This window comes from Glycine soja, chromosome 2, assembly GCF_004193775.1.
Source record: "Glycine soja cultivar W05 chromosome 2, ASM419377v2, whole genome shotgun sequence".
NCBI lineage: Eukaryota > Viridiplantae > Streptophyta > Magnoliopsida > Fabales > Fabaceae > Glycine > Glycine soja.
In genome coordinates this window covers 2,071,891-2,210,685 of record NC_041003.1, presented here as the reverse complement: position 1 = coordinate 2,210,685, position 138,795 = coordinate 2,071,891, and the positions used below count along the sequence as shown (strand labels likewise).

General features: G+C 32.1%; 16 protein-coding genes, 1 non-coding gene and 4 pseudogenes across 18 annotated transcripts; 11 read left to right on the top strand and 10 right to left on the bottom strand.

The window, feature by feature from the left end:
• Positions 1-997: 997 nt before the first annotated feature.
• On the bottom strand, positions 998-7,092 carry LOC114369436 (exocyst complex component EXO84A-like). The gene is made up of 7 exons (XM_028326673.1): positions 6,922-7,092; positions 5,788-5,885; positions 3,608-4,658; positions 2,845-3,324; positions 2,480-2,668; positions 2,097-2,233; positions 998-1,630 (listed from the first exon to the last, which is right to left on the bottom strand). Exons 1-7 carry the CDS (start codon positions 7,090-7,092, stop codon positions 1,504-1,506), a joined length of 2,253 nt encoding a protein of 750 aa, XP_028182474.1. The 3' UTR covers positions 998-1,503.
• A 14,030-nt stretch (positions 7,093-21,122) lies between these two features.
• On the top strand, positions 21,123-26,293 carry LOC114379444 (hydroxyproline O-galactosyltransferase GALT6-like). The gene is made up of 7 exons (XM_028338105.1): positions 21,123-22,179; positions 23,234-23,466; positions 23,549-23,839; positions 23,937-24,065; positions 24,182-24,352; positions 25,378-25,485; positions 25,654-26,293. The coding sequence occupies exons 1-7, from the start codon at positions 21,393-21,395 to the stop codon at positions 25,861-25,863; spliced, it is 1,929 nt and encodes a 642-aa protein (XP_028193906.1). The 5' UTR covers positions 21,123-21,392; the 3' UTR covers positions 25,864-26,293.
• A 2,634-nt stretch (positions 26,294-28,927) lies between these two features.
• Positions 28,928-30,660, bottom strand: LOC114379437 (wall-associated receptor kinase-like 20). The gene is made up of 2 exons (XM_028338091.1): positions 29,644-30,660; positions 28,928-29,286 (listed from the first exon to the last, which is right to left on the bottom strand). The coding sequence occupies exons 1-2, from the start codon at positions 30,479-30,481 to the stop codon at positions 29,231-29,233; spliced, it is 894 nt and encodes a 297-aa protein (XP_028193892.1). The 5' UTR covers positions 30,482-30,660; the 3' UTR covers positions 28,928-29,230.
• Positions 30,661-34,151: 3,491 nt separating this feature from the next.
• TRNAG-GCC lies at positions 34,152-34,222 on the top strand. The gene has a single exon. It is a non-coding gene; the product is annotated as a tRNA-Gly (tRNA).
• A 1,927-nt stretch (positions 34,223-36,149) lies between these two features.
• On the top strand, positions 36,150-37,495 carry LOC114379420 (glutathione S-transferase U17-like). The gene is made up of 2 exons (XM_028338073.1): positions 36,150-36,602; positions 36,870-37,495. The coding sequence occupies exons 1-2, from the start codon at positions 36,282-36,284 to the stop codon at positions 37,245-37,247; spliced, it is 699 nt and encodes a 232-aa protein (XP_028193874.1). The 5' UTR covers positions 36,150-36,281; the 3' UTR covers positions 37,248-37,495.
• A 1,577-nt stretch (positions 37,496-39,072) lies between these two features.
• On the top strand, positions 39,073-41,322 carry LOC114379428 (annotated as a pseudogene).
• A 2,095-nt stretch (positions 41,323-43,417) lies between these two features.
• LOC114379409 (glutathione S-transferase U18-like) lies at positions 43,418-50,368 on the top strand. The gene is made up of 2 exons (XM_028338062.1): positions 43,418-43,824; positions 49,680-50,368. Exons 1-2 carry the CDS (start codon positions 43,504-43,506, stop codon positions 50,055-50,057), a joined length of 699 nt encoding a protein of 232 aa, XP_028193863.1. The 5' UTR covers positions 43,418-43,503; the 3' UTR covers positions 50,058-50,368.
• A 2,810-nt stretch (positions 50,369-53,178) lies between these two features.
• Positions 53,179-59,408, top strand: LOC114379396 (tetratricopeptide repeat protein 38-like). Of its 2 annotated transcripts, none has more exons than XM_028338050.1 (14): positions 53,179-53,389; positions 53,513-53,665; positions 53,800-53,898; positions 55,423-55,524; positions 56,206-56,349; positions 56,734-56,825; positions 56,901-57,030; positions 57,148-57,219; positions 57,723-57,829; positions 57,911-57,962; positions 58,642-58,731; positions 58,820-58,904; positions 58,987-59,051; positions 59,159-59,408. In XM_028338050.1, exons 1-14 carry the CDS (start codon positions 53,294-53,296, stop codon positions 59,243-59,245), a joined length of 1,374 nt encoding a protein of 457 aa, XP_028193851.1. In that variant the 5' UTR covers positions 53,179-53,293; the 3' UTR covers positions 59,246-59,408. The 2 variants fall into 2 exon arrangements, with proteins under 2 accessions (XP_028193851.1, XP_028193843.1); XM_028338042.1 differs by having other exon boundaries at positions 53,180-53,389; positions 57,115-57,219.
• An 827-nt stretch (positions 59,409-60,235) lies between these two features.
• On the bottom strand, positions 60,236-62,784 carry LOC114379385 (LEAF RUST 10 DISEASE-RESISTANCE LOCUS RECEPTOR-LIKE PROTEIN KINASE-like 1.5). The gene has a single exon (XM_028338031.1). It carries the CDS (start codon positions 62,537-62,539, stop codon positions 60,692-60,694), a length of 1,848 nt encoding a protein of 615 aa, XP_028193832.1. The 5' UTR covers positions 62,540-62,784; the 3' UTR covers positions 60,236-60,691.
• Positions 62,785-74,046: 11,262 nt separating this feature from the next.
• LOC114379376 lies at positions 74,047-82,071 on the top strand. Its single transcript, XM_028338023.1, has 5 exons — positions 74,047-74,530; positions 74,638-74,943; positions 79,250-79,858; positions 80,685-80,964; positions 81,609-82,071. The coding sequence occupies exons 1-5, from the start codon at positions 74,213-74,215 to the stop codon at positions 81,641-81,643; spliced, it is 1,548 nt and encodes a 515-aa protein (XP_028193824.1). The 5' UTR covers positions 74,047-74,212; the 3' UTR covers positions 81,644-82,071.
• Positions 82,072-84,795: 2,724 nt separating this feature from the next.
• On the top strand, positions 84,796-86,595 carry LOC114379361 (annotated as a pseudogene).
• Positions 86,596-88,703: 2,108 nt separating this feature from the next.
• Positions 88,704-90,524, bottom strand: LOC114379369 (TMV resistance protein N-like). Its single transcript, XM_028338012.1, has 2 exons — positions 89,763-90,524; positions 88,704-89,160 (listed from the first exon to the last, which is right to left on the bottom strand). Exons 1-2 carry the CDS (start codon positions 90,251-90,253, stop codon positions 88,878-88,880), a joined length of 774 nt encoding a protein of 257 aa, XP_028193813.1. The 5' UTR covers positions 90,254-90,524; the 3' UTR covers positions 88,704-88,877.
• Positions 90,525-91,812: 1,288 nt separating this feature from the next.
• LOC114379350 (toll/interleukin-1 receptor-like protein) lies at positions 91,813-93,019 on the bottom strand. The gene is made up of 2 exons (XM_028337995.1): positions 92,478-93,019; positions 91,813-92,277 (listed from the first exon to the last, which is right to left on the bottom strand). Exons 1-2 carry the CDS (start codon positions 92,969-92,971, stop codon positions 91,980-91,982), a joined length of 792 nt encoding a protein of 263 aa, XP_028193796.1. The 5' UTR covers positions 92,972-93,019; the 3' UTR covers positions 91,813-91,979.
• Positions 93,020-93,740: 721 nt separating this feature from the next.
• On the top strand, positions 93,741-95,516 carry LOC114379341 (TMV resistance protein N-like). Its single transcript, XM_028337985.1, has 2 exons — positions 93,741-94,439; positions 95,041-95,516. Exons 1-2 carry the CDS (start codon positions 93,955-93,957, stop codon positions 95,327-95,329), a joined length of 774 nt encoding a protein of 257 aa, XP_028193786.1. The 5' UTR covers positions 93,741-93,954; the 3' UTR covers positions 95,330-95,516.
• A 2,482-nt stretch (positions 95,517-97,998) lies between these two features.
• Positions 97,999-101,185, bottom strand: LOC114369425 (toll/interleukin-1 receptor-like protein). Its single transcript, XM_028326662.1, has 2 exons — positions 100,695-101,185; positions 97,999-98,299 (listed from the first exon to the last, which is right to left on the bottom strand). The coding sequence occupies exons 1-2, from the start codon at positions 101,183-101,185 to the stop codon at positions 97,999-98,001; spliced, it is 792 nt and encodes a 263-aa protein (XP_028182463.1).
• Positions 101,186-104,788: 3,603 nt separating this feature from the next.
• Positions 104,789-111,326, bottom strand: LOC114369418 (annotated as a pseudogene).
• A 129-nt stretch (positions 111,327-111,455) lies between these two features.
• On the top strand, positions 111,456-113,704 carry LOC114379321 (dnaJ homolog subfamily B member 13-like). The gene is made up of 2 exons (XM_028337966.1): positions 111,456-112,045; positions 112,948-113,704. The coding sequence occupies exons 1-2, from the start codon at positions 111,663-111,665 to the stop codon at positions 113,393-113,395; spliced, it is 831 nt and encodes a 276-aa protein (XP_028193767.1). The 5' UTR covers positions 111,456-111,662; the 3' UTR covers positions 113,396-113,704.
• Positions 113,705-113,941: 237 nt separating this feature from the next.
• LOC114379330 (thioredoxin H2-like) lies at positions 113,942-115,137 on the bottom strand. Its single transcript, XM_028337974.1, has 3 exons — positions 114,891-115,137; positions 114,683-114,805; positions 113,942-114,334 (listed from the first exon to the last, which is right to left on the bottom strand). Exons 1-3 carry the CDS (start codon positions 115,050-115,052, stop codon positions 114,203-114,205), a joined length of 417 nt encoding a protein of 138 aa, XP_028193775.1. The 5' UTR covers positions 115,053-115,137; the 3' UTR covers positions 113,942-114,202.
• Positions 115,138-123,856: 8,719 nt separating this feature from the next.
• LOC114372258 lies at positions 123,857-124,458 on the bottom strand (annotated as a pseudogene).
• Positions 124,459-125,446: 988 nt separating this feature from the next.
• On the top strand, positions 125,447-127,050 carry LOC114369409. Its single transcript, XM_028326642.1, has 4 exons — positions 125,447-125,937; positions 126,068-126,165; positions 126,250-126,476; positions 126,985-127,050. Exons 1-4 carry the CDS (start codon positions 125,447-125,449, stop codon positions 127,048-127,050), a joined length of 882 nt encoding a protein of 293 aa, XP_028182443.1.
• A 2,154-nt stretch (positions 127,051-129,204) lies between these two features.
• LOC114379312 (thioredoxin H2-like) lies at positions 129,205-130,209 on the bottom strand. The gene is made up of 3 exons (XM_028337955.1): positions 130,007-130,209; positions 129,772-129,894; positions 129,205-129,607 (listed from the first exon to the last, which is right to left on the bottom strand). Exons 1-3 carry the CDS (start codon positions 130,136-130,138, stop codon positions 129,476-129,478), a joined length of 387 nt encoding a protein of 128 aa, XP_028193756.1. The 5' UTR covers positions 130,139-130,209; the 3' UTR covers positions 129,205-129,475.
• Positions 130,210-138,795: the final 8,586 nt, after the last annotated feature.

The window sequence follows — 138,795 nt, the reverse complement described above, 5'->3', positions numbered from 1 at the left end:
TTTAAATAAATTGCTTTTGGATAAGCTTATCGTTCAAGTCTATTAACCTAATTTTTTTTGGGTGAATATCTCTTTTTTTATATATATATATATATATACATAGCCTATTAACCTATTTAAATGTAAGCTTTTTAGCTTACTCGAAACATTTTACCACAAAAAGGTTTTTAAATAAATTTTCAAATCAGGTTGAGTTTTTTTTTAAAGGTTAGGTCTTTTTTTTTAAGAAAGAAGGGTGAGTTTTTTCAATTTTTTAATATTTTAAAATAATTTTCTGTTAAAAAAATATCCCTTAATTCGTGTGCCACGTAAATTAATTTAGATTTGATTGGCAAGCCCAAAAATTTCTCAATACAATTTCGCATTATCTATTGGGAAAATACCCAAGTCCCACATCGACGGCCTCAATCCTTGGAGTGCAGCTTGTATACTTGTTGGACAACTTTACTTAATGCCAATTGATTTTAAGATGAAATCTAACATGGTATCAGAGCAGGCTCTGACCTGGGACCTCGCCTTCACTTCCGCTTGGGCAACTTTACTTAGACCTTGGGACCTCGTCTTCACTTTCGCTTGGACAACTTTACTTAATGTCAATTGGTTTCAAGATGAAATCTAAGAAGTATCTTTACCTACTTAAAATATCTTTACTTAACTAATAATATTTTCCATTTCATACAAACAAGTAAAGGATATTACAGAAATAGTTGTCGCTTGTGATTTTCTCCTATACTTATGAAAAGAGTTCAAAAAATTGATTTATTGTTTATTGACTAAAATATGTTAAGTAATTGAGAGTATTTTTTGTTTTTTAAAATGAATTTAACGTAGAAGGAGTCTTCTTATAAAAAGAACAGGCAAACTTCTCAAAAGATTCACTGCTGAAGTTTGATCGGGTCAAAATACACTCTCACATAGGCACGAGGAATCTTAGTTTATAGCTATTTCACAAACTTCAACGAACCATTCATCCTCTAAAACTAATCAATAGGTCAAATTTTTTATTAAGAGAAAAGTAATGCCTGGAATCTCTAAAACTAATCAATTGGCTATGGTTATACTGAAAAGAGTAATATACAAGTAGCTACAAGCCTACAATGAATCCAAAACCTGAAGGCCCTGGTAGCAGTTTTTGGGTTCTAGAAATTCTCGTGATTTATCAACCAAAGTTCACAAGATGGTATGGCCAGACTTAACATTAGATCTTGATCTTCTGCATCCTTTAGCATGACTGCAATGTAGACACTTGTAGCATGGGAATGCACACAGATTTAATGCAATTCATCCACAAAAGTTTGAAGTGAAACACATTCCTTGAACACTGAAAAGCACCGCAATAACATGCTCCATTTATCATAGTAACGTGATCATGTAGTGGCCTAGATGATAAACATGAAGTTGTTTCACTTCAATGTCTTATTTCGCTTCTGCTCTCTATAATGTGCCAAGATTTACAAGTGGATGAACTGTAATTTTTCCATGAGAATGGACTAATAACATTGATTATGTTTGGACAGATGAAGTGGGGCTAGCAACATCACCCTCTACATTGTCAAAGACTGCTCTCCCAGTTAACATCTTAATAGCTATTTCGCAAACTTCAACAAACCATTCATCCTCGGGCAAGACACTGCCATTCACAGGTTCTTAATTAGTATGAAGCAGCAGTATACAACAAAGATGGTTAATTACATCATAAATGTACTTATATGGTGTTGGTCAAGACATATTTTTACTTTTTTCTCTCTAGTTTCTTTCCATTGATATTCAATATGAGTATATATATGCACCCATGTTTGGAATGGAAGGTGATGGAATGAAGCAACACAGAATGTATTGATACCAGATTCCTTTATTTGGATTGTTTGAATAGGATTGGGATAGGATATGATGAATTCCCATCTTATTCCATCCAATATCTCTCTTTTTCTTCTCTTTCCCACAAATTTGGGAGATATGGAATGGAACAACTTTCTTTTTCCCATTGCACTTCAAACAAGAGAACGATAACTTCATTGCATTCTACTCCACTTTATTCTATTTCATTCTACTTAGCATTAGATATTCAAACATAGTATTAAGCTAAATAGATGTACCTGTTGGGATCTAGACCTGTAGCGGCAACAGCATTAATAGCCCTTTCAATAATGTTTTTAATAGCTTGATGCAAATGACGAGATAAGTAACGGCCTTGGGATGAAAATATCATCACAAATTGCATATCTAAATAAAGCTGCACAAATGACCTAACGGTGAGTCGGATATTATTTTTGGTAAGTGATCTTAAGTCCTAAGCATTAAAAAAATGTCTTCAGTATATCCTTCATAAACTACCTTCTAAAAACAGGTATCAAAAGCAACTTTTTAAATGTTTATAGCAGACATTATTGTAGCAGCTTTTTATAGAGCACAGATTAATTTACAATAAGTTTGAGCCGCTCTCAACAAATAACTCTATAAACTCATTTCAAGTGACTACCTGTTGAAGGCCAATGGGACCTAAAGGCGTTGATCCTGTCTCAACCTCTTCCCAGAAGGTTTGGTCATCAGAAAGCCACAGAATCACTGTTTCTGCGAGTCTCATCAATAAAACAGTGGCAAATCTTTCCCTTCCCACAAACAGATCTGCTGCAATGCTTGCCACTTGGGTAAGCTTTGCAAAAATCTCCTGAACAATATATGAAGGAAATGATAAACCTTATAATTAAACAAAGATACTACTACTATGTTTCTATTGATGCTTGTATCTGAGTACTAAAGAGAAAGCGTGTTATAATGATTCAAAGGCATAACAATAAACAACTTAGCATCAAAGGAAGCATCCTTTTCTGTTACACATTTTACCTGAAAAATAGGAGAAGGAAACCATTCAGGTTGTTCTACATTACCATCCATTCCCAAATATATTAATGCATTTAGACGAGCTTCTCCTTCTTCTGTGAAGATAAGTTCAAGAGCATGTTGCCGGCAAAAGCTGTCCCGCAAGCGATCGACTTCCCGTTGGAGCCTTTTCTTCAGTTCACGCTGTTTGTCTGATCCTCTCCTCTGAGAGTCATCACCTATGGTGCTATTTGAAAGCTTGATGACAGCACGCGGGAGCAGCTCATCTGCCAGCAACATTGCATTAGCCAGCAATGCTATCTGCTGTTCTTCGGCCTCTGCAATCTTAACAATTTTGTGCCCTTCCAGATTCTCATTTACCACTGAACCTGGCAATGCGTTTATTAGCAAATTGACATAAAAGTTGAACACTTGTATAAGGCCTTCAACTGCAAGAATGTCCAATTGTAGTATTTCAAGAGGTCCTACATCTTCAAATAGCTCCTATTCAGATAACAGAAAACTTTATTAAGCATCTTGAGCAAAGATATATAAAGGCAAGGAGTGAAAGAAAGAAGCTTCTTGATGAATTTTTCCAATATTATACTCTCTCATTTTGCTATCTCAATTTCTAGTAACATCAATGCTATCAAACTACTATAGGATACTGAGCGATGGATTTTTGAGAAATTTTTTTCAAACGGAAACAATTGAAAAATTATGTTAAAAGACCTTACAATTGCGACAACAAAAAATAAATTTGAGAACCAAAAAAGTAAGTAATTACTTGAACCATGGAGTTGAACTTGTGAGCACTGCTTGAAAGCTTTGGTTGGAAACTTAGGTTACTGTGAGAAGAAGATGGAGGTAGCCCAGAATGCCTGCTGCTGGTTGGTGTATAAGCAAGAAACCAATCATCTGCGGCAGCTAGTGCTGAACTACTTTGTTCAATTCTTTTCAAATTTGTGCTCAGTGCTTGCTTGACAAAGGGCCTAAAATATTTTGTTAAGATTGGGGAAAGAGCCAGCCCACTAGCCTCTAGCTGATAACAGTGACTCATGCAAACATGAACACATTCAGATGCAACTCTCAAACCTCCTGCAGCAGCTGTAGAGGCAAGAATGCATTTCTTAAGGAGAACAGCAAATTTCTCAACCTGTTTAACGGCCCAAGTTACTAGCTCAGATGTATACGCAGGTTCTTCTTCGGCAAACACTGACAAAGAATCTGATGCTGCTTGTGAAATGGTTGAAAAGACGAGTTGTGAAAGGGTAGCAGTAAATGCCCCAACTCCACCAGAATTGCTGGATTGAAGGTTTTTCATGTTACGCTGCAATGTTTCTTGGTGAGAATTTAGTAGTAATGTATGAGCACGAGGACCATCCCCTAGATTTTTCAATGCCAATGCTGTTGATCGAATCTCTGCACTGCGAGTTGATGGCTGGCAGATAGTGTCTGCTAGCTGATCAGCCAGTTTTTGTCTGTGTTCAGTAATGGCATCTTGCAATGCCTGGAATAAACTTGAACTTAAAGTTTTCCCTTCACTAATTTCTTTTGCCATTTTTTCTCCTTCGTCCAAAGCAATCATAGCTTCATCCACTCTTTTCTCTGCTAATAGAACTTCAAGGGTTTCTAAATATCCTATTAGCCATTTTTCTGTATTGGATATATCTGTTTTTTCATCTAGTAAATCATCCATGTCTGAATCTTCATTTCCACTAATCATGGAACTAAGCATGCATCCTTCTGCTAAACCATGAACTACAGCAGCCTGAGTGTTTAGAAGATTTCTCATGGAAACCAGCTCTCCCTCAAGATCTGAAATCTCTTTGGATGTACTGCATAAAAGTATTGCAGAGATAGTCATGAAGACAATAATACTCATGATTAGAGATAGTGGATATCCTAATTATCAGGCGACAATAGATTTGTCAGTTTTTGGTAGAATCACAAAACCTTCTTGGCCCCTTGTTCAAAATTTTAAATTTCTTAAGTGGATCCTTGAATTGATGTTAATATATTGCTGACTGAGTGGTCCAAAGTTTAATCATTGAATTCCACAGACCACAGTATAAGGAAGTTATAAAAATCACGAATCATCATGAGTCATACATGGTCAATGTTTATAAGGAAGCAAAAGTTATAAGAAACATTATTGGATTTGGACCCTTACCTAAAAGCTTAAGTTGCAAACCTTGTACCAAATAAAACACAGCAGAAAATCATGGAATTGTTAGTGGCAAACACTATGAGCAGATATAGGACAATGTTTATGTTCAAATATTAGAAATATCACCTTTTGAAAACTAACAAAGGAATGAAAACCAAATTTCACATTGATAATTTTGTTCAGTGCCCTAACAGTATCTTACAATTTTGTACTCAACTAATGCAACAGAATCTGTTTTTCCCCCTTTTTTTCCACTTCAATTAACTTCCGCATGTAATTTACTACTAACGGAACAAAAAAGCTTGGGTAACAGAATTGAAAGTCAGCTCAGCTTCTTAGTTTCTCTCGTCTACTTACTCTTCTCACTGTACTAGAAATCAGGGAAAAACATTTTCAGAATGTGTCCCTCCCTCATTAAAGAAGCCTGAAAACTTCTTGGAGTTTATTCTGGTAGATGCCTGCTGGCATCAGACATTGTGTTTTCATGTACTACAAAAGTGGTAAAGAGTTACAAACTCCTAAGAAACCTATCCCCGTACCAAAACTTAAATAGGGACAGAACTTTGGAACAAACACCTGTTTCTAAATTTCTACAACCACTTGACATGTTGACAATGATGCAATCTGTAGTAACTTTTGGAAGGGAAGACAGTGGATCAATTCTCATCATAATAAAAAAATCATGAAATAGAAATGCTTAAATCCCTTCAGAAGTTCAGATATGATGCATATGAATATGAAATCGTAGCAACAAAGCTAAGATATGTAGTTAGCAATTTTGGGGTGTGTGTACTCACCGTATGAAGGCTGAATAATTAGCAAGAACACTTTTACGCATTTCTTCTGCTGAAGCCTTCTTCAGATCAACAAGATAAGCGCACAAGTGTCTTATCTCCTGTAAACGGTGTACAGAAATTGATGAAATAGGAAGGAAGCAAAATTTCTTCAATCAAATGGACAAAAAACAGTACAATTTTATTTTTCCATAATCCCCTGACTTCATTTACAAAGAATCATTTTGGCACTTGGCATACATTGCATGAGAACGACATGGCATAAAAATTACAATTATTATTACATTTTTAAAGCATAAAAAACTTGTTTAATTCTAGAGATTTTGGGATTACTTAACCAGCCTGCATTTTCCTTGTTACAAGGAATAGGATGAATGTCTAACACTTTTGCATCACAAATTTGTAATCTGCAGGAGTCTAAATTAGCTAGAACTTGCAAGTTGCAACTCATGGATTTCTCAATTGAAGAAAAAATAGATTGCCACTCGGATTGTTTCTAACATCTAACATAGTAGACATATGAAACCTTCAACCTTTTTTTTGGCATAAACAAGTACTTTTAAGCACAACACTTTTCAAACAACTAAAAACTCAGCTTTTAATTTTTCATATTGGCGTATAATATACACAGTCACACTTCTCACATGCACATTAGGGACTCGTGGGTATCATGTCTATCCTACACTCACCAAGATATCATTTTGAGAGTTGCAATGGTACCCAAGAGTGATGATATATATATATATATACACACACTCATACATATCATATATTCCATCAATAACTATTATTTCTCTATCACTCTTTTCTATCATATTATATCACCTATCATACCTATACTTCTCTCTCTCTGAGTGTCATCTAGTGTTAAGTGTCCATGGATAATTTTCCAAAAATCTAAGGGTTTTGATACAGTGAGCAAATAGTTGAATGTGTTCAGACATGCCACACGAGAAAGAAGAGGAGAAACTTTCTCCATAAACCAAAACCCTTTAATTTTTCTAAGGATAGCATAGAATTTCTCATCATTTTTCTTTCATTGCATGCAGATCAGTCATCAACAAATAGACCCATTTATCCAATATTGCAATGGAACTCATTAAAAACTTGAAATTAATGTAAGGGAAAGATAGAGACCTTCTCGTTCATGCTGCGTGATTTGGAGGCGACATAGTTATTGGGATCAAAGGTGGAGCTTTTGAAAACCTTGAGCTTATCGCTGAGTGTGAGATTGGCATCAAGTTCTGCAGAGTTTCCAATGCTGGATGACACAGATCCTCTCTGACTCGTGAATGGTGACTGATCCATTTTACGTTGTTGTTGTTGTCGTCGTACGTGGTTGTCTATGTTATGTTGTATGCATGCAATTGCGAAAAGCCGCAGAAGGTTCAATATTCCAATTGGCTATGGAGGATTAACGATCGACGAAATGAAAGTACAGAAAATCTAATGGAAGTCATAATAATCAGATTGATATATGTGATGTGACGAACTAGGACCGGAATGTTGTGTGTATGCAGAAGAGAAGAGAGGCGAGACAAACATGCAGTGCAACAATCTCATAGGACTCGTAAATGTAATGCTTGCTTTGTTTTTGTTTTGTTATTTTTCAAGTGATGTTGTCTGTTTAATTATCTAAACTAAACATATAATAATCATTGTCTACGATATATTTAAATTTTATTTGAAATATTTAATATAAATGTGTATTGGATTCCTATCAAAATATATATGTTATCATTTATCTGAAGACTTTTTTTAACAGCCAAGAGATCAAATTTATTAAAGAATAAAACTCAAGCACGCACAAGTTGTGCTCAAGAAACATTATTGTTTATTATTTATCTTATTTAAATAAATGATAAATTTATAAATATATATATATATATATATATATATATATATAAATTAGTTATAATTTCATTAATTTATTTTATTTTCACGTGTAATTGTATAAAATCATATCACTTTTGTACTTACACAAGGTATTCCTAATAATTTTATTTCTTTGTTACTCCTAATAGTTTAGAGGTAATATTCGACTCATTGAATTACTAAAGAATCAATAGGTGTGACACTGACGTAAGATATCTCCACATTCACGTCATTCAAAGAGAAGTACTACCTTTAAAGTCTGGAATATCCCCGTACAACAAATAAGCAAAGTTACTAGGAGTATTCTTGTATATAGGTATAACTTCTAGTAATTTTATAAATGAAAATTTCTTTTTTTTTTTTGAAAGGGAATGAAATTTTTCTTAATTATTAATATTTAAATTATGAGATTAAATTTTTTATTTGAAAAATCAATCGAAATTAATTAGCTTATGTATTTTTTGAAATCAAAATTTTTGTTTGCTTGAGCATCTTGTTTATTGTTCTCAATTGGGAATCTTTATCTTGATTTTCTTGTCTACCAAAGTGGAATGAACTTGAACATGTGTTAAAAGTGACCTCGTACCTGGTTTCAAAGTTTATTCTATAATTGTTATGTGATCGTTATTATGAGACGATTTATTTATTATTGTATTAGAATTAATGTCTCATGTGAGAAATATGTGACTTAAATAAAGACTAATAAATAAATAATTAAGGGTTAAGAATTTTAACTGGATTAAATAGGAGAAGTTCTGCTACTTATGAGAATACTGGTTATAAAACTGGATTGATACCCATATGAAACAAGTTTCTCTCCTCTTTCAAGAAAATCAAAGTATACCGAAGAGAAGTTTATGAAAAAAGGGACGCATTATCTGTTTATTTATTATTTTTTGGAATAATAGGTTTCAAGATATGTTAGATTTCCTATAATTGATAATCTAGAAAACTCATTAATAATTTTGCATGTGGTATCAAAATAAGATTATAAAATTACATGATTTTCCATTAATGATGATTTTCTCCAAATTTTTTTTCTCCTAATTATAAAATTTAGGATTTTTTTTCTCCTAATTATAAAATTTAGGATTTTTTTTCTGCGACACAAATGAAATTTTATGAATATTAAAACTGTCTTTCGGAATCCTTTTGCGAGTATGCACAAAGAAAGAAAGTGGGTAGAAAGTCTATAGGCTGTTTTCTTTTATTTTCTTGTCCTTGAACAAAAAGCAGGGCTTCTCTTTGTCGCGGTATGTACGTTTATATTCCTTTTCAAATTGCTATTTGCATACCCCATTTTGCTATTCTCAATCTCATATGTTCATTTTTTTTCCAAATACCATTGTTAAACGTGATTAAAGGATTAAAAGTTTTAAGTTTATACCCTGCAATTAAATTATCGTGAATGCTTTAAAATTATTGGTAACCGTAAATATATATATATATATGTTGCATATTTCTTTGAACGTGTTTGAATGCAAAACATAAATAAATGTGAATATTATTTTATGACCTGGAATGAAATTAATAAAATGGCTATGAATTATTAATAGAAATAAGTATGTCTAAGCCATATATATTTGGTTGGAATTAAATATATGTTGAATTTGTTAGTCACCAAATTGATCAAATTTATAAGGTTATTTAATTCCAAATTAATGATTATTGCAATTACTCATAGAATAATGGATGCTAAATTATATGATTATTAGTTTATGGATAATTGAAATCCATTGTTATAAGGCATTTATGGATCGTCCAAAGGTTGATTAGTTATTCTTATAATTAATGAATATAATTGTAGGCGATTTATGTGTATCATTAATTTTATTTATATACCTGAAGGAAATAGATACTAGTAATTGGTGCATATTTAATTTCCAAATATTGTTAAGAATTTTTATTAGCATCATCATGTTTGTATGTTGTGTGTTGGTGTATCACCCAAAGGAGAACATCAATATACATTGATTGTTATCTGAATGAATCATATGTATGACATGTATTTTATGTCTCAAAACATTTATGTAAATTTTATTATGTAATACATGTTACCAATTCACTGAATTTTCATGTATCATCTGTGTCAATTTTAATGGGCTTAACTTCTCTTACTGGAATAAGCAAGTCCAATTTCACCTCGGTGTTTTGGATCTTGATCTTGCTATGTTTGAATAGAAGTTTATTACTATTATTGATGCTAGTAACAAAGAAGAGAAAGTTCATTATAAAGTTTGAGTAAAATATAACAGACTCAACCTAATGTTGATGAGAATGACTGTTGTAGACAATATTTAGATAACTCTTCCTAAGATCGATAATGCTAAAAAAGTTTATGGAATTAGTGGGAGAGCGCTCTCAAACAGCTGATAAGTCTGTTGCTAGGACATTAATGAGTACATTGACCACCATGAAGTTTGATGGTTCACGTATTATGTATGAACATGTCATTGAGATGAAAAGCATTGCAATAAGACTAAAGACCTTGGGAATGACTGTGAATGAGAACTTTCTTATTCAGTGTATTTTGAACTCATTACCGTCTGAGTATGGCCCGTTTCAAATGAGCTATAATACCATGAAAGATAAATGGAATGTGCATGAATTGCACATTATGTTAGTTCAGGAAGAAACAAGGCTTAAGAATCAAGGAAGTCACTCAGTCTATTATGTAAGCCACCAAGGGAATCAAGGAGCTAGAAAGAAATTTATGAAGAAGCATGATAAAGGTAAAGGATAATTAAAGATCAATGATGACTCTTTACAAATCCAGAAGAAGGTATCAAAGGGCAATAATTGTCAATTTTGTAGGAAACCAGGACATCTCCAGAAGGATTGCCTAAAGTGTAAGTCTTGGTTCGAAAAGAAAGGTGAGCTTAATGCTCATGTATGTTTTAAATCAAACTTAACTAAAGTTCCCCATAATACATAGTGGATTAATTCTGGATGTATGACTCATGTTTCTAACATTATATAGAGATTCTTTACAATCCAAACCAAAAGCCCAAATAAGAAGTTCATCTTCATGGGGAATAGAGTGAAAGCTCCAATGGAAGCAGTCGAAACTTATTGTTTAAAACTCGACACTGGACATCGTTTAGATTTACTAGAAACTCTTTATGTACCTAGTGTATCTAGGAATTTAGTTTCATTATCTAAACTTAATGTTATTGGATACTCTTTTAATTTTGGTAATGGATGTTTCAGTTTATTTAAGCATAATCATCTCATTGGTACTGGTGTTATTTGTGATGGTTTATATGAATTGAAATTAGGTGGTTTATATGTTGAAACTGTTTTAACTCTGCATCATAATGTTGACACTAAACGTAGTTTAGTGAATGAACGATTTGCTTTCTTGTGGCACAAACGTTTAGGTCACATTTCTAGAGAAAGGATGAAAAGATTAATAAAGAATGAAATTCTTCCTGATCTAGATTTTACGGATCTAAATATTTGTGTGGATTGTATCAAGGGAAAACAAACAAAACATACAAAAAAAATGAGCTACAAGAAGCACTCAGCTTCTTGAAATTGTGCATACTAATATTTGTGGACCTTTTGATGTTAGTTCTTTCGGAAAGGAAAGATATTTTATCACCTTTATTGGTGACTATTCACATTACGGTTATGTCTACTTATTGCATGAGAAATCTTAGGCAATGAATTCCTTAAAAATTTACTTGAATGAAGTAAAAATGTAATTAAACAGAAAGGTGAAAATTATTAGATCTAATAAAAGTGGTGAGTATTATAGAAGACACGATGAAACTAGGCAACACCCAGGTCCATTTGCTAAACTTCTTCGGAAACGTGGCATTTGTGCACAATACTCAATGCCTGGTACACCACAACAAAATGATGTATCATAAAGGCGTAACAGAACTTTAATGGATATGGTTAGGAGTATGTTAATCAATTCAAGTTTACTCATATCTTTGTGAATGTATACTTTGAAAACTGCCATATATTTGTTGAATAGGGTTCCTAATAAGGCAATTCCAAAGACACCTTTTGAACTGTGGATAAATAGGACACCTAGTATAAGGCACCTGCATGTTTGGGATTGCCAAGCAGAAATAAGAATTTATAATCTACAAGAAAGAAAATTGGATGCAAGAACAATCAGTGGATATTTCATTAGTTATCCAGAAAAGTACAAGGGATATATGTTTTATTGTCCTAATCATAGTATGAGAATTTTCGAAACTGGAAATGCAAGGTTCATTGAAAATGGTGAAATCAGTGGGAGTACAGTTTCACGAGAAGTGGAAATTAAAGAAGTTAGAATACAAGTCCTTTTAGCTTATGCCTCTAGCAGTAAGATGATTGCTCCTTTAGTTATTGTTACAAACAATAACGAAGAAGCACAACACAATAATGGGCGCATGATACATAATGAAGAACTGCATGAAGTAACATTAAGGAGGTCTCAAAGAGAAAGGAGACCATCTATTTCGAATGACTATGTGGTATACTTACATGAAATAGAAACAAACTTAAGCATTAATAATAATGATCCAGTTTCGTTTTCACAAGCTGTAAGCTATGATAATTCTAAAAAGTGGTTAAATGTCATGAAAGAAGAGATAAATTCCATGGAACATAATGATGTTTGGGACATTGTACAATTACCAAAGGGTTGTAAAAGAGTTGGTTGTAAATGGGTCTTCAAGACTAAATGTGACGTTCTCACCGGTCTCACGAAAGGATTCTTTCAGGATTATCATGGCATTAGTGGCCCATTATGACTTAGGGCTACATCAGATGGATGTGAAAATTGTCTTTCTTAATGGAGATTTAGAGGAGAAATGTTTATATAGGCCAACCAATTGGGTTTTTAGTTGAGGGAAAGGAACACATGGTGTGCAAACTAAAGAAATCAATATACAGTCTTAAAGTAAGCTTCCCGCCAATGGTATTTGAAGTTTAATGATACCATTGTTTCCTTTAGATTTAAGGAAAATACTGTTGATCGGTGTATGTATCTAAAGGTCAGTGGGAGTAAGGTTATTTTTCTAATTTTGTATATTGATGATATCTTGCTTACAACTAACGATCTTGGTCTTCTTCATGAGACTAAGAAATTTCTCTTTAGAAACTTTGAAGTGAAAGATATGGGTGAGGTAAGGTATGTGATAAGGATAGAAATATTTTGTAATTGATCACAAGGATTGTTAGGCTTACCTCATAAAGCATATATCAATAAAGTATTAGAGAGATTCAAGATGGAAAGGTGTTTAACATCACCTGTTCTAATTTAGAAAGGAGACAAATTTAGTCTCACACAATGTCCTAGAAATGATATGGAATGAAAACAAATGAAAGTAATATTGTATGCATCAGTTGTTGTTGAATCTGAAAGCTGAATTTGTAGCATGTTTTGAGGCTACAATTCAGGTTAAATGGCTGCAGAACTTTATTACAGGGCTTGAAATTGTCGACAGTATTGCTAGACCGCTAAAAATGTATTGTGATAACTCTGCAGCAGTATTTTGTAAGAACGACAAGTACTTTAAGGGTGCTAAGTATGTGGAATTGAAGTACTTTGTCATGAAGGAAAAAGTTAAAAAACAAAGAGTGTCAATAGAACATATTAGCACAAACCTTATGATAATTGACCCTTTGAATAAGGGATTACCGCCCAAGACATTATAGAACATGTTGAAAGTATGAACATTATTGTTATTGATAATCATTAAGTGTAATTTATCTTATGCATTTTAGTGACACTCTGAGCTCAATTATGATATGTTTCTGATTATATGTTCTCTATGTTTGCATGCATGTTTGTGTTAGAGTAATGTTAACAAGTTTTGTCTTGAATGAAGACATTATGTTGGACCAATTATGTACTCCTAGTTAATGGTCATATTAAGGAAAAGACTAATTTGTAGTACATGGAAGGAACTATGTTGATTAGATGATGTACATCCACTATGACTCGAATTGGTTCTTATTCTTAATCATGAAATTATGATGTACCCAATGTATAGAACAATTTAGTCATTTTTAATGCGCATTATGTTAGTTAATCTATTTATTTATTTAGTCCGTAATGTTTATTTATGTCACATGAGCCAAGTGGAAGAATATTAGAATTAATGTTTCATGTGAGAGACATGTGACTTATGTAGAGACTAATAAATAAATAATTAATAATTAAAGGCTAAATTATAATTGGGTTAAATAAGAGAAGTTTCTGTAAGTAAATGCTACTTGATGGGAGTAGTAGTTATAAAAGAGGGTTAATACCCATTAATGTGAAACAAGGTCCTCTTTCTAACAGAAAAGTGTTTTCTCTCACCCATAGTCACCACAAACGAAGAGAGGCAGAAAGAATAGTCTAAGGAAGTGAAATCTTCTTTCTCTCTTCTTCCAAGAAAATCAAAGTATACCGGAGAGAAGTCTATGGAGAAAGGTACGCATTATCTATTTATTTATTGTTTATGAGAATCACAGGCTTCAAAATCATGTTAGTTTCCTATAATTGATAATCTGGGAAACCCATTAATAATTTTACATATCGACCTCCTAGTTTCAAGTAAGTGTGCAAAGGTTGTCTATCACTTTCTACTATAATACATCAGCAAGAGCATTGATCCATTAATAGTTTTACATATTGGGCTAGGTCAGGGTAGATGATTCCACATTTATGTAGCCAACTAAGTAAGGATGAAATCTACCTTTAATTTAACATTATCAATTTGTGATTCCAGTCTTTGTAGTTTTAGAATAGTCTAAGGTTGTAGAAAATTGTACATAGGAAGCATAACATGATCTTGATGAAAGCCTACAATATAAATAATTAAAATTAGTTTGTTATTCTCTAGTTGGGGGAAGTCCTTTTAATTAGTGTCAAAGAAATGGAGATGGTAATCATAAACAACACAATAGATATTAACAGTACGAAGATGTTGAACCTTGGTCCTTGCTTATTAGAACATGAAGATCATTTTACATGTGTGTCATCAAGGTATAAGGTTCCAACTAGGAAATTTCATTGAAGATAATTAACATATAATATTTGGAGCATTGTAAATTGAAAACTATTTTTTAATTTCGTTAAATATAAGAGTTTATATATATATATATATATATATATATATATATATAACAACATATGCAAATCCAGGGATTAATTAAATAGGAGAATTTACAACTTTTTCTTTATCCAACCTTAAATTTTTCAAAAAAATTCTTACACACGCAATATATACAGATATGGTTTGTGACATCCATAATCCATTAAACTTATTAGAAAACACTTAATAAAAGGACTAATACAAATAATAAAATATAATACAGATATTACTTTTTTGTGAAATTAAATTTAGAGATTAAAGTTATAACATTTTGTAAAAGTCAAGAATCAATATAATGATGGAGTATGATACTGCCAATGTTGTTGTTCTAAAGAATATGTTGCATTTTGAAAATTGAATCTCCTTATACACACGCTTTCCTCTGTCGTGCATAATATGAGGACAAGATAGAGGATTCCATTGTGTAGCCTACTAAGTGGAAGACACTTCAATTTGACATGTATTGAGGGACTCCATCATGCACTTTGCCACTCCACCTAAAGCCGTCGAGGGTCTTCCTTGTGTGCAGCTGATCAGTTTCTTGTTTTTTCATTTGTCTATGCTCATGCATGTATGTCCGAATGATAAGACATAAAATAAATTTTAAGAGAAATTTTAAATGAAAAAAATTATATATTTGTTTTTTTAACATATGTGATATTTTTCTAATAAATGTAACATTTTTTGTTGTATAATTTTTTTTTTGAAAAAATATATTTTTGATTGGTGGGCCTAAAATTTATGATTTAGCTGTTTTATTTTTGGGCTGGCCTGTGCATAGTTGAGTCGGAAGTTACTATTGCTCCATGCATTTTGTTCTTGGCCCCTATTAAGGAGCTGATTTTTTTTCCAGAATTACCCTTCCCACAAAATCATTGTTCTGTTCAATAAAATGCATAACAAAATCATTTCGTTGTTATATGATTTTTTAAATTCCCTTTATTATAACAAAATCGTGATTCCTTGTATATTTTTTTTTGCCCCAGATATAACAATGATAAGACATTTCGGTTGAGTCAAAAGTTACTATTCGTCCCATGCATTTTGCTCTTGGCCCTTACTAAGGAGCTGAATTTTTTTTTCCAGAATTACCCTTCCCACAAAATCATCATTTGTTGAATAAAATGCATAACAAAATCATGATTTTATTGTTATATGATTTTTTTGCATTCTCTTTGTTACAACAGAATCATGATTCTATTCTATTTTTCGTTGTATAAAAAGGGAATGCGAAAAAATTACACAAAGAAAATGTGTTTATGCATAAAAAATCCAAAATGAAAACATGTTTTTGATGTGTGATTTTTTCCCATTTCTTGTTATACCACAGAAACGTGTTTTTGTTAGGTATTTTTTTAAAAAGAAATATTATAGAATTAAGTTACATTTTTTACTAGAATTAATTTTGATACAAATTATATTTACAACACTTGTTACCATTTTATTTAAATTTAAATTAATGATGATATGAATTACTTTTTTTAATTATAATCAAAATAATATCATGAATTGATTTGATTATGATTAATAAAAATAATTTTTATAATAATTAATTTGATTATCTTTATAAATGGTAACTTGTAATCAATTAATTTGATTTTAATTAAAAAAGATATTGAGTATTATTAAAAATAATAAATTATATCACAATTAATTTAATTATTTTAAAAATGCGACTTGCATTAATAATTAATAAAATATTGTAAAAAATACGCGCACAACAAAATTACAACCAAATTGTCTTTCCATTGTATATTCAACAGTAGTGAAAAAAAGAAGAAGCACGGCCGCACGGGTAAGACTAAGGGGAGAAGAAGACGAGGTGAAATTGATGAACTGAGGGTAAAATAGTTTTTTCTAGGTATTTTAAAATTTTATAGGGACTAGGACTAGGAGCAATTGTGGGAACCAATAGAAACACCTAGCTCAGTCTATACGTTATGTTTTGCTACGCTACTTTTAAAATTTGGTTATTGTTAATTTTTTTACATTTTAATTGAATCTTGTTGTGTTCCATGCGTCTTCCTTTTTTATTTTATTACTTACTACTCGTGTGAGCTCCAGCTTCCTAATCCTAGACCCTGTGTGTATGACAAGTCTTTGATCCTGTCTTTTTCTTTTTTTCTTTAGTTTTCTATCTCTTTGTTTTGGTGAATTATGCATTTTGTTTTAAAGTAAATATGTGAAAGAATAAAAGGAAGTTGCACGCACTGTTTTTGGTGCGTTGATATCTAAGATGAACATGGTAAGATGCTAACATATTTCTTACGCTTAATTAACTTTCAAACTTTGATTTTGAGATAATTTTCTTTTAAAGATTATTTTTCAAATTTTCTTAAATAAATATTGGTAACGATTACTCTAAATTTTAATATTATTTACATTGTCCTTGCAATCCCGAATACAAGAGTGATGTATCAACATATTATACTGGAATAAAATAATGTTTTTATTTTTAATCCTATTTGTCTTCTCTAATTCATCCTAAACCAAACAACATCAATATTATTTCTTTTCAATTTTACTTATATTTTTCTCAATTCAAACAATCCAAAAATTTATCATATTTTCTCCCTTCTATTCCTCCTAGGAGTGGGTATGCGGACCTTTCCAACCCATTTAAGGTCTGACCGTGTTTTAGACAAGTTAGATAATTTCGGTCCATGAAATAAATGATCTTTTTCTCAAAGTCTGTATTCAATCTACAAAAGCCCGCAAATAAATAGACTGGTCTGCAAACTCAAATATTAATTTGAATAAATATTTTTTTATAACAAATATTTTTAAAAAGTGAAACATTTATAAAATTAAAAAAAATATATTTGACTTCATTTTTTTAAGCTAAAATTTATCTCACTAAAATATACCAACATTTTAAACATAACAAAAATAACAATAACTGTCTAAATTAAACATCAAAATCTTAATATAACATATTAATAATACTTGTACATTGAACTTGGGCAAGTTAAATGGGTAGTCCACAAGTTTGCGGATAAAGCCTGCTAATGTGGACTTAATGAGCCGGAATGGTATGTAAATCTAGATCTATATATCCACTCCTAATTTCTTAGTTGTCCATTTCTCTTTTACATATTCTCATTTATCATTTTTTAATAGAATTTCATTATCCTTCTTAAGTTCTCCCATTCCTTTTGAGAAAAGAAAACAAAACTCAAAGAACATGGTTATGATGAAAAATTTCATTTATGTAGTCTACTAAGTGGACATGCATCCATAGGGATCAGTTAATGATTAAATTAGAAATCCCCTTAAGGTAACTAATTAACCATCCTAAATGAGTGATATCACTAAGAAAAATGAACTATCCTTTTGGACATGAATAAATATCCCCTCGGTCATAACTAGACACCACTATATTTGATGAATTCCCTTTGACTAGAATTGAGCACCCCTAAATCATAGGAATCTAGGGAGCATGTTAGGGATTAAGAGAAGGAGATTATTTAATGGTAATATAAACACCATTAAGATCTCATTAGCAGGTAATCATAAATTAACATTCATACTAGCCTTAAAGGTAAGGCCCATCAACCCATGGATCTAAGACCCATATGTATATATAAAGGATGAAATTTTAGAGAAATTGCATTCTATTTATTCTCATTTATTATATTTGGAGGAATTTCTAACTCTAGTGTTGAAGTGTATTTACAAATATTCACCCTCATCACATCAAAGAAGGAACTCAAGGAATAATAAGAGGAAACAACACCACGTCCGGGAGGAGAAAATTATCCTAGTATCCCATATAAGTACAAGATAATTACCTTTAATTTTATATGTATTGAGGGATCCATCATGTAATTTCGATATTTTTATATATATTTTTTTTCAAATTCAAGAGTAAATATGATAATTTGTGCCAAAACTAAATGGAATAACTTATAACTTTTTAAAATACTTCATACACATGCAAACTATACAAATATATTACGTGGACACATCTATTAAACTTAAAAAAAAAGAAACTAATGTATATAAAGAATTACAATTTTTTTTACAGGAAAAAATTACAATCTTAAGAAACTATTTTTATGTTATTAAATTCAAATATTAAAATTATAGTTTTTGTCAAATTCAAAAATCATAACTAATGATATTTTGATAAAAATAAATATTTTTTTAAAATTTTATTTTAAACCTTACTATTGGGTTGATATTGACTTTTCCTAGCTTGTAATTGAGATAATAACAATAATTTTTTTTACTCGTAAAAATTGAACAATTTATAATATTTACAAACCCCATTCAGCTTAGATCTCCTAGATATGGAAATAATAATTTACATGCTTTGATGCACCAATGCGTATACACGGTACAAAGATAATGGGATTTTTCCCTATAAGATTCGGAACCTTCTAAAACCAGAACGTGAGCTATAATAAATCCATACCTGATGAGTCAATAAGAATAAGTGAATTATTTAAGAAACTTACTATTAATTGCTAAGCATCTCAGTCATATATTAACTCTAGAATATAAACACTTCCTCTTTGACACAAAGCCACCAACCAAGGCAGGCAACGATCCAATGTATATCAAACAAACGCACTGAATATAAAAGGAAAAGCATTACAATGACATGACCAACAGATTGAATACATACATCACTAACACATCGTGCGACCACGATCCACGCGACGCCCCTTCTAATTCAAATCATTCTTCAAATGGTCTTCCACTCAAACTAAAACCATTTGCATCCTTTTTCTTTCATTAATAAATTGCAATTTCTTTCTTTAGTGTGTTTCAATTAGATTCATAATAAAAAATAATTAATTAAATTTTTATGATGAAGACAAAATAATAAGGCGTAGGCTAAGGTGGACAAATATTTTTGTACAAACAAAATATAATCTGTTACTACAAGTATTTCCTGTATTTATAATTATTTAATATAGAATGAGTATTGTGTCATTACCATACTATACCATTACCCGCACCAGTGAGTTAAAACAAAATAAAAGGGAGAAAATGGTGAAGCCATGAATAGATATGCTTAGATCTCTTCACGTTGATTTCCAGCGATGGTGTGAAGGTTTCAGAGGTGCAAGCTGGGAAAAGAAAGAACAAAATAAAATATTCTAGAAATACATATCATATTCAGTTATGTTTATTTCACCACCAATTACAAAGAAATTTATTTTAGTCTGCGCCAAATAGCAAATAATTATTTATACTTTTTCATGATATCGTCTTGATTTTGTGAAATGAAATTGATTCTAGTGTTTTTTTTCCTAATCAACATTGGATGTTATCTAAACACACTATAAGTCAGTTATACTATTGTTTTAAGTAGTTTTTGTACACAATAAAAATAACTAAATATTTTAAGTGTCCTTAAAATATTTATTAAGATTTTAAGAATACAAATAAAAAATACTTATGTTGTTAATATATTAAATAATACACTTTTTAGAGTATTTTTATTCTGTAAAAAATGTTATTCTAACTAAGGTGTAAAGGGACCCATATTTTATTAGTAGCATAACTATAATAGGAAGATGCAATATTCCTTAGAGAAAGAATGAAAAGTTGAACACCGACCCAATGACAATTGGAGAACGCGGTGTGTGTGTGTGGTTCATCGTTCATGACCACGTGTCTCCTTTCCTTTACGGCTATTCGATGAAAGGAAAATTTCATGTCACGATTAAAGGAATCTTGTAGTCGAAAAAAGGTAAGTTCCAGACCACAATTAATTAAGGATTTTTATATTTCTTCAATACATTCAAAGTATCAAGTATTTCAAAAGTATAAGTATTGAATAGTTTTATATTTACAAAATATTAAATATTTCCCAATAAAAAAATCTATTTTTACTTTTGTCATATTCTTGTTACAAACAAATAAGATATATATTTTTAGCCAAATAATTGTATATTCATATAATATTTTATTTATACAATATTTTTATCTTTCTTTCATATCATTTATTATATTTCATTTTTCATTTTAATAATTTAATTAATTGTGTATAAATTATCTGGGATCAAATTTAGATCTTTTTTCTTTCATATCATTTGTTATATTTCATTTTTTTTCTTTTAATAATTTAATTAACCGTGTATAAATTAGTTGGGATATTAACAAATTTAACATGTGTTGTGATATATGTATATTAGATTTTTATACAATTACTTCCATACAATATTAGTATTAAATTAATAAAATTAAAATCGGAATAAAAGAGTCTGATTATGAAATTCACAGTGTCACGTGGTCCCCACTTTACCTTGACGATGTCGTTTTCAGCTTTCAGACTGAACTAATGAACAACGCCAACCTCCTTCACCTCCATGCCATAGCTACTGCGATCTTCTCCCCCTTTACTTTCTATGGGCACAATAATAATAATAATAAAATATAAACAATAATATACATAACAATTAAAAACTTTATACACAAAGACACACAACATAACAAAAGCTTCCATTTCATTTATTCATTCCTTCCCCTCTGTTTTCTGCATGTGATTGCAACAAGAAGAAGGCTTTTCCACTTTTCTTCAGTGTTCCGTTCTCTCTTTCTTAGGGTTTACGAGCTTCGATAAAAGTTGAACAAACCCAGAGAAACGGAACAGAACACCATTGATTCTGTTTCTTCTGGGTTTGAAAAAAAATGAAGAGGGGTAGTAGTACTAGTAGTAAAGTAGAGCCATTTGTGCTACCCAACAGGCTCACACTGCTTCAGATTTTCATGGTGGTGATGCTCCTTTACCTTCTCTTCATGAGCTTCGAAATCCCTCTAGCTTTCAGAGCCGAAAACGGGGTCGTTTTCCTCACCGACGCATTGCCCATGCCCATGCCACTCATGCTCGAAGAATCACGCAACAGTGTCAAAATCAGAGCACCGACAGGGTTAAAGTTGGAGAAAGTTTCCACCTTGAGGTTCAACGAGAGCTTCACGGAGGGTTCGGAGCTGCACAAGGTGGCGCGGCACGCGTGGGTTGCCGGGGAGAAGCTCTGGGGGGAAGTGGAGAGCGGCAAAGTGAAGAGCTTTGCGAAAATTAAGGTAAAAAACGGGTCGGATTCGTGTCCGAATTCGGTGTCGGTCGCCGGGACGGAGTTCCGGGACAAAGGGGTGTTGGTGCTGCCGTGTGGGCTGACGCTCTGGTCGCACGTGACGGTGGTGGGGACGCCGCGGTGGGCCCACGCCGAGAGTGACCCGAAGATAGCGGTGGTGAGGGACGGGGGAGAGGCGGTGATGGTGTCGCAGTTCATGATGGAGTTGCAAGGGTTGAAGGCAGTGGACAAGGAGGAGCCGCCGAGGATTCTGCATTTCAATCCGAGGCTGAGAGGGGATTGGAGTGGGAAGCCAGTGATTGAGCAGAACACTTGCTATAGGATGCAATGGGGTTCTGCTATCAGGTGTGATGGGTGGAAATCTCGTGCGGATGAAGAAACTGGTTAGTTCCACTAGATAGATCGTTTCCACCCATGTGAACATTGTGGGACCTTACATCACTGCCCTAACCAGTTGGGGTTGTTGCTCTAAGGCTTTTAAAATGTGTTGTTAGTTTATTATGATCATGTGTTTGTTGATTGGATTTAGGATAGGCCAAAAGTTAGGTGTGGTGTTGCTGTTTGTGTTTTTGGTGTTGATCTCTGATTAGAATTCGAGTTTCACTTTGATAATGTGCGGTGAGGTCTAATGCCAAATATGTTATGAAGATTCGGTTACTTTGGGGTTAGGAAGTTGATTTTAGAGTTTTTTGTTGTAAATAACAATGGGGGCACTCTTTGGTTCATTGGGGTTGGTTTTTGAAGTAGGGACTGTCTGAGCTGTGAGTTAGAAGAAAGAAAAAGGCTTTAGTTTTGATCCTATCTTTTTACATTATCGAATCATTGTGTTTTGCTAAATTATTAAAGGTTGACTATCATGACTTGGTTTTTAACTGAGTTGAGTGGCATTGTGTGATCGATATAGTTGCCCTAGCCTCTTCACATAGTGGGATAAGAATTTTGTTGTTGTCGTTGACAATGGCAGTACTCTTTAGTTCATTGGAGTTGATTTTGGAGTGGGGACTGTATGTGCTGTGAGTTGGAAAAAAGAAAAAGACTCTAGTTTTGATCCTATCTTTTTACATTACTAAACTATGGTGTTTTGCCAAATTATTTAAGTTTGATCATCATGACTTCGTCTTTAACTGAATTGAATAGCATTGTTTGATGCATGTAGTCGACCACACTTGGTGAGATATGGTGTTTGTTGTTGTTGTTGTTGTTGACTATGATGACTACTATATGGAAAGCCTGACTTGACGAATTTGATTGGGGATCAAATGTAAAATTCAAAGGAAAAAAAAGAGAAGATTTTCATTCTGTATGGTCATTTTCATTCGCTTTTGTGAATGTGGACATCTTGCAAGCTTGCTTCTTGTTTATTTTATTTTCTTACTTTTGCATGTCTTATTTCAAGGGACGTTATCTCTCTTTGCTGAATTTCTTATTTTTGTGAAGTTGATGGACATGTGAAATGTGAAAAGTGGATTCGTGATGACAATAATCATTCTGAAGAGTGGAAGGCGACATGGTGGTTAAACAGATTGATAGGGCGAAAAAAGAAGATGATGGTAGACTGGCCATATCCTTTTGCGGAGGGCAAGTTATTTGTTCTCACCATAAGTGCTGGCTTGGAAGGTTACCATGTTAGTGTGGACGGGAGGCATGTGACATCCTTTCCCTATCGCACGGTGGGTACACAAATCATATCTCCTTCTTCTGTATGCTTGCAGAAATATCTTATATTGTTTGTGTTATATTCATATTTTGCAGGGGTTTGCCCTTGAGGATGCTACTGGACTATCTATAAATGGGGATGTTGATGTACACTCTATATTTGCTGCTTCCTTACCTACATCACATCCTAGCTTTGCTCCACAGATGCATCTTGAATTGCTTCCTCAGTGGAAAGCTCCTCCTCTTCAGAATGTGAATGTGGAGCTTTTCATTGGTATCCTTTCTGCTGGAAACCATTTTGCTGAACGGATGGCAGTGAGGAAGTCCTGGATGCAGCATAAGCTAATCCAATCTTCACGTGTTGTGGCTCGATTTTTTGTAGCCTTGGTAAAGGGTCACTGCATCATCCACTCCTAAATAAGGATAAAAGGTTCAAGATTACACAATGTTTTATACTTACTATTTTCCATTTCTTATATGATAGCATGCAAGGAAGGATATAAATGTGGACATAAAGAAAGAAGCAGAGTATTTTGGTGATATTATTATAGTCCCATACATGGATCATTATGACCTTGTTGTGTTGAAGACCATAGCTATCTGTGAATATGGGGTGAGTGATGGCAGAAGAGTTAAATGTTGCTTCTTTATGCACACATTTTAATATTTTATCCTCTCTTTTAGCTTGCATTATCACTGACTGTTAGTTATTGAATATGCATGTTGCAGATTCGGACCATGACTTCTAAGTATATAATGAAATGTGATGATGACACGTTTGTCAGAGTGGATTCTATCCTAAACGAAGCAAGACAAGTTCGAAGTAGAAGTCTGTACATGGGAAATATGAATTATCACCATAGGCCTCTTCGCCATGGGAAATGGGCTGTAACTTATGAGGTATAAATTTCATCTTGATTTCTCTTTCTTTTTGAAGTGCTTTTCTATATTTTTAAATCTGTTTCAATTTATCATATGCAGTTAGCTTTTTTGATACCATCCGTGTGTAATTATCATGAAATGTTGTATTGTTGGTCCAATTAGTTTTGTTGATTCGTCTACTTTTCTACAGTATAGCAGAATTTGAACTTTTCATTACTTATTTTAGGTTTACTGTTTGCATTTGAGTATTTGTTTTTAACTACCACTTTTATTTGAGTTTATGAATGCTGTTGCTCATTTCTTTTCCCTTTTGTATTAAATCAATTTACTGGTGCCATAGTTATCAATAGGGCACTATTATAGTGGCGTGGAGTGGCCATGTGCCACTACAAAGTTTGAATAATGGTCCATTTTCAAATAGTAGCCATTGCAGCACTAGAGGGAGACTTTTCAACAATCAATTTTTGCCCTCAAAACAGCATCATTTTTGGGGGATTTTTAACATAGTGGTAATCTTACTATGACCATAACACTGTTGTTTTTGGAGTCTTGTAATGCGCTCTACCACCAGTGTTTTTGGAGTCGGTTGTTATGTGCCACTATATCATGAGATTAATAACTATGAATAGTGATCAGCTTTATTAAATAGTTTAAGACTTTCAGTCATTTGACATTTCTGACAAATTCTCTGATAGTTGAAACATTTGAGTTTGTAGGTCATCAACTAAAATGCTGCAACTTATATTTTGAGCTTGCAGTGATATTCTGATTGGATGATTACCAGACGTTTACTTAACAGATTAACCTTTCTATTTAGGTTTATGATTGGCAGAGTTTCAACTTTCACACAATATGATTTCAATTCAATGACTTCAACTTTCACACAATATGATTTCAGTTCAATGACTTCAACTTTCACACATTGAAATTTATGACATTTGTTGTTATGGACTTGCAGTTTCTTTTGTGACTCTGGATTGTCATCTCATGTTCACTTTGTGGAGGCATTTCTGACTTTTTTTTTCTTTGCCCTTAACTTTCAGGAATGGGTAGAGGAAGAATATCCCATCTATGCTAACGGTCCAGGTTACATAGTCTCAGCTGACATTGCTCAGTTCATTGTATCTGAATTTGAGAAGCGCAAATTAAAAGTATGTTTGCGAATAATTTTTTTATCTCCGTTTATTCCTGGTTTGGTGTAAGTGTGCACGCACATGCATGCATATGGATTTGTTATATCTCAGTTTGTTTTCTGATATGCACTGAAGGAAGTTGTTGGCTGTTGATGACATACTTAACCAATTTTCAACATGGTGCAGTTATTCAAAATGGAGGACGTGAGCATGGGAATGTGGGTGGAGCACTTCAACAGCACAAGACCGGTAGAGTACATGCACAACTTGAAGTTCTGCCAATTTGGGTGCATTGAAGAGTACTACACTGCACACTACCAATCACCAAGGCAAATGACATGCATGTGGGAAAAATTGCAACATCAAGGAAAATCACTCTGTTGCAACATGAGATGACAAAATGATGGTAGGTATAGGTGATGTGTACGACAAGGGAAAAAGAAACATGCACAGCTAACTAGGCAAGTTCTATGATCATAATATATATCTCTGTATATAAGCACTTTTTCTCCCTTTTAAGGGGGGGTTTCGGGGGGTTTTACTTTAAAATGGTGAGGATGATTTATGTCAAGTTTCTATGCTTGTGGTTTGCCCCTATTTTGATCCATAACCCCCCCTACCTAAAAGAATAGATGGTGTAGGTATATCATCTTAGATAGAGTTAAAGTTGGATACTACAGGAACAGGTAAAGGAACAAACCTATGGTTTGTAACGTAGAGCAAAATGGTGCAGAAGCAGAATAAAATTACTTTTTTCTGCTTTGACTTCATTTTCCTATGTTCTTTCATGCATTAAAGAAGTTGCTATCTTCTCCGTGAAGAGGTATTTTGTGTCTGGTCTCGAATTACTTGATTTTCTTAATTCTTATATTTTGCTAATGGATTTTGTACTTATATTCTTAATATCAATAAGCCTATGGCAATACCAAATTAAAAGTATCACGTATCAGAAAACAACCAAATTATAGAACTAAATATCAAATCATAAAATATATAATGTATTATTGCTTTGTGCCAAACAACCTATCATTTATTATCTCCAAACAATTATAAAAATCTGGGTTACGTAAGATGGAAACAAGGACCAAGTAGGAGCGAGATCCTGAAATATACTCTCAAGTATAAATTCTGTGCCAGTGAATAAAATAAATATTTACATGTGAACCTAAAAAAGGTTTTCATAATGACCCAAAATGTCTCAGAAGGCAAGAACTCAAGTAGGAAATCTTGGATCTCCATTAAGTAAAATGTATCTAATATTAATTGATATTATTAGTTAATTTAATTTTTAATATTATAAAAAGCTAAATTTAATTTTAACTTTGACCATAATTATTCAATTTAATTCTTAAAATTGCCACCACTAATCATTTTCATCTCTAAATTTATACAATAGCATATTTAGTTCTTGAATTTTTTATAATTGTTAGTGAATTTGATTTTTAATTCTTAGTATTTTATATGTCAATTAAGGGTGTTTTTCAATTGGTGGACAAAAAATTATTCCTTTTTTAAATCATATTCTCCTTTTCAATCTTTAATACAATTATATACTTATGACTTAAATTCAAAATCTCAATAGTTAAGTTAAAACATTCACGCATCCACACACTCGATGTTTTTGAACATTTATTCAGGTTGAATATTTTTAATTGTGAATTAATACATGGAAAAATAAATTGATGAATTATAAATTTTATTGTATTTTATAATAATTCATGTTTACATTTTAGACATTAATCTGCTCTTTAAATTTAAAAATTAATTTAATAGCTACGTTTGAATAAACTTGTTCATAAGAATTTACAGGAAAAAATAAGAAAAAAAATAAAATAGACCTTGTTTATAAGTTAAGATTAGCTCATGTATAAGTTGAAATTTATTTATAGAAAAGTTAATATGAGAAAAATTTTACAAATTAATTTATAAAAAAAGCTTACTGTAATTTTTTTCTTATAAGTATTTGAGAAATTTATCTAAACAAGAAAATTTATATGTTATGTTATAATTGTGTCAAAATTTGTGGCATTTTTGTGTATGTGCTATATATATCATATCCGTACTTTCTAGTTGTATATCTTAATCGGTTCGGTGCTTTATGGATGAAACTTGAAGGCGTGATGCCAGTGACCTATTGCTGTGAGAATAAACATGTAGGCTTAAAGCTTGCTGCACCTTCTCAGATAATAGAGATAAAGCAGAAAAGGGCCCTTGACAAAGTTAGAGATTCTTTGTTAGTGGATAGAGACTAAAGGCTGGGAATCACATTCCATATCCCATATTGTTTTAATGTTTTACCAATCCATCTAGGTCTGTTCGGATATAAGCTATAAATACTTTTAATATCTTTTCTATTAAAAATATAAATCATTTTTCAGTAAATAAACTCTTAAAAACACTTCTAGTCTTAGATCAAGACAGACTCGTAGTGTTCTACTTCTACAGGTTCACACTTTAGAGATTCACTAATGTACTGCCTGTATCACTAACTCAATTGCTCATGACGGCCCCCACGAAGCTTCCACCTTTATAACATAATAATCGGTTGCCTATTTTTTCCTTTTTTCATAGTTCAATAAAGGTCAATATCGAGTTGAATTATAGTATGTTTGGATTCTCAGTCACACAATTCAATTAAAATGTGAATCACAAAAGTAACTTTTAGTTATTTTTGATATATCTTGACGCGAAAATTTAATTAAGCGTGAATTACATATATTAATCCAAACACGCATTTCATGTCATATAGTGTATTTGTTTTTACATTTCACATTTTGGAACGTGATTTTTCACATCTCAGTTGTGGTTTTAAGAAGTTAATAATTATAATTTCTTATATTCTAATAGTGATTTCTTACTTCTCAAGGAATTTCCAAATATGCTAATATTTTTCAGATTGAGTGTGGCTCAATTGAGATTGAACTTATTGCAGGAAATGACATGGATTTCATTCCGGCAAAACAATTTTAGAGAATGATAATAAAATTTAATTATGATTAAGTCTTGGGTGGAGAATAAATTCTATAATCGATTCAAAAAAAGAAAAGTTTAAGACTTATGACAATACCTTAAAATCCTGTCAAAGAGTAAAAAAAATGTTTTCTTCTTTTTATGTCAATTGTATAACATGTGCAAATTAAGGCTTTTGAGATACTTACGGCGTTAGATTTTACTTCTTTTAGCTAAGTATTTTTAATATTTTTCACATACATTTCTAGGAACAGAATTTGTGCTAATGAACATAATTTATTGGTTGTTGAATTCATTTATTTAGGTGTACGTCAGACATTCTATTTTTGTTTTTTAAGACTCTCAACATCTAGGAGTCAAATTAGACTACGACTAATAGAGATCGTATAGACCCAGTGAGAGAGGAAAGCTATCTAATGTCTATTTTTTACATTGACATTACTTAAACTCCAAATTAAATCCTTATAAGAGGAATCAAACCCTTTACCACTTGAACTATGGTAATTGACATGCAGGCAATCAATTAAAAATTCTAAAAAAAATGTCATTCACTGAATTCTGAACATAAATGAACTGAGAGGAGATTCAAATTACAGGTTGCATGTGCACACATCTGCCACAGAAGGACACCATGAATTAATGGCCACATTCTTTAACCCAAGAAAGTCATACATAATTTCCCCCCTAACCATGAAATTTTCCAACACTCGAACTTGTCACACCCTTCAGAATTTTTTTGATTTGTTACTCTCTGGGTCATGAGTTTGATTGTTGAAGTTCCATGCAAGATAACTTACAAGAAGAACCAAACAAGAGAACATGCCACAGGATAGATCAACCAAGCAACCCCTGAAAACAAAAGGGCCAAAACAATTTTAGTGTTGGCCATTTACAGATGAATGAAGTCTTGTTTGATAAATTTCTCAATAAGTACTTACAAAAAAATACAACAAAAAAATAAAATGAATTGAGTATCTCTTCAAAGCCAACATTTAATTATACATTTCTCATCTTGGAAAAGTTAGATCAGAGAGCTTCTATAAAAACTAAGTACATTAAGTTGATTTTAACTTATTAGAGAAACTGGATTCATTATACCTTTATATTTTATTGTCTTTCAAGTACTGAAAAGTTTACCAAAAAAGGACCTAAATAATAGATAGGCTTCAATTGACCAGAGATTAGGGACAATATAATTACGCTTACCATTTCGAAAACCATTGTTATAAGAAGATATGAAGAAACAATCCGCTGTAGTGTTAATCCCATTAGGACAATTGCAGATAAAAGAGTTATAGGTCCCACCATACCCACACACCCCATGGCTCCTTTCACAAGCATCACACGAGCCAGGATAGTCATTTGTGACACTGAACTTGTACTTGAGTGCTATACCATAGTTCCACTTCTCAGGATCCATTTCTTGATCATTGAAGTTGTAGAACCCCGTGTAAGAAGGGCATTGCAGCTTCTGCAGATCCATCTCAAACGCTGGACCGAGATTAACCGGCGTGTAAACGCAGCACGTCGAGATTGGAAGGTTAATGGTGGTGCTAATAGGCCTGCATGAGTATAGAAGACTACAAATTGGTGTCTCTTGATCACATAAAAGCTTGGAATTGGAATTGCTCCCATCATCATAGCCATTTGATTGACATATAGATGATGAGTTCATTGAGCAATCCACCAGAGCAAAGATGGTGCTATCAGCAAAAGTAAATGGTGCATCCCAGTTTAGGCCAAAGCCTTTGCTAGGGACAGTGCAGGAGCATGTTGACATGGTGGGATCTGAGATGTGTATGATTTGGTTTGTGTAGTCAATTGAGGTAATAGGGTAGGAGCCTGTGTGAGTGGTGAATGTGAGCTTTTGGTTGCTACATGTTACATGTGGTTGGAAACGAGGGTCACCACAACCAGGGCCACTTCCAAAAGGGTACTTGAGAGTTTCTTTGCCACAGTTTCTCTGGCAGATTTGTGATGAGATCAGAGAAGGAAGTAGTAGAAGGAAAATGGAGAGAAGAAGTGAAGGGTTGGTGAAATCCATTGTTGTTGTTGTTATGAGGATGGGGAATAAAGGAAAGTGGTGAAGCAAGAAGAGGAGGGACTAATAGGTATGATTCTGGTGTTAGTGTTACTATTTATTGAATTGTTGAAAGCATCTTCTACCCTCTAGCTAGCTAGCAGATGAATAATAACTTTCTGAGATGAAGGTATGAGGATTGAGGAACTTGCATTTTTGTTATGTAAGGATTTGTTTATTGCTTTTCATTGTATGTTATTTAACATTTTGTTATATATTTTTATTTGAGGATAAAACTTACATGGAGGTTTATAAATGTTTAGTTTTGTTTTTCATCAAAATTAAAGTTTCATCAAGCATGCAAACATTTACTGCATAAGTGTCGTTGATTCAAATGAAATGAAATGATTTTTTTTAAAATAAAGTCTTAAATTTAAATTTTGCTGCATGAGTGTCATTGATTCAAATAAAATGAAATGAATTTTTTTAAAATAAAGTCTTAAATTTAAATTTTGTTGATGAAAAAAAACTTAATTGAGGAATCAATTTATTAAAAATATTCATTTAAATTTTTCGACTGAAACACCAATAAAATAATTTAAAAAAACATCTGATTACAAAAATGAGACTTAAATTTTGATTAGAAAACAACATCAAAAACACTTAAGTAATATATAAGTTTTGTCCTTTCTTTTATTAGTATTAGATTAATTAGATGGTTCGGTGATGTACTTACCATCATCACTGTTTTTTGTCAGTACATACTAAAATTCGGATTTAATATGATGGAACGGGCTTTATTTTTCTTCTGGCCGGGATCTCCACCTTCATGAATTGTGTGTTTACTTTAAAGTGGAAAAATTGATAAGATGTTAGAGCACGTTAATTATTTCAAATCTCTTACTAAGAGAAATCACATGATCATGTGCTCGAGCAGCCACGTTACGACCTTAATTACACAAGTCACAGGCAAATGTGTTTGGAGTCTAAAACCTTTGACTTTCATTATACTATATCTAAAGATAATAACAAACATACACTCCATTTTTCGGATGTATATGAGAGGAAATAAAAAGAAGATAAAGAGGAAAAAAAAATAAAGAAATAAAATGATAGATGTTATAAATAAATGATATGGAGAGTGAGATCGAGAAAGAGAAATGAGGTGAAAGTGGGATGAAAGAAGGAACAAATGTATGTTAAGTATTTCTAATTTCTAAATTAAAACTGGGCATATGTAAGTATGTAACCCTTCATTCGTATAGATTAGGATCAAGAAAAACTTAATACTGTTTAAACGTAAGTTTCTTTGGTTTAATACATTTAAATCTTGGAATAAATCAGTTAACCCGCGAGTTAAAAGGATATATCAATCTGCGAATCATTTTTTTAAAAGTATATGTATAAAGTGTGTAATGTATAATTTGACAGAACAATACTCTCCCACATTTTTTACAAATATTTTAGGATTGATGTTTATGTCTTAATATGTTTTATATAAATAATAAGGAAAGATTTCATAAAAGAAGCAGTAGATACCTCTACTTCGCTCTTCAGTCCCCAAAACAAGCTTGGCCAAACGTTTATGCTTTTGAAGGCATATGATGATTGCCGACGCACTTGCTACTTAATTATAACAAGAACTATGAATTAGAATAATGTGGTGATGATTACATTTATACTTTTCATCTTCTTTTCTCTAATCCCTATAATTTATTTTCTTGTTATTATTATCCAATTATATATCATCCACTCATCAATTACGTTGTGCCTTCAGTCATTTGTACTAAAGTTGGTGGAAGGAAGAATATTTAAAATGCAAATAACTTTAGAAGAGAATATATTCATCTATATTTACATCTTTTTTTTCATCTCATCTATAATAAAACCTTTTTCACTTTATTTGTTTACTGCACATTCTTTTTTCCATCTCCTACTACTGAACCCAAGCAAGTTAAATGGTCGTGATACAATATTTCTACTAGTTCTCCATGTGAATCTTCTCGACATCACATGCACGTTTATTCTTTGTTGGCACTAATTCTTGCTGAATATTTTCTCTATATATGATAAGTTTTGCTTAACAATTTACATATTATATCTTTCAATTGCTCAGATCTAGAAGCTCAACAACAAAAAATTGTGCCTACAATGGAAACAAAATAAACTACACTCCTCTCTTTTAAGATGCTTGAATTATTCTTTTATTCTCTCTTTATGTTTTTTCTTTTCTTTTTATAATAGCAAAAAATGAGATTAAAACTTAAGACACCAAGTTATATATCCAAATCCTCCACCGCCAAGTCAATCTTAAGTGGATTCTTATTCTCTTGTGTTAAATATGTATTCTTCTAATAAATGAATACAAATTATATTATAATTTTCTTTAATGTAGATTATATCGACAAAAATAGTTAAAAGCTGAAAAGTTAACATATTTGGTAAAATCAATAGTTGAAATAGCTGAAAAGTATAAAATGATTAAAAAAATAATGAAATCATAATTTATTTAAAAAGGGTAAGCAAAAAATTTGATAAATATATTAAAGATAAAAATATAAAAAACTAGAAGATAAAAGCATGTGTTTTAAAAAACGTTACTTTAAATAATGTTTCAAAAAATGCTAGAAGTTATTAAAAAAAAGTTTATTTACCAAATAAACAGATGAGTTTTTCAGTTAATAAAAAAAGTTAAAAACTAATTGAAATATCTTCTCAAACATAATCATAAGTGATAATAGTATAAAATTATAAAAGTGTCTCCCAATAATATTTTATAAATTATAAAAGTGTCTCCCAAAAATATTTTATATTTTTCTATAACTCTCAATATCCTCGATAGGTAATTTTGAATATTTTTTTATTAATTTAATATTTTAGAAGGTAAAATAAATTTTAAATGCATTGAATATACTTTAAAATTTCATTTAAAATTTAGAAAAGTATCATCTACTCCACCATTGACTAATTTCAATTGAAAAACTGGTTAGCTGCCTTTAATTTTTCCTTAATAACATTTTTTTATTTCACGAAATTTGAATTTAAAACTTTACTCAAAGGATCCATACTAGCACAAATCATATCAATGTAATATTGGTAAACTAGCTATTAATCTTGTTGAAAATTAAACAATAGAGATTTTTTTTTTCTTTCTAAATGCACTATTTACATTAAAATTGAGTCAAATGTAAATTGTGCATTTATAAAGAAAATAAATGTATATTTAAAAATAAGAAAGGAGAGAAGATAAAAACATCTCAAGGAAAAGTAATGTGATTTACATAAATAAAAAAGAATTTGTGGCTACAATTAGCAATTTTATGTGAATATGATGACTCTTTGGAAAACCCAAGCATATTTGGGAAAGGGAACCTCTTAAATTTAGACTGTGGGTGAAGGAGCCGAACCTGTTTGCTTTATAGTAGTAAGGAATCTAGTTTGTTGGATAACAAAATGATGAATAACATTATATCAAACTCTATGGGACAAAGGGGGGAGCAAGACATCTGTTGTCAAAGAAATCACATCCAAAATGGTGAAGGGAAAAATGAAAGTGGGTCAGAAAAGTCTCTAGGTCAGAACGGAAGAGTCTGCATTAGTTGAATGTAGAAATTAAATTTTGTTTTAAGACATAAGTTTTTGGTTTTATTACAATGGTTTTATAATATTAATTAAATAATATGTAATCAAAAAAGCACCAGTGGTCTAGTGGTAGAATAGTACCCTGCCACGGTACAGACCCGGGTTCGATTCCCGGCTGGTGCAAATTTGTATTACTTTTTTTCTTTATTTTAGGAGATTCGGTTTCTTGAGGACAGTTACAATAAAATCCCTCAAGTGGGCTCAATCCATTTGTTTTGTGGCCAGGTAGCTCTTGACAGCAGACTAACTTAAAGAGGATACTGTTGAACAAAAACACCATCTTCTCTGCAAGACTACCCTTCTTCTTCTCCATGGGCTGCTAGCATGGTTAGTTTTACATATAAAGAGTTTTATTCCATTTTCAGTTAAATTGTGATTTAGAATTCAAAATCATGTTCAAACGCAATATAGTAATGGTTCTGCTAAAAAATATTATTTGGAAAGATACACAACTTATATATATATATATATATATATATATATATATTTTTTTTTTTTTATCTAGAAGCAAAAATATTTCCACTACCGAAAGTCATGAAACTTACTAAAAGAAAAAAGTAGAGTACCAATTAAACAAAAATTCTTTTCCCAACAAATGTTGCCCTGTGGCACACAACTTCTATCAAGTATATGTGAAAAGTATATGTTAAAATATGATTTTTATCCTTATAAATATGAAAATATTTAAAATTTGTTTCTATAAAATTTTTAGCATATTTTTTATCTTCGTAATATTAAAATGTCTTTTTTTTTTTTACATGAAGTAGGTTTGGGTAAATAAAAAAAGTGTGAGAACGAAAAACAACCATACAGCTTTGTGACGAAAAACAATACCCTTTATAAAAAAAATTCTCACTGTGCATCAAACAATCATATCGTCTCTAATAGCTAGGTACGTAAAAAAATTGAAAAATAGAAATATCAAAATTACACATTGCAATACCAAAGGTGAAAGTCTAAATTTAAAAATCAAAATAATTTTCTTGAGTTAAAAAAATGTGGAATATCAAATTCTAAACGATTAGGAGTTTAATTTTTATTAAGAGTCAAATTAAAAATCAAATAAAAGTATATATCAAAAGATATTTATCCTCTTGAATAAATTTACATAACTCAATTCAAATTAGAGGTAATTTATTATAGATTAAACAATTATATCTCATATATTACAAATACTTATTTTTTATCCCTTATTTCTTTGTCTTTCAATTTTCTTATTAAGTCATATCACTTATTATATTTATAATTTTTTTTCATCTCAAATGGTAAAACAGCATTCGTAAGGCTTTTAAATATTGAATCGTTCAAGAAAAGCAAGATAACGTCAATTCTGGCTTGTTCTTTGAACTGCAGTACTATTAGTTTGTCCCACTTGAATTATTGTGTCCCACTGTTGTGTGAATTTCAACTTTTTGGGTTCATGTATTGACTATTGGGGAGGCCTTGGGTAAAACACTACCCTATATATGAAACTGAATATTGAAAAAATTGGCATCTATTATCATTGCTTCCTTCATCTTTAGTTTTTATTAACTAATTTTTTTTAAGAACTTTATTGGCATCTAACTTCATCACTTGCTTCACTTTTTTTTTTCCTTTCATTACGATAAAATTCTGTTGAGGACTGGTTTTCTTTTTCATTATAATTACAATAGTACGAAAGAACATATAAAACTCATTTAAAGTCAGTATCGTCCGTCGGCGGTTCCTACATTCACGATGTCCTGGGTAGTTTTGACTTTTGCAGAAGAACTTTGATTCCAGCATCGTGTAATTTTCTTTGTCTTTTTTAATTTCTATTATTATATTACTAATCATTATATAATATCTTTAATCAGTTGTCATCGACATATTTGATGCGTTCAATGCATAATATATTTGCTGTAGCCTATATCCAAGAAAACATTATTAGGTGGTCGTGGTTTAATTTATCACTGATTTAATCTGGATATATTTATTTTTTTTAAATTAACTAATCTAAATATATGTTTCTTGTAAATTGGTCAATATTCCATACATACATGGATGATTTAGGATTACCTAATAGTTTATTCTAGCATGCTTATCACACAATGTTATCTCACCCTCCTTTCCCATACATAAAACTCCACATTTCCTGCTGAGTAACCTAACAAAACAAACACAGCATTGCTCCGTGTTTGACCTGTTATAGTAAACAGTGATGGCTCAAAGGGACTTGAGGCTTTTGGGTGCTTGGTTCAGTCCATTTGTCCTGAGGGTGCAGATTGCCCTTAACCTCAAGGGTTTGGATTATGAGGTTGTTGAAGAGACTTTGAATCCCAAAAGTGAATTGCTTCTTAAGTCCAACCCTGTGCACAAGAAAATCCCAGTTTTCTTCCATGGAGATAAAGTCATATGTGAATCTGCAATCATAGTTGAGTACATAGATGAGGTTTGGTCCAACAATGCTCTCTCCATCCTTCCACAAAATGCATATGATCGAGCTAATGCCCGATTTTGGGTTTCTTACATCGATGACAAGGTATTTATATTTCTGTGCCTTCACTCCTTTTTTAATTTTGCTTATTCTTATTCCTACTATCTAATGTTAGAAATAATTTACTCCATCCAACCCTTATTATAAAATCCAAATTAAAAGTGTACCTTGATCCTTTCTTTTCCTAAGTTTTTTTTAGTAAGTTGCATATGAAAACTTAATTATCACCATAAGCTTAGTTTTCATGTGATTTTAATTTTTATTGCATGAGTACTTAATATTTTTTGGTGTATTTTTTTCTACTGGGAGTAGTGGGTTACGTCCTTGAAAAGTGTTCTACTGGCTGGAGATGACGACGAGGCAAAGAAATCACACTTTGTGGAAATGGAAGAAGCACTTGAGAGGATGGAAGAAGTGTTCAACAAGTGCAGTGAAGGAAAGACATACTTTGGAGGGGATACAATTGGAATTGTTGACATTGTTTTTGGGAGCCTTTGGAGTTGGATGAGAGTGATAGAAGAGATGAATGGAAGAAAAGTGTTTGATGAAGCAAAGAACCCTTCTTTGGCTAAATGGGCTGAAACGTTTTCTGCTGATGCTGCTGTGAAGGGTGTTCTTCCAGAGACTCACAAGCTTGTTGAGTATGCCGAGAGTCTTAAGAAAAGATGGGCTGCTGCAGCTGCAAAGTAAATGGAACTAATTGCAAGATTACTTGGCTTTGAAATTGTGATTTTTTTTTTCCTTGTAGGCTATCTTTGTTCTAACTTTATGTTGGTTTAAAAATAACTTTAAAATAAAAGGTTTATAAATAAAGTAGAGAAAAAGGGGAGTGTCTTCGGTTTTGACTTTTGAGTTGTGAGGGTAACCTTTCAATTGAAGAGTCCGAATCTCACTTGAAGAGAATTAACAATTGGGATAAAAAAAATTATGCTTTTGTATTTGTTTGTTTAGGTTGCCTCTGCTAGCAACTGAGTCTCTGTCTGTTGATTGTAGGTCATGTCTCATTTATATATATATATATATATATATATATATATATATATATAGCAATAAGGAGTGCTAAGACGCAGCACACCCAAATTTATTTAAAAAGGCAAGATTAAAATAAAAATAAAATAAAACTTGAGGGCATAAACCTAACCCAAGATAAAGCTAAAGAAGGGTAAAACATTAAGCATACCTATTGCGAAAAAAAAGAGGCCAATTTAGAATTTTCTTCTCTAAAGATGCGAGTATCTAAAATTAATCTTTTTAGCTAACTCTGTATGGTTTAATCATCTATTTCTAAGTCTCCTCGGGATCAGATTTGCATATTTAAAAAATTGGATGACAAGGCCAAAGATTAGTTCATCCTTTTTGGAAGGTTTTGGGATAATTCAAGTAGATTTGATTTCCTCCTCAATGTAACTCTATTAAGTGCAACACGGATGGTGCGACCAAAAGAGCTCCTCGCCCGGCTTCTTGTGGGGTAATTTTCAAAAAAAGTGTGGCATTCCTTGCGTGTTCTGTAGATATGTAAGGATATTGCCTTCAGTGTATTTGTTATCTGAAATTTTTAAAATTTCTCTTTTTTAAGTTCTTTATTTAAAAAAATGTTTCTTGGATAATTTTGAATTGTCTATAACTTCAGAGAAAAAAATACGAGAAATAAATGATTAATTTGATTGATGATGTAATATGATAAAGAAAATGAAAAAAAAAAGTTATTAACTGAATTTTCATCAAAATATAATCACTCTTTATTTAACCATCAAACAACCATGTTATCAAAATATCCTCTTGAATAAATTTACATATAACTCAATTCAAATTAGACGTAAATTATATATGGTCAAACAATGATATCTCATGTTACAAATACTTATCTTCTATCCTTTATTATATCCTTTATTTCTGTGTGTTTCTATCTTCATGCTAAGTCACATTACTAATTACATTTTCACTTATTTTCTTTTCTATTTTTTTATCTCAAAGCTAGGGTAAAAAAAACCATGCATCATTATTCTATGATTTTTGGAATATTGAGCCGCCCATAAAAAAATTATTCTACTTTTATTTCTTCAAAATTATCAATTTTATAAGATTGAATCGACTTAAAAAAATAAAATTAATCATTTCATATTAATAATATTATTATGTTTAATGTGCGTGACTATGCTAGTATTTTAAAACGATTCAAATTTAACAAAAAAATAAATCAGTTCATAGAATAAATTAATTCTTTTAATAAAAAATTAATAACCAACGCATTTTTTCCTATTATCTAGATCTAAAGACCTAGTAAAAAAAATCTAAAGAAAGATATATCATATAAAAAACAAAAGACCACATCAATTCTGGCTTGTTCTTTGCATTTTGCAATGCATGCAGTATAATTATTAATTGGTCCGTCCCACTTGAATTACTGTGTCCCAAGCACTGTTGTACGTGTCTCTGCTCAACTTGTAAGTTGATTCTTATCTGATACATCCCACAATGTTATCTCACTTTCTTTCACATACATAAAATGCATCATTTCCTTTTAAGTAACACAGTGCATTTTGATCTTTTATATGGCTAAAAATGACTTGTGGCTTTTGGGTGCTTGGTTCAGTCCATTTGCCCTGAGGGTGCAGATTGCCCTTAACCTTAAGGGTTTAGATTATGAGGTTGTTGAAGAGACCTTAAATCCCAAAAGTGAGTTGCTTCTTAAGTCCAACCCTGTGCACAAGAAAATCCCAGTTTTCTTCCATGGAGATAAAGTTATATGTGAATCTGCAATCATAGTTGAGTACATTGATGAGGTTTGGTTCAACAATGCTCCCTCCCTCCTTCCATAAAATGCTTATGACCGAGCTATTGCCCGATTTTGGGTTGTTTACATCGATGACAAGGTATTTATATATATTCCTTTTGGTTTTGATTTTTTTTTCATCGCTAAAAATCGAAGAAGGTACCAGAGTTTTACCATCTAAACTAAACCCCTTTGATTTTGGATTTTGGATTTTGGTTTTTGGTTTTCTTATTTTTACTTTTACTAACTAACTTAGAAATAACTTAGAGAACGTACCCATAAATTAAGGGGGTTTTGCCGTTTTGGTACAGCTGAATTTTATAACATCTATTATTTCTTCTCGGCCCATTCTTTGCCTCCATATTTCAAAAACATAAACTCAACTTAGATTCTTTCCTTATTTCTTTGTGTCATTAATCCGCGCATCAATCCACCAACTGCAAGCCTCAGATATAATTTGGGCAACTCAAATCTCAATTCACTGAGTTGATGCGCGGGTTAATGTGAAATAATAATAATAATAAAAGCAAGAATCTATGAGTTCCACAGTGCTTTAACTTTTCTAGAATTCTGGACTCCGAAGCTAGGAAGTTCCACACTTAGTCGTTTTGAGCAAGCTGTGTTTAGCTGCTGCGTTCATATACAGTATATTTAGAATTTTAGAAGTTAGAACTTATATGTAAATATAGTTTGAGCTAAACGAATGATAAGGAGGCATAATATTATTACTGAGAAGAGTTTATAGAATTTGTAGACGTACCAATGACAAAATTCATGTTAATTGTTAGCTGCAAGCCTCAAATGTAATTTACACAACTCAAACTCAAACTCAATTCGCTGGTGCTGGATTGATGTGCGGGTTAATGTGAAATAAAGAAAGAAGGCAAGAATATATGAGTTGAGTTTATTACTTTGAAATATGGAGGCAAATGAATGGGTAGAGAAGAAATAATAGATGTTATAAAATTCAACTATACCCGAACTTCTTAATTTACAGTGGTACGGTATCATTTCTCAATAATTTATATATGTAACTTAATTGAACTCATGTAAGTAATGTGTTTCGCTAAGTTACCTGCGGCGGTGTGGCCTTTTCAAGAAGTTTTTTTTATTAAGTTGCATGAACAGCTTAATTATCATCAAAAGTTAGTTATAAGCTATGAAGCACAAATTCTAACACAAACACTTCGACAAACTAATGTCTTAATGTCTATGATACGGACACCACATACAAATAAACAAAGAGATTCTAATAAAATAATAACATATAATAAAATATCTAAATTGATGATATATTTATTTTTTAAAATTAACCAAAAAATGTTTTTTCAAATGTATAAGTTATATACCTAATAAGAAGTATGAAACAAATGCTAGGGTATGTCGGTGTTGGATGCGGCAACACTTCCAACTTATAGAGGCTATAAGCTTTCGTGTGTTTTTTATTGAATAAGTACTAATCTTTAGTCTTGGAGTAGTGGTATACGTCCATGCGGAATGCTCTATTGGCTGAAGCAGCTGATCAAGATGATGAGGCAAAGAAGCCACACTTTGTGGGAATGGAAGAAGCACTTGAGAGGATGGAAGAAGTGTTCAACAAGTGCAGTGAAGGAAAGGCCTACTTTGGGAGGGGATACAATTGGAATTATTGACATTGCTTTTGGGAGCCTTTGGAGTTGGATGAGAGTGATAGAAGAGATGAATGAAAGAAAAGTGTTTGATGAAGCAAAGAACCCTGCTTTTTTCTTTATTTTAGGAGATTCGGTTTCTTGAGGACAGTTACAATAAAATCCCTCAAGTGGGCTCAATCCATTTGTTTTGTGGCCAGGTAGCTCTTGACAGCAGACTAACTTAAAGAGGATACTGTTGAACAAAAACACCATCTTCTCTGCAAGACTACCCTTCTTCTTCTCCATGGGCTGCTAGCATGGTTAGTTTTACATATAAAGAGTTTTATTCCATTTTCAGTTAAATTGTGATTTAGAATTCAAAATCATGTTCAAACGCAATATAGTAATGGTTCTACTAAAAAATATTATTTGGAAAGATACACAACTTATATATATATATATATATATATATATATATATATATATATATATATATATATATATATATATTTATCTAGAAGCAAAAATATTTCCACTACCGAAAGTCATGAAACTTACTAAAAAAAAGTAGAGTACCAATTAAAGAAAAATTCTTTTCCCAACAAATTTTGTCCTATTATATATTTAAAAAAACCTAAGTTACTAGCCACTTATACGAGGGCCCGGTGGCACACAACTTATATCAAGTATATGTGAAAAGTATATGTTAAAATATGATTTTTATTCTTATAAATATGAAATTATTTAAAATTTGTTTCTGTAAATTTTTAGTATATTTTTTATCTTCGTAATATTAAAATGTTTTTTTTTTACATGAAGTAGGTTTGGGTAAATAAAAAAAGTGTGAGAACGAAAAACAACCATACAGCTTTGTGACGAAAAACAATAACCTTTATAAAAAAAAATCTCACTATGCATCAAACAATCATATCATCTCTAATAGGTACGTAAAAAAAATTGAAAAAAATTTAGATAAATTGTAAAATAAAAATATCAAAATTACACATTGCAATACAAAGGTGAAAGTCTAAATTTAAAAATCAAAATAATTTTCTAGAATTAAAAAAATGTGGAATATCAAACTCTAAACGATGAGAAGTTTAATTTTTATTAAGAGTCAAATTAAAAATCAAATAAAAGTATATATCAAAAGATATTTATCCTCTTGAATAAATTTACATAACTCAATTCAAATTAGAGGTAATTTATTATAGATTAAACAATTATATCTCATATATTACAAATACTTATTTTTTATCGTTTATTTCTTTGTATTTCAATTTTCTTATTAAGTCATATCACTTATTATATTTATAAATTATTTTTCATCTCAAATGGTCAAACTGCATTCGTAAGGCTTTTAAATATTGAATCGTTCAAGAAAAACAAGATAACGCAATTCTGGCTTGTTCTTTGAACTGCAGTACTATTAGTTTGTCCCACTTGAATTATTGTGTCCCACTGTTGTGTGAATTTCAACTTTTTGGGTTCATGTATTGACTATTGAGGAGGCCTTGGGTAAAACACTACCCTATATATGAATTATGAAGAGTTGGACACATTAAACAATTTGAGTTGATTTTCCTAAGGGAAAAACTTGGGTAGTAGTCACTACCCTAAATATGAAGGGTTCAACACATTAAAAAAGATAGTGCCACCATATTAAAAATATCTATAAATAAATAAAAATAAAATGATATTAAATTAAATTTAAGAAGAAAAAAAAATACTCCCTATGTCTTTGGCATTCTCACTCTCTTATGTCTCTCTTGCCCTCAAGAGTCAAGACAATACGTCATCACAGAACATAAGACTTTATACAATAAAGATATATGAAACTGAATATTGAAAAACTGGAGGAAGAAGATGTGAAACCGTGGAAAACGTTGGCATCTATTATCATTGCTTCCTTCATCTTTAGTTTTTATTAAGAACTTTATTGGCATCTAACTTCATCACTTGCGTCACATTTTTTTTTTCCTTTCATTACGATAAAATTCTGTTGAGGACTGGTTTTCTTTTTCATTATAATTACAATAGTACGAAAGAACATATAAAACTCATTTAAAGTCAGTATCGTCGGCGGTTCCTACATTCACGACGTCCTGGGTAGTTTTGACTTTTGCAGAAGAACTTTGATTCCAGCATCGTGTAATTTCCTTTGTCTTTTTTAATTTGTATTATTATATTAATAATCATTATATAATATCTTTAATCAGTTGTCATCGACATATTTGATGCGTTCAATGCATAATATATTTGGTGTAGCCTCTATTCAAGAAAACATTATTAGGTGGTCGTGGTTTAATTTATCACTGATTTAATCTGGATATATTTATTTTTTTAAAATTAAATAATCTAAATATATGTTTCTTGTAAATTGGTCAATATTCCATACATACATGGATGATTTAGGATTACCTAATAATTTATTCTAGCATGCTTATCACACAATGTTATCTCACCCTCCTTTCCCATACATAAAACTCCACATTTCCTGCTGAGTAACCTAACAAAACAAACACAATATTGCTCCGTGTTTGACCTGTTATAGTAAACAGTGATGGCTGAAAGGGACTTGAGGCTTTTGGGTGCTTGGTTCAGTCCATTTGCCCTGAGGGTGCAGATTGCCCTTAACCTCAAGGGTTTGGATTATGAGGTTGTTGAAGAGACTTTGAATCCCAAAAGTGAATTGCTTCTTAAGTCCAACCCTGTGCACAAGAAAATCCCAGTTTTCTTCCATGGAGATAAAGTCATATGTGAATCTGCAATCATAGTTGAGTACATAGATGAGGTTTGGTCCAACAATGCTCTCTCCATCCTTCCACAAAATGCATATGATCGAGCTAATGCCCGATTTTGGGTTTCTTACATCGATGACAAGGTACTTCTTGGTTTTATGTTATTGTTATTCCTACCAAGTACCAACTAATGTGACATAATTTATGTCTCTAACAATGGAAAAAAAGGTTTTACAAAGTGAATCTATCAGAAATCACGGATGATACGAGTTTTAATTAAGATATTATTATAAAAGTTAACACACATGGATGGTTAGATTAAAATTTGTAAACTTAAGTTTAACTTATTTTGCAAATTAAGATTGTAAAAGCAACTCTCCTTTTACTTAAATTTCAAGATGAGTTTCAACGCAAAATTGTGACAAAATTCTTTACAATAATTAGGCTCAACTAAAAAACGAAACAAGATGTTTTTTCTGTTTTGCTTTTTGAACATACTTCTGATCCTTCAAGCTAAAAACCAAACATACTGTTAGCAAAGCATCAGATACCGAGGCAAGCACAGGGGTAATTACAGGAAATCATACAGAGGTGTAAATAGCAAAAAAAGGGGAAAAAAGAATTACAAAACCAACATACCTTCAGGATTATGTGTGATGACCTACTGAGCTGGCACACAGGATCTTGCTGGATTAGCCTTGACCTGCAGCAGGGGAAATAAGCATAACAGAATTTGTCATTTTGTAATATTCCCTAGCTGGCACAATTGCAATTTTGTTAGTGATTCTGTTAGTGAGGAATTGCAATATAAATAAGCATGTATTTCACCAGCAATGAGGAATGAAAAAATATCCTGGCCTTTCCTTTTCTCTTTTGTTCTTAGAAGGTTCTGGACCCTCGAAGTCCAGGTTCTGTGTTGTTAACATTTTGGTGCTCTCGTGCCATGTCTGACCCTCTCCACTCCACCACATCCACTAAAAAGCTGGAAGATGCCATCCTTAAGCTCACTTCCTTGAACCTCACCCTAGGGGAATCAATCCATTCTATGAACCTTCGTTTCGACGCCTCTTGCAACGACTATCTTCCCCTTCCTCATTATCACCTTCGATTATCCCCTTTGTGCCCGTTTCTTCCACCACACCTGTCACCAACCACAGAATGAAATTAGATGTTCACTGATTTGATGGAAATGACCCTATTGGTTGGATCTTTAAGATCAACCAATTTTTTGGACTATCACCACACCTCGGAACAGGACAAGCTCACGATAGCCTCGTTTTATATGGAGGGTTGTGCCCTTGCCTGGTTTCAATGGATGACCAGCAATGGTCAATTCACTTCATGGCCGGTTTTTCTCCAGGCACTCCAGACACGATTCTCACCCTCGCAATACGAAGACCCCACAGGGGCCCTCTTCAAACTCATACAGAAAGGGTCAGTGGCTCAATACCTGGCTGAATTTGAATAACTTGCAAATCGCGTTGTCGGGCTCCCTGCGCCGTTCCTTCTGAGTTGTTTCATCTCTGGGCTCACTCCAGAGATTCGGCGGGAAGTGCAGGCTCTGTAACCCCTGACCCTGGTCCAGGCGATCGGCCTTGCGCGCCTACAGGAGGAGAAGCTTTCCAAGGGGAGAGCCTTCACTAGGGGATGACCACCGCCTGTGATGCCTGTTACTCCATTACGTTCGTCGCCCACGAACTCTTTTGCCCTGCCATCACCAACGCTCCCTCAACTGCCACCGCCACCGCCGCGCCTCCCAGCTCCTGGCCTCAAACGCTTGTCACCGGAGGAACTTGCGTCATGTCGTGACCGCGGCCTGTGCTTCAACTGCGACGAAAAATACCATAGAGGCCACTCTAGGGTTTTTTTTCCTTATCGCGGATGCTAAAGACCCGTCCCTTTCTAATATAAACTCTCCTGAATCGCCCCCTGACCCACCAGATGTGAGCGACCCAACCCAGACTCAAATCAGTCTCCATTCTCTCGCGGGTCATCTGGCCCCAAAAACGCTCTGCTTATTTGGCACCATCTCCGGCCACTCTATCATGATCCTTATCGATGGCGGTAGTACACATAATTTAATCCAGGACTCGCTTGTTGCTCATTTGGGATTCTCCTCTCGTGAAACTCGACCATTACGAGTTATGGTAGGGAATGGACAACATTTGGAGTGCAAGCGATGGTGTGAGGCAGTCACCATTGGCATCCAATCAACTCAGTTTACCCTTGATCTCTACATCCTCCCATCTCCGATGCCAATGTCGTGCTTAGTGTTCAGTGGCTCAAGTCTCTTGGACCAGTACTCACTAACTATAACAGCTTGTGCATGAAGTTCTTCTATGCGGGTCAATTGGTGGAGCTGAAAGGAGATCATGAGACCATCTCCCACTTGCTGTTGCCACCCCAATTCAATAAGGTACTCAGGAAACAAAGTCCTGGTGTTTTCTATCACATTGTGGTCCTCAGGGATGACACTTCTGCCATCTCCGATGACGAACACCCCCCCGGAAATTTAGGAATTACTCATTCGTTTCCAGGTCATGTTCCAACCTTCGTCTGCTTTACCGCCGGAGAGACCGACTGATCATCATATTCACATGCTTCTACCTCGGTCAACGTGCGCCCTTACCGCTACCCCCATTACCAAAAGTGTGAGATTGAGCTTTAGGTAGAAATGATGCTCCAGAAAGGGCTCATTCAGCCAAGCACCAGCCCGTTTTCTTCTCCGGTCTTGTTGGTGAGGAAGAATGATGGCTCATGGCAGTTTTGCATGGATTATCGAGCTCTTAATGCGCTCACGGTGCGTGATCATTTTCCCATTCCGACTATTGATGAACTTCTTGATGAATTGGGGCATGCTCGTTGGTTCTTAGAGCTTGATTTATTGCAAGGCTACCATCGAATTCGCATGCACGCCGGTGACATCCCTAAGACCGCCTTTAGAACTCACCATGGGCATTATGAATTCAAGGTAATGTCCTTTGGTCTGTGGAATGCGTCGTCCTCTTTTCAAGCAACGATGAATCAGATTTTCAGACCATTTCTCTGGCGATTTATCATCGTCTTCTTTGACGACATTTTAATCTACAGTGCCTCCTTCCATGAGCACTTGCAGCATTTAGAGACTACGTTTCAGGTAATTCTTTACAACCAATTTGTCCTTAAGTTATCTAAATGTTTCTTCACGCAGTCACAGGTCGAATATTGGGGCCATATTGTCTCTCAAGGGGGAGTGGCATCGGTAGCTGCCAAAATAGGAATCATTGACCAGTGGCGCACACCTCAAACAACCAGAGCACTTCGCAGCTTTTTGGGGCTCGCTGGGTTCTATAGACGCTTTATCCAGGGGTACGCCACCATCGCTGCCCCTCTGGTTAAGGCCACAACAACAGAACCACTTAAGTGGAGTGCAGAAGCCCAATCTGCTTTTGATCAACTCAAGAGAGTCTTGTCTCAGGCTCCTGTTCTGCCCAATTTTCAATTGCCTTTCACTATGGAGACGGATGCGTCGGGGGTGGGCATGGGTGCAGTCTTATCCCAGCAAGGCCACCCGATTGCCTTCTTTAGTAAACCCTTCACTCCAAAGCTTCTGCGGGCTTCAACATATGTCAGAGAACTCTTTGCAATTACGGCAACTGTTAAGAAATGGAAACAATACTTGCTCGGTCAACGCATCACTATTCTCACCGATCACCGGAGTTTAAAGGAGCTCCTTACCCAGGTGATTCAAACCCCGGAGCAACACCTATATCTTGCGCATCTGATGGGCTTTGACTATCAAATTAAATATTGTTCAGGAGCCAACAATCAGGCGGCTGATGCTTTATCTCGCCTACCTGAATAGAAGGTGCCTACATGCATGGTCCTGTCAGTACCTTGCTTAAGTTTCCTCACTGAAATACATCACTAGCTCTCGACCAACCAAGAATACCTTCAATTGCGCAAGGAGATCGAAAACTGCCCTGCCAAATACCCTGACTTCAAGCTCACTGATAAATTAATTTTACACAAAAGTCAAATTTGGTTGCCCCAGGGATTGCCCATCATCCTTACCCTGCTTACTGAGTACCACTCAACTCCCACAGGGGGCCCCACCGGCATCGCAAAAACATTGGCTAGGCTCTCTGAAAACTTTTATTGGTCTAGCATGCGTGTAGATGTTACTCAATTTGTTACCACTTGCATTGATTGCCAACATACTAAGTATGAGACAAAGCGAATCGTAGGCCTATTATGTCCTCTGCTAGTGCCTCATCGTCCTTGGGAAAACCTCTCCTTGGACTTCATTACCAGTCTGCCGCCGTATCATGGTCACACAGTCATCCTCGTGGTTGTTGACAGATTTTCCAAGGGGATTCATTTGGGGATGCTTACTCCTTCACATACAGCCCACACTGTTGCTTGTTTATTCATCGAAATTGTGGCCAAATTGCATGGTATACCTCGAAGTCTGGTCTCGGATTGTGACCCACTCTTCGTTAGTAACTTCTGGCAGGAACTTTTTCGTTTGAGTGGCACCAAATTGCAGATGAGTTCAGCTTACCATCCCCAAAGTGACGGACAAACTGAAGTTCTAAATCGAGTTATTGAACAGTATCTGCGAGCCTTTGTCCACCGGCGGCCGGGAACGTGGGGCAAATTGTTGTCGTGGATAGAATGGTCGCACAACACTTCTTGGAATGTTGGAACTAGCACCACTCCATATGAAATAATGTTTGGCCGAAAACCTTGCACGATTCCAGATTACATCACAGACATTTCTGACATTGCCGTCTTCGAAACTATGTTAACTGACAGGGAGGATACCTTCAAGTACATTAGGAAGAAGCTTCTTAAAGCTCAGGGTTTAATGAAGCATCACGCCGACACGCGACGTCGTGATGTCGAATACCAAGTAGGTGATTGGGTGATGCTCAAACTTCGTCCCCATCGACAAACTTCTATCAGAGAACCACAGGAGCACACTGACAAACTTGTAATGAGATTTTATGGGCCTTTTTCGATCACAGAGCGCATTGGTCAAGTTGCTTACAGACTCCAACTTCTGGCAGGAGCGTGCATACATCCAGTTTTTCAATGTTCGTTGTTAAAACCATTCAAGGGAACTCCACCATCAGACACCACTGGACAGCTACCTGAGAAGTTCTTTGGCACTCAACCCATCATTGCCCTTCTAGCAATCTTGGAACACAAACAAATTTTGAATGATCCTCCACGCTAGGAAGTATTGGTCCAATGGCAAGGACTCCCTCTTGATGATACTTCGTGGGAAGACTGGTCCACATTTTTCCAGGATTATCACCTTGAGGACAAGGTGCTTCTGCAAGGGTCATGGAGTGTTAGCAAAGCATCAGACACAGAGGCAAGCACAAGGGTAATTACAGGAAATCATACAGAGGTGCAAATAGAAAAGGAAGGGAAAAGAAGAATTACAAAACCAACGTACCTTCAGGATTATGTGTGATGACCTACTGAGCTGGCACACAAGATCTTGCTGGATTAGCCTTGACCTGCAGCAGGGGAAACAAGCATAACAAAATTTGTCATTTTGTAATATTCCCAAGCTGGCACAATTGCAATTCTGTTAGTGAGGAATTGCAATATAAATAAGCATGTATTTCACCAGCAATGAGGAATGAAAAAATATCCTTGCCTTTCCTTTTCTCTTTTGTTCTTAGGAGGTTCTGGACCCTCGCAGTCCAGATTCTGTGTTGTTAACACATACACACAGCTAATGATATTTAGGTGCATGAGAAATTATTAGGTGATTTGAGATCATCATTATAATTCTCACTAATATTCACATATGACACTAATTAATTATTAGGTAAACTATAAAACTTAAATGGGTTATGCAGATATTAGTTGGATCAGATCATATAAATGTGATAATCCTGAACTATCTAATAATTTTTTATTGGTGCATACTTCATTTATTCTTTTATTATATATAATTAATTAAGTTATTTTTGGTGTATTTTTTTCTACTTGAGAGTAGTGGCTTACGTCCTTGAAAAGTGTTCTAGCGACTGAAGATGATGAGGCAAAGAAGCTACACTTTGAGCAAGCGGAAGAAGTGCTTGAGAAGGTGGAAGAAGTGTTCAACAAGTGCAGTGAAGGGAAGGCCTATTTCGGAGGAGATACGATTGGATTTGTTGACATTGGTTTTGGAAGCTTTTTGAGTTTCATTAGAGTCTCAGAGAATATGAATGAAAGAAAATTGCTTGATGAAACGAAGCACCCTGGTTTGACCCTATGGGCTGAAACTTTTGCTGCTGATCCTGCTGTGAAGGGCCTTCTGCCAGAGACTGAAAAGCTTGTTGAGTTTGCAAAGATTCTTCAGCTAAAATGGGCTGCTGCAGCTGCTGCAAAGTAAATGGAATCAAATTAATTGCTGGATGAATTTCAAAAATTGTTGTGCAAGTTATTTATATCTGAGGCTATGTTTGTTGCAACTTTATATATTTAAAAGTCAAAATAAATGTTATGATAATATAGTAAAAAAATATTTTAGAAATTTGTTCTGCATTTTGAGCTGTTATGTCTGAAATTTTACGTAAGGGATCAACATTGTCGTGAAGGGTTGAAATGGCGAATGAATCCAATTATAATGCCAAAATAGGAAAGCCAAATGGTTTGCATTTGCATGGCATAATCTATTAAATTGCAGATTCGTTCTTTTGCTTAGTCCAAGTCAGATGTGGTCCTTGAATGGGAACCGAAATCGAGAGGACCAATCAAGCGAGATTGCTTGTAGCATCGGGAGCCATGCCCATCCGCACAATAAACCTCATTTTCTTTTTTTGGATAGTGAGACAAATATTCACAGTATTGTTTGGTTGTTGTTGTACATCTGAGACTGAGATTCAAGAGTACTCAACTATATGTTTATAGTTAGTGATTATTATACTATTTAACAAAATTTTAAAAAGTAATTATTGCGTTATTTTAAAAAATAATTAATATTCTATGAATTATAGATTTTTTTATCGTTTGAAATAGGAAATTTTCTTATTTTCTTGTTTGAAATGAAACTGAATTTTAGTTTTATTGTTAAACCAATAATTTTTTTATGCAACTCATTTGTTCGAAGTTACATATTTAAATAATTATAAAGAAAAAAAAATTGATCCTCACATTGCAATTAATACATTTCTATCAATAATTAGTCTCATAATCAATTTAATAATAAAAAATTATGAATATATCTCAAATTGTACTAGAGAAACAAAAGCCCTGATTTAAAAAAATTCGTTTTTGTCCAGACAGAGTGGAACTAGTTTGAATTTTTCGGATCCAGGGCTGCTTCTTTTATTTGGTCCAAGCTTACTTTGAACTATCATACTTGGTGTCTAGGTCTTTCTTGCTACACCCTTCAAAACTCACCTGCACCTCCATTTTCTTTTAATATTTTCAAAATTCCTAAACTAACATTACCGTGTATGTCTGTTATTTTTTTCATATGTTTTTCTTTCCTAGTTACTAAATATGTAATTCAATAAACATAAATTCTTGAATTTGTATTCCGCAATGGTATTTTAAATGTGTTACAAAAGAGATTCTGGAACACCTTATGAATGATGTTCTTTCGAAGCACTTTTTTCATAAGCAAAATGTTTTACTATTGGAATACCTATTTCTTAATAAATTACAAAATAATTACAAAATATATTTCAGAACACTTTATGAATTGGTGTAGTTCTTCTAGAGCACCTATTTTGTAACTAAAATATCATACTTTTGGGACGTCTTTGTACAATACAATTAAAATACTTATTGAAGAAGTATTTTGGAATTTTTTTCATTTGGTTGTTCGATAAGTGAACTTTTTTTAATAGCTTCTAATATTTTTTGAAATATTATTTAAAGTAATATTTTTTTAAATACTAGCTTCTAATTTTTAGATTTTTATATTTTCTTTCACTTTTATCCTCAATATATTTATTCCTTTTCCTTGTTACATTTTTAAAATAAATAATGATTTATTATTTTTTTTCATTTTAAAATTTTCAACTACTTCAACAGTTAGTTCTATCAAATAATTCTAATTTAATAAATTAGTTTTTCAACTTACAGCTGTCAGCTAATTTTTTAGCTTCCGACTAACTTTTCAGTTAATTTTGTCGAACATAATTTTATTCCATAACCCAAATATCATACTTTAAGAATGTCTATTTCATAATACATTTAAAAATAATTATGAAACGTGATCAAGAATAAACAATACATAGTATTTTAGGAATCATGTGAAAAAATTAAAATGAGAAGAGAGTGTAGGATAAGTTTGCAGGGTGTAAAAAGAAAAAGGCCCGCTATAATGTCTAAGGATCAGGATTCCGAAGCAAAATTCAAAGACCCAAATTTGTAAATCATTATCAAATTATATCAACGTATGTTGCAACAATAATAAAAGAGAAATTACTTCGAATGATGGAAAATTAGAAATCATTAAAGTGAAATTTACATCTTTCAACATAATCTATCAACATCCAAGATTAATTGTAAACTTTAATTGCAATACATACATTAAAATATTAACTTATTTACACACATGATATTAAAAACTTGAAACCACTAATTAATATAGCATTAATTCCAATGAAATTATATTTAAATTTTTAAATAATATGTGATTTTTGTGAATATAAAAATATGATTAAAGGAGAGTTTTTTTTATACTAAAAACGTTAGTCATCCACAAAAATCCAATAACAAATAAGTCATACTACTTCACTCCTATCTATAAAAAATAATTACCTAATTCATCAAAACTAATAAAAATAATTAGATTAATTAACTTATCATAAATTTTAATTTTATTCTAAGTCTACTCATTACATTAATGATTAAAGAGAAGGTTATTTTTCAAAATATAATTTTTCAATCAATGCATCAAACTTTCATGGGAAAAAAGTGTAATCATTAATAAGGCTTATAATTAATTAGGAGTAAAAAGAAAATAATCCTAGGTTTCTTATAATTAAAATCAAGAAAACATTATCTTTTGATTTCTTATGTATAGGACAAGAGGTATAATGTATCTTTGATAACTTATACACTATATCTCACATCATAAATCTCACCCATATAAACTTTTTTTGATAATCTTTTTTTAGATCTTTATAATTTGTTTTGACTATTTTTAGATCATTGTTCCACAAATCAACACAAAATTTATTAATGTTTTGTCTTCATTCATATTCATACCTCTTAATAAAAAAATTTAAGTGATCTATTTCATAATTATTTTAAGTAAAACACAATTTTTAAAAGATGTACTAACAAATATATATTACTGATATGATATAAATAGTATCAATTAAATTTTTCAAAGTTATTTTCAATTATATTATCTCATAACCATACAACTTCTGATTTCTGTAATTGGTCCTCCGGGGTGTTAGAGGTAGTAGCACAGTAAGACAAACTTGGAATTACACGTGTTAATAATAAATAATACCTTTCTTGCTACTTGTTAGATAAGATGTAATTAGTACTTGTGTCGATTTCCCAGGTTGCTCTTGTTTATCTTTTAGCTAATTAAACCCGAAAACCATAACCAACGACTTTGACTTGGGAAATTAGACACAGACGAAAGGAGTTTGAAGAACGATGGCAGAAGGTGTGAAATTGGAGGACAGATGGGGATACTATGTTGCAACTTCTTCTCAGGCATGCGTTTCAGCCATCAACTCTTACTACCATCAGGTACCACATTTCACATCACCTCTTTCTCTCTCTCTCTCTCTCTGACTTTTTCTTAATTTGATTTTGATTTTTTTGTCTTTGTTGAAACTCTTTGATATCAATACTCAAATGGGGGTGTGAAAGGTTCTCATCTATGGCAGAGAGAGGTCTGTGATTCTGGAAGCAGTGGCACATGACAAACACTGTGTCTTGGCCAACATCTTGGCAGCACATTTCCTTCACTCTTCTGGCTCTTCCCGTGCTCTCACTTGTCTTCATGCCGCTAAGTCCAACCTTGTACCCTCTCATTTGCTTCCTACAATTGCTTGTTTTTTTGTTTTGTTTTGTTTCTCTGACTCTATCCATCAGAAACAAAAAATAAAATAAAAAATAAATTCCTTTGGTGCATGATTGGAGTTCTGTTGTTACAGGAACATGCCACCTTGTACGAGAAACTAGTTTTCGATGCCATCAGTTATATGCTATCTGAAGATAGAGACGATGATGTAGCTGTTGAATTGCATTCCAAGGTGAGTGACTTCAGTAGGTCCCTTTCTGTATTATACAAGTCTCATCAGTTTGAGGGCCAATTTGATTTAAAAAGATAAAATTTGAAAACATAGTTGATGTCAAAGTTTGTCATTGAATCTTAGTGTATTTATTTATTTTTGGATGATTAATTAAACTGATGACACAAACACTCATATCTTTGAGGACCTAGATAAGTACAAGTATATATTCAAGAATGTAGTTTCACGGTGTACATTGTTTTGCTGCTTGTTTATCTATTAAAATGGATCTCTAGATATTTTCATCCTCTGCGTGTGAAATTCATTCTATGTTAACTTAAGATTTTTATTTTATTTTTTTGATCGGCAAATGATAATTGTTAATTTGATAGTTTTTGTTTGTGAGGGAGTTCAAACTCACAGCCTCTCCCTCTTCCTTCTTCCTTCACCACCAAACCAACCTTATAACTCCTGTAGGATTGATATGTAAATTGCTAAAAGTTGGTAGTCCAACACTCTTACATTGGTTGCGATGATATGTAAATTGCTAAAACTATATTGATAAGCATTACTATAGGACGATGTTCCTACCTATACCGAAGGAGGTAGTGCGAGAATCTTACATTGGTTATACTCTAACGCTCAAGTTAGTTCTAGAGTTCAATGGGGATAAAATGTAGGTAGAGAAGTAAACATGCCTTGGGTATCTCATATCTGACGCAGTATCCCTTACCCTTAGTGTGTTCTTGTATAGGAGGTGCACCCCCTAGGGCATTGGATAGTTGATCGTGTGGGTGCCATTAGGCTAGGATCCAGTAGGGACCTCCTAGTCCAGATTAGTTTTCTGGTAGTTTCTTCACAAAAAGGCTCCAAAACATAATTGAAGCTCCAATAGACTTATTTTGTACATTCAAATGAAAGATCTATAAGCAAATGTTCATACAGAATCTCAGGTTTTCCCTGCATCTTTAAGTATGCTGTCCTCCATATGGATTTTTTCTTGCTCTTTCAACTCTAGCCGACATGTTAATTATTTTCATGCAAATGCCAACATAGATTCATGCCATAGATGCAATGTTAAGAATAATCCCGAGTCCTTACAAGTTACAAAGTTAGTGGTGACAGCTGATGGATATTTTGGTATCAACTGCATAAAGTGTGTGCTAGAGAATAGGAAAGAACCCTGAACCAAAAGTATGTCCTTGAAGGCATTAAGTTAAGGGAATACATATTAAATGTTGGTTTTGAAAAAATTGATGTCTTTCACTGAGTATAATGGCATTATATGATCCGTGTAGCTTTAATAGGACACTTTGTCACTTTGATGAGTTGATCCTTTGTTATTCAGATGTGTGGAAACTAAATTTTGAACAAGGTTAGATGATCTTCTGCATATTGTTACTTAGAAAGTTCTATCTGAAGATGGAAGCTTACTTAAGACTGCAGACATGTTTGCCAATTGTATCTGTCTGCACCATGCTTTGAGATTCATCTGATTTGCTACTCAAATTCTATTGATTAATGAAACTTGTTTTTGTTTTGAAGCTTCTGAAAGAGTTCCCAAGAGATCTGGTTTCTCTAAAGAGAGCACAAGTCATATGCTTCTACATGGGTCTGCCTGGTCTTTCTTTATCTCTTATTCAAAAGGTTCCTCTTAATTAGAGAACATTTCTGTTTCATTTCTCCTATAATTGGTTTTCGGAAATAAATGTTTTCTTTACCTATAAAAAGGTACAGTTTCATTACTAAAATATTTTTGCATCTTGTATATTGTTTAAGAAGTTTCCAAAATGTTAATATAATAGATTTTTCTTTTACTTATATAATGGAGGAGTGAAAAGTTTGTAACTCAACCCCACTAAATTGGATTGTAGAAAAGTCAATTGTTACTCAGAATTTACTTCCATTATTTTTGCTTCCTTTGTTTGGGTTGCCTAAAAAAGTTAAGATGAGAATGGGAGTTAGAAGACCTTTGCAGCCCAATTTTTTAGCCACGGGAATATGTAATCACCCTAGTTCTTAACCCAAAGTTCTCTATTGGTTTGAATATTTTCAAGGGAAAATGTGTCATGTTGGCCTTTATTTTTTATTAAACATAATTTTGTCTTGCAAATTTCAAAGTTCTACCAAACACCAGAATTAGGAACATCATATTATATGCTTAAATCAGAGTCCACTCCTATCCTATCCTGATCTCTAATTTTTGCCATCCAAACAAGATGCAACTTGCTTCTTTATATTATTTTTCTATTGAAGGACCGTTTGAGTAGCTTGCTTATTTATTATTATTGATGAAAACTGAGTACCTTATACTTTTAATTGTTACAGGTTCTGCCTCACAATGAAGGAGAAAATTTCATATATGGCATGCTTGCTTTTCCTTTGCTTGAGCTTGGACGGATGGAGGAAGCTGAGAAAGCTGCCAAAAGGGGATTTGAAATCAATAAGCAAGACAGCTGGGCACAGCATGCTGTAGGTCAATGTAATTGTTAAATATGGGAATATTCACTCTACCTTAGAGTAGTACTTATTACTATCTTCCAAGTTGTTTAGTTAACAATTAAGATTTTGAATAAACCTCTACCTGTTCTTTTTGCATACATTGCAATACCACTTAATGTCTTAGAAGTTCCCTGTATTTCTTATGAATCTAAAAAAGGAAAGCAGTAATAGGTTTGTAGAAAAATCAAGCAATTAACCATTGATAGGGGGATTATCTCAAGCTTTAGTTTTAGGCATAATGAAGTCACAAGTTATGAACACTATGCTGTCAAATTTCAGAAATTGGTTGTAACAAGAATTTTTCATAAATTATGACCTAAATAACTAGTGTAATAATTGAATTCTGTTCTGCAGTTATGCCATGTTCTTCAGTATAAGTGCTGTTTTAGAGAAGCTGTTAAGTTCATGGAAGAATGTTCATCATCATGGGGTTCTTCATCTTTTATGTAAGCATTTGATTCATTTAACCATGGCTTTGTCTAGCTTTCTATTAGTCAGCTACAGAATTTTCATTCTTTCAGGCTGACACACAATTGGTGGCATGTAGCACTTTGCTACTTAGAAGGTAATGCCCCGAGACAAAGAGTGCTAGAGATATATGACAATTATATATGGAAGGAGCTAGACAGAAATGATTCTATGAGTGCAGAGGTATGTGATTTCATAAGCTTTGTATTTACCAGTAGTTTCTCACTTTCTTACTTCTGTAACAAGTTATAATATCTCTGAATACAGGTTTACTTAAATGCTGCGGGTCTGCTTTTGCGGTTGTATGTACGTGGTGAATTGGATATCATTGGTGATCGTCTCAAGATGCTTGCGGAATGCCTAACTAATCAAGTAAGTTAAGATACACCCACATGAATCAACAAAATGGTAATATTGTATGGCTCTTCAATATGCAACTGGAATATTGATCTAAATCTTGAATTCCGTTACACTTTGGTTAGGTTGATACTTATCTGTGTTCTCTTCTGATGTATTAAAAACTTAAACCAGATTGGACATTAAACTGGCGATACTGCCAGTTCACAATTTTAATGAAAAAATAAAAGGAAAAGATGAAAATTGAATGCATAGTACAAAGTTACCAAATAGAAACAAATAAGAAAAATATACATATTTAACAACAAAAAACTATTTTTAAGTCCATAAATTTACATTTTCAAGACGAAATGTACATTACACATAAAACATGAGTTTGAATGATTTTTTTTAAAAAAATAAATGTACTTTCTGTGTTTCTTAGTGATGATTTTGATACAACTTTTAATCACTTGTGTATCATGTTGGAAAAACTTTCTTATGCTTGTGCATATCATGGATGTATATTAAATGGTCAGGAAAACTGGTATATGGAGTGGCACTTTGATGTATTGATAGTGTGGACTTTGGCAAAGACTGGAGAAATTTCAAAAGCAGAAGATCTTCTTAAGGGCTTAAAAAACAGGTGGAAGTGTTATATTTTGCAAAATATAATTGAGATGCAATGTTGCATGAATTGTGATATATTAATGTTATCTTACTGTAGGTTTTTGAGGATGACTAAAAAGAAGCAACAACGGATGCAGAGAGGAATGATGGTATGCTTCAGTAGCTGCTTCCATGAATATATGAAAATCTACTTAGATAGTATGTCTAGTTCATAGCTCAAATATATTATAACCATGCTTTGTTGCACTCATTTTAACACAAGCAATTAGCTTTGTCACATGCAACCTTAAACAGTATTTTACAGGAAATTCATCATTTACGAGAGTCACACTCAGAAGTAGGCAAATTGTGCACAAATGGGTTGGTTCTAGGTTGGACATTGTGACTCTATTTGATTTTCAATTTGTTCTAAAAAAATAATAACTGTTGGATTTGATTAGCAAAAAAGCCCTGATAGAGTTTATGTTCTGTTCTGTTCTGTTCTGAAGAATTTAAGAATAAAGTAAAAGTCAAATGCTGGAGTGCAGAAATCTTTACCTATTGACATCACATCACATGCTTGCATTTTGCAGAGAGTTGAAAGAAAATTGAGATATATTGTGTGTGGCCTAACAGTAGTTTTTCATGTTCATATTTGGGTGGTTGAGTGGTTCAAACAGATTATTTCCCTGCAAAAAATAACTGGCTTTGAAGACTTATACAACTGCATAGTCTTCTACTGCTGTTGTTGCTTAGAATAGTGTTCTAATTAGCATGCTTTGCTTCACACGAACTATATATTTCTTTCTTGGTTACAATTCTTCCCTCCATTTCTCTTTTTTAACTTAGCTTGCAGAAGCACTTTATGCGTATGGAATAGCTGATGATAGGCGTGGGCTAGAATTACTTGATCCAGATTTCGATGCCACTGATTATAAGGTTGTACTAATCAAACCACTTTACTGTATTTTGGCCTCACTTTTGTTGATTTTGGAACTTACAATATCAAAATTACATTGGTGTGAAGATCATTGGGGCATCTGATGAACAAGTGGACGTATTCAATGAAGTTTGGTATAATATGTTACTGAATATTGGAAATGCGTTGAAGGGTAAAATCTCGAACTTTTATCGTAACGTTCAAACCCACGAATCGTCTCTAACTATTGTGATGAAAATTGAATTTAATCACAGCAATTGAAGTGTTAGAGAAGCAAATCAAGAAGAGGGATGGCGTCCCCTACTTGTGGCGTCTACTAGTACGTGGTGCTTTTCCCTCAAAGCATTTTAATAATGGTTTTAAAGAATAATCAACTGGAGCTAACTTGTTACTAATTACAATTATCATTGCTTCATATCTTTTCAGGAGAGGGCATACAAACTAGCTAACAAGCCAGAAGAAAGAATTGCGAACGAGAAGGCCACGGCTTTGGAGAGTCGTTACTTCAATTAAGGGAATAATCATATAATAAAAAAAGCATTTCATGTGTGTACATCACCATTGCAAAACCCAATCTTTCATTGGTTAAAATAGCATTCGGAATAAATGTGTAACAAAATTCATCAAAACTAACGGTCCCTTCCACCGCGAATAAAAATTATTAGTGTTTTGGTCATTGGTGGCTTCTAGTTCAGACTCCCTATGCAGCATATGATGCTCTTGTGGATTGTGCAAATTTCGCATTGATTAAGGTTGTATTGTAGTGAAAACAAAAAGTAGGTCACGGACGGACGGGTGCTATGATATCAACTGTCTAATTTTGAAACGCTAATCACGGGGGAAAGTTGCGGAGTAGTAGTCATTTTAACGTTGACGCCCTCGTCAAAAAGCTTCTTAGAAGACTTTTTAACCAACTTCACCAATATAGAACCCCCACCTCACACTTCGCGAAAGCATTCCAAACCCCAACCCCTTTAAAAAAAACATCCACGCCAATCAACCTCTTTACCTATCTTTCCCCTTCACTTTATTCTACTCGTCTTGTACATAAAACAAAAGCTCCCCCATCATAATTAATCACTTTCTAACAATCTAAAATACCTCAAGTGTGTTTGGATAATGTGATTTTTGCATCGACCAAGATGTTTGGATGTTTGGACTCAAGTTTCATTCAAGCAATTAAAAGTAACTTCTCCATCTCCCTAAACTTGAATCACTCAATGTGTTTCAAGTATATCCCTATTTGTGTTGTGATGAATAACAAAGATCAAATACATGTGCATGCATATTTTTGTAATTTGATACCCAAAATCAATTTTGATGGCAAGTTTTCAAATAATGTCTGTTATTGAAACAAAAATCACATTATAATTTACTCACGTTTATTTAAAATCAACTTTGTAAAATCACATGGATTCAAAATCAATTTTACAAATGTGTATCCAAACACAAAGCTAATAATAACAAGTCTCAAAACTACTGGTAAGTTAAAAAGAGAGGGAAAACGTAAATAACTTATCCTATAATTGAAAATGGAAAAATGTACTTTGCAAAAAGAGTTACAACTTATACAAGATATGGTATATATACCGAGACATATATGAGGTAGTAGTGAAACCAATAAGTGAGCTCAATTTAGGTAGGCTCCCACTCGCAGTACTAATAAAAAACTCACCGTACCGGTACGGGGTCACTGACACTTCCCCCATTGACGTTACGTAACGTAACCATAGAAGATAGAATTAAAAAAAAACAAAAAAAAAAACCCTCGTGCGTGCAACACCAACGTGGCACTAACATCATAGTATAGTAACAATTTCAAATATAAAAAACAACCTCATCATAGTAGCTTCAGTGGGGTCAAGTCAGCGTTACCGTCCGACACAAGTGCACCCCCCCCCCACAGTCAAACTCCACATGCGCACTCGGCCCCGTAATTTAAAAACAAAATAAAAAAACTCACTCCTTCGCCGCCGTAACGGCTCTGTTGCGCACCCGCTTCAGCTCCTCCACCACCTCCCTGGCGTCCGGCCTGTCGTCCTTATCGGCCGCGACACACCGGAAAGCAAGCTCCGCGACGGCGGCAACGCCGCCGTCGGCGCAGTCAAGAACCGGGTCGAGCACTTGATGTAACTGCCCCATCTGGATCCGCGAAACAACCAAATCCGCAAGCGCCATTTCGCGCTTGTCCCTATTCTGATCAACCGCTCTCAGCCCCGAAATAAGCTCCAGCAACACCACTCCAAAACTGTACACGTCACTCTTCTCGGTTAACCGGAAGGACCGGTGATAATCTGGGTCCAAATAGCCCGGCGTCCCTTGCGGCCCGGTCCACACAAACCCGTTCGAAGACGACGTGGTGTTATTATCCTGCACCACCAAAAGCCTCGAAAGTCCAAAATCCCCAACCTTAATCCTCATATCCCTCTCCACGAAAATATTCGACGACGTTATGTCCCTGTGCACAATCGGCGGCACCACCGAGAAGTGAAGATACTCCATCGCTAACGCCGTTTGCAACGCGATGTCGAGCCTCACCTGCCACGTCAGCGAGCCCTTACGGTTATGCAGGTGTTCCGCTAGGGTTCCGTTAGGGATGTAATCGTAGACTAAAAGAAGCCCCCTCGGGTCGCTACAGTATCCGTGAAGCTTCACGAGGTTCGGGTGGTTGATGGAAGAGAGGATGAGAATCTCGTTGCAGAAGGATTTGGTGGAGAACGCGGCGGAAACGGCGTGGTGGCGGTGGAGGTACTTCACCGCGGCGAGCCGCCCGTCGCGGAGGTTTGCTAGGTAGACGGAGCCGAACCCGCCGTCGCCGATTATCCGTTTTGAATCGAAGTTGTTGGTTGAAAGAGCTAAATCTTCGTAGGTGAAAGCGGGAGGGAGGAGGCTTGCGGAGCGGTGGTTGTGGAGGAAGAGGGTATTAGGGTCTTGTTGTGTTGCTGATGAAGCTTTTGATCTGCGGAGCATGGCGGTGGTGACTGAAATTATAAGGATTAGGGAGGTTAAGGTGATGATGGTGGTGAAGATGGCGATTTTGCTGGGTTTAAATTTGCGGAACCAGGGAGGGGAGAGTGTGGATTCGGGGTGGAAATGGAAGCACTGGAAAGGGTAGTTTGGGGAGGAAAAATTGAAGCCGCAGATGCCGTTGTTGGTTGAACGGCAGGAGGAGCAGTTGGTGAAATAAGGATCACGAGTTTCGTCCCAGTCGAGCTGGATTCCGGTCTGGAGGAGCTCTTCGAGGAAGCCGAGGATGTCGGTCTGGCAGGCGGAGGACTGGTCGGTGTCGGAGGAGGAGTGGTGGTGGGTGGAAGCGCAGTCGTGGAGGAGGTGGGAGGGGTTTTTGAGGAGGTGGCATTGGAAGGGGGAGTGGGAGCAGTTGGGGAGGGGAGGAGGGGGGAAGCAGGGGCGGAGGAAGGAGAGGCGGGAGCAGGTGGCGGCGGAGATGCGGAAAGGGGTGGAAGAGAGGTTGATGGGGTGAGTGGGGATGGAAGGGAAAATGTTGTTGGGGTGTTGTTGGTGAGGGGAGAGAGTGATGGAGGAGGTGTTGGGGTTATAGGAGAGGATGGAGAAAGAGAAGTTGTTGATGGAGATTTGGGAGTGAGGGGTGGAGCAAGTTAGGTGGAAGGAAGGGTGGCCACAGCCTGGAGTAGATGAGAATGGGTAAGGGGGATTATTAGAAGGAAATGGAGGGCAGGTGTGTGTGCTTGTGTTTAAATTGGAAGAGCATGATGGTGTTTGAGACTTGGAAGGTGTGGAGAAGAGGAGGAAGGAGAGGAGAATGATGGTGAAGATGGATGGAGACATGGATTGGGGAGAGAGGACTCATCAATGAATGGGAGGGGTGGAGGGGTTTTTGTTTTGACTTAGATGGGATCTGCTTTTGGGGTGGAGGAAGGAGGGAAAGAGAACAAGTGTTTTGCTATGCTACTACTACTCTTCTAGCTTCTAAGTTCTTGGAGTTGGGGAAATAGAGAGAGAGAGGGTTTCAAACAAAACAGGGTCACGTGCAGCTGTGAGATAAAACACAATTTAATTTGTTTTCAAAGAATTGTGTAGAGACCTTCCTCATTCAATTTATTGCACTTGCATATGCTTATATTTGCTATTTATTTTAAGAATCCCGATAATCATTTTGAGGGTGTATCAGAGGGAGAAAAAGAAAAAGAAAAGGAAAATACATATTAAGAAGAAATAAATTAAAAGAAAATAGAAAATAAACTTTTTTAGACACTGATGTTATTGGCTTAGGTATACATTTTACTAAAATTTAACGGAAATTGTAGTAAAACATTACAATAGAAAAAAAAAAGGATTAAAGCTAAAGTTTGTTTTAATTAGAAAGACGAGAACGAAAATGTTATTTACATATAATAATAGTAGCAATAATTAAACTCGATATTTTAGTTGCAACTATTTTGTCTTAGATGAGGGAATCTAATTTGGGTGAACAATATTGCATATGTACCCAGAACTCCCATGAATTGTGTTTTGGCACCAACCCAAACAAAAATCTCGAAAGAGGAAACTGGTGCGCGCCACTTCCGCTCGTGGGGCCTTCCAGCTGAACGCCGGAATTCATGTCTTGTTTTTCAATTTTCCTTCTTTATCTTCGAGCTCGAGGCAACTTTTTTTTCTTTTTTCTTTTTTACTTTTACAAACAAAAAATAACTTGGCTATTTCGAAATGTTACTTTCAGAAGTATTTTGGAAATGAACAAATCGTGAACAGGCCTTCTAAGTTCCAACAGAATCCTATTAAATGCAGTCATTATAGTTAGTTAAAATTATAACAAAAAAATTATAAAATTCACAAAACTTTGTTATTTTAAATAAATTTTCCCCAATAAAAAAAGTATGTTTAAGAGAATGTGATAAAAAAATATATGTTCTTAACATTTATCTGTTATACTAATTATTGATGGATGGTCATCCACTTTAATGGTAAAATTATGAAGTAAATTATTGGAAGAATTTTGTACAGTTTTCATATCTTGTAATAATGCAATAAAGACTATACGTAATGAAGAGCAGCTACTTCAAGGTTTTCAAACAGCACCGTGGATCATGATGTTATAATAACATGCCTAGTTCTGAACGGAAAATGTTTTGTATGCTTTGGCAGCAAGTCATGCCTCCTAATATTATTATAAAGGATAAAATTAAAACATGGGTTAGTGATTGATTAACTTTTAATATTAACAATTTATACATGATTGTCGTCCTTTTATTTTTTTGAAAAAAACAGCCACACAAACTAAACGGCAGAATAAAATTATCGCATTTTTAATATTTTTAAAAGTTAAATAAATTAATTTTTTTTAAAAAAATTATCAGCTATCTATAAATTAAAAAACAAAATATTATCATTTATCCTTAACTTTTTAAAAGAAACTCAAAACAAAAGTTAGATAATGTCCATTTTAAACTCTTTTTCGTCATACAAAATTCGACTATAATTACTCCAAGGGCCCAAGATAGTACTTATTTTATATGAAATTATTATAATTTCACTAATGATTTCTTTAAAAATAACAACTAAAAAATTATAATAAATAAAAAACTTTAATTAAAAATATAGAGTAACATTTAATATCACAGCTTTTTCTAAAACCCTTTTATATTTAATTCCTTGTGTATGCACTGCAGAACAAAAGAGTAATTATGATATCCAGTACTGCCAAAATATGGAACGCTATCTATAGTTTTTTGAAAATCAGAGGGTCCCTCCCTGTTGATCGTGAAATCACTGAGAACTGATAAAGCAGTAGACTTTCAGAGAAACAGGTTGCACCAGTGGCCTCAGGACACGTTTCCCCATGCCCCACACCAGCATTTTTTTTTGGATACGAACGAATCGAGTAATCAACTTTTCATTTCTCAAGCCTTATGTCAGCTTATGTACATAAATATTTATATTTTATTTTCTCGGTTTATAAAATTTAAGGGAAAATTATATTTTTGTTCCTTAATTTACCTTCCATTTTAGATTTGGCAATGTTAACCCCGCAAATCACAATTAAACGTTGATCAACAAGTTATGTTGACTGTCATGTGTCATGTTTTGATTAAAAATGGAAACAACAATTCATGGAGGTGACATTTGACCGGAACATGACACGTGACAGTCATCATCCAATGAGAACGTGACACATGATATTTAACATCACTTATTAACGGTCAACATTCAATTATAATTTATAGGATCAATATTGCACGATTTTACAAAATAAGAAATCAAATTTATAAAGTAAATTATTGGGGATCAAATTTATAATTTTGCCTAAAATTAATATAACCGGAATGGGTTCGGGCTTGCAGGGAACTATTATTAAAAGCATCACGTTCGCCATTCAAACTACCCCATGTCGGAGTTTTTTTATTCTGTAATTTAAAAATTATTCATGAAAATTTGATTCTGTAATTTCAATAGTAGGATTATTTCATTTCATTGCACCTAACCCACTATGACAGTTTTCATGGGCTGGGTTGTGCCATGCTTGGATTGGTAATATAAATTCACTGGACCGACCAACCCAATTAGGGATATAAATTCTGCTTTAGAATAAGTACATGAGTAATTGCATATTTACGTAAAAACTAATCAACATTATAAGATTTGTTACTCTTGGCAATGTTTTGAATTTGAATTTTTCGAGAGGTTATGAGAATGAAATATCCTACTGGAACTAATTTTTTAAAAGAAAATATTGTAGCTGAAATTCATAACCTTTTTTTTTACTACAATATACAGTGTCACGGTGGTTTAATGTCGAGGTTTTGATAAGAAATTTTGAGATAAGGGAGGCTGGGGAGCATGCAACCGTGAAGAGGATGAGCGAAGTGTAAGGGAAAAAAGATGTGTGATTTTTTCCACTCACTTACCGCAAAATTGGGCTTGGGAAAATATATATCAATGCAGGTGGTTGTGAGCTTTGTGTGCGTAAGGAGGTGAAATGATTAAAATAAATTATTGTAATCTCACAATGACCTATTTAAAGCTTATTTCGATATTTAAAGTACCAATTATTATAAAATCATATATTATAATATTAGATAAGTCATAAGAAGGTATATTAATTCTTAAAAAAAAGGTCTATTAAATTTTAAGCATCCCCCCTAAAAAAACAAAAACAAAACTAAGCATCAATCTTAGCCTCATGGGATTGAAGATAGAAGTCCGTTTAGCTATTTATTGTGTGCCATGTCACTTTTAGATCTTCTTTTCATCATTATTAAGTGTTTAAACCTGAGGTTGAAAGATAGAAACTAAACACAAAAAACAGGGCTGAATTTCGTTTTACTATTATCTTTCAAACTTTTTTTTCTGCAGACAAAATCTTTTTTTGTAAAAAAGCATTTGAAAAACAAAGCAACAGAAATATTTTTGCAATGAAAGAATAATTATTGTCGTATAGACTAAGATGATGCAAAAATAGTTTTGTTAAAGTTTAAAACCCTAAGCTTTCTAGAAAAAAGCTTTTCACAATTAATCCTACCTTTGATTAGTACAAACAAATAAAAGAAAAAAGAAATATAAACACATTGTGCTTATTCCGATTCACCCAATAGCCTTTCCTACATTCAATGTTTGAATTTTAACCAAAATTTTCACTTATATGAAACAATTGTACCATGGATAACCCAATCCTGATGACCAAAGTATGTTTTTTAATAGTCTTTCTAAGATTAATTTGAAATATTCTTTTATTACAAACATTTTTAAGCTTCTCACATCGTAGTGTTAGACAAAATATATTAACAAATAATAACAAAGAACAATAAATGTGCAAGAAAACAAAGAACAATGAGATAACTAAAGAATGAGTAAATGTGATTTATGTTTAGTCAAACAATTTATTTTCATTGTGTTTGGTTGTGGAAAAAGAAAAAGGAACGAAAGGAGGTGCGAAATGAAAAAAAAAAAGTGAAATAGAATAGAAAGAGAGTGAAAAAATAAGAATGTTTGATTGAGGTAAAATAAAGTATAAAAGAGAAAAATATTTAAATTAAAAAGAAAAAAAGTTATACACTAACAACATAAAAAAGTTTATACCATTATCTAATCACAAACGTAAAAAAATATATTAACAATGATTTATAATAAATATTTTAAAAATCATATTAACAATGATTTATGATTGAATTATATCGTTAGTGCATGATCATTAAACTCTTAAATTAAAGATGTTTGATAGGTAAAAGAAAATATATGCATTAACAAAAAAAGGGTGCTTTTATTAAAAACCAAAAAAAAAACCCACATTGTCTCTTTGTTTAGTGTAGCTTTCCTCTTGTTTTTGTCTATGCTCTTTTTTGCTATGAAAGACAGATGTGTGATGCCCATCAGTTTTTTAAAGCTTTCCGTGATAAATCAGCTCAACCAAACACTTAATGCCATCTTATTACTATTCATACTTTCTTCTTAAGAGACCATAGAGATTCTTAATTTGGAAGGCGCTTCAAAATAAATTTGAATGTTGCTAGCATATAATGTGCAATTAATGTTATAGTCATTGTGTTGTGATTTTAAAATGTTAAATCGTTTTTGTTCCTTTAAGCATGACGTGAATTCAAAATTGGTAATTTTCTATTATTACAAACGATAAATTATATACTCAAAAGTCAAAACTAATTTATAAAAATTCAATGATAAGATTGTAACACTTCATCATCTCGAGGCTTTTTTTTTCTTTTAAAGTAGAGAATTAATTCACTCTCCAATAGTAATCCTAAAACGATTTTTTATTTTAAAAATGGTCTTAAAGATGATATAACCTTATGACAAATGCAACGCATACGTTTAAGATAATTTTTCATCGTGTTTAACATTTCATTGTATTTCTATTAAGTAGCATGAATTAATAAAGTTGGTCTAATAGTAATGAATTGAGATAGATGTACCAAGACTTATATTTAAATTTTATATATCTTTGTCGTTGTATAAAAAAAATGATTATCTCAATATTACTTTTATGCACATTAAAAAAACAGTAAGTAAAGGATTACTTTTTCCTTCATTGGTTGTTTTATTTAGTATTCATTAAAGGTTCCTTCTACGGTGGACCAGTGAAAGATGTCGTCCAGTTTGGGGCAGTTGTTACTGTCCGTTGGATTTAGTTGTAAAATATTAGACGATGTAGATGAGTGACCCGTGACTTTGCGTATCGGTTATTTAATGACGAATTCTTCTTCTTGCTCTGTCTCTGTATTATCCATAACTGAAAAAAACAAAATACTTTCTCATATCAAATTCTACTGATTGATATAAGCTGTTGCCTACATCAAATAAAGGCTTATCATTTCATCTCAAACAACAATCCAAAACTCTGACAGTTCCAAATCCCAATTTAAAACTACTTTATCAAATTTTAAAACCAATACATAAATACCCGAATTACTTCCCAAAAGCCTCAGCTAAACTTAATTTATAAAATTAGGCAAACCAAATCTATATATTATATTTATTCTATGTACAACAAGCAAGTGCTACACATACCGAATACCAAGGAACAAAGACATACAACCACAACAATTGAACATATTGTCGAAACAAAATACCACAAATCAACCGAGATCCTTCAAGTGAAAGACAACACCAACAAAAAATGCTCAAGAATCCACACCAAAACTCACAACCCATAAACTTCACATTTCACACAATAATCGAAAATCCAAAATTTATTTTCAGAAAAAACCTACCCATATCCCATTCAACTCCTAAAAACAGATAAACACAACAAACGCATCTCACAATGGTGTCGATTTTGACGACCTCTCTAGTCGGCACCAAACCATTTGCAAAAAATTAGTCCACCGGAGCATCCCCCTTCATTAAAGCTTAAGGGATTGTTTTTTCCTTCACAATCTATAAATATTAAACAAACTACTATAAGAATTAAGAAAGATCTTTTTTGGAACTTTCCCATAAAATAAATAATGCAAATAACACCGCCTTCGATCTATGGAAGCTACTCCAATTCCCAACAAATGAATACAAAAACTAAAGTTACCTCGGCCATGGTGACGCACATTTTCTGTCTCCATTCCAAATCTTCCATCACCATCTCTGACAATTTTTCATTTTCCACTTTCATTTTCAACACGCAAAAGTAATACCAATTAATCTTCTTGTTCTTGGTCTCGAGCATTAGTATTACCTGGAACCTTCTCTGTCGTCTAATATCATATTTATTCGATTCTAGCTTTCTAGTACTCTTCTCAATCAACCACGCACTAGAAGGGTTTCTTTTCAATATTTTCTGCTGTCTTAATCTCTAATCATATCCACTAATTAAGAAAATCACATAATACCACTTACCAACAAGTTAAGGCCGAGCATGATTAGCCTTTTCGTTGTGACGAAAGTATATGCAACATCATTACTCTATTCTTTAATAAGTAAAATATGTTTGACAAATGAGCAGAAAACGTGTCAATAACTCTTCTTAAAGATTTATATATTCATGGTAAAATCAATAACATGAAGTCCTAAATATGTTATAATCTTGACATTTTTATGATAAGATGAAAGTTTAACCAAACATATAAATAGACTAAAAAAATCAAAACGTACAGTCGTCGAATTAAAAGCAGTTTCAAAATTGTGAGAAATCAAGTCAAAGATGTTATTTTACAAGTTTCAAGTGACCAAATCAAACCTTATATATGCATAAAAAAAACTTATAAATATAATTAATTTTCTAATTTTAAAATATATTTTCCTCATTTTTTTAACCTAATATTTCATAAGATATTGAGATTCATTTAAAAATATAATAACATATGTATTTTTGTACAAACACAAATGAGGAATTAAACCCCTAATCATATGTTTAAGAAATAAAGTTATAGGTTAATTATATCACTTTTTTTTAAACCAATGCATCTTTTTAGTCGAAAATTAAGAATTAATTATTCGGAATATTAAGATTTATTTAAAAGATTGACATTTTCTTTAATTAAAGATTAAACTTATACCAGATGCTCATGAGATACATTATTTATCAATTATGACACAACATGTTGGTAATTAATTTTTGTTTAATTAGTATAAAACTGATTTTTATCTTTTAAATTTTATGAAAACCTTGTAAAATATATATCCCATTAACACGTACGTATGAATATCATTGCCAATTTGCATAATCCTTTTCAACATTAAAACCGTAGAAACTACATCGCAATTTCCACGGAGATTCAACCCCCAATGTTCCTTGTACACGTACAATTCACTAATACCAAGGTTTATGATACGCCGCGTCTAAGTATATATTGTATGAGAACAAGATTGCATGAAATCATTTCTGCTATCTAATAAATTAATTACCGTGACCTAGTATTCCCAGTTCTGTCTAAATTTGTTGTGTAGTCCCCGAGTTAATTTTTTTTTTATATAAAGTTATTTCAACTCAAAGTTAATTATAGACTTAAAATAAAATTTTCAATGTAAAGCTTAACATGTGAACATTATTTACTTAAAATCATGTTTGTTGGTGTTTGGACAAATTTCAGTATTCCGAACATGGTGGACACTCGAGGTTGTTCAGAAATATTATACACAACAAACATGAAATGTCTTATATAGTACTTCAAAACAGCTGATATTTTAATATGATTTTGGATAACTCAATATGAATTTAAACATGTAAAAGAAATTGAAATATTATCTTAAAACAATATGTGAATTAGACAATATATATGCTAGTAACATATTGATAATTAGGTTTTGTTGACTAGATAAGTCATAGGTGGAAGCATAATCCATAATATGGATGGCATGGTACGTATGTTTGAGTTCTCCGTATTTGATTGAAATGCAATGTCATTGATATGTAACAATAATTAGTTTTTTTTTTTTTTCAATAAGTGCGAGTGAGAATGTGTTGACACTTGCCAGGTAACGTTTCCATCTCTGTTTTTGGTGTGGTGCATTTGTGGTCATGATGGTGTTTGCATTGTTTGAATTACCGATCTTGCACTTGTACTTTGCTCCAGCATAGTGCAAATTAAAAGCGATTTATATAATTTTATTTATTTATAGTGTGTTTGGATAACATTAGGAGTCAATTTTACTCCATAAAAAATTATGATAATACCATGAAAAAGTAAAAGTAACTATTTATTACTTTTTCTTCATGATGAAAAAATAAATGATTATTTCTCATTATAAATCTAATCCAAATATACTTGTAGTCAATTGGGCATATATTTTGTTTAAATGGAACTGAGGTCAAGTACACCTTCAACATTTTGCTATTGGGTTTTTGTAAACCTGAATGCATTTAATTTCTATCTTCATATTATATCATAAAAGTTAGTTGAATGAATGTTTCACATAAATGTTGAAATGTAAGTGTAAAGTAAAGTCCTACATCGAGTACAAGTGAAAAATGAGATATTATATAAATAAGGAGAAGACTCATAATCTTAAGCCTTAAGAATTATAATGTCAAATTTTCTTATGTGATTGTTCATGACTTATGATTGAACTTGGTGACTGGCTCAAGACGAGTAATGTCCAGAGGGCGTGCCCCATGGGTGGAGCGACAGTGCAAATACCTAAAGCATGTGAGTTCTAATGGCTACCATAAAATATTCGTGAATGATAAAGACAAATCTCCTTAGTGTTTACTCTCTTCAATTTTCCAATAATAAGAGACTAATTACTTGAAAAGATTTAGACAATGAATCATGCATATGTTTTGATTAGATTGAACTTATATAAATTTCAATAATTTATAAATTTATGCTGGGTTACATATGAATGCCCCATCTCAACCATTTTTTTGTTATTTTTGTTGTGAGGAGTGTGTTAAGAATGTCTATGTTTTTTCTATGAATTTGTGTTAGAATGTTTAAAAATGTTATAAGGATTTGCAATGAAACTTCTAAATAACTATGAAAAATAACTTGTGGAAGCAAGTAATTTGATAATTGAAGAATTTTTTTGCCAATGCGAAATGTTTGGAGGACAAGTCAGTGGAGTTTTGGGGCTTGATTTCTTTTGTAACTTCACATGCTTAATTTTAGGATCATTCCAGGACCAAATAGCACTCTCTTTGATTCACGTGCTTATGCGTGTATTAATTGATTCCTCTCTCCCTCATTGCAGCAACTCTGATTCCTAATTAAGATAGGGAGTTGCTCGGATTCATTAATCTTTTTATTGGAATTGGTTAGTTGTTTACTGTATTTCTGGAAGAAGGAAGATAATATCACACTATGCTAGTTGTGCTGGTGAGTTGCTCGTGTCTTTTATTGTTCGATAATGTCAAAGGTTCTGTTCTGGTGTAATTATAGTTTAAAGTTCAATTTTGAGTTCACTTTTGATACTGCATTTACTAATACTATGCTGGCTCATTTTCACATAATAACCATATAGATACCGATATATTAATCACTAATAAAGTAACTAAAAAAATAACTGATTATTGATACCAATACAATTTATTATCTTTTAAAAGAATCAATATAATGTATTTCCCCCTAACAATTTATTATATAACTAAGGATTAATCAGTACTGCGATAATGATTTATTGGTATTTAATTCCTACAAGAATATAGGTAATGAAATATTAATTAAGGATTGAGATGTACGGAGGAGGTCCATTCGGTCTTGAAACAACGCTTTAATTGTAAATTAAGTAACAGTAATGATATTGCATTTTTTTTTTACTGAATCTAGCTGATATCATTTTATTATAAAATCAAATACTCCTCAATACATGGAATAACACGGTTGAAACTTGAAAGTATAAAGGTTAGGTAAAAATGGAATCACTCTTAGTAATTCATGACTAACCCTATTAGCTTTTCTTGACAAAGCCTATCAAATGTTGGATTATGGGTCATAATATTGCATATTGTTGATCACTATATATTATTCTCTTTTTTTTTTTAAAAAAAAAAAACAACACTAGATTATTGATGACTATATTAACTTCAAAGTACTAAAAAGTCGTCTGGATTAATTTAGGAGTAAGACAACTAAAACTCAAGCTTTATCTCCATAAAAAAATATTATTTATTGTTAATTTTTATAAAGGAAAAAAAAAGCCACATATGCTGATAGAAAAAGATCCAACATATAGTTTTTTTATTTTAAAGTAAAAAACTCTTAAAATTTGCTTTACGCCTTTTAAGTAATGTCTCGGGTTAGAAAACTTGTAAATAAAAAAAATGTAATTAAGAGAAAAAACTTTATTAAATTCTCTTACAGATATTAATTATTTGTAAAACTAGTGAATATTTTACTTCAATATTATGAAAAAATATTAATTTCAAGGTCTTAGGTATACTTTTTTTATTCATAAAGTATTAAGTGTTTAGTCTCACAATAATAATAATAATGCTGATCTTTATATTAACTTTCAATTTTCATTTGCTGATTTGAATCATTTCATTAACACCGATAGTAGAATAATAGTCTATCAATATTTTGCATATAAAACAAGTGCATGTAAGAGTTACATGTTATCGATCAATGTTATGTCAAGTAAAAAATTACACAGTTATAATATTGAGAGATTTAATTGATATATTTAGAATTTAGGAGATTAAAATCACATATTTACAATGTTTGAGAAATACAATTGACATATTGAAAATCATAAGATTAAAACCGCACATTTATGACACTTAAAAGACAAAAAATGTAATTAAACATTTTTTATTATATTTTTCTCTTTTCATAGTAAAAGAAATGTAATAAAAAAATCTAATAAAATACCGTAATGTATCATATGTAATTTTATGATTTTGATACAAATTGTACAGTTATATATATATATATATATATAAATGGAGTGAAGAATCATAATTTTTTCTTTTTTATAGAGAAATTCAAAGTCATCACCTTTTTCCTTTCATTCTTCCTTCATCACCATCAATACTAAGTCAACCTTATAATTCCTATTAATTTTTTTTTATTTTACATGTAAGATATTTAATATCTTGTTTCACATGTTGATTTTTATTAGTTTTAAATATTTTTTATATTAATTATGTGTAAAGATGAAACATTGAATCTAATGTTTTTTTTAAAATCATTGAATTGAATTTATATTGATGCCAAATATTCTCCATAAAGTAAAATAAGATTTAAAAAAAAAATCAGTGAAATTAAGGTCACTTGTGTATGTAGGCCATGTTAAAAGAACTAAAAAACTTCTCTAAATACTGGTAAGAGTACTTATTATATATTTTCATTTTTCAATAACTTAAGATTTAAGTCTATATAAGATGATCACAAACCTGATGTAAGAGGTAATTTACAAGTGAAGGGGTGCATTCTTGTGCACTCTATTTTCTAGACATCACCACCTGTATGTTATATTTTGATGAGTCGCCACCTGTATTAGTATTAGTAGTATATAAAAACAGTTACAATTTCTTTCACACACTCACACCTATTCTATAATAATACTCATAGTTTTCAGCTTCATCAGCACATCGATCAACACGCACGTACGCGAGCGATGGAGTTTTTCACCAAAACGAGCGTGGTGAGGCTGCGGAGCCACCTGGACAAGTACCTCGTGGCGGACGCCGACGGAGCGCGGGTCCGCCAGAGCCGGAGGGGATCCGGCAGGGTAGCGCGGTGGACGGTGGAGGAGGTGATAGCCGAGGGAGGGATTAATAATAAGGTTCGCCTGAGGAGCTGCCACGGGAGGCTCTTAACGGCGACGGAGACGCCGTTTCTGTTAGGCATGACGGGGAAGACGGTGCTGCAAACGGAGTTCGAGGCGGGCGCGGATTTCAAGCACGAGTGGGAAGTCATACGCGACGGGTTTCAGGTTTTTTTTTTCTACAAATGTTAGCTGTTAGTAAAAATTTGAACAACGATTTTTTTTTTCTTTCTTTATCACTGAGTCAATCTTATAATTCTTGTCATCGGTTACAGGTGAGGTTGCGGAGCTGGAGCGGGAAGTTTCTGAGGGCGAACGGAGGCACGCCGCCGTGGCGCAACACCGTGACGGTGGACGAGCCGCATAGCTCGGCGACTAGGGATTGGATCCTGTGGGACGTGGAGCCTGTGGAGGCCGTGGAGGAGCTGGTGGATGAGTTTTTGTATGAGAATGACGACGTCGTTTCGTCTTTTGCTTCGGATGATGTATTATCGGTGGATTCGGAGCCGGCGTCGCCGATGTCGGTTTTCTCTCTCAGTTCACCGCCGGCGAGACGGAACTCCAAGCTGATGCTGATGCAGGTATGTATGTTTTCGTCGATTGGCTTTTCATTTCTAGCGTTTTTTGGGGTGAAATTTCGTGCGTTGATTTTGTGTTATCGAAGAAGAAGAATGCTTTTTTTTTTTTTTTTTCTATAACGGATTCTAGAATTGTTTGTTGTTGCTAAAATTAATTAAAAATAGAGGAATTGCTATACGATTTGACTAAAAGTAATATAAATAATCTTAATTATTAATAAAAAGTTATTGATATAAAACATTTACAGTATAATTTATCGTACGTATGCATTTAATATTTATTATTAAGAGTTTTTCATTAAGTATGGGTTAAGAAAGAGAAATGTAAACAATTTTAGCTATTGATAACAAAATTAATCATTGATACTCTTAAAGCTTTATGATTTGTCACATGTATGCACCAATCTTGACAATTAAGAGTTTGTTTTACTAAGCATGTATTATTTATTTTTAAATAATATTATTTAATTTTAGTTTATTTAAATTTAAATGAAGTGTATCAAATTAAAGTTATTGTTTCTTTTGAAATGAGATGAATTTTGTTAGAAACAATTTAATATTATTATAATCTAAATAAATTTTAATAATTTTTTTGACTGAAAGTAAATTTTAATAATAAAGAATAGGAATAAAGATGATGCATATTAATTCTTCAAAAAACAGAGGAGTTATATTAATGTTGATGATAATTTTTTTTATAATTTTATCTTTTATTTGAAAAGTTATATTCTTTTAATTAAGTACTGTTTAATATGATAAAATATTCACAATATATATATATATATATATATATATATATTATTTTTAATATTTTATTTATTTGATTTATTTAAAATTAAAAATACCCCTGTATTTCAGGGAAAGTTCCTAGTTTTTTTTGTTATAAATGACTATGGTTTAACTGCTTGACTGACTTAGAGAATACCGTGTTTATTTTTCTGAAACAAACGTTCACACTATTCGGTCTTGATTCTTGATTCTCTTGACCAAGTTGAAGCCCCTAAAACTAAAAACAGAACAAACAGAAAATTTGAATTGACTGTTTTTTGTTTTCATTTTTATAGAAAATAGAAAATGATGATAAAAATGTGTTTGATTGAATTTTTAAAAATATTTTTAATCAAAATGAAAATAGAAAACAACCAGAATAAAAACAATAAAATTTTATTTTAAGTTGAAAATAGAAATCTTATTTTGAGAAAAATAAAAAAAAGAGAAGTCAATTTATCATAAATTTTCAGTGATTTTATTTTTTAAAAAAATAAAAAGTCAAACCAAACATATTTTTAAAATTTTAATCTTTTAAAGATGAAAACAATTTTTAAAAAATAAAAATAGAAAATAAAAATACAGGAGAAATAAAACTGTCTTGTATTTCAACCGTCCATATTTTGGGAACGTCCAATTCGCCCGTCTCTCTTCAAATTTCTAGGAATGCAAAATATACCCAAAACAGAGTGCCTTTTATAGTTTAATTTTAATATATTATCAGTATAAAAATTATATTATTAATTAATTAGATATCATTTTAAATATATTTTTTCAAGTAATATCATAGTAATTGAATAACCTTTATAAACATAACAATATTTGATTGAATAATAATGTTGAAAAATGTATTAATATATTCGATCTAATTAAATTTTGTTAGTAAGTTAACCTTGTAAATATTTGTCGTATCATATGTTTTATACAAACAGTATAATCCATTGATAAAACGTAATTATATATATATATATATATAGGCATTGTTTTATTTAAAAATTATAATATACACGCATAAAAGTTAGATAATTAAGCATTTGCTTATGCTAAAGTGAAGTGAAATTGATGAGTAATGTAGTGGGAAAGTATAAAACTTGTAATGTCATCATATAGAAAGCATTTTGCAGTAAAAATACATTGATTTGGAGTTGAGTTCAGATGAAATGATTTTTTATTAATTTGAATTTTTGTTTTCCATATATTTATTTCTAATTAATATATATTATTTTATTTATAAGTGTTAAATTTTTTTCATTAAATATTAATTATATTTTCAAAAAAGAGGATTTTAGTTATTGTAAATTTATTAATAAATAATTCTTATTTGACATAAAATTTTGTTCCATATAATTTACAATATAAATATATAAATATTTGATTGACCAAAACCTCAATGATATAAAATTATAGGAAATTATATTTAAAAATAATTATAATATCAATAATTTAAATACAAAATAAACGTGACTTTAATTTTTACAAATTAATTTTTACACAATTTATATTTTCAACTAATATAGCAAAAAATGGATCCCTAGCATATGATATATAGCAAAGTTGTTCTCTTAATATATTTCCTTGGTGTGGGAGTAATATTCTTCTTTTCTTTTTGTTTTTTGGTGCTTAAGATCAAAGTGTACGTATACATTTGAACTAAGGTCATTGGATGGTTTCGTGTTTCTAAATAATAACATGCGGATCGAGTGACCCAGTAACTTGGAAATATACTACATGGATATCACATTAATTGAAGTTGTCTATATGCTACTTATTCTTATCAGGAGTTATACGTCTACGTCAAGACAATTAGAGTAGATGAAAAGATTTATGAGTGAGATTAGTAGGATACTAATACTACACCGATTAGACGTGCACACACACACATTCACACAGATATAGAAAGATAAATAGATTTTCATGTGATTTCATCTGGGCGGAGGAAGGGGGTTGGAAGTACACATTCATTTTGTCTGTCTTGACAAGGACTAGAAGCCGAATATAGCTTTTTGTATGGAAGGTTTTCAATATTATTTGGGAGTAGAAAATGAAAAAAAAAATACTAGTTAACAACATTTAATTTTAATTATCTTTAAACGAAATCAATTCAAAATACAACATTGCATATTTGATTTAGACATCTTGTGTAGATGTTAGTTTTATACTTTTTAGTGGCTTTTGTCTCTATTCGAATCTCCATCGCTTCCACCCCACGTATTGTTTCTTTTCCTTCTTGTATTGGTCTCTCTTCCTTTGTGCTTTTGTTATTTTATTTATTTATTGGATTGAAGTCTTTGTAAGGTGCCTTCTAGTCAGAGACCGTTTTGTTTTGATTCTCTTTTTTTAATTTCTGTGATATCCACAAACACGCCAAGGCAGCGACTCAAGTTCTATAGGATGCCATAGTATATGTATATCCAAAACCAGTGACTGATTGGGACTCCTTCTTGATTTGGGCTGAGTCAGCAATTCAACCTAGCTGCCATAGTATATCCAATACCCACTGACTGATTGTGAATCTTTATTTAATTGGTCTGAGTCAGCAATGGTAAAAATATGAGTTGGGTTGTCGGGGAAAACGTGAAAGAAGTTTATTTGGGATGAATCAAATATTTGTTAAACACGCTCAATGTAACTCAGTTCAATTAATTAAATAAAATAGATTCTTTTAATTCTAAAAACGCTTAATAATTTATAATGGTAATTTATCATCAACTCTATCACATAATTTTTTATTATTACATATTATTTTCTATATTTTTAAGTTTAATTATAATTGGCAAGTTAACTTGCTGTCTTTCTAAGCCATAATTAGATATATTTGGTTTTTGTTAGAAATTCCCTAAATTACAATTTGGGAACTGTTTTATCTTTTTTTTTTTTGTGTGTGTGTATTATAAATATAATATGGGATTCCAAAATTAAAACCAAATAAATCATCAAGGATTACTTTTGCCCAAAAATTCAACCTTATAAGTGAGCTCAAGTAACCTCAATAATTGCGAGGTCATATCATTTCATTTTCAGGTTAAGAAACTCAACTTGATGATGCAATAATGCATTCCCATGCTCCTACATACGTTCCTAAAACCTCATGTGAATGATCATCAATGCCCATGATCCCACCTTCATATCTTTTTCCACCTACTCTTAACTCCCTAAACCCTAGTTAGACGCACTCAACACGGAACTCAAACTAAAACCACAATAGATGAATGAATGAATGGGTGAGATAATACCCGCGGGCATCCAAACGCGTTATCCCCCAAAGTCGCCACTGTTGACTGCCTCTTCCCATTTTTCACCATTCACAGTTCAAACATCATAACACCCTGTACCAGTCAACCGGTCACGCACACTAACTCTTACCCAACAACTCATTGAAATAATAGTAACAACGTAACCCAAGAAAATGGTCCCCATTCACGTAAACAAATAAATACCCATCCCATTTTCATTTCATACTCAAAAAACCAAATACCACAATCAAACCTCTTCTTTCAGGTCCAATTCACTCGCTTATTCTTTTCTTTCCATACACATGCAGACAATAAGTTCGAACAAGTTCAGGACTGGCATGGACTTCTTTCACCGCGCGAAGGCGGTGCGCCTCCGCAGCCACCACGACAAGTACCTCCTCGCGGAGGACGACGAGGATTCGGTGACGCAGGACCGCAAAGGCTCCTCGAAAAGCGCGCGGTGGACGGTAGAATACGTGGCTGAATACGATAACATAATTCGCCTGAAGAGCTGTTACGGCAAGTACCTCACCGCCTCCAACCACCGCTTCCTCTTGGGCATGACCGGCCACCAGGTCCTCCAGACGCTTCCTTCGAGGCTAGACTCTTCTGTTGAGTGGGAGCCCGTCAAGGAAGGAGGGCGCGTGAAGCTCAAGACTCGTTACGGGAATTTTCTCAGAGCTAACGGCGGGTTGCCGCCGTGGAGAAACTCCGTTACGCATGATATTCCGCACAGGACCGCCACGCAGGATTGGATCCTATGGGACGTGGATGTTGTTGAGATTTATGTGAACTCTCCCGCGAGTCATGATAGACCCTCCGCTCCGCCGTTGCCGGTTGAGGACTCTGTTCCCATACTAACGAGCGCACAGGTGCCGCCGCCGCCAACTGTTTCTGCTAGCTTTTCAAGGCAACAGGTATGTCTGAGATTCTCTGATAACTTTGCATTTTTTTTTTTTTATCAGGGTTGCTTTGGTTTAGCATGATTACATAATGATCAAAATTCATAATCATTTTATAGGTCTTCTAATGTTATTAGTAAAATAGTAATGCTCTTTGATCAAAATTGGAGTTTTATTCTAGTAATTTGCATCCAAGTTTTAAATTGTCATCACAATCCTTGACATGACACAAACTGTGGACGAATTTTGCATTGAGGTTTTAAATTGTGATCTGAGTAGCAGTTTTGTCGTGATTCTTGACCTATATGAAATTTCAAATAAATGTGGTTGATGGAGCCACAATTGCTGCCGTGGTTATTTAGAATGTAAAAACTTTGATGTTGTGACTCAAAAAACAGTTGTGGATAATTTTTTAAAACCTTGATTTGCTTAATGAAGTTTTGTATTAAATATATTGAAAAGGAATTATACCAAAAATGATTCAACGGCTGAAAGGGACTAGTTAATCTGTTTGAGGAATGAAATTGTTTCCGAGTTTAAAGTTTGATATGATGAATTTGTTTGTGTGAGAAGTAATATCTTTTTGGGGACCAATTTATATAAATGCGTATATTTTAGGAGGATCTTGTTAATAAAGAGTGTTTATTGGTATTAGTCAAGGAGTCGATAAATAGATTACTTGTTTAAAATGAAAATTATGGTTGGGTGCGTTGGAAATCACTAATGAAGCTACCTTGATGCATTTGTTAGCATTTTCCCTTTTATGATTAAAATAACCTAAGCTGTTAATTTTTATTACTTTTATTTTGTGGGTGTTGATTGTGTTTGGTTTTGTTTGCAGTCCAATGATTTGTCACCTAAGGTGGAAGGGAGAACTATATACTACCATATTGCTGAAGACAATGGAGAGGTGTTGGATGAAGGCGTGCAGGGGTATTCTTTGATTTTCAAAGGGAATGGAGTTGAAGAATTGACTCGAAAGTTTGAGGAAGAAACAGGGCTAGAGGGAATCATTGTGTGTAATCGGAGTCCATTGAATGGAAAGCTTTATCCTCTTCGCTTGCAGCTTCCTCCAAACACTGTCACCATGCGGGTTGTTTTGGTTCTTCCCATGTCAAATTGTGAGTTTTCTTTTCCCTTTTCTTTTCTATTCCTTCTTGTTGATTTTTTTTTTTCTTCTGGATGCTCACTTGCTTATTACAAGTTTGGCTTATAAGATTGTATACCCCAAATTTTAGTTTGGAGAAGTAAACTTTGTTTTATTCATATTTGTCAAAATTTGGTTGAATGGTATTTAGACATGGTCACGATGTTTCGTGAGAAGTGAAAGAAAGTTACTTTTTTTGTGGGACAAATCTTAGTTTCCAACTACAATTCAAACACTACCTTATTCATGAACCTTCATACATAAAAAGAAAATGTTTTGTGGTGCGGAGGACCAATTAGAAGAAAGAGTAAATTTCGTGGTGGACCAACTAGTTAAGCGAAGCTTCGTAAATGTTATGCAACTATTAATTAATATCTTATTCGATTAAATTTCCGTAGCTGATGAATAAGCATTTTGCATCTCTAGCTTCTACGAAACATATCAAGTAACTAAAATTTGAGAAAAATTTGCTTTTACTGGTTTGACTTCTCGCATTATTGCACATTAGACATCATATGTCCGTTTGGTCCAATCTATATCCTCCTCTCCTCTAATTTATCGTATGTGCTATCTTGTTACCTTAATAAGTAATAACATTTGCTGTCTTTTCTTTTTCAGTGGCAAGAGACTTTGAGGAACAAGGCTTACTGTGAGAAGCCTTAGAGTTTTCCAACGAAGACCTATGTATATGTACTGATCGAAGCCAGTTCAGAATTTAGGAATTAATGTGTTCTAGTCCATTGCATTTATTAAGCAGAGTTCATCGTGGTCCTGTGTGGGAAGCTTAGCGTTGTCATGGGATGGGTCATAAATGAAATATCCTTTCATCAATGACATGTGCTATAGGCGATTCTGATGGTGGATTTTGTTGGGGCTTCTTTTTCATTAACTCCAGCTTTAATATAAGCACATGTTGCATGTGGATTCCGGGAATTTTGTTGTTTGATGGTTTATGTAATTTTATGTGCTTCATGATTTTTTCTCTAGGTGATGTACGGCATGTAAATGGTATAAGTTTTGTCAGCAATATAAATTTTCTTTTATCAGATATAAATATAAACTTTTAACATTCTATCAGCCATACCACGATATATTCACCTGATTACTTTTAGTTGATTTTTTTTTAATTATATTTTTTTCATTCATAAATTTTAAATTTTATTTAGGAAGATTAAATCTAATATAACTCCAACCATACAACCCATATTTTGAGCATCCGATGTTACCATCCCGTAACTTCCGTTACATAATTATGATATCGAGATTGACCCAAAAGAATAATGAATGATGCATACTGTTATGTTGAATATGTGTCTAGTGTCTATGTTTGAAAGTGTAGTTGGTACAGGATTATGCTTCACTTCTATCAAGGAGTTAGCCTAATTCATCACTTTCTTCATATTTCTTCAAGTTCATTAATTGCAAAGTAGCAACTTCTTGAATAGGGTAACCTATACAGAACCGATTTTCCAGAATTAGGCAATATTTTGCACTAAAAGAGTACGTTTATTGGTTAATTCATAGTTACTTTTGGTGGTATTTCTCGAAAGAACTTATAAAAGAATTCACTATTTCTTTTTATAGGAAAGTTTTCCTGAATCTGAATAAGTACGTATTTGGATTAGCAGTAAGTTCAACTCTTCATGATTTTTTGAAACAACAAGAAATTGACTTACACTAAAAGTCTAATGTAGATGTACATAAAATTTATGAATAGTGTAAAGTTTAAATTTGTAATTTTTTATTAACAAATATTAATATTAATTATTAATTTTTTATTAGCAAAGAAAATTAAATTTATAATCTTTTTATTTTCTCCTTTTCCTTTTACTATCAAGATGACTTCTACTGTGGGAGACATTGATAGGTCTGGGAATTTTCTTTTAACCATTAGATTTATTAATATTTAAATGAAGGGTTCAGGTTATTTTTTTTCTTTTTTTTTTCTGTGTTTTCCAAGATGTCCCTAATCCATTTTCCTCGCTCCAAATTGTGTAGTTTTTGTTGGCGTCGCTGTGAGATACCAATGAACAACAAAAAATAAAGGTACAAAGAGAGAATCAAAGATAAAATTGAGAAGAATCAAATGTGAAATCTTAAAAAGAGATCTAATAATATTCCAATTGGATGAAAGTTTTGGATGTGGATTTGGATTAAGATTTGGGTAGCAAACGACAATGGATCTGGATTTTCTGGCACATAGGATTAAGATTTCAAATTCAGAAGGAGGAGGGGAGAAGGGCAACTTAGAAAAAAAAGAGGAAAAAAGAAAAATAAATAATTGACCTTTGATTAAAAAATCATTACATCTAACGGTTAAAAAAAGTTTTTCAAAATGGGAGATCTATTAATGTTTCCTACAGTAGAATTCGTCTGCATATAATTTATGCCTTATGATTCTTGAATTCATCATGAATAAACAAAATGAATAATAAAATGAACTGCAAAAGAATAGTGATAACTTGCAACTTGTGATGGATTCTACGGTGAACTACTACTCCATGTGACTTATAGTGTGCACTATTATTAATAGCCTTTGAATTAATTTAGAGTGCATATTATTATCCTAAATCCTATACATCTTATCCAAACTCCTCCTTCGTGCGACGCCACCAAAAGCAATTTTCAATTGTGTTGCCACTTTTTCTTCGTCTTAATACGGTAATGTTACATAAAGTAAAATAAATTTATTTGTTTTAGCTAACAAAAATAAATCTAAGTTAATAAATGTTCAATTATAATATTTTCCGCTTCTCAATCGAAGGGTCAATCTTTTCTTGGACATCACTCGTACTATGCTTCCCAAAAGGTGCACAACAAATCAGCATTGTTTGTATCGTAGTACCCCTTGATGATTGCGTTTTGTGCCGATATAAGAGTTATCATTGTTAATTATTTTCTTTTAGGTATCGTTCCACATAGGAAAAAGAAATAAAATATTTTTTTAATCAAAATAAAGTACAAAAATATAAATTTCATATCATTTCACTATTTATTTCTTTTTCTTTTGGCTCTCTTTCTCTACAAATAAACAAATAAAATGAACCTTAATTCCTCAGAACTATTTCTTTCTGCAGAAAAAAATTGAGATCAGTTCATGTTACGAAAACGAAAAAGCTATGATAACATCCCTTTTCCCTTTTTCTTTTGGAAAAGAAAAAAAAAATTCATTTTCTTTTAAATCATGTTTGACAAGCATTAATTTTTAATTCTTTTTATTAGCTGAAAAACATATTTGTGTGTTTGATAATCAATTATTTTTATAGTTTATAATGTTTTTTCATAGTTACTTTTAAAATACAGTTTCTAATTTTTTTATATTTTCTTATACTTTATTCTTGATATATTCATCCTTTTTTCTTATTATCTCCTTTAAATAAATAATAATTTTATTATTTTTTTATTTTATCCTCTTGTTTTAACATTTAATTTTATTTAATACTTCTAATTTAAAAAATTAATTTTTTAACTTTCAATTATTAGCTAACTTTTTGACTTACAACTAAATTTTGTGCTAATTTTAGCAAATTTAACCTTAATCAGAATATTTGAGAAAGAAAATAATTTGATTTAAAAACAACCAGTGATTGTTTTTATTATACAACAACAAGAGCGAGATTCAAATCTAAGGTTTGTATTTTATTTTATTTAATTAAATAAAATTTAAATACATTATTATGTTTATTTATTTTTCTCATGTGTTTCTTTCTTCAATTCAAACATTTTTTTTTAAATACTATTTGATTACAGTTACAAGAGGGTAGCAGTAGTGGGTATGTATATATAGAGAGCATTTAACCTCAGCCTCATCACTCACTCCCATGATGAACTTGAATACCACCAACGCCAAGCTTTCTCACTTATAAGTTCCCACTTCCTCTCTTATGAAAAACAAAATTTTCATCTTTCTCCACTTATTGGACTAATGGCTGCCTCAGCTTTGCCACTAACATCCCCATTCCATTTCACAAAACCCCACAACATAATTTCACCTCTCAATGCTCATCCTCTCATTCTCATCCAAAAGGGCAAAAAATCTCTTAAATCAAACCTCTCATTCTCATCCCTCAATGCTTCCTCCCTTCTCAGACCCCCTTTTGCAATTGCTCCTTCCACATTGACCCAAACAAGAGCTTCTTCTTCTTCTGATGAATGCTTTGACCCTGCTGATGAAGCCCAAAGGTTGCTGCTTTCTGAGGAAAAACCAGTGAAATTTGCTTTCTGGGTCATATTTTGGGCCTCTTTGTCCCTGGCTTGGTTTGCCGTTTCAAGGGATGCTAATGCTGCTGTTGAATCCTCCATCAAAGCCTCTGGCTTTAGCTTAAACATTGCAAATTGGTTGAGGAAATTTGGTTTGCCTGATTGGGTTGGGGTGTTCACCCTTGCCACTCTTCCTGTGCTTGAGTTTCGTGGCGCTATACCTGTTGGTTACTGGATGCAACTCAACCCTGTAACTTTAACAGTGTTATCCATTCTGGGGTTAGTCTTTTTCTTCTTCAAGTTCTTTTTAAGTGCACCCTTCTTTCGCTAACTTATGTGAGATATTATTGGAATTCACTGCAATTATGATACCCATTTGGCCTTACTTGGGTTTCTAGAATTCCTCATGGTTAATGTGTTTGCTTTGTTGTGGCATTGCAGCTTTACTTGAAATAGATATGTTGAGAGTTTTAAGAAACTGTTTTCTAAAGTTTTGTTTGTCCCTAAGGCGTATTTGAAAGTATTTGTCTCATGAGCACATTTCTGTTTTCTAAGAATTTATCCCCGGAGCACTTGAACTGAGCCATTGAAGAAGCGAATGAGAAAACATCTTCTAGTTGTTTCTGTTTTTTGGCCTTTAGAACACTTGTTTAGGAAACAGATTTCTAGACTTGATAGAATTTGGATGAGAAGTTGACAGTTGAGTAGTGTAAAATTATTTTAAAAAACATTTTTGTAACGAAAAAGTGAGAAGTGAGTCGAACAAGCCCTATATTTTCCTATGTAATTTTAACTCATGGAGAGAAGAGGGTTTGATGTTGGCTTGTTAGGACATGTTTTTTTAGTGCCTGTTGATGTAATTTAGATTGATTTTTGGTAATATTGGGAGTTTTCCCATGGTTGGATGAACCGGCTTTGAGTAATTAATGTAGGAACATGGTCCCTGTGCCATTCATCTTGCTCTACCTTAAAAAAAACTGCATCTTTCGTTACTGCGAGGATCCCTTCTGCGTCGCAATTCCTTGACATGCTGTTTGAGAATGCCAAAGAGAAGGCTGGTCCAGCAGAGGAGTTTCAATGGCTTGGTCTGATGCTGTTTGTGGCCGTTCCTTTTCCTGGAACAGGAGCATGGACTGGATGGAGCCTTTATAGCATCCATTCTTGATATGCCATTTTGGGCTGCTTTTCTTTGGTGTGGTATTTGCTGGTCTGCTGGTAAATTTGCTAGTGAACCTTGGTCTGAAGTATGCTATCATTACGGGTATAATCCTTTTCTTTGTTTCCACATTCATGTGGAGCATCCTTAGAAATCTTAAAAAAGGTTTGAGCTCGTCAAATTGACGTGAAATGTCCGATTTTCCTTTACCAACATGAAGACAATTGTTAGTTCTGTTATTCATTCTCTTGGTTTTCATTTTCTTATATTTTCATAATAGAGCATCCTAGTTCAGTGATATGTAAAAATGAAAAGGGTTACGTCTTGTATGTACCCTTTTTCCAATGTTTTAAAAATCATGGCCTGACTGATATTCCTTGTTGGAGATTTTTTCTTTTCTCATGTGGAGTATAACTTCAATTGGGAAGCTTACTTTGTGGCTTCTGCTTTGAATGTTGGATTACTGATTGAATACATCCTCATTTGTCAAGGAAAAATTGGTTGATTTAAATTTAGTCCTTTGTCAGTTTAAATTTTTTTTATACTATCATCCAATGGTATGTTGACAAAATATTGGAAGAGTTTGACCTCTTGGTAGTTTTTTCTGATAGTCAGAGTCCTTTAATGATTTGTCAACACATTATCTGACGAGTGACAACTGTATTGAGAAGTTATTCATTTACAGTGTATGAAAATTAAATCTTTCTCAAGTCTATTTTGCTCTTTGATCTATTTGGTGTTGCGAATTTGATAAATAATCTCTAATCTGAGTATTCATTTTTTAATGGTTGTCCCATCAATTTTTGAATCTCAATTGTCAACCTATTTTTCCTATATGTATGTATGTAGTATTATGAACAAGCTCCTCCACTTTTTTGTTTAAATATTTATTTTGCAGTATTCCAAAATCTCAAGTTCTTTAAGGTATGTTCATGTTCCAAGTGTTTGTTCTCTTGTGAATCAAATAAGTCCAGACTTCATTGCATTTTGGATGAAAAGTTTTGTCTTGATAATCTCCATCATGGTTACCAGTTTTGGGAGATGTTGAAGATAATACATGTATTATGAAAAGTTTGGTTGTATTATAAGGATACTGATTTTACTGACTGTTGAACTTGATTATGTTGATCTGACTAAAAAATTGTCTTTAACAAGCTACTGGTTGCAGCTCTAATGAAAGGTGTATTATTTCCACCCATTGCTCAGAATTTCTCTCTCTAAAGAAAAATATCCATGATCCATGTGTAATATGTTTATGTTGAAACTTTATTGTGAGCTCCTAATATGTAAAACTGCTTGTGAAACGTCAATTTAAGTCTCAGAACATGGTTACAAATAATTTCTTTCCCATGATATAGAATCTATGATTTAGAACAAAAGTTTGGTCAAATTTAAGATAAAATCTAAAAATTATCATGGACTTTGGTTAGAGTTCCAGGTGGTGCAGCACTGCAGCTACTGTTTTATATTTGGGAAAAGCCGGGGGAACTAGGAATAGGAAGAAGAAAAATGGGATAATCACAGGCCTGAGCAATTATGCTATCCTAGCTTTTCTTGGGTAACTTGGGCATGTCCTCATACATGGGACTGCATTTAAATTTAGACTATTAATTCCTTGTTTTGTATTTTCCTTACATTACATTACTCTGATTCAGTAGGGCCTGTTCTTTTCAAAAGTTTTTTTTTTGGATCTTTACATGTTAGTGAAGAGTTGTATAATATCTCAACCATGCATGGGAACATGTAAAGACCTGAATTTTGTTTTCACACCACTGAACAATGTTCTTTCCTCTCTTCATTTCTTTGCCTCTTCTTCAGCACATAATTTCCAATATATTTGGAACTGGCCTGGTCCTCAACATATCAAAGGTTTCTTTTGGAAATCGGCTGGTGAGAAGCTGCTTACCAATGGAAGAGAGGGTTTCCAGAAATATGAATGCTGATAAACTTGCCCTCACTGCCTTACTCATCCCCTGAAACAATCATGCATGCATGCTTAAGTGACTGCGAAGAAGTTCAATGCTTTTGGTGTCAAAATTTTCAATCTTCATCTTGGAGTAAATTCTTCAGTTTGGCCTTCATGCCTGGCTGCAGTTTGATCTTAAGGGTGTTTCTTCTCCATAAAAATAACCAATACTCTCTTTGTATTTCAGAAAGTCTAATTCGAAATGTAATTTTTACATTCCAAAGTATAAAGGAAGTGTTGTTTGATTTTTAGGAGTGCAAGAAGCTTTAGCCTAATCTTAACCCCCACAAAGAGCCATCACTGGTTGTTTAGAAGCTCGGACAGTAATACGATGAAAACATTAAATATCAACAACATTTCGTTAATTTGAAGACATTCAGAATTTTCTCTATTTTTTTTTACAGCAAAAACTAAATTTTATTACGATGAAGAGTGCCCGCAGTACCCTGCATTGTTTACATCATTTCCATATATTCAATTTTTGTATCAGTACATAATGTCAAAGATAATATTCATAATATTTGACAAATAATTAACAAATTGTGAATATCATTATTCCAACGAATCAAAAAAAGTCATTAGTGCTTGAATTTCCCAAATGGGAGAGCATATCTGGCGTGAGACGAAGCAAACGGATACTTCTCTCCATTTTAAGTTCTGTGACACGTTGTACGGTCGCATCACGTTTTAGCATATTTTCATAAGTACGTATGTCCTCATAGAATTGATGTTGAAGTCGTGCAAGTTGCTCCATTTTATTGATATGGCGATCCAGGTCACTAACGTTCGCGCGATCTAGCTTTTCCAGCGCATCCTTGACAATTTCCTCAACAATTTCAAATTCTGTCCTGCACACGAACATCAAGCAAATGCAAAGATCACAAAATTCATATCATAGTTTAAAATAAGCGAACCAAAGAATAATTCTAATATCGGAGATGCCAAAAGAAAAAGATCAAAGAAGAACTTTATACGAGTGAATCTTTTCGGTGTACAATGATAACAATTAAAATAGAAATTAAGATCAAACTCCTTATCACGTAAAGGGACAACATTATCTTTGTTTGAGTTCCCATAATATTAGTGTGAAATATCTATTAATTTTATAAATAATTAATATTCATGGAGAAACTTAACTGATAATTTTTTGTGAGATTTTTCTTCTTAATTATGTACTTTTTTTATCTGCAAGAGTTGAATTTGAAATTTTCCTTAAAAGATCGAACCTAATTCTAGTTGGATCAATAACATATCGATAGACACATGATTATCTCCTGGTTATGTCACGTGTTTACAATACATAGACCTAAATTTCCCATGATAAGGAGTAACTATTAACTACTAAATTGATCAATCAAACGATCTCATTTGTAATTTTGTAGTTACAGTGTAAATTTGCATATTCAAACGATTGAAAAGATACAAGACTAATTATTGGAATAAAGCATACCTGTTGACCTTGCAATCCCAACCAGCATAATTGGCTGCTTCTACCAAACCATTCTTCCATTCTAGTACCTTCTTCTTTTCATTAAAATTTCGCTCATGTTTGGCAAATGCCTCAGCATAGGTGCCCCTCTGACTCCTCACATCAGAAGGATCTATATCATAGAAAACAGGCACTATAATTTGCCTTTTGGCCCTTCCACACTCAAGTATTTTCAGGAGCTCATCCAAACACCACTTAGAAGCCGCATAGTTCTTAGAGAAAACAATGATGGAGAGCTTTGCTTCCTCAATAGCCCTAACAAGGGTTGTGGGTATTTCCTCTCCTCTCTCAAGATTATTGTTATCTACATAGGTTTTGATATCTACTCTTTCCAAAGCACCACTAAGATGACTTGTGAATGTCTTGCCTGTGTCCTCAGTTCTAAAGCTAACGAACACCTCGTGCTTTTGTGGAGTAGTATTGGAGGTGGAGGAGGAGGATGACCCTGCCATATATAGGATAATGCTATTAATATGGCTAGCTATAGGATATGCTATTGAGGATGTGACTCTACGTCACTAGTGTGTGTATCTATAACAAATTAAGCTCTTGGATGATTGCTAAAACTCTGAATATGTACTTCCTTTTATAGATTCATGCATGTCAATAACTCATCAATTGCAAGGAGGAAAGAAGACGTGAATTATGAGTTATTACAACCTGGAGTATTGAGTTTCTTGGTTACTTCGTTCTGAACTGAATATAATGATGGAACTAATAATAATAAAGCTGCATTCAGGTTAGCAGCGTACAGAAAGTCAAAATTTGTGAAAAGGATATAAAAGTTTCGCAAATACATAGCGACTCGAATATTAGTTTTATTGCAACTTGACACAAACTGGCATTTTCTATTTTTTGTCTTCGCATAGAGGAATCGGTTTCGGACAGACTTCTTGACTTCGAAATCAATTAATTTGCTTAGTGATAAATTAAACAGCCTTTATCATGCACGATACCCTTGTCTATATTTTTTTTTTATCTACTATTATTGAAATATAAAAAAATGATTTTACCTACTATTATTCAAGTGTGCTATATGCACGATACTCTTGACTGCTAAATGTGTGCCTAGAAAATTGACAATTGCCAGACCCAAAAAAGGTCTCAATCAACCCTTAGGTTCATAAGTTCGACTTAAATTTGGGAGGGTACACAATCTTTTAACTTACTTTGAGCCAAAAGGTTAAGGATCATTGTTAGGCAATAGCACTCAAAAGGTACAGAACCGATCTGAAGTTAAAAAGTGAAGAAGACTTAAAATGGATCATTGCACTACCAAAGTACTCAAGGATACATATTTACATGTATAACATATAACTACTTTTAACACTCATTTTTATTTTATTTTATTTTACATGTATTTAAGAAAATACAATTCTAATTTATCCTAAAAATTGATTTTATGTTTAATTTCTAGATTAACAATCTTGGAAAGGAAATTGTTACTTTCCTGTTTATAATATAGGTCCCGTTAATACCGATGAGACAAATTGGGTGGGAAAGTGGACAAAATTACCACAAGAAAGGCTCGTTTTAGTGTACAAAACATAGTGTTGGTTTTAGTCTCAATATTTTTTTTTTAATTTGAAATAGAAGATAAGTATTTTACTATAACCAATTAAAATTGACTTTTTTTTATGACTTCAATGTTGACACGGTAAATAGTGTTTGGTAGAGAGAAATTTTTTTCATGTCTGAAAATCATGAATCCTATTATCATGATTTCTAGCAATTAATAAAATTTGTTTGATTGACACTTAAGAATATTTAGATAAGTTTTAAAAAATTAAAGAGTTATATAATTTTTTTTCATTTATCTTAATGTAATATTTTTAGTGTAGTAAAAAAATCAAACTGAGAAAATTAAGATTTTCACCAAAAAGTTTTTGAATAGAAAAAAATGTAATTTATTTTAATAGTAAAATTAAATTGTATATTTTAAAATAAGGGAAAACAATAATGTAATACTCACATGAAAGACTAATTTATTCAAACAATAAACAACACTTCATTTGAAGACATTCAGAATTTCTGCAACAGGGTAAAAAGTAAATTTTATTACGTTGAAGAATATCAGCAGTACCCCGCATTACATCATTTCAATACATTTAATTGTTGGAACAATGTATAATATGTCATTGATTATATTCATAATATTAGACGACTATTTTCTTTTTGTTAAAATGGAGAGAAAATATTATATTCATCAGCTCTTGAATTTTTCATATGCGAGAGCATGTCTGGTGTCAGACGAAGCAAACGCATACTTCTCTCCATTTTAAGTTCTGTGATGCGTTGAACCGTTGCTCGATGATTTTGACAATTTTCCAAAGAAGGTATGCACATAAAATATTGATGCTGAAGTTGTGCAAGTTGCTCGTACTTAGTTATCTGACGATCTAGGTCACTGACGTTCGCACGATTAAGCTTTTCTAGCACGTCCTTGGCAATTTCCTCAACAATTTCAGATTCTGTCCTGTACGCCAACATCAAGCAAAATGACTCATAAAGATCTTAATTTCTCACAAAATTAATATCACCTACACATAAATGACACATAGAGATTAAAAAAATAATTTTAAATTTTAGGAAAAAAAAAATATACCACTAAAATTTAGAAACTAAAACAATAATTAAATCAAGAAAATATAATACTGATTATTGGAGTAGAGATACCTGTTGACGTCGCAGTCCCAACCAGAATAATTGGCTGCTTCTACCAAACCTTTCCTCCATTCTTGCAGCTTCTTCTTTTCCTGAAAATATCTCTCATGTTTATCAAATGCCTCAGCATAGGTTCCCCTCTGATTCCTCACATCAGAAGGATCTATGTCATAGAAAACAGGCATTATAATTAGAGTTTTAGCCCTTCCAAACTCAAGTATTTTTAGGAGCTCATCCAAACACCACTTAGAATCCGCATAGTTTTTAGAGAAAACAATGACGGATAGCTTTGCTTCCTCGATGGCCCTAACAAGGGTTGTGGGTATTTCCTCTCCTCTATCTAGATTATTGTTGTCTAAGTAGGTTTTGATATCTAATCTTTCCAAAGCAGCATTAAGATGGCTGGTGAATGTCTTGCGGGTGTCTTCACTTCTAAAACTAATGAACACCTCATGCTTTTGTGGAGGAGTATTGGAGGTGGAGGAGGAGGAGGATGACCATGCCATATATGATATTCTATTAATTTGGCTAAGAAGATATTGAGTATGTAACTCTATAATATAACCTAAGGAAGAAAGAAGAGGAGTCAACTGTGACAACCTGGGGTATGAATTTCGTGGTTGCTTCGTTCTAATAAATAATATTAATAATAATAAATGTAGAATTTTATGTGTGAAAAGAATATAGAAGTTTCGCAAAATTCGGCTACTCCAAAGTAGTTGACTTCAGAAATCAAGTAGGATTAGTTTTAAACACCCAATTTTTGACACTAGGTGGGTCGTGCCTAAATTCAGGACTTGTTACATGAAGCATATTGTTTTCGTCAAACAATTTGGTATAAAAAATCTCTGTATAGTAGTATAAATAGAACTCTCTTTGTAAATTGGTATTTTATTTACTTAAACTAAGGACTCGCTTATTTATTTTTTAGAAATATACATATATATATATATATATATATATATATATATATATATATATATATATATACATATATATAATTTATTCACACGACCCTTATCCTTTTCTGCCATTTAGTCAAACTAGCTTGATGTATATCCTCATCTCCTTACTCCAAAAACTCTCCTTAATTACTTAAATATAAAATGGAATTTATTGTATTGTTTTTCATTTTCAACTTGCATTAAAATATAGAAATCAACCAATGAGCCTCATCTCCTTCAGTTTCACGCATAAAACCATTTTTTTTTTTTCTGAACCACATACTCATTTTCTTTCTTCATATATTTGCTTCTGGGGAAGGTAGCTAGAAGCTCCGTTAGCCTGAAATTTTAAAACCGTGGGCCATAGCTTAGGAAGACTAGTCTAACCTCCAGGAAGGTTCATATTCCTTTTTCTTTGTTGGTTCTCTTCCATAGCTAAACAAACTATAAAAGAAACTTCACATAGTGCTCAATTCACATCTAGATCTAAAATTTTCACACCTCATTAAGCCCTTTAGCCAAGAGTCCCTAGCCAAAAAATTAACATGGCATGGTCAACTTCCTCCTCTAGCACCCCTCATCAAAAGCATGAAGTGTTCCTCAGCTTCAGAGGTGAGGACACACGCTACACCTTCACTGGGCACCTTCATGCCTCTTTAACAAGACTCCAAGTCAACACATACATTGACTACAACCTTCAGAGAGGTGAAGAGATATCATCCTCACTTCTTAGGGCCATTGAGGAGGCAAAACTCTCAGTCGTTGTTTTCTCCAAAAACTATGGAAATTCCAAGTGGTGTCTTGATGAGCTTCTGAAAATACTTGAATGTAAGAATATGAGGGGGCAGATTGTGTTGCCAATTTTCTATGACATTGATCCCTCGCACGTGCGCAACCAGACGGGAACGTATGCTGAGGCATTTGCTAAACATGAGAAACACTTGCAGGGTCAAATGGACAAGGTGCAAAAGTGGAGGGTGGCTCTCAGAGAAGCAGCTAATCTCTCTGGTTGGGATTGCTCTGTCAACAGGTAATAATTAATTATGATCTATACATGCCTATATATGTTCAATATTCTAGTCCATTAATTAACTAATTAGTAAAATTTTGAAAGGGTTAGATTTAACATTTTAAGCACAGAAAATTAAAGAAGAATTGCAAAATCATTTAATTTAGCTGGCATTAAATTTCTTCTGTAAAAAAAGCTTGCATTAAACTTTGTTCAAAATTATAACTTAACGTAGGAGATTATACAATTATATATGGATGATTTAAATTTAATATTACTGATTACTTATAAAGTTATATAAATTTTTAAAAACCTAGTGACTTTATTCTGGAGAATTCATTAATAAAAATTTATTATTCTCACCCTTTCATACAAAAAAATCAAAAAATAAAACTATTGATGATGATGTTTTTTAAGCTCTTCATATCAAAATAGATTGAAGTGGAAAGTGAAAGTTATGTTCTTTCTGTGTGATAGATGTTAACTGGAACACCTTTTTTTCTTCTTCTTTGGATTTTAGAGTTTTTTGTTCAAAGGATTCTTGAGAATTCTATTGATATAGCTAGATTCGCGGTAACCGGCAAGTATATCAATCTTATATGGTGATTACATATATCTACAGGATGGAGTCTGAACTAATCGAGAAAATTGCAAAGGATGTATTAGAAAAACTAAATCGAGTATACGTTGGCGACCTAGATCAGCAGATTGCAAAGTTAGAGCAACTTGCACAGCTTCAGCATCAATTTTTGCAAAACATACCTTCTTTGGAAAATGTGAGAAATCATAGAGCAACTGTTCAGCGTATCACGGAACTTAAAATGGAGAGAAGTGTCCGCATGCTTCGCCTCCCTCCCGACATGCTTTCACATTTGGAGAATTCAAACAATAATAATTATTTTCCTTTGTAATGTGCAAAGAAATTAATTGTTGTTGTCACAAGTTTTAATGAGATACGATTTCTTAATTTCAAAGTCCCTTTGTAGTTTATTTTGTATTGAAACCTTTTGGAAAATTTATGTCCCATCATATGACATCTTTCTAACTTTGTAAAAAATTAAAGTTAGATAAATAGTCATTTTGTCCCTCAATGTTTAATTCGCTCTATCCTTAAAAGATGAAACTACAAAATTTAATTTCTCAAAAGTGTAAAAAGTGTGATAAATATGTCTTGTCATTAACTTTCTTCCATAACCGTTAATAAAATTAATATCTATGTGGTACGCAGGGACAAATTTGTTATCAAAATAATTGTTAATGGAGATTGTCAGCATATGGGTATATTTATCATAATATTTTTTTGACTTTTTTTCTTCCCACCCCACTGACAAATGCGTTCCTAAAAGATGAAAATACTAAATTTAGTCCCCAAAAGTGAAGTACGACAAATATATCCGGATGTTAATAATGAATTGCATAGGAGAGAAGTTATGGAAAAAGAAATTAAAAAATAGTAAAATGCAACTTAAGATTTGAACTTTTATATTTTAATTATCTATCTATTTATCCATCTATCAAATTGTTAATTAGTTTTTTAATTAACAATATAACTACTTATTTTCCAAAATAAAATAAAATTCTTTAGTTTTATGATATAAAAAAATTGAGTTACCATTTAAAAAAAGGAAAGTCTTTTATTTTTTAAAAAATCTTTTTTTTCTTCAATTAATTATTAATCTTTATTACGTTTTCTGTCACAGTATGTCAAATGAAATGCAAGGTCGCTGCAGTCCCTAAATAAATGAGAGATACAACTCTAAGTCCCAAAGACAAAGAATAAACCTTTGTATTAATTTTTTTTGTTTTTTTTAAGTTAACCTCTATATTAGTTTGAGCATTATTGTATTTTTTATTTAAATTTATTTAGGTTCTTTATTTGTTAGTAATTGTTTTTATTTGATTCATATTATGTATAATAAGTATTGTTTCAAATGAAAGCACATAAGATTTATTCAAGGGATTCTTTTATATTTGAGGTATATATATATATATATATATATATATATATATATATTATTGATTAAGAAAAAAGACTTATAATTCCACTTTAGCTTTATCTAGTTTAAATTTTGTGATATTTTTTTTATAATAATAGTTAACTAAATTCTTTTTTTTAAATAAATAAATTTGGTCCCGCGACCGGTTGTATTTTTTTTACTCAAAACTCTCAACATATTATTTTCAATTTAAATATGATGACACTTAAGTTAGAATTGTGATATGGAACAACTTTAAAGATTAAGAGTGTGAAATTTAATAGAAAATTGATAAAATTATAAGATATAAGATAAATTTTTTTTAATAGCAAAGATTAAGGTTTGACAAAGAAATAAAAATAATAAATATATATATATATATTAAAAGGAAATTAAAAAAATATATCGCATAAGTACTAAACAAATAGGAGCAGTAAATTATAAACACATAATAATAATTATAGTAATAATAATAATTAATCACAATCTATTATTAGCGTCCGAATATATTTTTTGTCTTACTTTTTATACTTTTAAGGACTAAATTTTGCATTTTAATCTTGTAGGGACACATTTGTTAGCGGGATAGAAAGACAAAAAGTCAAAAATATTATGATAAATATGCGCTTATGCTGACAATTCACGTTAACAATCATTTCAGTGACAAATTTATTCATTTGTGCCACATAGACTATTTTATTAACAGTGACGGAAGAAAGTTAATGACAGAATATATTTATCGCACTTTTTACACTTTCAAGAAATAAATTTTGTATTTTCATCTTTCAAGGAATTTGTCAACAAATTACACATTGAAGGACAAAAATGACTATTTATTCTTAAAAGTTTTACGGATTAGTATCTTAACAACATTGATTAAAAAAATAAAAAAATATTTATTATAAACATTATAAAAAATCTAAAAAAATTATAAACAACACAATTTTAATTTTTTCTATGAAAATATTTTTTTTAGTTTCTTAATCAGTAATTTTAGTACACTAATTAACATTTGCCTAAATTAAAAACGTCAATCAGTATAGTAATTTTTTTAGATACTAAAAGTTATCATTTTGGAAAGGAGAGAATAATAAATGTCAACTGCATTTTGTTGAAACACATTCAATACATTAGATATCATTTATAAGCTCTTCAATATAATAAATGTCAACTGCATTTTGTTGAAACACATTCAATACATTAGATATCATTTATAAGCTCTTCAATATAATAAATGTCAACTGCATTTTAGTCTGCAATATTTTTTTTACCATAAAAATTACTTTTATTACGTTGAAGAGTGACAACAGTACCCTACATTAGATATCATTTATAATTTTCAATACATTTAACCTATGGCTTTTTTGGTTGTCAAGCTTTCGAGTAGCTCTTGCAACTGCCGCTTAATCTCCTCTCCCAACATAACATGCTCATATGTCATTGATTATATCTTTAGTATTCGATGAATAATTTTATTAAAATGGTGACACCAAATTAATGTGTAATATATTTGGAACTCAATAAGTTCAAGTGAACACCAATTCATGTAACTCCTTCCTTCTAGTTTATTGTTTTGAAAAGTAAAAACTTCCATCCACAAAGTTTCAAAACATATTTTCAAACACACTCTTATTATTATCATTAGAATTTTCCATATATGAGAGCATATCTGGTGTCAGACGAAGCATACGGATGCTCCTCTCCATTTTAAGTTCTGTGACCCGTTGAATTGTTGCGTCGCGGTTGAGCATATTTTCAAAAGTACTTATACTCTCATAAAATTGACGCTGAAGTTCTGCAAGTTGCTCCATTTTAGTGATCTGGCGATCCAGGTCACTGACGTTGGTACGATTCAACTTTTCTAGCACATCCTTGGTAAAGTCCTCAACAATTTCATATTCTGTCCTGTACAAGAACATCACACAAAATGACACATACAATGATCTCAAACTCTCACAATAGCCACATATATATATATATATATATATATATATATATATATATATATATATATCATAGTTTAAAATAATCAAACAAATATTTAATTCTAGTATCGGAGAGACCAAAAGAGGAAATTAAAATTAAAGATAGATTTTTAGGTGAGTTTTCATGAATAATTTTCCCTTCAACATAGGATAGCACATGTCGTTGTTAATGTTATAAGTCTAATTTTTTAGCCTAGCTAGCTTAGTTAGCAATATACACACTGAATGTATGTGGACGATGATATGTTTTTTATTCTCACATAATACTTAGAAAAGAGGGGAAAAAAATTAAGTTTTACTAATCTTTGACCGAATTTTTTTTAATAAAGAACTTAAATTAAGAACTAAAGTTTGTTGTATCTTTGGTCTCATTAGGAACCAAAAGTTCTCCAATTACAGTGGTTAAAAAATTATAATTTTTGGACTTAAATATATGATTTAGGACTTAGTGTAAACATTATTGAAATATCTTATTTTTTTCGATTCCTTTCTATTATAGTAGTAGTATTTATCATATTTTTACTTTTTCTTTATCTATATCCGAGTGTCATTAACCAACTATATACGGATTAAAATAATTTTAGATTTTTCTTTTCAAACCAATTCTTTTTTAAAAAAATTAGTTATTTTTTAATAACTTTTAAGATCTTACTAACTCGTGCCTTTAAGATATTGATTAGGAAACTATAAGATAAATATATTTATAGGAACAATCATAAGAGATGATAAAAATAATCCTGGATAGCATAGTTTATTTATTAATAAAAGCATTTCTACTTTACATTAATTTATTAACCAGTGGGACGCTTGTTAGTATTTGTCTAACTTTTATTTTGATAAAATAGTAAACACCTTTTCTTTTTATCAATAATAAGTGTTGGGGAATTCGAGGAAATGAAACATCGGGAAAAATAAGGAGAAAACCAATAAATCTAAACCTTAAAATTTTGGATTAAAGTGTATTGTCAAATTTTTTTATGTGATGGCTTCAGATCCACTGATATAAATCTTCCCCGATATTTATTTCTCTTGAATTTTCCAACAATGAGAGTTTATCAGGAAGATGTTTCACAATGATATTATGAAATTTGTAATATAGTAATTATTTTCTTTCCTTTTGGTCGATAGACATAAACGTTCCGTCACATCACAGGGAGCTTAAGTTTTTTGAATTGAAAAAATATGATTAAGAGCGAAATTTCATTACATAAGTTAGGTTCTATTAGCAAAGATTAATTACTAATAAATGAAGATGATATATATTTCACACAAATACCGAGGAAAAAGAATCTACTTAATTGGTGAATCAAACAATCACATTTCCTTTTGCAGTCATAGTATTAATTTGTCTCTTCAAATGATTGAAAAAGATACCAGATAAATATTAGATAAATAGTCATTGTTGTCTCTGATTGAGTAGAGTGTTGATAAATTTATACCTAAAAGATGAAAATTTAAATTTTAGTCTTGAAAGTGAAAAAAATGTAATAAATTCATTCATTCATTAACTTTTGTCCATTACATCAATAAAAAAACTTACGTGACACATTTAGAGATGAATTTGTTAGCGTTTTACATATTCGTGGATTAAAATGATTATTTACTCAAAATATAATTTAATCTTCATCTTTTCCTCCTTTTTTAATCGTTGTAAACATAACATTACATTAAACACTTAAAAAATAGAAAAGCAAATACAAGTTAGAACAAACATAATAATAAACATAATATTGATTAATAAGCATAATCTATTTATTGTCCTAAAATTTTTATTGTGAGAATATTAGGTAGTGAAAAAAACAAGTTAGAAATTTTTTTGTAAAGATTAACTTAATAATTGTATATTTTTATTTGAGTCTCATATTTTAGATAAAATACTGTTACATTAGAAATATCAGAGTAATAAATAAATTATGCTTATTAATCATCATTACACTTATTATTATATTTGTTCTAACTTATGATTACTTATTTTAATGTTATGATTACTTTCTTATTTTTTCAAGTACTTATTTTATTGTTATGCTTACAACGATTAAAAAAGGAAAAAAATGAAAATTAAATTATATTTTGAATAAATAGTCATTTTCATCCCCGAATGTGTAAAGTGTTGACAAATTCGTTTATGAATGTCACGTAAACTCTTTCATTAACGGTAACGGACGGAAGTTAATGGATGGATGAATTTTTCGTATTTTTCCTACTTTTGGAGACTAAAATTTTAATTTATTTCGAGGACGAATTTATAAACGCTTTACACATTTAGAAACGAAAATAATTATTTACCCTTAAATATTTGAATAGAATAGAGTTACCTGGTGACCTTGTTGTAGCAATCCCAACCAGCATAGTTGGCTGCTTCAACCAAACCATTCCTCCATTCTAGCACCTTCTTTTCATCAAAATTTCGCTCATGATTAACAAATGCCTCAGCATAGCTTCCTCTCTGATTCCTTACATCGGAAGGATCTATATCATAGAAAACGGGCACTATAATATGCCTTTTGGTCCTTCCACACTCAAGTATTTTCAGGAGCTCATCCAAACACCACTTAGAATCCGCATAGTTTTTGGAGAAAACAATGACGGAGAGCTTTGCTTCCTCAATAGCCCTAACAAGGGTTATGGGTATTTCCTCTCCTCTCTCAAGGTTATTGTTATCTACGTATGTTTTGATATCTACTCTTTCCAAAGCACCATTAAGATGGCTTGTGAATGTCTTGCGCGTGTCCTCACTTCTGAAGTTTATGAACACCTCGTGCTTTTGTGAAGTAGTACTGGAGGAGGAGGAAGATGAACATTCCATATATGATATATGATGTAGTATATAGCTAGCTAGTTTTGGGTATGTGACTCTATGTCACTTATATATTTATATGTATGATATATGACAAATTAAAATCTTCGATGATGGTAAAACTCTCAATACTCCCTTTTATAGATTCATACAGATCTCTATAAGACTATAACCCAAAGAAGAAATTGAAGAGCATGAAACTGTGATGAAAACCCGGAGTTTGAATTTTGTGGTTGCTTCGTTCTAAAGTGAATGGATGAAAATAACAATAGATGTATCGGGTACGCGCATTCAGGTCAAATGAATTTGCTGGGGTCACAAAGTCAATGTTTTATTTGTGAAAAGGATATAAAAGTCGCGCAAAATTTAGGCGAATCGATATCCATTATTCGTTCAATGATTTTTATTAATGAAATAAGACAGCATGGAGAAAAGGCACGTAACAACGAATGTAAGTGATCAGCTTCAGCTTGTGAGCCTTTATTCATTAATGGTGGAAATTTATATACGTCTATACATCTGTAACATGAATCTGTTATAACCGAAAAACTAACTATTCTAACCAACCCTTTTATTCCTAACTGAAAAGCTGTTATAACTAGCTGTTATACTGTTAAGAGCCCCCCTCAAGCTAGGAATGGATGTTTATCATTCCCAGCTTGGTACAAAGGTGTTGGAAGATGGCTGGGGTCAGAGCTTTAGTGAAAATATCCGCGAGTTGCAGAGAGGACGAAACTGGAAGAAGCTTGATGAGACCCGAAGTGACTTTGTTACGAACAAGATGGCAATCGATCTCAATATGCTTGGTGCGTTCGTGAAATACGGGATTTGTTGCTATTTGAATTGCGGACTAATTGTCACAGTACAAAGTTGCTGGCTGAATCAATGTTGTTCGAAGATCCTGAAGAAGATATGTCAGCCATTGTATCTCACAGGTGGTGGATGCAAGAGCCCGATACTCAGCCTCGGAGGAGCTGCGGGAGACAGTGGATTGCTTCTTTGACTGCCATGAAACAAGTGAAGAGCCTAACCGTTGAAGCTTTTGATGTAGATGAAGCAAAGTTTCTGTGATAATCTTGGAGATAGGTTGGGGAGTGTTTTGGTCGTGTTGATCGTCTAAGGTGTGAAGGAGCTTGTTCACTTAAATGTTCGTCACAGGAGGGATGTGTTTGTATTGAGGTTTGAGGGGTGTGTTTCTCTACTAGTGGGTCAAGCTCTTTGTCGGAAAAGGGTCTTGGAGATGGTGCTGAGTTATTTGTGCTCGAAAGTTGAGTTTCAGGCAATTGTGGAAAATAATTTTCGTAAAAAGTAACATTCCTAGATACTGCAACATCATGAGAATGCAAGTCATACACAAGATAACCTTTCGTGTTTGTTTTAAAACCTATGAAAATGCATGGATGTGCCCTGGGATCAAATTTTTGCTGATTTGCTTTGAGTGTGTTGATATAACACAAGCATCCGAAAACGCGAATATTGGAAATGTCACATGGATGTTTATGCAGTTTTTCATAAGGTGAGATGTCATGCAAAAATGGTGTGGGGATACAATTGATCAAATACACAGCGTGTGGCAAAGCGTAACACCAAAAGGTAGGTGGTAAGCTTGCTTGAAACAAGAGTGATCGTGTAACGTTAAGCAAGTGTTGGTGCTTACGTTCCACTATCCCATTTTGTTCTGGGGTTTCGACACACGTGGTCTGGTGTATAATCCCTTTTGACGCATACTAATCATGCATGAAAAATTCTATCCCGTTGTCACTTCTAATTATTTTAATTTTGCCGTTATATTGGGTTTCAATGAAAGCAATGAAGTTGGTGATGATATGCCGTGTTTCGGCTTTAGATTTCATGAGGTATATCCATGTAAAACGCGAATGATCGTCAACGATGGTTAGAAAATATTTGTGACCATGCATGGATAGTTTTGAGCATGGGCCCCATATGTCCATATGCAGCAGATCAAAAGGATGAGATGCATGCGATTTGCTAGAAGAAAAAGGCATTCTCTTGTGCTTTGCATAATGACATGTGTTGCAGACAAATTTTTTATCATTTCTTAAAAGCGGATAATAGTTTTTCATACACTGTAATCTCTCAACTGATGGGTGTCCCATTCTAAAATGCCATAGGTCTATAGGGATGATATTGCACTGAGGATGAGTGATAATGGAGTTTACAGCTTTAGTGGGTATCAGGTGATAGAGTCCATGCTTTGCTTCAACTATACCAATCTTCATATGATTGTTCGTTTCCTGCAACACACAAGACGTGGAAGAGAAAATTAATTCGTAATTAGTGGAAGATACAAGCTTTGAGATTGAGATAAGATTGAACGTGAAGGTGGGTATGTAAAGCACATCGTGTAGAATTAAATTGGATGAGAACTGCACTGTTCCTGAGTGAGTGGCATGAACGTGATGACCATTAGAAAGTTTTACCGTGATCGGGCTGATTTTTGTATATGAATGAAGATTATCTAGAGAACAAGTGACGTGGTCCAAGCAACCTGTTTGGGCTGATTGGGTGCCGTGTTTCCTGCCTGTGGCTGTTGGATTAAGGCAAGAAGTGCCTTGTATTGCTCAGGTGAGAAGTGAACAACTTCTTGTGACTCATGTTGCTGAGCATGATCATCCGTGGCTCTTCCTTCTACTGCTACCACGTTGTTCACGGTGGTTCTTCCACCGTAAGATTTGTATCCCGGTGGATATCCGTGTTTCCGATAACAAACATCCACCGTGTGTCCTATTTTGCCGCAGTGAGTACAGGTCTTTCTTCCATTATTGTTCTTGTTCCTTCCATCATAAGTTGCAGGCGCCCCATGCTTCTTATAGCAAACGCTTTCTACATGACCAACACGCCCGCAGAAGTCGCAAATGGTCTTTGCCGCATTAATGGATATATCTTTGGGTTCGAAGTTGATGCTTGGACCTGTGTTGCCTAACAATTGTCTTTCTTGCTGAGCTACATAAGAAAATATTTTGGAAATGGCAGGTATGGGATCCATGAGAAGCACGTGGGAACGAATGTTAGTATATTGATCATTCAAACCTCGTAGGAATTGCATGGCTCTATCTTCGAGCTTGCGTTGCGCGATGATGGTGAAAGCATTACAAGAGCATCTGATGTTGCATGAGCAGATTGAATCGGGTCTGAAGTTTTCAATCTCGTCCCAGATTACACGCAAGCAGGTGAAGTACTCCGTAACTGAAAGCGACCCTTGTTTCATCGTTGACGCCTCTTGTTGAAGATCGGAGATTCGTAGAAGGTCTCCTTGTGAATATCTGGACTTCAAATCACGCCAAATTTCCTCAGCTTTGTCCATCCAAAGTATACTTTGCCGTATGGAGGTGGCCACCGAGTGAACTATCCACGATACGACCATATTGTTGCACCGGCGCCAAGCTCCATAGGTTCTGTCCATCTTCAGTGGTTCAGGCGCACTTTCGTCTATGAATTCCACCTTGTTCTTGGCACTTAGTGCAGTGACCATGGATCTACTCCATGAATGGTAATTAATTGAGTCTAAGACTGGAGATACAAGAGCTATGGTAGGACTTTCGCTTGGATGGAGATACAAATAACTTTCTGCGTTATTGATCGAAGCTTCATTCATGGTGGATGACTGAGGATAGGAGACGAACCGTATGCGCAGCAGAACTCTTCATCAGAAGAGCTCTGATACCATATTAATGAAATAAGACAGCATGGAGAAAAGGCACGTAACAACGAATGTAAGTGATCAGCTTCAGCTTGTGAGCCTTTATTCATTAATGGTGGAAATTTATATACGTCTATACATCTGTAACATGAATCTGTTATAACCGAAAAACTAACTATTCTAACCAACCCTTTTATTCCTAACTGAAAAGCTGTTATAACTAGCTGTTATACTGTTAAGAATTTTATCGCAACTTGACATAAACTAGAAAAATGTATTGGGGGTTTCTATTTAAGTTTCACCAATTTCGGATGTACTTCAAGTTTGACTTCCCGTTTCTTATTATAATAATAAGGTAAGAAGTGTAATTTATTCAGTTGAACTCATATTCTCTTCACAAAATTCGTGTGTTGTGAGTTAAACTACATTAATTATTAACTAATGTTCGATCCTCTTATTATTATCATTATTATTAAAATTTTAGAGAAATAAAAAAACTGAAGTTTACCCATTAAATAATATCTCCCCTACCTCCCCCAAGTCACACGGCACAAAATCTCTCTTTATTGGAATATAAATGGATTCTTTATTTTATATATTTTCATATTTAAAATTGAAATCAATGAGTTGGACTAATGCAGCCGTTTTCATTTAATTTTTTTCACGCGTAAAAGTAAAACCATTGAAATTCTTAAATAGTAGGCCATAGGACCATAGCTTAGGAAGAGTCAGACTTCTCGCCCTACCTTGAAAGGAAGATTGGTATTTCTTTCTTTGATCGTACATAGCTAAACAAGCTATATGAGGAACTTCACATAGCATGAGTTAACATGAATTCCCACTAAATCCTTTAACCAAGAGTTAACATGAGTTGACTTGTAATTTCTGAGTAAGTGTAAGTTTTACCGTGGTTACATATTATCTACAGGATGGAATCTGAACTTATCGAAAAAATTGCAAACGATGTGTTGGAAAAACTGAATCTGTGTATATGTTGGAGACCTGGATCAGCAGATTGCAAAGCTAGAGCAACTTGCACAGCTTCAGCATCAGTTTTATCAAAAGATACCTACCTTCGAAAATCTACAAAATCATAGCGCAACTGTTCAACGTGTCACAGAACTTAAAATGGAGAGAAGCGTACGCATGCTTCGCTTGTCGCCTGACATGCTTTCACATTTGGACAATTCAAATAACAAAACTAATTATTTTGATTTTTAACTTTCAAGTTTCATGAGATATTAATAATTGTTATTGTGAAGTTCCAATGAATTGAGATTTCTTATTTGTCAAAATTGTTATTAATCAATGGATATATCTCATCAAATGCTTCCTACTGTTATGAGAAATTTAAATCTGAATTAATATATATTTTATTTTGTATCCATCTTTCTATGTCAAAAAACAGTAAAATAATTGTTATTCGAGCATCAGATGAAATCCCTAATGTAAATACCCCCACACCCAAATGGTCTTTTGTTGGTATGTTTATATAGTGCTAAAAATCTAGCTTTATTAAAATGTCTCGTGCAATTCGGGATCGTGTTAGTTTTCATCCCCCTTCAGTCAAAAAATAAAAAATAAAAAACTTTCATCCCCAAGTTATTCATTGCAAGTGAAAATATTGTTAATAATTTTTTTAGATAAATGACATAACAATGTGTTATTTATTAAAAATTAAAAAAAATTGCAACCATATTTTTACTATTATACAATTTTTTTGTTAATTTTATTTTCAATCACTTATATATTAGAAAAACATAAATGTACTAACAAATTAGAAATTAAAAGCACAATTATCTAAAAATTTAACATGGTGCTACTCGGTCAAACTCGATAGGTTGTTTCCGCAAACTCATTTATTAGTTACTGTACTTTATTTAGAAATTAAAATAGTTTTATTGAATGAGGATTTTTTCAACAACTGTATTTTAGAAGTTTTTCTTAATCTCTTATCTATTTCTGTCCATCGTTTTCATCTTTATTTTAAATTTAAATTTAATAATTTTTAATAAAATTATTCATAGTTAAATAAAACTTGTATCATAATATAAATTATTTATCTAAATTTAAAACATAATTTATATGTTAAATTTTTTTATTTATATGAAATTTTTTTATTATAATATTATTATATATTTAAAAGTATTTATTTATTATAAATTTTAGTTATATAAAATAATACTTATCCTATATATCATACATGCTAAAATATTTATTTTAATTAAAAATGTAAATAAAAAATATGCTCAAGACGAACACTTTTCCCCATTCTTAGTTGCTCAAGACGCTGATTTGTTGCCTGTAAATCACGCCAAAGTTGGGTATTAAACCCACTCCCCATCATCAAATGCTGTGCTTGCAGGTTTGATAATTGCTCATGCTTGTAACACATCCATAACAATTTTTTCCACGCTGTCAACAAATAACATGAAAAAAGAAGAAGCCCCAGACAAAAACATCACAAATATGCAATCACTACCCATTGAAATTAAAAAATAATAATAAAAAAAAAGTTCATTCCATATGTGATAAATCAATGTAGAATATGTGATAAAGTAATCAAATTTTATTGAATGTTTGTATAAAATTTTTTTACACTAACATGCATAAAATCATCAATCTAGTTTTAGTATATATCAGCAAATTATGATCTAGTTGGTAAGAATACATCTTATATCTTATAAAGACATGAAGTTCAAATTTAGGTGCCAATGTGAATACGTTGGTCATTGATCGGTGGTCTGTATGTGTATATTTGGAATTCAAATAACCAAAACTTAATTTCTTGTTAAAAAAAGAAATAGAACAGGGCATGAGCAATGCCACCCAGCAACATTGGCTGCTTCTGCCAAAACACTCCTTCACCTTTTCACTCTTCTTATATCACCTCTCAATTGTTGTTCATGTTTAGCAAACGCAACCGCGTAAGTTCCACTCTGATTACGCACAGTGGATGGATCTCTATCATTGAAAACAGGCACTATAATTTGCCTATTCATCTTTTTACATTCAAGTATTTTGACAAGCTCATTCAAACACCACTTTGAAGTGGCATAATTTTTGGAAAATACAACCACCGAAAGCTTTGATTCCTGAATTGCCCTTAGAAGCACGGTTGATATTTCATCCCCTCTCTCTAGGTTGTAGTCTATGTAGGTTTTGATTTATAGCCTGCACAAGGCAGCACAGAGATGGCTTGTGAAAGTGTAGCGTGTGTCCTCACCTTTAAAGCTAAGGCTAAGGAACACTTCATGCCTTTTTTGAGAAATGTTGCTAGAGGAGGAGGATAGCCGAATTTCGCTTCTATGGTGTCCTTTCCATTGTTCTGGGCTGCTCCATCAAAATAACAATGCAATTATATTAATATTTAATGGTGACATTTAATTTTAAAAATCATAAAAATTCTATATGATTTTGAAAGGACAGCATGGAAAGGAACAACGGAAAAATCAAATCCAAAATAACTATGCCATATACATGGTTTTGAACTTTAGGGGATGAAAATGAAAACCCTCTTAAATTGGATTTATAGGGAAATTAAACTCTTTCTCAAAATTTAAAGCTGTCAAGCCCTTAATTCTAGTTGTTTACAAAACTGAAGATCGTTAAGAGTGCAATGACCCTTGAATAGCGGGGCGGTGCATATAAATTAAACAATGCATCTCAACATTTCATGGGGATGAATATTTATTTTCACTCAATGTGAAATATTTACTCATTTGTCTGATAATTAATTTTTATCAGAAAATCTGACAATTCACCGTTAATAAGATATTTATTTTTATTCACGTTTTTTTTATTTACAAAATTTTTAATCTGGGACATTGCTTATGAAAGAAAAAAAATGACAATATAATTCATTTAATTTTTTCGGTCCAAGTTACGGAAATCTAATATTTTAATTTAACTTAATTGGGAAGACAAAAATACATATAAATTCCCATTTTTTATTTGTCTCGAGGCGTTGACTGAGATGTGCGGTGGCAAGGAACATTTGTTGAATACAAAATATGTTGCTGTCATGTTTATGATATAAATCAGTGTAGTCATCTAGTAGTTGGTGAAATTGGATGAAAAATCTTGTTGTGAGGAAGTGGGTAATTAAGCTAAGTTAGCATTAGTTGCACTTTTTGCTTGTAATTTTGTAGTTTAACCAACTGCAAGCCATTGTATGTAAGCTGAAAAAACCCGAACCAAAATACAGTTCTCAATTTTCACCTTTCTGGTTGTGTTCTTTGTTGTTGCCCTCTTCTCTCTCATGTTCTTATGTTATGTGAATAAATAGAAAGTTGAAAGGAAATCATCAAAGGCGTGTGAAGGAAGTGACTATGCTGGAGCCTGGAGGTGACATGTTGGAAAATGAAAGACAAGATGCTTTTAATGAAAACATATATGCATCGCTATATCTAAAATAATTTCAGAAACTACATTAGTTGACCACTAACTAAATTCGACTTCAATTTCTATTTCTATTTCTACTCATAAACTAATCGTTGTAGTAGTCCAATTACAAGGTGCACAAGCACAATTCCCTGTTGTTTTGCACAAAAGGAAACAGGTGCAATTTCACAAACACATAATGATATGGATGAAGCAATTTAATATCTCAATGTTAAAAAATTAGAACTTACTTAGCAGGGTGCGTTGTGTTTGTCTTCGTCATACCAACTACCCAAGGGAAAAACACCAAAAAGTAAAAAAGAAAGCGACGCTGAATGTGAGAGAAACCTAATTCAATTCTATTTTATGTCTAAAGATAAGCCTAATCCTAACGCACTTCATCAATGGGCTGTAGTTTGGGCCGAATAGACCTATCAATAAATGGGCTCATCAACAACTGGGCGACGAGTTGGACCTTTGTTTTCTTGCTTTACTGCAGATACAGAAAGGCAATTACTTTCTGAAGTCTTTGAATTACTTCTGCACTTCTCATACTACTTCCGCGATGATCAATCTCGAAATAATATGAGAATTGCAGGAAGTAATTCCAAAAGTGAAAAAAAAAAACACACACACACACAAAGTAAAGGGAAGGGAATTATGAACTTAGGCACAAGCAAATCTTTTGCATTAATTAAATAAGTAGTATGGTTAATTATTTTGGATAAAAATTTCAATAAATATTTATAGGAAAATAAAATATTTCTCATTTAGAATATATAAAATTAAGACATATAAGTTGATTTTAATTTATGGAAGATGTTTGACAGATTTTATCTCTTTATTTTATTTTCTTATAAATATTTGTTGAAAATTTTATGCAAACTAGAGCCGTATTGTTGACAATTTTAAGAAGTTATCCTATTTCAGGTGATTTTTTTAATTTGTTTTACTAAATTACATTTTTCTACACAATATTATAATATTTTTATTTAGTTTGATTTCATAAGGATTCTGTGTCAAATTAGGTTTTTTTTTTTTATATACAGACCGTAGTTATCAAATTATGGTTTAATCAATATTTTTACTACATTTATGCTAAAAGTTTCCTTTAAACATCTTATAATATTCATATCATTTGTTGTAATTATAATGTTGAAGTATTAAAAAGAAAAGGTTATGTACTGACCGTATGATAAGTTTATTGAGTTAAAATTTCAATGGATCAGAATTCTTTCTGCCATATTAATTTTTTTACTGACTTTCTGACATACTAAAACATAGTTTAAAAATAAATTCAATTAATCTATAATAAAAGAAATATTTTAAATTTATTGTAGAGCACTACAAGGAAAACTAGGTCAATAAGAAAAGAAATTCCAAAGTAAAACGTGTACCCTTACGACTGCCGACTAATTATAATTTAATTTTATACAATATTTTGTATAGAAGGGCAGAAATAGTATGTGAAAAAAAAATAGTTGACTCAATTCTTTCTTGTCAGTCCTTCATTTAACTATCTTTAATATTAGGAAATGTCTGTCTATCTCAAACAACGTACATCTGTACGTCCAGATACTTTAATATATTTTCTTATAAAAAAGTCTCAATTTAAGAAATTGAATGATTAAATTATGAGATTTATCTGCTCATAGAAAATGTACAAAATAAAATAAAAAAGTACTATATTTGCCTTACAGTTCAAATCAAAATTATTCTATACTGCAGTCTGCAATCATTCAATGCGTAAAAGCTACACTAGATATTTCCGAGAAGCTTCCCTGAAATAAAAAGGAAAAGCAAAATCGATAATACTGAGAGAGAAAAAATTCAATCATAATGATAAACCATGCTGTTACTCCTGGTCATTCTCTGTATAACAAATATAAGACAATTTTAATTTTATTTTTTTTTCCTGAGATCAGAGACTGGCTGTGTGATGCACCTGGTTACCGTTAATTTAAGAAAATTTTACGTATAATAAAAAAATCAAATACAAATTCTCCTAAATAAATGACTTTCATACATGAAAATACTTTGAGACCTTCTTACACTCCTTCATCCCTAAGATTATTTCAATATTAATTTGACTTACCAAGTTGCCATTATATTACTAATTTACCATTATCCGTGTATTGGAGACATTTTTGCTGCACATGCTGTCATAGCATCAACTAGCATTAGCGATAGCAACTGTTTTCTTAACTATAATACGAAAAAAGAAAAATCAAAATCCAAAAAAACTGAAAGTACGCGTCAGAGTGCTGTTTCAGTGTTTATCTTCTCCTCTTAAATCTGTTCCAAAGCGTGATTTCCGCTACTACCTACCTACCCTTTTGCAGCCACTTAAACAAAGTCATTGACAAAAGCACACAAAGTCTCTTCCCCTCATAAAGCACTGATTTTCACGCAGAACTCAGCTTTAGTTCGTGCTTCATTAACATGGGTGCTGGTGACTACTACAAAATACTGAAGGTGAAGCATGATGCCACTGATGAAGAAGTGAAGAAGGCTTATAAGAAATTGGCAATGAAATGGCACCCAGATAAGAACCTTGAAGACCCTCTTAGGAAAGAAGAGTTTGAGGCCAAGTTTAAACAAGTTTCTGAGGCCTATGATGTGCTTAGTGACCCAAAGAAGCGCCAGATCTATGACTTGTACGGTCACTATCCCCTTAACTCTCAACGCTTCACCAAGGAATATGGCTATGGGAACATGAAGGATGCAGGGGTGGTTGAAAGCAGCTTGCTTTGTACCCTTGAAGAGCTTTACAACGGTTGCAAAAAGAAGTTGAAGGTCTCAAGGATTGTTCCTGATGAATTCGGGTAATTAACTAATCCATGCTGTTCTAATTAGTTCATTGCATGTAGAGGTTTATGTTTTTTGTTGTAAAATTAAGGTGCAGAATTCTGTGGACAAAATTTAGATACTGATTCTTAGGTAGGTTGGTGCCTTTTTCCAATCAGAATTGAAATTTCAGAGGTAGTTTATGTTGATTATATATATATATATATATATTATTGACAAATGTTAATATGTTAGTTTTTTTTTGGTAAAAATGTCAGATGGGACCCGATCTCTCCTTCCTCCCTTCTAACTTTATCCTTGCCTACCATTGAGAGATACATACAACTAGTGTCATTAATTAACATCGCAAGTCTGTGTTGACTTCAAGGCTATGTACCAAAACAAAATGAAAATTTGCTGCTAGTATGGAATTATTAAAGAAAATATGATTTTTTTTGTACCTTAAATCTAGGATAGTTTACATGGGAATTGGGTTGACCCCTTGGCCATGCCTTGGGTGTCTGTCATTTTGTTTGGTAGTCATTATCATGTTTTGGTAGGTTTTTTCTTTTGGCTTAACGCTTACTTTGCTTGATCATGCACTTTTGTGCAGTCACGCATACCTAAACATATATCTGTATTCTGTGCCCACAAGTGAAGAAAGGAAGGTGAAATTTAATTGTTTTGGGGATTTGCGTTTGCCCCCTTGATGTCATGTGTTACTAGTATGAAAAATATGTTTCATTGGTTTGTGTGAATATCAGGCTTGTGTTATGTAAAATATGTTTCTTTGGTGTATGCTTATTTCCTGTTGAACTTGGCTATTTGGATCAAATTTGTATCAACAACATAAAATTTGGAGCATATATATTTTTCATTTTTGCCTCCTCATTTCAAGTTCACTAGGAGCCCTCTTTTTTCTTTTTTTTTGTTTTGGCAGAGAGTTAAGGTCTGTAGAAGAAATCTTGAAGATAGACATAAAGCCTGGTTGGAAGAAGGGCACAAAAATAACTTTTCCTGGGAAAGGCAACCAAGAACCAGGATTTGCTCCATCTGATCTAATTTTTGAGTTGGATGAGAAGCCTCATGCTATTTTCAAGAGGGATGGAAATGATCTTGTAGTGATGCATAAGATATTACTTGTGGATGCTCTCACAGGAAAGACTCTCAACTTGACTACTTTGGATGGAAGAGATCTCACAATCAAAGTGGCTGATATTGTGAAACCTGGCTATGAGCTGGTGGTCCCAAATGAAGGCATGCCCATCTCAAAGGAACCTGGCAAGAAAGGAAACCTCAGAATCATGTTTGATGTTATGTTTCCATCAAGGCTGACCACACAACAGAAGTATGATCTGAAAAGGATTCTCAGTGATGTTGATTACTAAGCCAATTAATGGCTGTAACTATCCATTAACATCCTCTTTCACATGAAGATCAGTTTACACTGTAAATAACTTAAAAGTAATTCCACTTATCTATAAGAAGTTTGTGCATATTACAAATTATACCTAGCATAGTTGCTACTGCTACCATATATGAAGCATGATGTAGCTTTGTAAACAAGTCTATATCAATATTTTTACAGTTTTAGTAATTTTACTCTGCTGTTTTAGATTAAAGGAAAAAGAAATAGAACTATGGTTATCTGTGCATTGACTGGTTTCATTTAAATAGAGTTGTCTTGTTTGTTATGATGTGATTAGCTTGAAATTGACTTATCTGAAGATATTTCATTATTAAGTGAGAATCTTTCATGTATCAATGTCCATTCGTTTTGGTCCCATCATTTCATATTTTGCCTTTTATTTTACAGAACCTCTTCTTAAGTTGACAGTTAGAGTATTATTTCTCTGTTTTTTTCCCTTCTAAGAGAGAACTATATTAGGTGGCCAACAATAAAATTGATTGGTTTGAGATTTTGATGGGAAGAGTAAAATAAACCCAAAACAGGCCAATAATATTGATATATGTTAATAGATGCCCTTGTATATTAAACATGAGCAACTACACGTGTCATATTACATTGCATACTTGTAAAGTGTAATGGTAAAAGAATGACACATATATCTTCTCATTGGGTGAAAATGATGAGGACACCAACTTATTGCAACCTCAGTTGTTGGTAGTTTTTTTTTTTTCTTGAATTGGTTGTTGAGCATTTTGATTTTATTACAGTGCATAATCATATTTATTTATTTTATGTGCTTCTCAATCGACCTTTTCAGCTCCTCCTTCTTCACCCCCACCACTCTATCAGCAACTTTGCCTTTCTGAACGAGTACGAATGTTGGCAATTGGTGGACCTGGAGTGCTTGAGACACTTCCTGTTATCATTTATACCAAGAATTAAAATCAGTTCTCAAGTGGTGAAAATCAATTATCACAAAAAAAAAGAATATCATTTATATATTATGTATGTTGCATGAGGAATGCTGGCAAATAATAATATTCTTTTTGAGACACTCTTTTGAACACATTAAAATTTATTGAATATGACAAAATTTTGTAAGTTTCACATTATATTTAATAATTCTCTTGTGATTTTGCATATTTCAACTTTAACCAATCAAAGAGAATGTGTATGAATAAGTGTGTTAGAGTATGTTCCTAGCACACTTCATGTTGCTTTTACAATAACTAACAAACTAGGTTAAGGGGAATGAGTGACATACCGTTAACTCCTCCACATCAATCTTGATGAACTCAACATCTGTGTAATTTCCAGCAAACTCTAGGATAACAGGGTCCATGAGTTTGCAAGGTCCACACCATGTGGCTGTGAAATCAAGTACCATCTACACCAAAGAAAGACTGTATTAGAAAAACCAACTTACCAGTTGATTATGATAGTTAAAAAAGAGTGCAGCTACACAAACATACCAGCTTGTTAGTTTCTTTGGTGGCTTTATAATGAGCATTCCATTGAGCTATGGAGTGGAAAGCAAGGATGTTGGAACTGGATGACTCCTTTTTTGATGTTGAAGAATTGAATGACTCTGAAAACCTTTTAGAATACGAAAAATTATAGATTGTGGGTGCCATGTTGGTTCTTCTTCTGGCTGGGGAGTCCAAGGTTTCTTTAAATGTTTTGGACTTTGGATGATGGTAAACTGGTTGAAAAATTGGAATATATAGAGAGATTAACAAAGTAGTAGGGAACTATGTGATTTCTTTTGAAATGAATCATATTCTTTCAAGTGGGAGAAGCTGTAAAATGGACCATTGGAGCTAATTAGACAAATTCGAGAGCATAAGTGCTAGAACCAATAGCTGGTGCTAGCACCATTCAGTATTCACGTTAGTTAAATGGTCGTTCGCATGACATGACGTTATTGTGAAATAAACAAATAAATAGATAAAGTAGCCATTCGTGTTTGAGTAAATTACAATACCTATCGGGAGACTTTGTAAAATTATACAATAACCTCCTTTAGAGGAGTCTCGTGTAATATTTTTCAAACTAGAGGGGTTAGTGCAACTGTAACACCCAATTTTTTTAAAAAAAATTAAAAAAAAATTACTTAAAAATAAATAGAGTTTTAGAAAAATAATGAAAATTTTGTAATTAAATAAATAAAGAGAAATAATTTTATTAATTAAAATAATAGTTTTAAGGTAACTAAAATAAATATATGTTCTTAAAAAATAAAAATTATATTTTATTTATTCATTTGATGGAAAGTAAAATAAAGTTTTTGTTTATAAAATAATAAAATAAAAAAAATAGGATAAATAATAAGCTAAGAATACCCTAATTATAAATAGACATATTAGGTCAGTTATTTTACATTTATGATGCATCTCTACATTGTCTTTTCCTCTCAAATTTGTTTTCCCTCCTCCTTTTTTCAAAATCCTCTTTTTTCCCGCATACATTCAAATGTGTCTCAATAAAACTACGAATCCAGACTCGTTAACCGTTGGATCCTTATGAAATTTGAACACCAGAGTTATTTACTCGATCGCAGACATTTCTGGAACACCTCTAACAAAGGGACAAATAGTCCATTTTGAAAAAACTTATTGTCAACCTCTTTCAGATATGAATATACATGATTCAGAAAGGAAGAACTTGCATCAGTATCTCAATTTCAATTCAAACATGGGTTTGATTCACACTCCATGTTCTAAGAAATATTTACCATCCCAAAAAAAGGAAAAAACGGAGTCCATGTCTAAAAAAATGCCTTGAGAAAGGGAAAATGTATATAACCTTTCAACAAGATAGTGTTTTTTCAACTCTCTCAAAATGGAATCTATTCCAAACATATATACCATGGTTCCTTACCTCGACAGGATACAAATATATAAATTTCATATTTTTAGATACTTTTTTAGACCTATTGCTGATACTAAGTAGCAACCAAAAATTTGTATCCATTCAGAACTCATTTTCGCACGTCACTGTTGTTGGCATTTGCGAAATAATGTCTGTGGAGAGAGAAATATCCCTCGCACATAGCTCTTATTTTCCTGTATACACCTAAATCTATTCCATTAAAACTACGATCTAAACTCATTAACCATTGGATCATTGTGAAATTCGAACACAAGGTTAGAAATTCATTTTCTCACATCTCCACCGTTGAGATTTACAAAATAATGTTTGTTGAGGGAGAAATACTCATCGCATGCAAACAGTGCAATGAAAGCTCTAATCCCTTCTCCTTCTCTCTAACACTTGGAAACCTTAACATAGCAGCCAGAGGAAAAGCTTGGGAAATATTAGAAAACCTCTAGAGATTCCGTTATCACTGCCGGACTACACACCTGAGCCCGCTTAGAGGTAAAGGATGAGTTTATCGCAATAAAGATTATAACGAACATGTGTCCTTAGAGGATTGAATTGTGGTTTATTTTGGGATATTTATTGTATTATAATTCTTCATGTATGATTATAATTACGAGATTGTTATATTGGGATCATGAAATTGTGATTGAAATTGTGTGTAAGTGATAAATTGTGAGATAACATGTTGCTTTGAGATCATAACATTGTTATTGAGATTGAGTATAAGTGCAAAGTTGAACATGTGTTAATTTGTAAATACACATAAACATGTGATGATGGATTGTGACATTTATGAAATGTTAAATGGTGGACATGAGATATGTTTGTGAATAAATGTGTAGTTAATACTCGATGTGACAATGTTGTGAGTTGTGAATTATATAATAACTTAACTAGTGTTTACCTTGAAAAAAGTGTTTATACGCAAAGTGTTAAAGGAAAAGTGTAGGGTTCCAAAATAGGAACCTGAAGTGTTAAATTGTAGCGCAATATGTTAAATGTGTTTGATACACAAGTGTGAGGTCGTGAGTATTGTATAATTCATGAACAGTGTCTACATGCAAAAGTTGATTTAGGGGTTGGACCTGAATCAGGAAGGTGAAACCCTAACGGATTCTTCGGAGTCTAGACCTTGGGGGTAAAGACACTCGATTTGATTTTAAGTCTATGTTGATCCCTTATGGTTGGAACATTCTTGCAAAACAAAGTGACCCTGATTGGTAACCTTATAATTTTACTTAGTGAAAATGACCTGACATACTCATTGTGTGGCGTGTCTTGTTATGTATTCATAAGTGCCCCAGTATTTTTTTTCACTGACATGATACCACATCGTATATAGGCTTGAGTCTTAGTATAATTGTTGCATAACGTCTATGAATTGTTTATTATGAAATTTGTGAGTGTTGTTACATCTTGACTCAAGTGTGTGATTCATGTATAATGTAATTGATGATTTCTATAATGAATTTTAATTGAAAAAGTAGTGAAGTGAGGTGAATTGTATTAAGTTGAGTTATGTTATAAATAGTTCTATAATGTATTTTGATTATATTTTGTTTATTTGTATTTTATTTAAAAATGTGATAACTCACTCCTCATGTGTTGTTTGTGTTTGGATCCTCTAATGATCTTGAATCTTGTATTCGTAAGAGCAACTGAAAAGGTGGATAACTTTAAAGAACCTCTGGGATACAATGTTCTGATAGGATGTAACATTGGAACATGTATTTCTATTTCAAGTGCATGATGTTCCAAACATGTATTTTACTTTATTTAAAAATGTGATAACTCACTCCTCATGTGTTGTTTGTGTTTGGATCCTCTAATGATCTTGAATCTTGTATTCGTAAGAGCAACTGAAAAGGTGGATAACTTTAAAGAACCTCTGGGATACAATGTTCTGATAGGATGTAACATTGGAACATGTATTTCTATTTCAAGTGCATAATGTTCCAAACATGTATTTTACTTTATTTTATTCCGCTATTTAACTTAGTCATTTTGTAAACTTGGACGACCTTGTTTTGAGTTAAAAATATTTTTAATAAATTTTATTTAGTAATAGTGAAACGAATGTGACACTTTTATCTACATGAATTAATTTAAGTAATAATGTGAATAAAATTGATTTAATTTAATTCCATATTTTTGTATGTTTTTCTTCGTTTAAGTAATGTGAATAAAATTGATTTAATTAAATTTCATATTTTTATATATTTTTCTTATTTATATATATGTTGGGGTAAAGAGTGTTATAGGAATAATGCATAAAGGAGGGTCAGGGTATACTTTTCAAAAATTAAGAAGATTTAGTGTAAGAGATAAAAATAAAGAGTATTTATGTAATTTCATAAAAAAATCTCAAGTGTAAACTCTTATGTATAAAAAAAAGTCTAATTTTAAAAGTACTGGAACTATACTGCCACATGAATTAGATTATTTTGATGAAATAATTATACTTTAATTAATATTTTAAAAAATGTAATTATTTCTTAAAATTAATGCTTATCAAATTATATTGGAGATAATTGGCTAAAGTAGGAAAAGAAAATTCTTGCATGAGCATGCCATCCCTATATTTATACATTTGTTTCCTCTTTCATATCTTCTATCTTTTTTTTTTTTTATGGAATTCTTTTCTATCTATCTGTTAATCGCATTATTTATCACGCACCTTCTATCTAAGTAATTGCATTATTTATATAATTTTTTTAAAAAAAACTTTGTTATTACAAAATATATTCATAAACTTTGCTAATCACTTTCATTAAAAAATCTGACCTGGCTGTCATTTTTAATAATATTTTTTCTTTTTATCAAGTTTTTTTTCATCAATAAAACTTAAAATTCAAAATTTTGTTTAAGTGATACAAGCTCAGTTCCATTTAAATCAACCACTTATACAGAATGTATGTGTAGGAATATTAGGTAAAGATCATTCTCCATAACCAATTTTGGCTATGATGTTTTCTGAAAGTTTATTCCAAATATAGAAGGCTAAACAATGTTCCTAAATAAAATTTCTCTCGAGTAATCTGCCAACCATGAATCCATGATTCATAGGTTATCGTAAATTCTTCCTCAAAATATTCTCTCAATTGAATTTGTTTTCTGTGTTGCAACCCGGCTGCAACCATACTAGGAATTGTATTTGGCTCAATGCATGCAACATGACATAAGAATCTCGCACTTAAATTCATATATCTAAGCCTCAGAAATCTTATGAAAAGAAAAAAACCAAAATGATCAAGAAGAAGGGATGTACATTCCCCCTTGGCGCTGCTTGAAGTAAAATCATGATTTCTATATCAGCAAGAAGTTTTTGATTGAACTATTGCAGCATCTGAAGATTCTGATGTAACCCTCTCTCATCAAATTAGCTAGTCGCATAGTCATTTATTTTTGTGGAACCACAAATGAGAGCTGTTACACAATTGGATTACAAGAGCATATAGCTAGTATATCTTTATGACAACGCACGTACGTTGTCAATAATCAATATACTGCGGAAATATATATATATATATATATATATATATATATATATATATATATATATATATATATATATATAAATTGAAAAAAATGAAACACGGAAACATTACTAAAGAAGTTTATAACACCGAATCTTTTTAATGTGATACATCATTGTCTATGAGGTGTACGAATCTTTTTAACTCTCCACTGCTTTTGCCTCAAAGAAGCTTCATATTATCTTTAATTACTTTTGGCACCAAATTCTACTGCCCTTGATTGAACAAAATGTAAGTCACTATAGGCGTATAAATTGAAATAAAGTTCTAACTTCTAACCAAGAATCATGTTTTATCTATTAAAAAAAAAACCAAGAATCACGTTCCCCTATATTTTTTTTTCAGAGTGAATTCATATATAGTATATCCTTTAATCTTTTTTCAACTATAAAATTAAATGATATTGTAATCTTAAAAGTTTATGAAGAAAATAATGTAACAGACAAAAAAAAATATAGTATACAGGAAAAAATTATTGTTATAAACTAATAAAAGAATAAGCTGGAGAAATAAAAACACTTAAATATTCATAACTATTAATAAACATAATTATCTCTTTTTGGTATATAATATTATATAACTATTTTTATTTGTTTTATGAACCTTTAAAACGTAATGGTTGTTACTACTTTCTTCAATTATTTTTTTTTCTTTTTTACTTTTTCTTCTTAAAAAATATAAATAGAGATATGAAGTGTTTCTCTTTCAACTAATATTTCTAATTTTTATGAATGTAACTAAAATTTTAATAGTTAATGAGAAGATCAATGATTAATATTCCAACACGTATATGTAATAACCATTGAACTTTTCATCAATAATTGAGATTATTTTTTTCTTTCTAAAACGAGTTACTTGATTTAATTGTCAAATATCATAATATAGTTTAAATGAATGCCACATAATCAGTAAGTAAGTGGTGACAAAAATTATCACAAAATTAAAAATCTTAAATTAAATGATATTATATGTAAAAAATTAAAAAAATATTAAAACAAGAAAATAGAGACAAAGAACCACATGCCTTATAACTAAGAGATTTTATTACAAATGTGAAGATAATGAAATGAATTTTTCTTAAAATTAGGTCATTAGTTAATTAATATGTAAAAGTTCTATCATATATCATAGAGTTTCTCTAGAAAATTGCCTATAAAAAAATTCTCTTAAAAATTAAAAAATATTTACAAATTAATTAATGATTAACTAATAAAGAATTAATTTTATCATATGAAAAAATGTATTTCATTTTGTTTTATTTTTTTCTTCTGAAAATATTTCTAGACAAACTTATTCAAACTCATCCTTAGTAGGACATCCCTGCATGCACACCACTACTGTTTGCTATTCCAAAACAATCCATACGTCACGAGAACATATCCCTTCCAGACCCCATCAACATAGCAACCTGCACCAGAAGTTTCCACAAACCAATCATTGACATCAATAATGACAGAACAAAATTCAAGCCTCTCCTGCAAAGTTGGAGCTTTTTCATAATTTCTACACCCTAAACACACAATCGGATTCTGCATCCAATCTGTCAACGAATAGCAGAAACCTTTCGTTTTCGCTTTAAGCCACTTCCAAGCTTGCAGTAAAGCATTATCAAAAATATCCTTAGGGTGGAGGGGCTTTTTTTATGTCTAAAAATAATCTGATTCCCGCCAATCTACATTGCTCTTATAACAGAAAACCACACCACCCTCCACTTCTCCCCATCCAGTCCACAACCACCTACCAAACCACAAAACTGATGAAACTGACTTCGCATATCTGCATTCAGAACCATCGAAATCCCTATCCATTTGAAACAGAAATCCCACTTAGAGAAGTTATTTTGAATATCTTAATGGATACATCGTAAAAAAAGTAATAATGCATTATGCATGTATGATGTACATAGTGTGTGTTGCTCTTAAGTCTTAACATTACCATCAATTCATCCACATCATGAATCCCGCGTTCCTGTACTTTGCAGTAAACTCTCAGATAATTATGTCCATGTATTTTGACGGTCCACACCATGTAGCCGTGAAATCGATCATCATATTTAGCAAAATGGTATAAAAAAAAGAAGTAATTAAGGGGGACACAATCTCATCATGAAAGCTAAAAGTGAAAGAGGAAAAGTGAAGGACTAATTAACGATTACAGTTGTAATAACATACCAACTTGTTAGTTTCTTCGGAGGCATCAAAATGAGCCTTCCTTAGCAGAGGAATAGTAGGTGAGAATGTGGCCGGACGACTTTGACGATTTATGACATTCTCCATGTTGGATAAGTTGGCTCCCATCATGTTCCTTTCTTTTGGGTGAATGAGAAAACCAAATTTATTTGTATAACTCTCTAGTTAGAAGAGGTTTTGCGGCATACTTGTTTGGATGAAAGCATTATTTAAGAAAGCTTCATTTATAGGACTAGAAAAGCACAAGGAATCACTTGAAAACATATCGGATACAGATTTTTGCTAGATGCCACACATGCTAGTAGGGTTATTGACCAAAATAAGTCATTTTTGCTAATTAAATACCATTTTGAGTTGATCTCCAAAGTATTTACTAGAGTGGATGATTCAAGCCACCTAAGATTCTGGTGCGTCATTCAACTCCTATCCTCTCTACGTGGGTAGTGTTACTCTACAAAGTGTTACCAATTCAAGTGTTTAAGGATTTGGTGGCACCACCCTAGATGACTTCATTTAGTCAGACACGCTTCTTCAAGATAGTAAAGCTTCCTGACTTGGTGGTATCATCCTGACTTCACACAAGTGATGTCAGGCTGAGCAACTTCATTTAATTTTTATTTAATAATATTTTTATTAAATATTATTGTAAAACTATAATTTTACCTATTAATTTTTTTAATTAAAACTATTTTTTTCTACAAAACTAAAAAATAGTTTTAAAATCATTGTTGCGATTTTTTAGTTTTATAAAAAATAAATAGTTTTAAAATATAAGATAAAAATTTATTTTTATAATAAGATTTAATAGAAATATATTCCGATCATTTTTTGACTATGAAAAAAAAAATTGTAAACAATTTTAATGTTGTGATTTGTAGAAAAAATATAGTTGTATTGAAATTTAATGTTGTATAAAAAAATTATTTAATAATTTAATAGAAAATAGTATAGTTGAAGAATAAAGTTTAATAGAAAATTATTTTGGGCATTTTTAGTTGCGTAGAAAAAAATAGTTTTAATTAAAAAAATTAATAGGTAAAATTATAGTTTTATAATAATATTTAATAGAAATACTATTAAATAAATAAGCATTGAGTGAAACCAATTTAGTCTGAAACCATCAAGTCAGGAAGACTGTACTGGCTTGGAGAAGCCTGACTTCACCCAAGTGAAAAGGAGTTAACTGGCGTTACTCAATTGAAAAGAAATTGACTGGTGTCACCAATACGAGGCTCAAATCACCTACTCTGATAAATACTTTGAGACCAATCCAAAATAATATAAATGACTCATTTTGGTCAAAAACCTCACGCTAGTAAGTAGTCGAATGAGCATTAAAGAATTGAGTTGAAATAATGGAAAAATTAAGTTGTTATCTAGGCTATGTAAGTTACATATTCCATTTGCGAATAATAGCAGTACATGTAGAAGCTTGTATGATTGCTTCACTTTTAACCATTTCATATACTTAAAGATGAAGGTCTTGCTTGCCAAAAACTTAACAAAAAGTTGTAATCCGTGTATAATTTTATTGTTCCTGCCTAAACACAAAATTATCAACATCACTAACTTATAAGGTGAGGACACCGACACTAACATGACTACAATTTTTTGGTGTTCATGCTAATTCATAGCAGATAACGACTTATTTATTGTATATGCAAGATAAACCAACAAATGAGGTATTTAACTTTATGATAGCTAAAACCAAAAAATAACACAGAAACTAATAATATATAGCTTAGTGTTGAAGATCTTGCATCCACATTACTAGTAATACGACAAAAAATAGAGTATATAAACGAAGAGTAACCTTAACAAATGTGCCACTGTGCCCGCTATCTGTCCAAATATGCACGTCCTGCTCCACGAGGCATCTTCTTGGAATATGAATCTTCAACATCCTTCAGCTGGTAATAGTGAGGGGCTATCTCCACCAACCACTCTGGATTTATCTCCGTCACCTGTCTCATATATTCCTTGGTTGTGAGTACTAGTTCATGGTACACAACCCATCTAGGAAGAACCTGCGCCAGTCCCGAACCAGGGTGTATGCGAACATTCTGTAAATGTTTAATAGTCTTATATAATCCAAACTTTTGCAGTCTCGCAGAGTGTGGGAAAAACCCAGATGTAATGGATTTCTTGATGGCATCTACATCACTAGAATTTGAAGTTAGTTCAATCTCAACCCTCTCTAAAAGACCTGCAAGTTGATCACGGATATCCCTAGTCTGTCTCATGCTCCTTACCTGTATCTAATTTTCATAACACCATTGCGTTGAATAATTGGTCTTCTTCCATGAATTGTAGACCCTTAGTAATGTAATATGGTCTCCAACATTTCCAGTGTGAAAATTCATCATTGCGTTGTCTGCGTATACCTGTTTATCCTTTGGACGGTAGAATATTGACTTCCCAACAGAAAGCATAGCAGCAATAGAGATAATATCATCCGAACACTTGTACTTTTCTGAGGCCACTGTCATTTTTGACCATGTAGGATATCAAGAGGGAACTCTGTCATCCGTCTACCAACCTTAGTTAACTCACCAAACTTATTCAATGAACTTAATGCATATAGAAGCTCATGAGCTTTCAATAAGGCTTCATCAGGTGGAGGATCCATAAAATCAAACTGCATTACATTGTCAATACCAAGACTTTTTAAAGTTAAACCCACATTTGCAAGGTTAGTCCGCTGTATTTCGGGTACAGTGTTATCACCCATTTCCTTGTGAAAAGTGTGTGCAGTATACAATTGAAAGAACTTACCAGGACCTGTTTTTCTTTCAACTTTGAAGGGTGAAAAGTTATGATCCGTTTAGTTCATGCACTGGTTTTATAATCTTAGCCTTTATTGGATGTAGTTTTCCACTCCTTTGGGTTTTACTGATTGGATTTTAGTATTGAATGCATTTTGTATTTTCAAGACATTAAATGCATTTATTTATTTTATTTGGTAGAGTATTTTCTTGAGAAATTTTGTATCTATTATTGTCGGAATTTCTTTCAATATCATATATGATGATATGCTCACTAACTAATTAAGTTAGTCTTTTTAAAATTTTAGTTATTTGTAATTTCTTTGATTGTTAATGTTTGCAATTAGACTTAAAGATGTCATCTACTGAATCTTCATCGTTAGAGGGAAAAATAATTTAGCTTGGGGACATTGTAAGAAAATTGATGAAGGTGCTACAAAAGTGACAACGATGTGTATTTATTGTGATAAACGAGTTAAGGGAGGTGGTATTAGTAGGTTTAAGGCTCACTTGGCTAGACAAAAAGGCCAAGTATAGGCTTGCATGAAGGTTTGTGTTGATGTCCAACATCAAACGAAGCAACTACTTGAACAATTTGAAAAAAAATACAAAAAGAAAAGTGTAGGAACAATCTAACGAAAGTAATACATTTGAAATGTATGAAGATCCTGTGAGAATAGTTGAGGAATTAAGAGGAATTCAAAAACCAATTTCTTCCAAGTCTCAAAAGGGGAAGAACACTCCTCATGTAGATGATCATTTCATGCCTAGAACAATTCCTGAAGCTCAACCTAACTTGAAGAGTGTCTTGCAAAATATGCAAATTGTAGAAAAGTGTGACAAAGCCATTGCAAAATGGATGATAGATGCTTTAGTGCCATTTAATGTAGTTAGCTCGGCATATTATCAACCTATGATTGATGCTATTAGTAGCATAAGTCTAGGGTATAAAGCTCCAAATTTTTATAGAATTTGTGATCCTTTGTTAAATATGTGGGTTGATGATGTGAGGAACCTTATTGAAAGTTACAAAGAAGTTTGGAAGGAAACTGGATGTACTCTGATGGCTAATGGGTGGACTGACCGCTCTAGGAGAACTCTCATTAATTTTCTTATTTATTGTCTTAAAGGGACTGTTTTCTTAAGGTTTGTGGATTCTTCATATGCTTCTAAAACTGCTTAAATGTTGTTTAAGCTTTTCAAGGAGATGATGTTATATGTTGGAGCATGTTCACATTGTGACTGATAATGCTGCAAATTATGTTGTTGTTGATAGGTTATTAGAAAAAGAGTTTCCTAAATTATATTTGTCTTCTTGTGCTGCTCACTGCATTAATTTGATGTTGCAAGACTTTGGGAAATTTGAGGAAGTATGTGAGATTGTTTTACATGCCTCAAAAATTACTAAGTACATATATAATCATTGTTATGCATTATTCTTGATGAGACACCATACAGGTGGAAGAGATATACTTCATCCAGCTCCAACTCAATTTGCAACTAATTTCATTGCCTTGCAAATCATATTGGCTCAAAAGAATGCATTGATGGCTATGGTGACATCTAAGGATTGGATAGGATCAACTTATGCCAAATACTCCAAGGCTAAAAAATTTGTGGAACAAATCTTGGACTCTGGTTTTTGGAAACAATGTGCTAATATTGTGAAGCTTACAAAATCATTGGTTCGTGTGTTACATATTGTTGATAGTATAGATAAACTTGTCATGGGTTTTCTTTACTAGGTTATCCATAAGGCCAGAGAGGAGATGGTTAGGAGGTTTCAAAGAAATAAGAGGAAAGTGAAGTCTTATTTGGAGGTCCTTGATAGGCGTTAGGATTCAGAGTTTCGCAAAGATCTACATGTAGCTGTTTATTGGTTAAATCCAGCTTGTAGATTCAATGCTGAAGAATTTGAGAAGCATAGGAACACACAATCTAGCATTTTGAACCTCATTGATAGGTATACACTTGGAGATCTTGAGTTGCAAGATAAATTAAATGAAGACATGAGGATATATAAAAATTTTGAAGGAGATTTTACAAGACGAGTTGCAATACGTGAACGGAACACAGTCATGCCAAGTAAATTTAGTGTTTGATACTCTTATAGCATTATTGATTTGTAATTTATTTTAGCAAGTCATAATATATTCATTATATTGATTTATTTCTTTATATGTTATATTCTAGATCAATGGTGGGATTGTTAAGGATGTAATGTTCCACAATTACAAAAATTGGTTATTCGTGTTTTAAGCCAAACTTGTAGTGCTTTGGATTGTGAAAGAAATTGGAGTGTAATTGAACACATCCATTAAAAAAAAAAGGAATAGGCTAGAGCATAAAAAACTTAATGACCTTGTTTATGTTCGATATAACTTGAGGATACAACAAAGGTATTATAATATTGATTATGCTTTGATTGTTTACTTATTTTGCTTTGATTTTTTTATTGTTGATATATGAGCATTTTGATCGATTTAGGAATCGACTAAGGCAGCAAAATTATGACCCAATAAATTTGGAAATCCTTGATGACCATTCTAATTGGATGTTGGAGGAGTCACCACTATTCTTAACTCATGAAGAGGTGGAAGCTTTACGTAATGATCTTGCAAACATGTTCATTCAATCAACTTTAGATGATATTGGTATGTTTCTTAATAACATTAGTATTTATTAGGTACCACTTATGTACTTATGGTAATTGTTAATTTGAATCTATAATGATGTTGTCATAGATGAATTAAATCTTGATGAAGATAGGATGATGATGTGCTACAATCACGAGACAACACCATGAAAGATGGTACTCCAAATGAAAGCAATATTGATGAAGAGTCTCATTCCTTTGATAGAGAAGAATTACCTAAAGTTGATCCAACATTGGCTCCTTGGATATAAATTATGGATGTTATCATATTTATGCTATTTGTGTTTTCATTTCAAAACTTATTCATGAACTTGTGTAATTGTATTATTGAATTATTATTTGTGGACTTGTGTTATCAACTTTGATACTTAATTGTTATTTTAAATTTTAAAGTATGGATGAATTTTTTTTAATCGAATAATATTATTTATGTACTTATATATAATAGATACATATATAATTTTGATTTTTTAAATATATATCGGATCAAATTGAACCAATTACTAATCTATCAGATGGACTACTAACCCAATAACCCATTACCTCGACCATATCAACGGCCGAATTGGGTTTCATAATATTAATTACAAATTTGTAAGACCATTCTTGTTCTGTAAAGAAGTTGCCGAGACACGCACACACAGCAAACCATTCTCACCAATTTTCTTGTTTTCTTATTCAAAGCGTGAAGGGAAAAAAATCACAAACTCTTGTTGGTGATTCAAAGCTTCTCTTTCTTTGCCTTGGTGCATCTTGAAGGAGCAAGCTTTTTTCTTCTCCTTTTCTTTCACTTGCTTTATGATCTTTAGGTAAAGGCAGAGGGGAGATTAACCTCTTTATTTTATTGAGAAAGAGTTTATGGGAGAAAATTGACCCCCAAATCTCTTTTTAGTTTAATTATTTTCTTACAATCTTTATTACTAACTATTTATATATGTGTGATTGATCATGTCTTATTATATTTTTTTTATTGCATTGATTACTTGCTGAATTATTAATTTATGGTTATTTGAGTTTGTTATTGTCCTATCCCATTAATGAGTGAATCATGATTTCCTAAAGATAAACAACTAAAATTTAGAGTTTTAGATACATTAATAAATAAATAAAATTGTTAGATTTTATAAAACCAAAAGGTCCCATATGATATGTTAGAAAAAGTACATGAATGTCGATAAAAAAAAAAAATCTATTATATAATTATCTCATTTAAAGTAAAATATTTCTCTTAAAATTTAATTTATATCTTATTCAGGTTGGCTTGGAGCTGTCACTAGGTGGACTAAAAGGAACCAGGTATAACCCACTTTTTCATCTCTATTAATATTGATTGAAATTTATTTTTAATGCTTGAGTGAAATTAAAAATAAACAAAGCTGAGAAGCATCCAAACAAAATCAAATGATGGTATATCTGGCAAACTTTTTCTTATAATAAATTAAAAATTATCACGCATCGTAAATTTGTGCTAAAACCTCTATCCATCGTTGGAAGAATCGCTTGTTTATGGTGCCAAAATGGAGAACGGTAGTTTTTATCAAATCACATTAAAATAATTTATTCCCGCGATATTTTTCTCTATTCAAATTCTTTATGTATTCTCTCTTCATTTATACATTCCTGGCCTCCTTATTGGTTAAAAATAATTCATACCAAATAATATTACTTAAGATTAAATTACGTCTCAAAAACTTCACTTAAGAGATTATCAATAACCAAAAAAGAAATGCTATCATATCATTCATTTAAACTATGTCAGACACAAATAATTTTGAAATTAACCAATTAATGCTCGTTTGGCATTAATGTCTCTTAAAAAGTAAGTTACAATTGGTTACACTCGTACATGCTTTAAACATCAACAATGTTTTTTTTTTTAGTTTCAAGTAAATTAGCTAAACACACATCATACCATTGATATAATGGGGTATGGCATGCAGGAGATGTTGAAGAATTTCTCCTTATTCCTCTTTCCTTTAGAGGTCTATAGGCATAGGCATGGCACATGAAAGCTCACACATGTACTACTCAGTTTAGATGCTTCTCTATAAGCTTTTGCAGCTCTTCCTTTTTTGCACCCACCACCTTATCAACAACTTTTCCTTTCTTTATCAATATGAATGTTGGCATTGCATGCACCTGGAATTCTTGAGAGACCCCCTGTTTACAATTAATTAAATATGAATGTTGAGATGATAATCGATTTTAAATATCTAAATGTGGATACAGCGCGCAAAATAATAGTAATACATGTTCAATGTATATAGTGTGTTGCTCTTAACATTAAGAGACATATGAGTGAAAGAAAAGAAAATGAGCAATACCATCAACTCATCCACATCAATTTTGATGAATTCCACGTTGGTGTACTTTGCAGCATACTCTTGGATAATTGGGTCCATGGATTTGCAAGGTCCACACCATGTAGCCGTGAAATCGATTACCATCTGTAGCAACAAAAAAAAAAAAGTAAAAAAATGTGGGACACAATATCATCATGAAAGCTAAAAAGTGAAAAATTAAAATGAAGGACTAACAATTGTAGCTGTATTAACATACCAACTTGTTAGTTTCTTTGGAAGCATCAAAATGAGTCTTCCATTTAGCAGTGGAATGGAAGGTGAGAATGTGGTCTGATGATGACTTTGATGATTTATGAGCATTCTCCATGTTGGATAAGTTGGCTCCCATCTTGCTCCTTTCTTTCGGTGACTGAGAAAACCACAATTTATTTGTATAACTCTCTACTTAGAAGAGGTTGGGCTTCTGGCTGATGAAAGCATTATGTAGGAAAGACTCATTTATAGGACAAGAAAAGTGCAAAGAAGTAATCACTTTTCAAGGGTATCGGATTCTTTGCTAACTGCCATGCTAGTAAGTACTCGAATGGACACTTACAGTTCACGAGTCGGGGGAAAAGAGCACATTTTTAATGTTTGGGCAATTTGCATTGTGAATCATGAATGCTACCAACATACTCCTTAAATATTTTGTTGGTAAAAAAAATGGCAAATGAAAATATAAAAAAAAAACATTAAGAATAGGATTTTAAAAGATTTATATTCTTTATAGAAAAAATCTTTGTGGTATTCAATTAGAATTTTTTAATGATATAAATAAGTATTGTGTTATTTAAATTAAGACTGATTTTTTAAGGATGAAAATAAAATCTGGTGATATTCAATTAAGATTTTTTGTAACTTATAAAAAGTCTTTTAGCATTTAAAAAGAGTAAAGTACCAAATTAGTCTCTCACTTTTGGAGGCGCTGTCAATTTAGTTCATTTAGTTCCTGAGATTTAAAAAATGTTAAAATGATCATCGACTTTACATTCCGTTTTTCATGTTAGTCTCTGTCGTTAGTAGTCTCTTAACACCGTTAGTAAATGTGTGATGTGGTACGTTAAGTGTCACCTGGACGCACACGTGAAACTTTCACATCAGTTTCTTATACTTGTCGCGTAAGGAGGGACTAAATTAACATTAAAGGAACTAAAATGACATAATTTAAGTGATCATCTATTTCCCCAAAATGTTAAAACCCTAACAACTACTTTAACATTCACGTTTTCATTCCATTTTTCCTCCTACTCATACTCTCATCCAATTTTTATTCTTCTCCTATTCATCTATATTCATCTTTGTAGTTCTTCTTTTATTATTTTGTGGTCTATCATGTCTGCTAATTCAAGCACAAGGGAGAATGCCATGTCAATCCGTTCATGAATGCAAGTAAGAATAACGCCTCAACAAATCAACTCATTCACCCTTAAAGCCCCTCTCATTCATTATTAGAATGCACGCATCTCAAGCAGAGAACACTTTCTTCTCTCAAAAGCTTCACATCTCACACTACACCACTACGCTATTCTCAATAACCTCTTAAACCAAAATCTCAAACCCTTCACTCTCAAAAACTACTCCAACGGTTTAAACGCAAATAACAATGCGTTTGAATGATATAGTGTCGGTTCAACTACGCTGGTTCAACACGAGAAGACCAAATGCAGTGAAAAACAAAACTCTTACTTCTACTGGAAAACACCGATTGCGTCAATCAACACTGGAGGATGACGATGATCGACGTGGAACACACAAAAACATTGATTGCGTCAATGAACAGTGAAAGGTGACGAAGAACGACAACCACCATCACTGGGAGAGCGATGATCGACGTGGACCTATCACAGGAATGTTATCCTTCAACCATAGGAGGGAGAAAATGGTGAGAGGGAATTCATCACGTTTTCAATTAGACTGAAAACTATTAGGGATCAATTTGATACTATATACAAAAATTGACTCTTCATTTTCCAATATAACATTTAAAATTATGTCACATTAGTCCCTATGACGTGTCATTGCTTATTTTCCAATTACGCTTGCCACGTGTGCGTCCAAGTGGCACTTAACGTGCCACATCACACATTTACTAACGGTGTTAGGAGACTACTAACAGCAGGGACTAACGTGACAAACGAAATGTAAAGTAAAAGATCATTTTGATATTTTTTAAATCTCAGGGACCAAATTGACTGCACCTCCAAAAGTGAGGGACTAATTTGGTACTTTACTCCATTTAAAAATATATAAATTTCGAATGATTGATTTTTAAGAATAATTTTGATGAATTTTATTAAACTTTTTAATATAAAATATCTATCAAACAATCTCACTCAAACTCTTGAAATTATGGTAGACTTTTTTCTTTCTTTTTATATTGGTTATCAGACTTTCTTTTTTATAATCATACATATTATCTTCTTTTTTTCATATTCTTAGATGTATATATGTTTCTCTTATTATTTTGAATTAAAAAAATGTCAAATATATTTCTCTCCTAAGCATTTTTTTCGTTTGTTTTCTAAATTAAATTAATATTTGTCTTATGTGTTAAAGTTAATCATATTTTTCTTATATTGACTATGTTCATTGTTTGTCCGACGCAATGTTTATGTGATTGTTATCTTTAATTTCGTCATCCACATAACTTAAGTAAGTCTCCTTTAAATTTTTCTCTCTCACCACTCCCTAATAGTATATACTTATTATTGCACCCTCATTTAAACATGTCATTGGGTTTATCATAAAATAATTACACTAATTAAGAAAAAATAAGAAAACCAATGTATACTTTTAAATCTAATATTCAAATTCAAAAGTGAAAATGAAAAAATATTATTACAAGATAAATTAGTAACAGGGGACATAAAGTTAGAATTGATTTAGTTATTAAAATATTAAAAAATTATATTGATTTTACTTTTTTTATCCAAACTTCATCATTTCTTATTATTTTTTCACTAATTCTTATAATTTTAAATTTATTTTTAAAAAAAATCATAAAATTCTTTCAAATCTTATAAATCTATAAAGTTCTCTTAAATCCTTTAAATTCTTATAATATAAACACATTAAAATTCAAACTAATATAAAAGTCTTGTAAAATAGTCTTTAAAATTCACAAGATTTTTTTATGCTAAAATAATCTTTAAAATCCTATTCCAATACACTTCCCAAATTACAAAAATGAAAAATGTATTTAAATCTTTTTTTAAAAATATTAATTGTTATTTTAATAGTTTCTTGTTATCAGAAAAAATCAAATCTGACATTTCCATCATTTTATTTTTTTTCTTAACTATCCAACCAATCTTATATATTTTTTATTAGAACAAATGACATAAAATTACTTATACAAGCAACCTTGTTTTATCATATTTATACCATAAATAACAGGCTTTTTAAACATGATAGAATCCACAAAATTAAATTAAACAGCAACTTTAACGAGTAAATTTTTATATAAAATACTTAAATTTATGTAAAATGGTAAGACGCACAAAATTAAAATAAACAATCAATTTAAACGACCATACATTTTAAATGTTAAAAAATTTAAGTAAAGCCTGAATTTTAAACAGCCATTTTAATTTGGCTCATTTATTCCATTTATGGTAAATTAGGCGGACTTTCAAGCACCAGAACAACAAAACTTGCTTTTAAAATGCATCTGGCATCAATCTCATTACTGAATATAATTGTTCTATTCCTCTTTTCCCCTGACGATACATTTAATTTACTTCCGGTAGTAAAGAAAAAAGTATTTTTGCTTAATACTTATATTTTAAAAAATATTTTTAATTTTAAACTATAATTTGAAAATATTTTAAAAAAATAAATTTATAATTTACTAACATTTTAAAAAAATAAGTAAATTTATATCAATATAAGTGCATATTAATATTATAGATACTAATATTTACTGAAACATATAAAGTTTTTTTTTTAAGGAAACTTAGTTATAAAACAATATTTTAGTATCTACATTCTACAAGATAAATAGTTATTTTTATATATTTAAAATTTATAAGTTTTGTGATTTTATTTTATGAATGATGGCATCATATTTTGTGATTTTATTTTATACACTAATATTTTAGGAATTATACAAATATAATTTTTATATATATTTATTCAATGATAATTCACCATGTATTATAAGTTTTCTGACTTTTCATATAATCATTTTTAATTAATTTAAATAATAATTTATGACTAAATAATAATATAAAATTATTTTATATTGTGAGTGGACAAGCATTCAACTCTTTCGTTCTTTATATATGTTATTTGAATCCCTAAAAAATACTACAAATAAGCTAATATAACTTTAAAATAACAATACAAAAATAGTGTGGTGAGTGCCATGATTCTCTCTTCATCTAAAATAGTCATGCCTTAGAGAGTCTCTTAACCAATGACCACAGTGATGGTTTCCTTATAGACACCAATAAGCCCTTTCTTTAAGGGTATATTTGGATTGAATTTTCGGTATAAGTTTTAAAAATATGTTTAAAAGTAAAATCAATTTATATTAGATTTAATTATTTCTTAAAAGTATGTTTGATGATAAAAGAAAATCTAAAAAATAAGTTTAAATAAACAAGACTTAAGAAATTTTTATAAATTTACGAGTTTAACGTGAATTTAAGTTTGTAAACCCAAATTCAAATATGAATTAATATTCGTAGAATCTTTTGGGATCGATCTTCAACCCATCCCTGAGGGTGGAGACTCAGCACGATCTAAAACTCAACATTGTATGCAACTATAAATCATATCAAATTATAAACATAATACTTTAATCCAACAAAAAAAGAAAAAGTAAGACGATGTAATCTGAACCGCAAATGACAGAACAAAATGGAAGCCCAAAAGACCATAAATTTATATATAAGAGGAAAAAGCTTCCAATAAGCCATTTTTCTGCACCACATAAATTGAAATGGCGAAGCTTTTGTCAGGTCAAACTCAATGTGCTGTTTCACTTATTAAATTGCGGCTAGCCATAAGGCATCTTCTTTATGACAACGGTCTAGGTTCATCGCAGAAGAGAAATTTGCAGAAAAAAGGGTGGCATGTAGAGACTAAAAAGAAATTAAAAAAAAGCTATGCCCTACGTACACACAGGCTCTATTTAGTAAATTCTAAACGGTTGGATTATAGAGAATAATTTTTTTTGAATATGCTTTCTTTTTTATCAAATTAGATATGTTTCATAGACTGATAGTGACTTATATCTTATTAGCCAACAACGTTTAATTTTTCTATTAGTTGATAAGGCATAAATGCTTTTTCCCTTTAAATTTGAGGCACTCTACCTAATTTAAAGTGATTATTTTCGTCTTTTATTTTAAAAACTATACACTTTTAGTCTTAAGATTATTTTTATGTGGTCATTTTAGTCCACCTAATAAAGATCAAAAAAGATAAAACAAAATAGAGCATTAAAAAATAGTGTAAAAGAATAAAAAAGTCTCGCTAGCATTTTTATAAAAAAAAATATTTTTAGATTTGAAATACCTAAAAGGATCTAAACACATTATTTTTAGATCTTGAACAAAAGTTTAAATCTTATTATTTTTATTTATTTAATGGGATTTCAAAAACTAAAAATTAAATATTTAAAAAGTTTAAAAATTTGATCAGTTAAACTTTTGTTTAAAATCTTTATGAAACAAAATTGAGAAACTTTGATTAGTTAAAATTTTGATCAAGGACTAAAAATCAAATTCAAAAGTTTTTAGGGATTAAAAAGTTGGCTAACCTTAATTTTAAACTAGCCGTCATTTGTAATTGCACCAAAAAAATTAAAATTATTATTTCTTGAGTATTTATTTTAACTCTATTAGAACACTCATGCATAAAAAGTAAAATAAATATTTATATTTTTTTTCTTCGTATTAATCATGTGAATGTGAAAATCACTCATATTATTATGATTATATGTTATAAAATTAGAGTTGTATCTTCAATGATTTCAATGATTATAAAGTTAGGTTAATTATTTTTTATTTCCCTCTTTTTTAAATGTTATAAAATTTTATATATTTCAATTTTTTAATCATAATTAACCACTCATAGAAAAGTTGATAATTAACATAGATTATAATGTTTTGCTTAAAATAAATTATAAACATAATAAAAAATTAATATGTTTTTCATATCTTAAAACTATATTTTTATAACTCTCTTGCATCACTAGTATTACTTGATTATGTTTTGTCAAGTTTGGCTTTGATACCTTTTGTAATATTGTTATTTTTCATTGTGTCCCCTCCTTTGCTGTTGAGTTCATGGAGGGTGTTAATCTAGTTTTTCTGGTTCTGGGGCTCGTTGGCCCGACCATTTAGAAAGAAAAAAAATTGTAAACTTAAGAATTAAGTTTTTTAGTGCTTATTTTTTTCATTATCAAACTTCATTTTTGAAACATTATTCATACAAAAATATTATACGTACTAATTAAAAAAATTAAATATAAGTTAAAGAAGTACATTTATACTTCACTTTTTAATGTAAAATGATCAATTTAAATTGTTACGTTATAAAAAATATTTTATTTAAGAAAAAAAAATTAAAGAATAGTAACACACTTGTCCCCAATTTCACAGCAAACAATTGAATTAATTACGTACATTATAAGTAAAAGTCTAATTATCGACGGATCAAGAATATGTAGTTAAACATTAATCACCGTACAGGCGGATATTTATCAACAGAGGAAAACTTTAAATTTTCCGACGGATATTACTGATAGATTTTTGGTCGATAATAAATTTCGTCAGTAACATATAAAGTCGGTAACATAAAAAAGAGATAAAATCACATTTGGTGATGTGATGCCAACAAATAAAAAAAGCCAATGAAATTCTGAAATGCCCAAATATATTTGCATTCTTAAGGTTGTTTAATACAATTTTATATATATATATATATATATATATTAAAAAATTATTATTCTTATTATTGACTAAAAAGGTTTATAAAATATATTTAAAAATGGAAAAGTTTAAATCTTTATATAGAGAGAGATTCAGATAAATTGATAATTATATGTAATAATCTATTTTTTAATTTCTAAGTTGTATTTAGGAAAGTATATAATATTTGGATTTGACTTGGAGTTTATATACTCTAATATCTAATACGCTGCATCTTTTGTAGGGGTGGACATTGGACGGATTCGGGTGAAAAAAATAATGTCCACGAATATCGTTAATTTTCTATATATAGTTGGTATAACTTTTAATGATAAAATCTCATCTCTTCTCTCTTTTCTAAATGCATGTAACAAACTTTGAAACTGAAATCGTTAATTTTTTCTAGTTAATCATAAATAATATTCTTTATCTTTCAATTCCCACGAACCAAACGTACTTGTTCTAACAAGAATTCTTTTTCTTAAAACATGTATTATTTCTTTTGTTTTCTTTTAAAGATTTAATTTTGATGTACCAAATAATTTGTTTTATAATATTAACCAATTAAAAATCACTTTCAATAAAACTTTTAAAACAATAATTATTCTGTCGTAGTTTATATATAAACAAAAAAAAATCCTTAAAAAAATAAAAGAAATCTTTATAACTCCATTGGTCATTCTAATTAAAACTTTTCTTCTTTTTGTCCGTATTTTCTAGTGTACTAAGTGGTGGGGTGTTTCTTTCACATATTTAATCTATCACATTTTTTTTACCTATTATAAGATTAAATTTAATTTTTTTATTTTTTAAGGATTAATTTATTACCATCTTACAATTTTTTTATAGAAGTTATCTCACACTTTATTGGAACTAAAATAATAGTCTCACCTTGACAATAAGTATGCATACATACTAGACATAGAGTACAACTAGATTTACACATTACAATGTCATGCTCTAAGGACCGTTTAAGATGCAAGGTAAATTAGGCTTCAACCTAGGGCCCAAAAAAAAATTTTTTAGGTTCCTAAAATTTTTTTATTATTAACTATTAACAAATTTTAACTAATTAAAATAAAATAATTTAGAATCTCTCTCTTTCCTAAAAATTAGTAAATCAATATCATCTTTTTAAAAATTAACCAATATCATAATTAATGTCATTTAAAGTATTTTATTTATCCCAAAAAAGTAAATATCTATTAACTTTCCTTTAACCCATCACAATTCCTTAACTAAGTATCTCACTCTTCAGACTCCATTCTTCACATTTTTTCATCTCCTCATCTTTTGTTCATAAAAAAAATCTATTCTTCTCTTTCCCTTGAATGAAACCTATTGTCTATTGATCAAACTTTGTCTCCGTGGCTCAACCTCTCTGAATTTGACATCGTCTGGATTCTGAACGCCTATAAACCGCATATATCTCGGCGTCTCGCGTACGGAGCCTTTCATCTCCATCATGGTGGATTGGTGGAATGATTCATTTCACGGACATGACTCTGGGTATGCAGCAATACAACACGTATCATGTAATACCCTTGCGCCTGATACAACATCTAAACAACAAAATATCTGGCTGTTTCCAATTTTAGGTTCTATCGTTCTGTTCATCGATCATCATTTTCTATATTTATTTTAGAGTTTAGTTTATTTAGATTTCTTTAATATTTAGTTAATTTTTTTATTTTGATTATTTACAAAAGAAAATGTCAAATAGAAAGTATAAATCTAGTTATGAAAAATTGAAAAAAAAACAAAAAGTTGAAAAACTAATTGAATCTCAACGTGGTGCCCTTGATAAATTTGTTATTATTCATAAAAATGACGTAGAAGCAAGTTCAATAGGTGAAAATGTGATAGAACAACCACTGATAGATCATACTAACAACGAAGAAAATGTTATAGAACAACCATCTATGGATAATACTGACAACGGTGTAGAACAACCACCTAAAGATGATACTGACAATGGTAAAAATTTGATAGAACAACCACTTATAAATAATACTCACAACACAAATAATTATAATTTCAATCAAGAACTAGAAGACAATATTTTAGAAATAGGAGTAGAAGGGAA

Bases quoted from the DNA above. Each gene is read 5' to 3' on its own strand.
- LOC114369436 (XM_028326673.1), bottom strand. From the start codon at position 7,092: ATGGATCAGTCACCATTCACGAGTCAGAGAGGATCTGTGTCATCCAGC. The intron at 2,234-2,479 runs GTAGTCACTTGA...TCATTTGTGCAG, and splicing joins GTCCCATTGGCCTTCAACAG to CTTTATTTAGATATGCAATT. The intron at 1,631-2,096 runs GTACATCTATTT...TGTGAATGGCAG, and splicing joins ACAGGTCTAGATCCCAACAG to TGTCTTGCCCGAGGATGAAT.
- LOC114379444 (XM_028338105.1), top strand. From the start codon at position 21,393: ATGAAGAGGGGTAGTAGTACTAGTAGTAAAGTAGAGCCATTTGTGCTA. The intron at 23,467-23,548 runs GTGGGTACACAA...CATATTTTGCAG, and splicing joins CATCCTTTCCCTATCGCACG to GGGTTTGCCCTTGAGGATGC. The intron at 24,353-25,377 runs GTATAAATTTCA...CTTAACTTTCAG, and splicing joins AATGGGCTGTAACTTATGAG to GAATGGGTAGAGGAAGAATA.
- LOC114379437 (XM_028338091.1), bottom strand. From the start codon at position 30,481: ATGGATTTCACCAACCCTTCACTTCTTCTCTCCATTTTCCTTCTACTA. The intron at 29,287-29,643 runs GTAAGCGTAATT...TTTTGTTTTCAG, and splicing joins TAACAATGGTTTTCGAAATG to GGGTTGCTTGGTTGATCTAT.
- LOC114379420 (XM_028338073.1), top strand. From the start codon at position 36,282: ATGGCTCAAAGGGACTTGAGGCTTTTGGGTGCTTGGTTCAGTCCATTT. The intron at 36,603-36,869 runs GTATTTATATTT...TACTGGGAGTAG, and splicing joins TTTCTTACATCGATGACAAG to TGGGTTACGTCCTTGAAAAG.
- LOC114379409 (XM_028338062.1), top strand. From the start codon at position 43,504: ATGGCTGAAAGGGACTTGAGGCTTTTGGGTGCTTGGTTCAGTCCATTT. The intron at 43,825-49,679 runs GTACTTCTTGGT...ACTTGAGAGTAG, and splicing joins TTTCTTACATCGATGACAAG to TGGCTTACGTCCTTGAAAAG.
- LOC114379396 (XM_028338042.1), top strand. From the start codon at position 53,294: ATGGCAGAAGGTGTGAAATTGGAGGACAGATGGGGATACTATGTTGCA. The intron at 53,899-55,422 runs GTGAGTGACTTC...TTTGTTTTGAAG, and splicing joins CTGTTGAATTGCATTCCAAG to CTTCTGAAAGAGTTCCCAAG. The intron at 57,031-57,114 runs GTATGTGATTTC...CTCTGAATACAG, and splicing joins ATGATTCTATGAGTGCAGAG to GTTTACTTAAATGCTGCGGG.
- LOC114379385 (XM_028338031.1), bottom strand. From the start codon at position 62,539: ATGTCTCCATCCATCTTCACCATCATTCTCCTCTCCTTCCTCCTCTTC.
- LOC114379376 (XM_028338023.1), top strand. From the start codon at position 74,213: ATGGAGTTTTTCACCAAAACGAGCGTGGTGAGGCTGCGGAGCCACCTG. The intron at 79,859-80,684 runs GTATGTCTGAGA...TTTTGTTTGCAG, and splicing joins CTAGCTTTTCAAGGCAACAG to TCCAATGATTTGTCACCTAA. The intron at 80,965-81,608 runs GTGAGTTTTCTT...TTTCTTTTTCAG, and splicing joins GGTTCTTCCCATGTCAAATT to TGGCAAGAGACTTTGAGGAA.
- LOC114379369 (XM_028338012.1), bottom strand. From the start codon at position 90,253: ATGGCAGGGTCATCCTCCTCCTCCACCTCCAATACTACTCCACAAAAG. The intron at 89,161-89,762 runs GTATGCTTTATT...GTTCGTGTGCAG, and splicing joins TGGGATTGCAAGGTCAACAG to GACAGAATTTGAAATTGTTG.
- LOC114379350 (XM_028337995.1), bottom strand. From the start codon at position 92,971: ATGGCATGGTCATCCTCCTCCTCCTCCACCTCCAATACTCCTCCACAA. The intron at 92,278-92,477 runs GTATCTCTACTC...GTTGGCGTACAG, and splicing joins TGGGACTGCGACGTCAACAG to GACAGAATCTGAAATTGTTG.
- LOC114379341 (XM_028337985.1), top strand. From the start codon at position 93,955: ATGGCATGGTCAACTTCCTCCTCTAGCACCCCTCATCAAAAGCATGAA. The intron at 94,440-95,040 runs GTAATAATTAAT...ATATATCTACAG, and splicing joins TGGGATTGCTCTGTCAACAG to GATGGAGTCTGAACTAATCG.
- LOC114369425 (XM_028326662.1), bottom strand. From the start codon at position 101,185: ATGGAATGTTCATCTTCCTCCTCCTCCAGTACTACTTCACAAAAGCAC. The intron at 98,300-100,694 runs GTAACTCTATTC...GTTCTTGTACAG, and splicing joins TGCTACAACAAGGTCACCAG to GACAGAATATGAAATTGTTG.
- LOC114379321 (XM_028337966.1), top strand. From the start codon at position 111,663: ATGGGTGCTGGTGACTACTACAAAATACTGAAGGTGAAGCATGATGCC. The intron at 112,046-112,947 runs GTAATTAACTAA...TTGTTTTGGCAG, and splicing joins ATTGTTCCTGATGAATTCGG to AGAGTTAAGGTCTGTAGAAG.
- LOC114379330 (XM_028337974.1), bottom strand. From the start codon at position 115,052: ATGGCACCCACAATCTATAATTTTTCGTATTCTAAAAGGTTTTCAGAG. The intron at 114,806-114,890 runs GTATGTTTGTGT...TCTTTGGTGTAG, and splicing joins CCAAAGAAACTAACAAGCTG to ATGGTACTTGATTTCACAGC. The intron at 114,335-114,682 runs GTATGTCACTCA...AAATGATAACAG, and splicing joins TTGATGTGGAGGAGTTAACG to GAAGTGTCTCAAGCACTCCA.
- LOC114369409 (XM_028326642.1), top strand. From the start codon at position 125,447: ATGTATGAAGATCCTGTGAGAATAGTTGAGGAATTAAGAGGAATTCAA. The intron at 125,938-126,067 runs GTTTGTGGATTC...TGTTGTTGATAG, and splicing joins AAAGGGACTGTTTTCTTAAG to GTTATTAGAAAAAGAGTTTC. The intron at 126,166-126,249 runs GTGAGATTGTTT...GACACCATACAG, and splicing joins TGGGAAATTTGAGGAAGTAT to GTGGAAGAGATATACTTCAT.
- LOC114379312 (XM_028337955.1), bottom strand. From the start codon at position 130,138: ATGGGAGCCAACTTATCCAACATGGAGAATGCTCATAAATCATCAAAG. The intron at 129,895-130,006 runs GTATGTTAATAC...TTGTTGCTACAG, and splicing joins CCAAAGAAACTAACAAGTTG to ATGGTAATCGATTTCACGGC. The intron at 129,608-129,771 runs GTATTGCTCATT...AATTGTAAACAG, and splicing joins TTGATGTGGATGAGTTGATG to GGGGTCTCTCAAGAATTCCA.